This window comes from Cygnus atratus, chromosome 2 (assembly GCF_013377495.2).
Source record: "Cygnus atratus isolate AKBS03 ecotype Queensland, Australia chromosome 2, CAtr_DNAZoo_HiC_assembly, whole genome shotgun sequence".
NCBI classification, from domain to species: Eukaryota; Metazoa; Chordata; class Aves; order Anseriformes; family Anatidae; genus Cygnus; species Cygnus atratus.
In genome coordinates, this window is record NC_066363.1 from 44,746,047 (window position 1) to 44,860,014 (window position 113,968).

The following is a 113,968-nucleotide window of genomic DNA, read 5'->3' on the forward strand; positions in this document are numbered from 1 at the left end:
GAGCCAGTCTGGGGCAGACAGAGACTTTGTTCCTTTCCTTTTCCTAGCATTTGAAGCCTGCTTAAAGAATCAGCGAGGAAGGGAGGGGAGGAGACAAATGTCTTGGTTAAAATTTAAACGCGTGTTCAAACAAAGAAATCTGTAACCAGGGTGAAAAGGAAAAGCAGGGCAGGAGCCTGACACAGAGTGTGACTCAAAATGCAGGGGGCTGAGCCCGGAGAGGCACCAAGCACCTGCAGCTCCCACCGCACTCAGCTGAGGGCCCTTCCCCAGGCTTTTAACGTCTGCCTCCCCTATTCTCTCGCCTTTATGAGGAGTGAGTCATCTTGCGTCAACCAACCATGGGCTTCATACAATTATTTATTTATGTCAAACCCTCCTCCCTGCCCCCACGCGTCCCTGATCTCATCCCCCTCAGAAAACAGATGCTTTATTAAGCGAGGCCTGGAAAACCCTGTCCCGCTCAGCTTCTGCGAGGGCTGCCCATTGTCCGGGCGTGAGCAGGGTCCTGCTGCGGCCTCACCTTTCTGGATGTGGGCACCTCTCCCCTCAGGGGGCACAGGGCCAGGTCCGTGACCAAGCTGCTGGAGGTGCACGCGGGGCTCTAGCCCACACCCGCTAGGGTACGGACATGGCTCCTCACGGGTAGCCCCGGAAGGAGCACGAGGCCCTTCAGCTCAGGGCATTGAGAATCCCAGGGGAGAGAAAACATCCCTGTTTAGCTCCAGCTGCTGAAGGGGACCCTCCCTGCTCTCTCCCTGCTCCTTGACCTCACGTCTTGCTCCCCTTGCTGCTCCAAGGATGCGGTGTCCAGCAGCGAATGCTGGCCATGCCCGTGTCAGGCCCCGCACACACACAGTGGCTCACAGCAGAGCCATGAGGTGAACGCGATACCAACTGGCTCCACAGATCTATGTTTCAAACCCCAAATCCCGCACCTACCGAAACGGACTCATTTCCAGCGGATTTTCCTGACGTGAGGCCAAGCCCGGCGCTAACTAATTAGCCACTGCTCCCATAATACAGCTCCCGTTTCACATGCCGAAGACAGAGGAGGAAAACATATGAATTACTGGCAGTGAAGGAGAATTCAGGCTTCCCAGAAGGCAATCAGGAGAAAAAAAAGAAAGCTACACTAGGAAGAGATAGGAACATGTTCCTTAGTAACTACATCCAACTGTCTTGCTGCGGACTAGAACAATTCACGCATTAAACCCCTCATCTCCCAAGGAGAGAGCTGCAAGGGTTGTAAACTCTTGCCAGGCTTTAACAAGGGGCTGAGCGACCCCAGCCGCTCCAGAAGGCTGCTCTCACAGGCAGAGCAAAGCGAGGAAGGACAGCCAGCCTCGGAGACATCTTGCCACCATGCTGATGGCCCAGCTGGGAGCAGCACCCGCTGGGTTGAGCTGATGCGCGGCCATATGAAGGTGCTTCCTGCCTGTGGAGTGAACTCCTTTCGTTTTCACCACCCACACATGTAACGCGCTCCAGTTCCGCTCAGAGCGCCCACAGCTTGTCCCCTGACTGGGACTAGGGGGGAATCCAACGCCTCCCCCAGCAGCTCCTCTGCCTTGGGCTCGCTGCTTTCCAGCGGGGGCCACAGGTCCCCGGAGACGTGGAGTAATGATGGGGTCGGGCCTTCAGTGCCCGCAGCTGCCCACCCACCGCACGCAGCGCCGGAGGCAACGCCGACGAGTTGGGTAGCTGCGGTCCCCTTTGGAGGCAATGAGAAAAAAGAGGGGGAGCAGTTTCATGTGTGGTTTGTGTTGGTTTTGAGTTGTGTTGTTTTTTAAGCTGCCCACATGAATTTTCCATCTCCAGACCTGGCTGGTCTTGAAGGCCTCCATGTCTGTGATGAATTGCCGCAGGAGACATCAACCAGCAGGCCGCCAGCTCTGAGCTAGCAGGATGAGGGCCTGCCCTGCAGCAGGCCCCACGAGGGGCAGAGGGGCTCTGACAGCCTTAAGGCTGGCCCCGAGGGTCGAGATCCCCACCTGCAGGGCCTCAGACAGACAGGAGAGCCTGCTGCCCTTCGAGCTGGGTCTACACATTTCTCTTCCTCCATTTTCAGTTTGGCCTGTAGCACAGACACATGGCAGCTCTGCCCCGCCACGGCAGTGCCTCATCCAATACTTTACAACCAAAATCACCTGGAAGTGTGAAGAAAACTGTGCTTCAAAAGATTTATTACATATATTTGTACATATTTTACATGAATGGAATGTTAACATACAACCTAAAAATCAATAAAAAAATATTTTCATTCATGATTATGTACTGGCAGACCATTGAAAAGAGTACCTCAGAACAACTTAAGTCAACTTGCAATCATACTGCTCAACTGAAAAAAAAAAAAAAAAAAAGGAAATACAAACACGTTTACATTAGACATTGCAAATTACATTCCGATTTCTGCTCAGGGTAATGAAGGAAGACATCTTGTCCATTACCACTGCACGTACGTGTGGCATCCCAGGAGCTAGCACCGCGCTCTGTGGGCAGGGTTAGCTCTGTGGGGAGAGGCGTAGGGAAGGGGGAACACAGACTGCACTCTCTAGCAGCAGGTACGCCTGCCAAATGGTAAGGGAGAGCTAGAATGAGACTCTCAGTCAAGTAAGAAGGTGAATGCTGGATCACCGCAGCTTTTAAAATTAAGCAGTTCCTTAAAGCAACCCCCCGGCAGCTGAGCCACCTCCTTTCTTCCTTGAAAGTTCGAGTACTTTGGCAATATCAGCTGGAAGAGAACTTCTGACTGTGCAGCAATGAATACTTCAGCTTCATCTTAATACATACAGGAAGATCACAGAATCGTGCTTTGATGTCTCTTCCTGTTAGCATTTCGCACCTTGGGAGCTCGTGACCAGTTATGTGGAGAAGTGTTTCCTATTACGTGTAACAAATTAGCAAGGAAAAGGGCAGATTTGAGGGAAAAACAAGAGGAACAGGATTCAGCAACAGATTATGTACTTGCAACATTGGGTTACTTACATTTGAAACTCTGCCAGTATCGAGCAAATCCTACTTATCATTGCAAAATCTTTGCCAAAGCACACTCAAGGGCAAAAGTCTCTCAAACAAACATAAATAGATTAAAAGCTGCCAGAAGGATCGGCAGCTAGCTGGCTTGCTGCCTTCCAGTTATTGTACACTGGCAACCTATTAGATCAAAGCCAGAGCCACGTCTAACCTTTTCCAGGTGCAGGATATTCCCGCAACGCTTTATCTGAGCAAGTCTTCAGCAACTGGTAACGCTGTACAACGAAGTCGTTTTACGGTTTGCCCCATCATCAGCTCTGACGCATTTAAGTAAGAAATTACTTTCCAGAACACTATACAGTGGGTTGGGCAGCCAAGCAGACTGGGTAGGGCAGCACTCAGAAGATAACCAAATGCAACTTGAGAGAGTCAAGACTGTTTTTTTGTTTTTTGTTCCCCCCCAGTAGGCTAAAAGATCCTCAGTTTGATTTTAGACACAAGTTAATTTATATTGGAGAAACATCGCATTAGTTTTATATTTAGGAAACAAACACTGAACACAGTTCTGTTTCTCTCACAGATTATTTTGAGTGACACAAGGTTAAGTGGTACAAGCTGATGATGCTGCTAAAGGAAAAAAAAAAACGTTTGGCTGGTTTGTAGCAAAACTCATAACAAGCCCTCCTCTTTCAACCACAGTCTCTTACTTTAATTTTGCTGGTGCCAATTGAAAGGATTTCCAATGGGGATATGGCCCTAAAATGTAGCACGCCTTCAGCTACAAACAAGGGAAGAAATTTATACTAAAATGGCTTTTAAGCTTGGCGGGGTGGAAAGTGAATTAGAAAATACAACACTCATCAAGAACTAAGACAGTCCTCCACTGGCAAAGTGAGCTGGAAAATCCCATGGTGGCATTTCTGCATTCCCCGGTGTATGGGAGTCTCTCAGCAGGAAACTCCCAACCGTACATACAGAATTAGCAGATACAAAACTACAATACCAAACTTGTGCACAAATGTTCTCTTTCAATGTGACAAAGCAGCTAAAATTCACAAACTTGGAGATGTCATGGCCTGCATCAAAACCAACATACGCTTTGTTGCTGTCTCCTTAGAGATGTTAGTAACATTTGAGTGCCATGTTCCCTTGTTTTGGTGGAACACAGAAGACACGCAGTAAGTTTCTGAAGCCCTCGAATGGAAAAGGTGGTGCACCAAAAGCAGCCATAAACACATCTCATGTATTAGGCATTACACGTCTATAAGCACCAGCACAAAGATCCACATTTCTGAATAAAAATGATCTTTCTCACTTTTGCTGGGAGTCAGTTTTACCAGCTCTCCAGTCTTTCAGCAAAGACTTAATTAAAAAGCCAGTGCTCCTAGCGTTAGGAACTAGGACAGATAAATAAACCTGGAGATTGTTTAAGTCATAAAAACCCCTTTACACCATAAAGGGGGGGAGCAGGCAGAGAAAATAAAGGTCACAAGTACCCACCCACATCTTTGTACATTACTTACACATTTTCCATTTCAATATACTGCAGTACACTTACCCTGGAATATGAAAATTAAATTGATTACAAATAAGACCATCTGTTTTACGCTTTATTCTTCCCAAAAATAAAATACCACAAATTTGCAGTGTGCTTCATAGCTTTTCCTTTTCCCACTGAACTCACCACCTAACAAACATGTCGAAAGAAAACTAGCTACTTCCAAAGGAAAACGATATTAGAGAGAGCGATTTATAAGAGACAGGGCAATCAGTGCCCTGCGCTGACAGTAGCACGGCTCTCTTGGCATTGTATGGAGGGCAGTTATGTACAAACCAAATCACAGCCACCTCCACTACGAACTTCTGAACACAAGTTGCCACTCAAGATACACAGGTATGTGACGAGCTCAGAAAAACCTCACATTTCAAGACAGTGTTGAGTCTACTCTTCCCCTTCTGGCAAGCAGCATGTTTATGGCAGACCTGAGTATGGGAATCATTTCACACCCTTATGTACTTGGGGAAGATATAGGCCAGATGACAGAAAATACTCCAAAACAGCACAGAATTGGCGATCTCAATATATTTACAGGCAAAGAAGCATATCGCAGTGTAATTTTAGTTATTGCTTCTCGTGGACAAGTGTGGGATTCCTTGACTGAGACACAGGACTTGTCTGGTGTTTATTTCCCCCTTCTGAAGCACAATGACTCAGGACCACTGCAAGGACGTTTCTAAAACGAAAGTGTTGCCTGTTATTTCAGCTACGTCTACAGCATGGTTGTCTCCAGCTGGCCAACGTAGCTGGTGACAAAGCTTACGAAGGCGAATATCCACAGGCATTTTCAAACCCAAGCATCAGTCTCATGCTTCCAGGGTCATTCCTGGCTTGGTCTATATTACAAGTTTTGATAGAAGAAAACCTACCTTAGCCTTTCAGAAGAAATTTATAAGTACCAAGAATGCAAAACCATCATCTAGGGCCGGCCTCGTATCAGTTCCTCAAACAAACCAAAGTACTGCAACTCTGATGGAAGCAGGAGCAGACTCCTGCCTGCAAAACCACGCATCGACGCGACAGCTAGTGGCATGCTGTTCAAACACCGGCCCTACGTGTAGGACAGCAGTGAGAGCTGCTGGATCTTTACACCACCTACTTGCATCTGAACACAGGAAATCCAGGTGCCCAAAACAGCAGTAAATGAACTAGAAATATGAACTACCAAAACCAAGCTTAAGTAGTAAACAGATTTATAATATTTATCTACTTAATCCCCCAGCCAAAGACTATCTAGGACCTTGGAGCACAGGACACCAACATGCTAACCTACCCGCTTTACATATTTCAGGTGAGTTTCTGTAGGCGTGAAGCCAACAGCAAACATCGAATCAACATGAATGCGAAAGCTTTCCTTTCAGAAGACAGCGGGAATTTAAAACATTGGAAAAGCGGGCCTGCAGGCAACACCACTGCTTGAGTACTACAGGTGCTGTAATCCCTCCTACCCCCCAGCCCCTATGACAATACAAGGCAACACAAATGGTTCTCGGCTAAAAAGGAATCTGTACAGGGAACTACTGTACACATGATGTGACTACAGAATTGAAAGTGTGACAAAATGGTTCTGCTCCCACTGAAAAAGAGAATACAGCAGGGCCCCACAGCTACAGGTTCAGCTGAAACCAGTGATGCAAGCCCAAAAATGTAGAAACTGCACCATCAATTACGAAAATTATCTAGTTTGGACTCCTTTAGATTTGCAGCATAACAATGGCATTTTACAGTGCAACATTTGGGGAAAATTGTTATCCAGGAAAGAACTGCTCTGCAAGCAAGACACGAGAGTCTAGTAACATGCACTGCACTTGTTCTCCTGGATAGCAGCAGTTGCTCCTGCTCTTTGCCCTTTTTGATATGAATCACAATAGCAACAGAGAGAAATATGTATTTAAACAAAAGAAGAACAGCAGAATTATGTATGTACAAGAAAGACGTTTGAAGTGTGCAATTTATTTTCGCTACTGAAACCCACTAAAACTGCTGTCAGGAATAAATATTCATAAACTCTTCCCTGTACTGTGAAATTCAGATACTACTAGGATTAATTCTTGATATAAAAAGTACTCTTCTAAGCCCTGATATCTGTTCCAGTTTTTTGTCTTATTTTTTTTTCTTTTTTTGAACTGTAATACCTTATGGGAACTAATACTTAACCACAGTTTTACTTGGTGTACCCCCCAGAGACAACCGGTGTTTCATGGAGCCCTGGTTATACTAATATAATACAGTAAAATAATAATAAATTAAACAAATGCAGGTGCCTCTAAAAAAAGAACGAAAAACCACACTGTCAAATGCTAGCCTCCACATGAAGAGACCAATGATTTAGATGCAAAGTACTACAAATCCTGCCATCAGATAAAACATTCAAACAAGGAAACAAAGAAAAACTTGCACATACGTGTTTTAAAAATTAAACACAATTCCCACCTTGATGTTATCTCACCCATGCCTATTAAAAAAAAAAAAAAAACACTCTTGCTGTGCCCACATTTGTAGTTATTCATTTCCACCTCAGGAGGCAGCCTGGAGATGAGAGTAGTACAATAAAATAATTACCTGAAACATTTTTAAAAAAATACCCGTTAAACAAATTACCTTAACTGGCAGCACTTAAAATTGGTAATTCTTCTTTTTTCCTATTTAAAAAAAAAGTTGCATAGCTGTAAGATTTTGCTTTGCTGCATTTTTTTTTTGTTTTGTTTTTACTCACAAGCAGTAAAAGAGAAGTTTTAGTTTCTTAAATAGCAATACAATGTGCAGATTTCAACAATCCCTATAGCTTGATCAATATAAATTAGTTACCTGTCCCAGTTTTACTCTTTGGACTGCATTGTGACAAAGGTTTAGTTACAAAATTTTGAAATATAGTATTCCTATGCAGAGAAGTTTGTTTTCTGTTCTTGTAAAAGTGAAGAACATAAAACAGGGTGTGAATTCAGTAAATAAGGTCACACTGTTAGATTACATCTAATTTGCCATTTACTCTTCTTCAGCCAACGAGAAGGTGAAAACGTCCCCATTTAAAAATGGGGCCACCCTCCTGCAAGGGTCTCAGATAGCACGTATCGAACGTCTCTCGGCTTCCACTTGAGGCAGCAGGAAACGTGTCCAATAACCCGCTTCTTCACAGAACCAGAAGTTAGGCTGAGATTAGGAACTTTGGCCTTCAATACAAAAGAGTGTCAATAATGTCTGTGGGGAGTAGATTGTTACAGAATGTGCAGCATTTTCAAAATCCCTGTGTGTCCTTTGCATGAGTGTTTGGTATACTGAGCACTACTGGTGTCTGCAATGCTTTTTTCATGTCACTGTCCATCTTTGCCTTTTTCAGCCACAAAGAACAGTTAAGTCTCAAGCCAGGCACGCTGTGTTCAGCAAGGGAACCGCAGATCTCCTATGTTTTCTGATCAGTGGAAGCAGCTGTTGAAAAAGCAGAAGACAAAGTATCAGCATTTCAGCTACTTCAATATATAACACACAGAAACAGCATGAACACAAACACTGTGTTTCCCTTCCCCTTTTTCCTAAAACCCCCAATTATCACCATCTCTGCTGTGAAAAAACAAGGGTTTAACATGAGACTACACATCCATGAACATTTGAAGAGACAAACGTGCTCATAAGCGGCATGTGGGCTTCTTTCACCATTCATTTGTTGGGTGCAGCGCAGGAAATGTGTTTATCAATTTCAGCTAACATAGGCCCTGAGGTTAAAGTAATCATCCCTGTAGCAGGATATCTTCCCTCATGTTTTCTCTGCCACCCCTTCAACAATCATACCACTGCAATGTGACCTGCAACACAGACTCGTGAAGCAAGGTGAAACAAGTGAACAGACAAATGCCAGCAATGAGGTCTTCAGATTTTTTTTCCCCTAAATCTCTAGCAGAACAACAAAAACAAACCTTAACTTGCCGACCAGAATTTCAGACATCCATTCCTTTAAGAATTATGATGAGTGTCGGTGTTTTGCAATGCTTGGGGGCAACAGTTTAATGCAAGATAAAGATTTAGAACTAGTCAACTGAAAGAATAAACCTATCCTTTAAACCTTTGACACTGATCGCAGATCTGAAATGATTAACACCAAACATAAGCTGGAAAAATGTGAACCTCTGTGGGATGGGATAGATGGGAACATGTTAACTTTAAAAAAAAAAAAAAAACATTCTGGAATGCATTAAAATGAAAGTGGTTTTGAAAATACCTAATTTCAACTTTTTTTTTCTTTTATGATTCCAAAAGCTTTCTGTCAGAAATAAATGCCAGTACTCGTGGAACAACCCAAAATTAAACGATTGTATTATTTTGATCTTGTTTCATTTCCACAGAAAAAATACTCTTTAAAAGTTAATGCTAAAACTTCATTGGCACTGACTTGCCACTTTCCAGTACTAAAAATGAAATACACCATTTCAGACCACACCATATAAGGATGCAGAAACCTTTTACATATTGTAATATACGTCATTACTTACTGATTAACATTGCTGTTCTGAGACACAGTAGCAAATTCACAAATTAAGAAAATAGCATCGAGAGTTATTTCAGATAATCAAAATATTTGTTGTTGAAATGTACACGTCTGAAAAGAAATATTACCTAAAAACATGAATCTTCTCTTAATCTGATGGATGCTCAGGGCAAGATCTATTTACTTCAAACCATTCATCTATGCAGCTGTTGGATGCAAGACAAAAATGAAAACAATTGACATGAAAATCCCAGTAACATTTAGCAGTAAGAAATGCATATAAATAGGTATTTCATAATTTCCACAAATGGTTGGATTTTATATTAACAAAGAATTATATGTATCTACACACATCCATGTACACACTCAACATCTTTATATATTCACAGAGAATATATTTCAACATTCCTTGAAAACTTAATAACCCTAAACCACAGTTGTATTTGGATATTAAACACTGTTGAACAGCTAAATATCTTACGTGTTAAAATCTGCTAGGGAAGTATTTTACCAATTATTTAGCCAGCTGTCCAAAACTTTTTTTTTTTTCAATTCTCCAAATTTCCCAAACATTTTGGATTTGGCAACTCAAATAAGAAACTCTTTAGATTTAACTGGAAACCCAACTTTCTTTTATCTATCTAATTATTTATTTTGGGGGAAATGTACATTTCCTTTTGAAATTATGAATTTGATGTCCAGAATTGCATTGACAAAACATTTGAGCAAGCATTTGTGACTTATCCTGCAGAGGAGGCCTATGGCTAGAAGATCTCTGGTGAGGTGCCCACCTCATGGCAGGACTCCTCTGTGCCCAGAATGGGTCCCACTATTCACGCTTAGCCCAGGCTAACGGTGCCACAGGTGGCTGGTTCTCTTCTCCCCGGAACAGACCGGGCAATGCTGCTGGGCTGTTTGTGTTGGCCCAGCAGCCAAACCACCCTGTGTGCAGTAGGGAGTTCGTGTGTTCCCATGGCAAGTGGGTGAAGGTCAGCAGGGCAGGAGGTGTCATGCCTCCTGCTGCACCTTCCCTGCAGTCGCTGCCAGCTTTTTGTGTCAGGTGGTGCACGTAGAGATGAGGGGAAGCCCAAAGTGAATGTTGCATGCCACAACTGGTAAAGGTGTGACCAGGCTGCTTTCTGAGGCCAACTTCAGGAGCTGGCAGATGGTCAGGGATCCAGCTGGACAGACCACTGCAGGTACTTCCTTGCCTGAAATCCACAGAAAACCATGGGGAGCAGAAGAGTGTCTGGGATCACAGTGAGTCACTGACATGTCCCGTGGGACTATTTGGAAATGGATAGCCAGCCTCAACCTCTTGCTTCTTTCTGAAACGCATACATGGCTCAGATGATGGCTTGTGGGCTTCCATCAGTCAGACATTGGGATGGGTTGCCCAGGGAGGTGGTGGAGTCACTGTCCCTGGGGGTGTTAAAGGAAAGGCTGGACGTGGTGCTTAGGGACATCGTTTAGTAGGTGACATTGGTGGTAGGGGGATGGTTGGACCAGGTGATCTTGGAGGTCTTTTCCAATCTTAATGATTCTAAGGCTATTGTCTTACATCATTCATTGACATCTTACTTGCTGTAGTTACATTTGTGAAAATAAGTACGAAACAGGTTTAAAATGTGCTCCCTCTCATGCCTTCTAGCATTTGACAAAACTGTTATAACATAAATACACACAACCTAAGCTAAACAGCTACGATGTGCACTCCTTCCCCACACAGGTGATTTCACCTTACTTCTTTTTTCCTGTGGACTTTTCATGAAAGTGACAGAAGACTACAGTAGGAGATGACTTCAAATACACTGGTGGAAATTACACTAGGGGAAACGCAGAAAGATGGTATTTAAAATTCATCTTTAGGGTTGTTACTGCTCATTTTTTGTTTGTTTGAGGTGTAAAAGGCAATTAGGTTTTAGTGAAGTTACCCCATAAATGCAACCTTCTGGAATTCTGTCTACATCGTGAGGAATACTTGCCCTTTATGATATATGCAGAGGCAAGGCAGCCGTGCTATAGTATCTCCTTGCTGCAGCTCTTCCAGGCATATTGCACACTCCCCAGTATCTTTACTCAGCACATCCTCTGAAGAAAGAGCACAAGATTGAACAGTTAAAAAGCAGACTACAACAAGGGAAGTGTTCTCTATTCATAACATCAAGGACAGCTACAGAAGATACTTCTTAACCTGCAGAAAGCCCTCTCAAGGTGAGGTTCATTCACACATGCCAGGTGACAGAAGATTCCTAATGGGAGACAACAGCTCAAATTAAAGTATGGTTATGATTCAGTTTCTTGCCTAAACACTACTGTAGCTCAAAATGAAGTCCTGTAGGAAGACAACCACATGGAGAAGAGGGGTAGCTATCATCAACAGCCAGTAATCCTTTGGTGTTTATACTCTCTCAGCAGATGCACATCCCACCACACAGATTGCTCTGATCTGAACTGGGAAACCTGAGCTCTGAACCACACAGCTGCTGCATACACAAGCTGTGCTGCTGACCTCAAGAGCCAAGCCCTGGAAGAAGTTGGTACCATCATCCAGATGGTGCCATCATCCAGATGGCACCTAGTGCCTCCAGGGCTCTCAGGATTCATTCTGGGTGGGTTTTGCTCAGCTGTCCCCTCCTCTCCATGTTCAGTTGTCACTATAGAAGTTAAGTCCAAGCTCAAAAATAACGTTTCTCTGGACGAGACACTGACGTTAATTTACTGGGTACAGATTTTATTAATTTCCTCCCTCTAAACACAGCCTGTCATTTGCTTTCTTCTACTATCCCACTCTTCTCTCTTCTATATATCTGGCTTTCTCTAACTTTTACCAGCCTCTCCAGTACTCTTATTTCACACCTTCTGCCTCCCCTTCTCACATCACATCAGCATGTTCTACTACATCCCATCTACCTTTTCCTCAATGTAATTATCTGACTGTTGGCAATAGGAATGAAAGTTTTCCATCAGGGAAAGATCAGTGCTGAAGACCCTAAATTCCAGGCGATATTCATTTCTTGCAGCATTACCAAGTCCCAAAAGAAATGAGGAAAAACTAAGTTACTAGGAATGCATAAGAGTTGGCTTTCAAACAGAAGTTTCTGGGAAAATATTTTTAATAAAAACCTTCTCTCTTGGACACTGCTCTCAGCCAGAAGGCGGGATGCACAATTCAGCCTTAGCACAAAACAAACCAGGAGGTCACATAAGGCCCAGTTTGCCAGAAGCAGGTTAAGAGCATTGGTTAGAAGCGACCTCACGCAGCGCACTGTTACCAAAAGGGGACCACACAGCAACCAAGCAATCTCTGGCAGATCAGAACTGTGCACACTTGGCAAAGTAAGGACCGTGTGTTTGAATTTCTGCAGCTTCTGGGGAAAAGTTTCCCCTTTGTAACCAAAAGGAGCCTAATGGGACTGTTTGTGGAGACTGTGATTCCCTGGTACGACCAAGAAACCATCATCTTTAAGGTATGCTCTCCAGTGTCTCCAATACTTGTCACTGTGACTTTCCAAGCCGACAGAAAATGACGAACATACAGCTAAAGAGCCATCACTGCCAGAACAAGTGAAATGAAGATGCATGAAATCGTGTCTACCTTGTTTCTCCAGGAACTGTAGCGCACTGTCTTGCAGGTGCTTGGGTTTCTAAAAGGGTACTTGTTTCAGTCCCTGCTATATTCATTGGTTATGCTAAAAATGCAGTATAATGCCACGTGTGTGGCATCTTCATGGGGATATGTGAAGAATATCTAACGCGAGATGAACTGTTATAAAGAAAAAATACCCCCTCAAAAAATAATACACACATACCACAGTGAAGAAAATTAAAAAATGTATTTTACACACGGTAATATTATTTGTAGGCATTCTTTTAAGAAATTGCTTCTTTTTTTCTATCAGAAGTCATAAGCATCCATGAACCAAAGAAGAAAAGCAATTTAAAACAATGCAAAAGCTCTTAAAAACTCATCTGTTGTTACAAAATCCTGACACTAAGAACCTGCCATGAAGAAGGTGCTATGGATAAATACTTTCTTGTCTATTTTTTTTTTTTGTATGAAAAGATATGAAAACATCTGACACCAGGAGACAAAGACTGTACAGACAGTATTGTCCTGGTACAGAGATATTAATCTTTGCCCGAGGCTCTCAGACACTACCCTCTTAGACTGCCTGTTTGTTCAAATACTTTGCCAAAAGTCCTATAAGCACATCTACTCTTCCTACAGCTGGGTTACAGGAAGAAGTGCCATAAATAATTCAAGCACTTACCATATACACAGAGCTCACTTAATAAAAATCATTTTTTCCAGAGTTACTTTATCAGCAATTGGTGCCCAAAACAAAACGGCACTAAGACACCTCCAGTGAATTAATCCTTAGGCTCCTTTCCTCAGCGCTCTCAAGAGGGAAGCATTTAGACAAGCTTTGATGACAAAAATTAAAATGCTGTCCAGTAATAATAAAATTTATAACAGAAAACATTCCCGTGAACTGCTTTTGCATCACTCTCTATTGTATGTGTCTGGCTTATCACATGCTCCCCAGACTTCACAATGTTTGGGTCAGACCTCCTGCTGAGCATTTTGAGAAGATTCTGCACCTTTTGGCTAGCACCAGGACAAGATGCCAATTTAAACATTTTTATCTCCCACTATCCCTGGCCTAAGTGTCTGAGAGTCCTTTTCTTTCCTCCAGTCCTCCCATACTCTCCCCAGATGCCATTAGTCTCCCTCTTGCCAGTACTCGCCCTACTGAGCAAGCCCCAGGCAAACACCTTGCCCCCCTCCCTGGCTTCAGCCCTGACTTTCCCGCTGGGATGCTGCTGTTAGGTGCACACCACGCTTGACACAGTCATGCCAGGAGGAGCTGGTGTAAACACTGAATGTGGCTTTGGAAACCCAGCATGGTTCTGTCACAGCTGGAGTAGGTGGGAAAGGTTTTGTTAATAGGTTTCAATGGCCTTCTTCCTCTTAAACACCACCAAGTTAGCATTCTGCACTTCTTGTGTCACCTTGTGGATCCTGTCAGGCTCTCACACAAGAGGAAAAGTAAGTACTGAAGAAATACGCACAAAATACCCAACTGTTATGAATGCCCAAGTGCAACTTGGCACTGCCCGCCAACAGAGTCCAAACCGATGCAACTACTCTACAACTGATCACACATGGAGAGTGGCAACACCAATACCGAATTGTTCAAGGACATGCCACACTTTTAGACTGACTCCATTTTCACAATTTGATGTGATTCAGATCACCAGTCCCAGATAAACAGGAGGGGAAAAATAAACTGTTTGACCTGGACCCAGTCAGGCTTTCTTCTGTACTTGTTTCATACAGCCCTGTCCTGTACAAACACTGGCTTACACCAGATTGAAGTCACTTAGGTGGCCATTTACCACTGACTTTTAAATGCATCTGTTACGGAAAAATGTGTAAATGATTTCACATAGAACCACTGCAGTCTGAACAACTTTTTTGTTTTCATAATTTCTTGTAGTGCAGTGATTCATCAGATGCATATTATTCGTTTTACCTTTTTTTTTTTTAGGAGAAAAAAAGAGAAAGGAGAAAAAAAGAGAAAGGAGAAAAAAGAGAAAGGAGAAAAAAGAGAAAGGAGAAAAAAGAGAAAGGAGAAAAAAAAGAGAAAGGAGAAAAAAAAGAGAAAGGAGAAAAAAAGAACAGTTTGAGATCTCACCAATGTTATGGTTAAAACATTCATATCAGTGTATTACCTAAATGGAAGTGGGAAGAGGAAATGAGCAGAAGCCACATTTTTCCATTTCGCCCACACATGCATACATACACAAACACTCACCACACCCCCACATCCATCTGCCTCACACCAAACAGGAGGTAAACACTCCTCCACCTTCCCAGCTATTGCAACAAGCACTCACTAGCCCAAGACTGGTGTCAAAGATGAAATCTGGCAAAAGAGCAGAGTACTTCCCTCCTGTGTCTGCTCAAATACTTCTTTCTCCACTATCCCTGCTTAATAGGACTAGTATTTTAACTTTTGGTTGTCAGTAATTTTTCCTTCCAGAATCCTACTTTTATCTTTACTGAAAAATAATTTCTATTCCACTTGAGCATTTGTAGCTAGATACGCAGTAATCTAAAATACAATCATCCTGGCAACTTTGTACATAAATTTGATTAAAAACATTTCCTAGAACTTTTGAAAAATATATCTAAAAATTACCAAAGCCACCAGCTCAGCCATGGTTAAAATTATAGGCAATGCCCATGATGAAATAGTCTGTCTTTAAACTGAGGGCTGCAAAAGCACATGCAATACATACCCCATGCATGAAATCATTTAAATGTGTGCTACCGCTTTCTGTTTCTGTTTTTCAAATGCAGATAGAAGTAGCCCTAGACTCAGGAAACCCTGAGTCAAATCGTGAAGGCTGCGCTTGGGGAGATATCACCTTGCAGCTGCAGTATTTTGTTTCTCTCTAGTCATTCAGTGGAACACAAATTAGAAAGACCTTCGATCTAAGTGTGATTTTATTTTTTATTTTTTAAATATCAACGGTTTTTTTCCAAACACTTATAAGTTTAAATTTCTGTAGAAGTTGCCACCACAGGTAGCTTAACAGTGAAGAGAACACTAAAGCACACCCTATCATGAATATGACTGAAACTGTTTGGAATACACCTTCTGAACAGTATCTTAGCAGCATTAAAACTGGCAAAATAAGAGCCTTAAGGGGTTTAAAAACCTTAATGAAACTTCATTAAACAGCATATTACCATATATGTTACACATTCATTCATTTTTTGTTACTGATCACTAAAACTCTTTCAGTTAAGTACTAGAGACTTGTGTGTGTTTTTTTTTTTTAAAGGTAAACAATACATCAAGCTCTAGACATCTGGAATCCAACATTTCTTTGCACAAATTTCATTAATTCATTCACACTGCAGAATTTATTCTACACTTTTACTAATGTTGCCTTCTGGGAAGATCCAAAGTATTTCCTTATACAGTTACAAAAACAAGCAGACCAACTGAACCTACACTTTCCACAGGTAACTATTTGGTAGCCAGCAAGTAGGTGTATGGGATTAACACACTGTTAGAGCACGTTATTGACTTTATTTTTATTTTTATTTATTTTATTGACTCCCACCTGCATCTATTTCCCCCCCTCACACACACTCTTTCCAGCTGCACTGGCAGCCAAGAGGGCCCGCCCTGTCCTGGGGTGTGTCAGGTACGGCACTGTGTGCAGTGTTGGGCACCACGATATAAGAAGGACATAAAACTATTAGAATGTCCAAAGGAGGGCTATAAATATGGTGGAGGGTCTAGAGGACAAGATGTATGAGGAGCGGTTGAGGTCCCTTGGTTTGGTCAGCCCAGAGCAGAGCAGGCTGAGGGGAGGCCTCATGGCGGCCTGCAGCTCCCTCACGAGGGGAGCGGAGGGGCAGGCGCTGAGCTCTGCTCTCTGGGGACAGCGACAGGACCCGAGGGGCGGCATGGAGCTGGGACAGGGGAGGGTCAGGCTGGGTGTTAGGGAAAGGTTCTTCACCCAAAGGGTGGTCGGGCACTGCAACAGGCTCCCCATGGCACTGGTCACAGTACTGAGCCTGTCAGAGTTCAAGAAGTATTTGGACAACGCTCTGAGACCTAGGGTTTGGTTTTTAGGTGGTCCCATATGGAGCCACGAGTTGGACTTGACAATCCTTGTGGGTCCCTTCCAACTCAGGATATTCTGTGATTCTATTTACTAGTACGTTTTTCTCCTCTGCACACCCATTTCCCCCAAAACATCATTCTTTCTAGGCCTACTTTTTCTACTTTCCTGCCTTATCACCCCACATCATCTCATTTCATTTATAGTTACAATGCAGACGCTGGAGAAAGGAGATGAAGATTAACATAATTAGCCACTATCAGGTACAAACACAATGGACAGCCTTCTTATTCAGGGTTAATATCCTTGTGAAGTGAGCACAGGAATGGAAGGGAAAAGGGCCATTGTGCAGGGCATGCTTCTCTCAGGGAGCTCAGGAACTATCCTTACAACATCATACTGACTGCAGGTAAAAGCCTTCTCTCCTGGTCCATCCTCAGCACTACGAAAGAAAGCAGTTTCTTTGAAATGCTGCCCTTGCTTTGGTACTGGGGCTGGACAAGAGGAACATCTTTGATTCAGCATTCTCCAGCTGGGGATCATTCTTGAATGACCAGGTCAGCCCTTTGCTGCAGAGCTCAAAAACGGAGGCAGAAAGACTCTGAAGGACAGCTGATTTACTGCTCAGTGGGCCCTAAGTAGCAGGGGGAAGATCACTCAGTTGTCACTGCAAAAGATGCTGATTTTCTCCCTCCAAGCCTCCCAAGCTATAGGCTCTGAGAGCAGACTTAGCGAGGCACAGCTGAATATGTTGGCTTGGCTCACCGATGAAGCTGTTCTCTGCAGCTAGAAATTACACTTTGCCCTGCCCTCAGCAAGGAATGAACCTTCTGAAGAAACAGTGGGTTCTTGACCAGAAACAATTCTTATTGGTCTCTGTAACTCAAATAATAAAAGGTATGATTTTTGAAGTCTAGTGCTTTTACTAGAGCCTCAGCTAAGTGATTTTCAACATTTACAACAGCAGAAAGCTGAGCGCATGGTAGTTCAGAATTCAGCTTTATTGAGTAACTTTAATTCAAGTTCCTTCTTATTCTGCTGAAAAAAACCACTAATATCCAAGTGCTACTCAACCACGTACACATTGCCACTTTCTATGCATTTCCAACAAACACAGCTTCAAACACAATTGCACAACTTGCACGGTAATACTCTGAACTTAACCAATCTGAAACCACCTTCCCCACGACAATGTACAAAAACAAAACCTCTCCTAAAACCAACCAGCTACAGAAAATGTGACACTTCCTCAAATACCAACAAAGCATTTGGTGAATTGTGTGTATGTGTTGGGGGGAGATGATTGGCATCTTCCTCTTTGCTTGCAACGTGGCAGCCGGTTATAATTTCCTATTCAAAGTCCAAATATTATCCTTGTTCTCTCTTTCCCTCTCATGTTCTCAGTGCTGGTCCAAGACTGAGATATCTGTACACAAATAGATACCCATCATGAAAGGCTTCCTGCACAAATACTGCCTACAGTCTTTGGCTCTCCTCTCTCCTTAAACACAAGCATAGCACCAAGAGAGCAGACAAAACGAAGAAAGTGAAAGTCATAAGAAAAATATTTGCAATGGAATATGGCCTAATTTGCAATACCTGCATCACAAACACCTAGAGAGAAGTGGCTGTAGAAGTTTCATTGCTTCTCAGCTAAAGCCCAAATTTTAAGAACTGAATTTAGACTTTTGTGCAACAGTCTCAGCCTTCAGAAGTCAGTTCTCAGAAATAACTAGATGTTTCCTGTTCAGTCAGATAAGGATCAGGTGTGTCTGGTAGTGAAAAAATATTCACTTCGTATCGAATAAAGATGAAAACAGGAATAGTAGTGATAGACATCCTTTCTATTCATCCCACTCCCCAGAAAAGTCTATAGTTCTGGCTACCTTGATACAATTCTAAGCAGGTAAACTAAAGAAAAAAAAGAGGAGAGGTATTTGTGCACTGAGAAAAGCAGTTCTTTGGTGAAGTAGTTTACCTCAGTAGCCACAATGGAAATCTATCTACAACTTCAAGAGATGTGGTCTCAATACAAGCTACCGTACCTCACAAAAACCCTTCAAGTCACAAGTAATATGGCTTTCATACAACATCGAATTAACATATGTTTGCATCCCAGGACTCATGATGCAGAGCTAGGCTTTGAAAAAAGGCCAAGCAGTCTGGGAAATAAAGCTCCTCAACTCCAAACAACTACATCACAGCCACTCACTCCTAAGCTATGATGATCAGTGTACCAACTTTCTCAAACCACATTTATGCTTTTGGTAGAGAGTATTGGGGTGAAATAGATAATCACACAAGTTAAATTTTATTAGCCTGATTGGACATGAAATGCCTTGTGCTCCTGTCTTGAGATTTATTGCCAGAGTGACTCTGCGTTTCCACAGTGATTCAAGATTTGCTCTGGAGACAATTATCTGATTGACTCTGAAAGATCTGCTTAATCTATAGTCTTTCCAACTTCTATTTAATCAGTCTGCTTGCAGTTTGACGTCCTTGAACATTAAATCATCTCAGGATAGCTAAACAACCTTCTCCTCTTGTGCAGATTTCTAATGACAAGTTCTGTTCACCACATTTGTAAGTACTGTGTCTTTACGCTTTCAAATTTTTGTCTAGATACAGGTACCTATTCACAGTAGAACCACAAACAGTGTTGTCTTCCAGAGCGTGATGTGAAGAGACTTTGTGCCAAACTTACCCATCCTATACCATCTCCATTACAAATGAACTGATGCATACTTATGTTTTGAGTGACTGAAGGGGAAACTTCTTGAACAGTGTTCCTTGGGGTGCTGTGTCTGTCCCAGGGCTTCCCCCTCCCTTCAGAAACACTATTCTTGAGAGATAAAAATAATTCTAAATATTTCTCAGCAGTAGGGGATTGAGTAAAAAAGTCTTGAACATAGCAGTAACAAACTAGTGCCCCACAGTACGACTACATCATGAATGCTGTACCCAAGCACTCACCGGTTTGAAACAAAAACTTCTTTATGGCAGCTCATGGAACAAAGAAGCTGCCTTTAGGCTGTTTTCTTTTTTTTTTTTTCCTTTTTTTTTTTAATTTTAAACCACATGACCTCTCCAGCTAGAAGTTATTAATCTTGTATAGGTCTTGTCAGGAGTTAAATCAAAAGTAGCATGTAAAGGGGCAAACCCACAAGAAATGAAAAAGCAGCAAAATAGGACTCCTTAGGAAACAGCGTGAAGAACTATCACTGGAGCATACCTCCTCCTTGGCTCCACTGCATAAGAATGATTTACACTTCTCAAGGCTGAGTTTACCATCAAAGAGGATCATATACCACAAACATGCTACAAAAAGGAGTGGTTGAGTAAGTGGCCAGAGGCAACCAGCACGTACTGCTGACAGACAAAGAGTCTGCAGCAGTTAGAAAGGATTCTTATATAGCTGGGAGTTACTTGGGATGAATTAAACTTACAGATGTGGGCAAGAAAGAGCATCACCGCGAATTCCACACATGGAGATCTTTTATCATTTTTATTCTTTGGTACACAATGCTTCTTATCTTTGAGGAATAAATCAAAGAAAAATATTTAAGGGCTACTTATACATCCTTGACTATTTTGTACCCGCACTAAGTAACTGCTGACAGGGGCAAAACGAATTTAGGTCTGTTGAGAACTAGGCATTGCAATCCAGGGGTCAAGTCCAAAAAGGCCTGAACTGTATGGTTCCTGCTAGAGCAAGAGGCAAGAAATGTGAGAAAATTCGGTAGTGTAGTTTGCTTTGTGCAAAGATAACTTATTTAGCAAAGTTAATAAAAAACAAACAAAAAAACACCACAACCAACCAGGCATAAAACCCAGAGCAGTAGGGAAGCATCTACAGAAGCATCTTCTTGTAGAACGTCATGTGGAAATTAGATACAATGAGGAAAAGATACCACTGTGGTCAGGAGAAGGGGGAATAATTCCTTTCATGCAGAGACAGTTCCCTGCAAATAGCTTTATGGTCAGAAGGAAGACTTAACTATGATGCTGGAGTCTGTTAAAGCAAACAACTTTGCCAAATCAAGAATGGACGTTATTGCCAAGAAGGCTCACAAAGACTGGGAGCGGGAAACAGAGCATGGATATAGCAAAATAGGTACTACAGAAGTTGACTGTCTCTCATCAAACTGAAGGAAAGGTCTGAAATGGCAAAGATCTGGCAAATGCAAGATGTTGATGTGACTGTACAAAAGGATCCCCACCAAGGCTAGGAAATCCCTCTTGCTTTGGCAGCTTTTAAAAGTGACTTTAAAAAGACCTTTGGCAGCTTTTAAAAGTGACTTTAAAAAGACTTTAAGCTTATTTTTCCCCAGCATAAAGGAGACTAAAATGACTACAGAAGTGAGTTTTTCCAAACAGTGAGGTTCCAGCCATTCATTGTCACTGAAACTATGGTCAGAAGCCAGACAAAAAAAAAAAAAAAAAAAAGAAAGAAAGAAAGAAAAAAAGAAAATCATTACAAAGCAATTTGGAAGTTTCATTCTAGTAATGATCTGCAAGAAAATGAGAGTGTTGATGGGGACCTGCTGGCTTAATGAAAGGTATCTATGAGAATTCTCATTTACCACAACATAGGTAAAGCAGGCAGATTAGAAACCTTTATAGAAGGAAAGGGTAAGAGAATAGTTTCTCTGAAGAGCAGAGAGAATGGAGCCCAGCTGTAGTTAGCTGTCCTTTTACTCTGGGCAACATGGGTTACTTTAATGGTGACTTGTTTTGAAGTTGGCTGTAGGATTTGATTCAGTGTTTTGTTCACTTTGTTCTTTTTCGGGTTCTTATTCCAGTCTTCCTACAGATGCCCTGATCACACTGAATTTTCCCAGCTCTTTTCTCCAGTCCTTTAACAGTGGCCAAATAACTGACTCATTTCTTTGCAAGCTTGGAATGGGGTTTGGTTTGATCTGATGCAAAATGAATGCACAGGGAGCACTAAGGAAGATGGCATGAAGGATGAAGCCATAAGCCAAAGATCAAAACAAGAAGAGGGGAGAAAAAACAGGCATGTCTGACTAAGATGCTATTCTTAGGGAGGATACGATGCGTTACTGAGCACCACACGATGAAAATGCTGGTGCCAAAACTCAGCGTGCATAAATTCTGGTTTATTAACCCTAGTGCCAGGTGCTAGGTTGACAGGGTGCTGTGCCCAGCAGGACCTAGATCAGTCTCCTCCAAGCAAAAATTGCATGTCTGGTGTCAGTGTGCACACAGGACGGGCATGTAATCACTGCATAATTTTCACTTGTCTTCCTTCCCTGTTCACAGCAGACAGACTGTTTTTTACGAGCTATTCCTATTTTAAATGTAATTAGCTTTGCTACAAGGATGGATCCCAGAACACATCTGAATACAAGAAGTTCTGATAACATCAAATATTGAGTCAGTTTTCAAAGTTATCTCAATTTTTCTGCTCTACACTAACCCATAATCCAGTATAAAAATTTATTCCAGCAAGCATAGAGAATATGGTGTTTCTGGTGCTAACAAGTACCCACAGGATTTTACTATCCCAGTAAGTTACAGAGTATGTGGGTGTTTAGTTCCAACAACCTTCCTTTACTTTTCTAAAGCAAACAGCATCAACTTCTAGATCCTAGTAATTAAGTCAAATAAAAGAAACATAATTTCAGTGTTCATCAATCATGATCATTCCTAATAATAACACAAGATGATTAACCCAGGAGATGGATTTAAAAAAAGAAGTCCCCGAAGACAATTCTCCAACATTTGTTCAGCTTTACACACACAATCTGGCAGTGTACTTCTACAACCGTATTGAAGTTTTATTTCTCTCCTCATTTTTAAATCTACAGGCTATCAAAGCTATTGGACACCATTATGACAACACGGTGTTTCAGCTAATAAAGCCATAGATCAAAGCAGACTTGCTTAGAACAGGAGGGAAAAAGATAAAAACGTTAATCAAACGATTCCTTCCCCCCCATCTCCCCTCCCCCAAACAAATGAGCATTGTTTATGGTCTAAAAAATTATCACTGAATCCTACATTATTGCTTAGTCACATGAAGGTTATCCATTACCTAACACTATACACAAAGGCTACCTAGACTTTGCACAAGAAAACAGGGGATGAGGAAAGTGGTAGAATTGATTGAAGTTTGATATGGCTTTGAATTTCAGACAGTCATTGGGGTAGGGTTAAAATGGAAGCCATCTAAGGTGTTTATGAGGAAACTTTAACAAGGTTTCATAACTGTTAATGTAGCTCACCACTAAACCTAAGTGAAGTTTTTCCTGTGCGGTAGAATTTAGGGTTACTTTGCAGCTGCAAAAATCTGTGGCCACAGAAGAGACGGTTACACAGACTTCAGAGAGCAAGGAGGTTCCTCCAGGGAGGACGTGCTGTAGCCTACCATGTGCTAGCCTTTGCAGCTTGGTAGCTCTGTCAGTATACAATCAATCAGTCACTGTCAATAGACAATTTACAAGCTGGTCTAGAATCACTGGATTTTGCTACAAATACCTAACTCTGGTAAATTTTTCTCTGTTAAGTAAGCAGTGACAATAATCCCCAACTTAGACGTGAGAGTACTCTACCACACTGTGTTTTCATTCAGCTTATTTTGAAAGAGCTAGGCTTGCTCTACCACTGAACTCCCCTGCAAAAATTGTACGAACTTCCTTTATTATTAAGGTCTTGAGTCTGCAAGTCAGAAGTGCAACACTATTTAAGTAATTAAAGGGTAGCAAGTTTTAAAGCAAGATTTTAATCTGAAGGAAAAACAAAAATAACAACAATGACAAAACAAAAGAAACCAACCAAACAAACAAAACCAAAACCAAAGAAACCTTATAAATGGTATTTCAGGCTATATTTTCAATTGATCTGCCCTTGGGGCAGTTTCTGAGCAAGAGGGAATGCTGCTTATTGCTTTGCATTTCCTTAGGGAAAAAAAAAAAAATCCTGATCTGCAAGTCATCTGTCCTAGTTCCCGCAAAATAGAATGGAAATTTGGGAAGAAAACACCATGAAATTCCAGCAAAGATCACTCAGTGAGATGCTGTTTGGCATTTATTTTTTAAAAAAATAAGATTTCAAGTCAAGTACATTTTATTTCAAATTTCAGCCAATGAAAGATACTCTCTAAGGTTAGGAAAAGATGTGTGTTTTCAAGTGTATGGTTTCTGCAGAGCAGCTACAGAAAATATGTCAGTTTGCTACTAACAAACAAGTAAAATCTCAAGGTTTTAGAGGCATCAGACTTAACGGCTGCAGAATTACTATTCAAAACTAGGAACATTATTTTCCCTGAAGCTAAATTCCCAGCAGTCACAAGACTGCAGCAGTTGCAGACACGATTTATGACATCCTCTGAATGACCTCTCAAAGCTAAAGACTGATTAAGTGTAAGACACGGAAGGTAGCTCCTATCTGCCCGGATCACATGATGCAGAGTCACAGCACCGTGAGCATTTGCTATTGAGCTAACAAAACTGCTCCTCGGCTTTCTGCTGCATGCAGCACCGCACTGCCATTATGTAACAGAAGCACAATGACATACAGAATATAGCGAGTCCTAACCTGATCTGAATCGCTCCTTTCTTCACCTGCACCTGTTCTTTGCAGCACCAGTTCACAGGTGTATCTGTAATTTTCTAGGACAAAACTGTCATTTGACTTCAGCAGCACTGTCAGTACCAAAGCAAGACAACAGCAGCATCTGAGATTAGAAGTAGCTTGTAAGGAAAAGAAACAACTTGAGCTATTCAGCACATGAATGATTCTATTTTCTCTACTTCTTTCAGAAACAATCAGGCTTGTTCTACAGTTGTCAAAAGCTTTACTGTATTTATCCAGTGCTGCACAGAAAATATTCCCATGGCACACGTATGCATTTATGTAAGGGCGATTCCAACGTACTGAGAAAAAAAGTGTTGTCTCACCCTCAGGAGCTGAAGTAAGCATCAGGTGACATTATAGCTAGGTTGGCCAAGAGTGATTTACGATGGCTGTCGCAGGAAGTACTGTCTGGTGGCTTTAGGCCTGGCTCAAGGGCAAGTATGCAGAGAATCACCCACCAAAATACCCTTCTCTCCAAAGGTTCATTAAAAAGAGCCAGTCCCATTCACAACAAATCAGGGAAAAGTTTAAAAGATGAATGGACGTGATGTCCGATGTCCCAAAGTTTTATACTCCTAGGTAGGATGCAAACATGTTGACTCGAATTCCATCACAGCAAGAAAATTTAGCATAATCTGTTGAGCATCCCCAAACTGCACCACGAAAATTAGCTGTCATAGCTGCTTTACAAACCTATGCTTCCCTTTCTCTTACATGAAGAGTAAGGCAATGAGCAATGTTGGTATCTTAAGCCGCCGTCACCACTAAGCCTCCAAGATTGTATCTTACCAAGATAAATGGGGCCAGTTTGCAGCTCTGAGAACTGTTCCAGACATTTGAGGCCCTCTTCTCTCAGTTACACTGTGTTCCCATTTCAGGAGCTTTCTTCACAGCCACACCATTAGAGATATACAACTTACTTTTTTTTCCTGGTAGCAAAGGGTTGACAGTTTGTGGGTGTGGAGGAAAGATTAGAGACTGCGGCCTCTGAAAATGCTCCAACTCCACACTATCATGGACTGACCCAATTCATCCACTGACTGAGGCTCAAATGGGGTCACAGAAGCAAGTCCCACCTCCTTTAGGAGGTAGGCCCACATTGCAGCTTGAGTGTGGCTTTACTTAGTGACATTTCTCACCACTACTCTTTAAAACGAACAACCTTCTCCCCAACAAAACTTAGCTGTAACAGGCTGGTTTTGCAGCGCCGCTTTTCCATGAGACACCAAAAACTGCTGAAAGAGATTTGGTATGGTTGGAAGGAAATACAGCTTTCCTGAATACAAGGGAGGAAGAGCTAGAGTTGCCTATTCTTCTTGTCAGTCTGGTTTGAATGAGTAGCTACCCACGGTCTACACTGGTGAAAATCAGTGGAAGTTCTCTCCTTGCAGAAACGTTAAAGAATTCCTAAAGGGAGGAAGGGTGAACTAGTCAATATACTTTAATCAAGTTCTTCAAACACAGTTTCCCTCCCTGAAACTGTGACAATGATTTGCAAGACAGAATATGAAAAGTCTGAGTTGACGTCGTACCAATTCACAGAATAACAGCTGTGCAAATGTCTGAGATTAAACTTTTATTTACAGTAGCAATGTTCCTCTACTGGCACATTAAACAAAATCTCCAAGTTCAACAGATGTTTATCAGTTCGAGTTATTTTTAAGAAATACATTAAAAAACAGTTTTAAAGCATTAGGGAAACTGAATGAACCTTCTACATAATCTGGAGGGTTTTCATGGGTACACAAGATCAAAATAGGAGGAAATGTCACTGTTTTAGCTGCAGGCCCATGCTAAGTGTCTGTTTACATGTTAAATTATCCTGCAGAGTATGCTCTTCCCCTGTCACACAGCACCCCTGAGGACAGACTGCAGAACCACCTAGGGCAGAGCAAGAAGCTAGAATCTCTTGGTCGAGAATCTTGTTAAACTCCAAAATGGGAGAACTGAAAATTTCTAAGAAGAATTCTGTATCTCATATGAAGTGGAATGAAAGAACTGCTTTGCCTTCGTATTATTTTGTACTGCTTTGCTGAAAGTCTAGTCCTATTAAAGGATGAGGACAAGGAGGAAGGCTTAAGCTTTTCCTGGCAGACTGGCAAGATGCCCTTTGCAAGGTCTTTTAGGGTATGGTCTCAGGAATCCTGGCAGAGACGTGAACTTGAAATTAATAATTCTCTTCATTTTCTTCAGACTGAAGTTTTGAGTCAAGACAGGTGATGGCATCGGCCCTGCTGAGTAAAACACCACCCTCCCCTTTTTCATGCACAGAAGTGACCAAGGAAATTAAGTCACTGCAGCAGGGAGAACTACCAGCATCACAGATCTCAGTGGTCCAGATGCCAGGCTGTGGTGCACTTCCCTTCCACTGAGCAATATAAACTAAGTTCTGACAAAAGTAGCTTGACCCAAAGATTTCAAAACAGACACAAATCAACTAAGCTTACAACTTGTGCTGGAAAAAAAACAGGTCAGTCCCATTCACAAAGAATGTTTCAAAAATATTTTTGTTTAGTCCTTTAGGTCCTTTATGCATCAAAATGCATATGCTATAGTTGTCATTTAGATTTTGAGAACTTCTACAGCAGGATCATTGCTCAGACAGATGCCATTTCATGATTCTGAAACTCGCACACAGGCCTCAGTTTCTCCAAACACGCAGTACGACCACTTCTCTTTTTGAACTGATTTAGAATTAACAGAAGAATTAACAGAGTATTTATACACTCGTGACAAAACCCTGCTTTGCTTCCTTGCTAATCTAAATCAGAGCACTGCTGGAGCTTGAGCACTGCTGCGGTTCAAGTCACCTTGAGTTCGGTTAGACGGCACCGAAATATTTGGCTGGCTGTGCCTGGTACTGGATTCAAACACCCTTAAAGACAAAGTATGTTGCTGAACAAGAAAGGCATGTCAAGTTTCACTCTTGTCTTCCTTCCAGTACACCTACCTTCATTTTCAATGTTCTGTCTGTAACAGTTTTGCCACGTACTAATCTTCCACTCAAAACAGAGCTGAATAAACTTTAAAAGTAAAACCGTACATGTAATCAGTGCTGTATATGATGCTTGACCCCCTGCTCTTTTTTGGTGTGAGGGCTCAAAATTTCACTTATGGTAATTAAAAAAAATTTGCAAAGTGGTTACCTTGAGGAAGGAAAAATCCTCTAACAGTTCACACACTGGCAGCAAGATATATTTTTATCTCTCTGAAATTAGACTAGCAAAAGTTTTTCTCCAGGAAACGAACCTCGGTAAGTATGTTGGCCGCTAACCAGACCCACTGCTGTATTTGAATTAGAGGCAGGGCGGCCTGAGCGAGAGCAGCCCTGATGTCAAAGCAGTGCTACCCCTGAGCGCGCAGCTTCCAGGAGGCCCGTTCAGAAAGTTTCCAGCAGGATGACACTCCGACGCTAAGTGCTGACTTGCTGAAACCCAAAATATTCCGCAGGAATGTGCTACTTCAATCAAAACTTTTGAGAGAGGAGAGGCCGGCTCGCCGAGCCAGCCAAGCAGTGCAGTGAGCCGACTGGCTCTCCCCGGCTCCACGGGGTCACTGGCTTCCCCAGCTGGCTGGCCGCCAGGCTGCTGGGCCCTGCTGTCAGAGAGGCCCTTCAATAATAATAATAAAGTCTTACAAAGTGTTCCGAGAGGCAAACAAAGGCATTTCGAGAAGACAAACAGAATTACTTCAGACACAACCAGCTGCAAGGTTTCTTCAAAAGGAACTGGTGGCATTAGTTGCAAGCCCTCTAAAACTAGTTTGCCTTAAGTCCCAAGCAGCCGTCTCACCCGTGTCTTCTCAGGTCTTTTTAAACATCTTCCAGTGAAAAAAATGCATCAATACCATAAAAACACAAACTGAACAATAACTGCATTCAAAGCCTAAATTTCGCCAGGTAAGCCTGATCACCTGCTGTTCAGCAGTTGGTATTTATGTAGACCAACCCAACAGCAAGGAGGCCAAGGCAAGTTGCTTCCAAAGCACCGAGCCTTGAGAGAAGGGCTCTGCCTGGCCAAAACACACTGTGGCTCTGTGAGCAGCATCACTGGGGGAGTCATCCCCCAGTGGGCCCTGTGTGCAGCTCACCACTGCAAATTGGAAAGACCTGGTGCCAGGGGCCTCACCGAACACGCTGAAGATGACGAATGGGATTGGCATGGCTATAGAATATTTTAAAAGTGGTTTTCAAAAAACAACCAAAAATCCGGTCGACTACCGAGAAACGCTTTCTCCACAAAACTGGCTTTCAGCAACCTGTGGCTCGCAAGTGCACAGGACCTATTCGGGCTTCTTGGCAACTCAGCAAGTAACAGTATGAAGGGTGTCCTTAATGGCTAAAAAAAAGCAAGACTATGTAAGACAGTAACAGTAAACACCACAATGTTTTTGCGCAATTCAGTTCATTTAAACAGCTATTGTATCAAAATGACTATATACTAGTTCATGGCTGAGCACTACAAGTAGTTCAAGAGATACTTGGAACAAAGTTCCATAGAAAAAAGAAAGAGCTCTTTTTACAGGCCCAACTGAGTAAGCAATGAGATCTCTGTTGGAGGCAAGTCACATGATTTTATAAAGAATAAGGCTAATAAAACGTACTGATTTATTTCTATGAAAATCAGCACAACTTGCAGCATAGAACTGGGACAAATTGGTGACCAGTCCCTTTCAGAAAACATGTGTAAATCAGACAGCTGCGACAGACTGCAGTTCACTGGCCCTTCCTTCTGCCCAAACGCAGTTCAGAAAGCAGTTAGACATTGCCTGTGAGGACTTCTGTAAACAAACAAACAAAACTTTCTAATCACAACTCAAGAGTCTTACACCATTTTTCTGGGGAAGACTGTATGCCTTAGACTCGCATTGAAAAGAAAGAATGCTTGTCTTCTCAGAATCACACAATATGTACAGTTTGCTCCCTGACATTTCCTAGAAAGAGCTAATCTTCAAACATTTACAGTATCACGAGGAAACACATCCAAAACAGAATTAGATATATGCACAGTTCAGTCCAACCACCTAAACATCTCACCACTTGCAAGTCTAAGGTTCCCTTCAACTCCTTGCAAGATAAGATGTTGAGAAAAAAAGCAGGTAAAAGAATAAAAATATTTTTCTTGCTAGACAGAAGTGGGAAACCACCAGTGACCAACACGAACAAATGATGCCTACTTGGCTCTATTTGAGTATGTCCAGCACGAGGCCAAAAAAAAAAACAATAAAAAGTTAGGCATAAAGAGATGCCTTCCATTTGGGAAACTGGTATCGAGAGCTGATAGCAACATTTTTTCTTCTCTCAAGAAAAACTTGTGATGCCTTTCTTATAGTTTACTGATCTCATCCTAGCAAACAGCAAAAATACAGGAAAAATGTATGCATCTAGATATTCATGTGCAATTCTGGGCCTGTAATTACAACAGCATTTAGTCAAGTTATCGATCTGCTAGTTAATTCTCATTCATTAGCCTCATTAAATGTATCACAGTCATACTACAAAGTAACTACTAAGTGGTACACAACGCTGAAGCCATATCCTCAATTTCTACGTGCTGCAGTACCTTAAGTAACCAACTATATACTCTAATTTAAGATTTAGTCCACAACTCCAGGAGCTAACCAACTGCAGTCAAAAGGATTAATGCACACTTCTATTAAGGTTTTATGAGAATGAGACCATAATTCCAGGTAAGTGTGTCTCTCAAACCAATTTCTGCAATTTAGTAGTTTTCTCCTCTCAAGCTTATATAACCACTTCCTAGAACAAGCATCCGAGACTCTGTATGCTGTAGACACGTTCCTAATTTGACAAATTACATGATTCAGGTAATACCTTGTATTGGATTGTCCACAACTGCTTTTGTTGTGTTGCAAATTATCAAGAGAGTGGCTTCATGGGCCACACAGAGGTTTTTGTTTGTGCTCATTTACAGGGAAGTTTTGTGTTTTTGTTTTTTTTTGCTTAAGGGACTGTGCAAAAGTAATGAGATGGCCCAAAAGAGCTCCAATTAACAACGTACCAGCTGGGAGAGACAATGCAGAGAAAAAAAGGTTGAATATGGCACTGCTGTGATACAAACGAACATCACAAACACCACTGAGAGGTTATGTTATGTGATTGCTGTTTCCTTGAAAAAAAGTAAGTCAGCTGAATGTGCTCATACATACATATAGGAAGCAGCAGGAGCAAAGGATCTCAGTCTGTCAGCTTGTAATTTGTGCACATCCCATCAGCTGGATTACAGCCAGAGCTTGCTCTCTGCCAGCTTGCCACCTTCTGCTCCACCCAAACTGATCCCAAGTGCTTTACTTCTCCCTGACTTGGCTGACTAGCCCGCTTCTCGCTTATGCTCAACAGCTCACAGTACACAGAACCCTAAAAACCTACCTTGGAAACTGCTCAGTCCTAATTTAAAAGACAAAAATAAAACAAAATTACCAGAATAAAAAGAAACAAAAACCCTCTGCTAGATAAAGTCAACTTTCTCAAATATACGGTGCAACACCAGGAGAAAAAAAAATATTTATTTTACCTGAGTACTGTGCTTTGAAATGGATTTCACAACTGCAAGTATATGATTTCAAATTATTTTCGCAATTAATGCCGTTCCTGTAACCCTGATGCCTTACTGCTATCCAGACAAATAATAAGATGGGCCCTATCATCCCACAAGACCTCTCCCAAGACAAAATCCAGCGTAGAATACCATAACAGAAGGGAGACGGAGGTCAAAGACTCCATAACGCTATCAGTTATTTAGACATTAACTTAAGTTGGAAGGGACCTCTGGAGGTCTTCTGGTCCAGCCCCTCATTCAAAGCTGGACCAACTTAGACTAAGTTGCTCAGGGCCTTGCCCAGTCACTATCTGATGAGGTTGCACAGCCTCTCGGGGCACTTGCTACTGTGTAGGACCATCCTCATTATGAGGACTTTCTACCTTACATTGAATCTGAATTATCGTTGCTGCAACTTGTGACCATTGCCTCCCAGCTTTTTGCTGTGCACCTCCAAAATGAGTATGGCTCCCTCTCAATTTCCTTCTAACCATGTTCTGCTCTCACATAGAGCTGTTAGCCTAAGCCACAGTGCTAGAAAGGTTTGATCCCCAAAGTGGCAAAAGTTCTGTTTGTCTTGCATCACAGGCTGCTTACAAGGAGAGCTTAGTGGTATGGGAACACAAAGCTACCACAGGTCCCATTTGACATTGGGAAAAGTATAAGTAAACCCACAAAAACTGAAGGTTTGAAGACCTATATATCTACCAGTCCTTATGCATATCACGTAAGCAATAGGCAGTTCCTCAGCTCCTTCAAGAAAGGGCCACTTTTTTGACTAAGTTATAAGTACATGGTGCATCAATAACAGTTCTTATAATGTTCCCAGAAGGAGACTTGAATGATCTTTCTGATCACTCAGTGCCATAGATAAGAGGTTGTTTAAGCTACGCATATCTCAAGTGGACACTAACTGGACAAGGACTAGCATATGACCTTGTGATCAGAAACAGAATAAAGCATTCTCAGATAAGGATAATTTTACACTTGCAGTACAAGTCAACAGCATAAATTATACTGGCATACGGTGTTAAAAAAAAAAAGTTCTTAAAAATTATTTTGAAAAAATTTACTACAAGCCAAAAAAACCCATGCCACTTCTGAGTCCACTGGATTAGTTACCTGAATATCTTACTAAATAATTATTATCACTCTAATGTTTAAAATGAAGAAATTATCAGCTTACTTCTTTCTTACCATTGTAGGTTATCCTTGGTTTTGTCAAACACATCACAAGGTGTAAATCCATTTCATCAGAAGATACAAATTTTGAACATACAGGGCACTTGAATCCTATGAAAAACAAAAACATGTAAGCGTGAGTACACTTGACCATGTAGCAAATATTCACATTTAAGCCAAAACACTATTCTCCACACATTCAAAGCAAAATAAATAAATAAATAAACAAATAAATCTGGCAGCTTTTCAGTTTTGACCTGACTTTTCTTACATGAATATAATTCTCTTGATTTCAAAAGACCTCAGAATGAACCATTGTTTCTGCAGATGGATCTGTTGCCAAGTGTAAACACGTCACCGCCTCTGGAATGTAAAGTTTCACAACAACTTCAAGAGCAGTTTAAGACAGGAGAAAGAGGATAACATGACTCTACCAAAACAGAAATTAGAAATGTAGGGAGCATGTAATCATTAAAATCTGAACCTGGGCAGGAACTCTGGATTAACAGAATCACTTTTACCAGGAATAGCGTTGAAAATTTAACAAAGGATCTCAGTTTTACACCTCATCAGGCAAGCTGCAGCATCCTTCACCAGTCTGGGGCACCGGGACAACATTAACTCAGGGGTGTCGCCTCACCTACTGAATCACTAATATTTCCTGTAGCACCGAATTTGACTTCTCTCATCCTAGCCAAGCATGACCTTGTTTAGCTAGTGAGGTCACAGCCTGAGGCAATGGGGGATAAAGAATAATTAAGACAGTCTGGATTGTGATGCAACTGCATAATAGTCCCTGACAAAACTACTTAATACTTTAATTTGTCATTACCACGTCTTCCAGTTAAGAGGACAAGATTGGTTGGACGAGTTTTAAGATCCACAGAAAAGTCTGAGTGGTAGACTGATTTTGATCTGCTGAGTAATTAACGTGCAAGTGAGAGACAAAAAGCCACCCAACAGGGATCTTGATGTAGAAGAGCTGTTAAGAAGTATGCCTACAGGACAACACAGAGCAAAAACATCTCCATAAAAATATTCAAAATCTGTGCTCAATGCCAACTCCTTAGTTGGCACTGTAGGAAAGTAATGACACAGGCGTGTATAAGTGGACATTGCATCTCCAGTATGCACATCCCAGCCTGCTCCCATAATCTTTACTTTGTTGCCCCTTGCTTTTGTACCTCCAACCTCGGGAGCCCACAATGAACTGAGTCAGCCAAGGATATTGAGTGATTCGATGTTGCACTTTCAAGTTACTGATGCCTGAGAATTTTGATCTTTTCTGGTAATTATTATCCAGATGTAGATCAAGCAACCAACCTGAAGCATTAGCACTTGAAGAAATGCACTGAATTTATCAAGGCAAGAGTTGTTGTTTTTTTTTGGTGCAGCTAATAGGAAGCAAGTCAAACCAGGCAACTGGTAGCACACATGGGGAACTCGGAGCAGCGACTGAACGCGTACTCTGGAAACCACTTCCTGAGATAAAGTACAGCTCTGATTCTTCCCATTTTAGCTACAAGTGCTTCATATCTGCTTGTTCTTGTTTCAGTGTTGCACTTTATTTTAAATATTGCTCCTCTCTCCTTTTTTGCTATCCCTCCCCAAACCCGCATATTTACAAGTAACAGTTACACCCACAGGTTAATACGCACAAAACAACCAAACATGTATTTTGAAAAACAGGTTGGGAGGATTAATTTACTTGAAGAAGGCTCTGTCAGTGACCCTTCAGCCATTGCTCTCTTTCCCCAGGCTGCATCTCAACATGACTAAAATCTAAAATCTAAAGTAGTATCTTAGTCCTCCAAACACCCCAAACCACCCAAAGCCGTTTCGTTATGGTTTTCTTCAAAAACTGACCTAAGGGTAAGTTCCCTCTCAGCCATTATCAGTCAAATGCAGCTGATTACTCTTAAGTCTAGTCACAGTCAAAAAACCTACTAATACCCATGCCTTATTCTCATTTATATGCTCCTGCTAGGCACAACTGACAACATATTCTGATGTAAAAAGGCACATAACTTCCTTATATGCTGCAGACCAGTCCTGCCATGCCAGAAGGGAGTGTTTGCATTACAGCAAGTTAGCAATTATGTTCATGGCTAGTTAAGCACTGGGACAGTCATTAACAAGTTGCCTCTGCTTTCTGGACAGAACTCTTCAAGCTATTCCCCAGGGTCACCAACACATCTAATTGGGAGTGACAGGGGGCAGGGAATAAAACACCACTAGTTTTCAGAACCACTTCTAAAGTTAACAGTGGTATTAAAAGGGGACCTATCCCAGGAATGTGGGGAGGGAAAACTTGAATCCAAATAAAACAGTAAGGAGAAATTCTGTATATAGTAATAATAATAGCAGCAGCCCTCATCAGTGCAAGCAAGAAAAGGCTTTTCCTTAAAACCATGCCCAAGGATTGACAGCTATGAAAAATCTTTATTGGTTATCCCACTGGAGTACTCAGCTGAATGTGCTTATACTACCATGTGCCTGTCCTTAAGTCTTGTAAACTGCCCAGATCTTGACAATATAGTACCTTGTGACTCGTAACAGGTAAGCAAATACAAATATCCTCCTGACACAGCAAGTCTGGAAGATGACTGCTATAGCTGTATTCAACATGCAGAACAATACCCCACTTAAACTTAACACTTAACTAAGACTTATGGACCAATTTAGCAGCCAGTGGTAAAGGTTTCTTTGTGGAAAAAGATGTTTTTCCACTGACCAGCATCAGCTGAGTGTCAGAGACTAGCATTACAGCAGAAAAAGTGCCTTGAACTCTCTACACCTGAAACATTTTTCAAAGACAAGTGAAATCCCACTTCTCATTTCTTCCCAGTGTTGTGCTGCAATAACCAGCTCCTGGATTTACCCATCTTCCTCAACAGATGCACGGTGCATGTTTTGTGTGAAGGATGTTAACATTTCCAACTCCTTCAGCAACCCCAAGGAACAAATTATTTTGAATGTAGACACTATTTTTAAGTGTATTTTAAAAGATAAGTGAAATTCCAACACTGTCAACAATTTGGTGTTTTCCTTACCTCAAATCAGAAGGCAATAGTTTCATGACCCAGTTTACAATTAAGCGCTCTGCAAGAACAAAGACTCTATTGTACCACTGTCCAGTAGGCTAACAACGTCTATAGCCCATGTTTGTTTTTACCACCAGTTTCAAGGAACAATTCTGATAAACTTTAAGAAAGTTTCACATGACTTCGACAATCAGCAACAGGTCAAAAATAACTTGTTCTCTACTTAACTTGTTTCACTGGGTTTCGTGGATAAACGCTGTATTTGCAGACATTCAGATGACAAAATAGAAGTAGTCATCGGATGAGGTGGCATCAGGTTAAGTGTCCTGTAAAAACTTCCAAATGCTATCTACAAAAAGATAGCGCAACAGATGACCTATAGATCTAGACAAAAATGCAACTCTTATGAAGTTGCCAATTTCTCAGCATCCCTTATCCTCATCCAAGATAAGCAACTATCACTTCTGTATGAGGGTCACCACACAGTTGCAAAGCTGTCCTTCCTTCTCCCATTGCAGAGAGGACATTGCCTGTGATAAAAAAGCATGAGCCACCTCTCATCCCAACCTCAATCACCTCTCAATCCCAATCTGTAGAGCAGGAAAGAATTGAGCACCAGAACTGAGCAAGCACAGACATCTAGCTGACTTCTGCAAGTGCAGGCTTAAGAGAAACCAGAGACAAATTCTTACAGACTCCCATCATCTAGTTTCACAATCCTGAGTACAATACCGAAAGTAACATACTACTTAAACCAAACCCACAATCCTGGAAAGAAGTGCAGTTACAAGAAAAGAGACAGAACAGAAAGAAACAGAAAGTTACAGTGAAGCGACTTAAAAATTCCAAGATGGCAGAGAAAGTTTGAAATAACGAAACCTGTATAAGTAGCAGGAATTCACTATTCAGAAGTGAATTCTCTCTCTCATTCTCTCTTGAATGTATCACTTTGTTCAGACTGCCATCTTTTGCAAACAAGCCTACAGTTATCCAAGAAATCCTATTGTTTCCCATATCCATGTACAGAATTTGCAACTTTAATCTCTGGCAGGCTTGGAAACCATCCACAGGGACAGGTTGGTGAGTGGCCACTCACATTATCCATCCCAGCTTCAACCTTTTATTGGTATTTTATTGTGGTTGCCTTCCTTTGCAAACAGACTACTTAGCAAAGCAAACAAAATCTCAAATCCATCCAATAAATAATACAAACTCCTGCACCGCTACAATTTTTTGGGAAAACATTTTGGTATTATTCTGGAATACCTTTGCGGTGGTCCTTTTGGTCAATGTTAATGTCAGTAGTACTAATGACAGGAACATCACCAAAAACAAAATAAAAGTATAATGAAACTTACTGTCCTTTAAAAATAAATATTGAATGCAGTCAAGTTTTTGTATGCTTGTGTTTTCAATTAAGACAGATAAATCCATCTCCGTTTACATTTAAGCAAGTTGTAAGCAACGAGAAAGCTTTACATACACACACTTTTGCAAAATGTATTTGGCAATTAAGAAGCCTGACAAATGTTACTTACACTTGTTCTTCAGCATTCAGAGAAATAAGTACAGACAATCTGGAAGCACAGCATCCAGTAAATATGACGGTATGCAGGCTGGTATGCAAGAGTATTGTCACAAATAATGCCTGTATAATGATGCCAAAACAGACCTATCAAACGAAATGCCCTTCCCCAACAAACAGGAAAGACCTTACTGAGAAACATGGTTAGAAAGGACATCAAGAGGTAACTGAGTTCATCCCACACAGGGCAACTGGGTAAATGTACTTAGAGGATTTAATCTGGCCTTAAAAATCAACTAGTGAAAGACTTTACAACTATCCTAGCCAACCTGCAATGCTGATCAGCCAGTCCTAGAGAGAAAATCTTCCCTTATCTCTAATTTGGCAGCTTTCACTTACAAAAAAAGGTTTATTACTTCTTATGCGTTCAGTGGACATTGAAAACAGTTGGTAACTGTCATTTGCGTAAAAAAAAAAAAAAAAAAAGCATGCTCACACTAGAAAACGCACCCTTCGTCTTTTTCCACTACACTGCACAAAACCAGTTACTCTAATCTTTCCTTACAGGCTCTGGTATCTAAAACTATTATTCCTGTAGCTGTCTTCTGGACTCTGTCCAACATTTAAGTATTGGATTGACAAAAATTGGGCAGAGCTTTCAGGCCAAACCTTCAGAAGTCCTAAACAGAAATGCATGGTTACCTATCATATTGTTCTGTTACACCAGGGGTTGAGAGAAGGATATATCCTTTATAGGTGTAGACACACTCACCCTGTGAACAAACCACCAGACTGCTGTCCCATTCCACTCACAACAACCCCTACACCCTCAGGAGAACTGTTACTAGCCACATCCCATTTTGCAGTGGTACGTTTCATTTCCCCTCACGTTTAGTACCTCTCATTTGTCCTTTTTAACCCATTCTGAACATTTTTCTAATATGTCAAAACTAATGATGAATGCCAGTTTTGCTTCCAGATCTTACAAGTCTGGCACTAGATTCCATTTTTAAAGTGTCTCCCAAGAGGATTAAAAATGAACCCAACGCAGATCACTGCGATACTCCACCTGAATTGCTCTCTTAGAACAGGGACAGGATTTTTCTAAACTATTTCTGCATTCACCTAATTTTTTTTTTTTTAATCTAGACTATATTCTCTAAGTCTGCTGATGCAAATATCAAACAAATAGCATCAATGTTTTCTGTTTATGTACAATGCATCTGCTTCTTCAACTTCTTCCTTTTATATTCAACTCTGTAAAGGACTATGAAGCGAGATTGTAAGAACAGCAGAAAATAGATGGAAAGAATTCAGATTTTTGCTGAAGTAACACTCTTGGTCAAGTTAAATTTTTGTCACACTCTTCTGTAATCTAATTTGTAACGCTTAAAGAAAAAAAAAAAGAGCTCCAGTCAAGCCGACATGTCAGAGTTATTTGGCCACAAAATTCCCTCTTCTCTTCTCCTCAGCCAGCTGAAATGGAAAGACAGAATGAGTAATTCCTTAAACAAAAACCATGAAGCTTTGTACATGAAAGCACATTGCTTTACCAAAGCTAACATCTTACCTGGCAACTTTACCCTTACCATCAAAGGGAATAAGATTAATTCATACTAATTTAAGAACAGAGAATTGGCATTTTTTAACTGTCTTCAAGAAGTTAGAATGTTTATAAAATAAAGAGAACAAGAAAGAAAAAGTATTACCAGTTCCCAAGGAACCCTCTAAATGAAAATTTCTGAATGCTGTAGCTCCCAATACAAGTGGCTACTTGGAGACAGTTTGTCATTTTATGTAGAGACTTGTTTTTATTATGGGAGAAAAGATACATCTAGTTGTTTGGCTTTCATCCTTCCTTACACTGTCAGTGGCCTGAGCTGAGAAAACCCAGCACCATCGGGAAAGACCTCTGGAGATGAAAATAAATAAAGATGTACCTCCTTCAATTTGAGAGAGAATAGGAAATCATATACTAACAAAGACAACAACACAAAAATACCAAACTCTGTCATTTTACACAACTTGACCAGATTAAGCATAAACAGTTTCTTCTTCTCAGTACTTGATTTTGCGCTCCTAAACTATAGTGGTTTCTTCATCCCTTTTGTGCCATAAAACTGAAATAAATACACTTGTGAATTCCTTGATGAGAACAAGGGATCTTCTCCTATATATATATATATATATATATATATATATATATATATATATTTTATTTAAAGCTCACAGAGCACTCACAGGAAAGAGAAGAATAAATGAAATAGAGAAAAAAAATAAGACTGAAATTTATTTCATTTAAGGATAAACTCATGGGAGACCATAGAATAATTTGAGAAGATGTGTTTGGATAATACTTCCTTCACCTCCTAAGCAAAAGCCGAAGAAAGACAATCTCACTACATAACTTCTTTAACTCCCTTCATCTTGTTAACTGGGTGAGAGCAATCACTGAAAAATAACGCAGTACAGAACGAAGAGCAGGAATTGAACAAGACATTTTCTTATTCATGAGTAAAGCCTTTATCAACTGCACAACTTCAGGTGTCTAATACCAATGTAAAACACATGATAATGACTATAATCAACAGCTGTGCACTTTTAGAAACTGAAGAGCAATAAATACAGCCATGAAAGTAGAGGTGGGGGGAAAGCCCCGTGCTAAAATACCTTGAAAACCAGAAGATAAGACTGCAGGTGGGAGAGACTTGTAGAAAGGGTGATTTTCTCTCTTAATACAAAAATAAGAACAGCTGTTACTAGAGTAACAGCTGTTACTAGAGTAACAGCTTTTCAGGAGCGATATTTTAGATCAAAGCTAGTACAAAGCACAAGTAGAAAAGACCTTCTTAGCTCCACTTGTGTGTAGGGGGTGTGTGGTCGGGTGTTATCCTCCCAGCCCACCATCTGTAGGGATCTGTAGTCAACGTAGATGACAGACTGCTCAAACCTCCTTCATCTGAACTCCTCCTGAGTCTATGCATTTTCAAATTTACAAGCACAGTGACATGACCAATTTTTAAAGTGACTTTTACGGTATCAATTGTCTATTTAACTTATTATTAATTGCTTTTCAGACCTGTCAATTTCCCTACCACAGATCCATACCACAAGTTTCTCAGTGGAATAGAAGCAGCTTAAGAAATACAAGCATGAGCATAAACTTGCGTTGGAAGTTGCTTTCAGTAGATCTAAAGGTAACAGCAAACCTCAGCTGTCTTGGGGAAAAAAAAAAAAAAAAAAAGGAAAAAAGGCTCCACATGGACTCTAGTTCCAAATGATTTTAAAGAATTTAGCCTCCTGTGTATGATGAACGCTAGAAATCATAGAAATCATGCCAGAAAGCATGGTCAATGATTTTGGGCACAAATGTATTTAATTTGCATGTTGTAGGCAGGATTAACTTGGCAAAAAAGCTTAGTTTTTCCATTACCAAATGATGCCAAATAACTCACTGCAAGTCAGCTTGGAGGTCTGAAAACTTCATGCAAATGAAATGACTTCAAACTCTTACTTGGTAGATATTACATATTCCTATAATTTTTTCCTACCTTACCTACCACAGTTTAAGTGCAGAGTATTTTTTTTTTTCCTCATTCCTATCCTCTCCTAAACCTATGTGTTTGGGGTTTTTGTTTGTTTCCTTCCTTCATTTTCCTCCGCCCTCACTTTTCTCTCGTTCCCTGGAGCCATATTTTCCTCAAACACCCAAAAAAGAAGGTCTCTTCCCATTCATCACTTCACAATGGGAGGTGGAGAAGATAGGCAGGATAACAGTGTCCCACTGTTCTACTGAAGTAGGCTCTTCTGGAGTGACTGAGTAATTTGGCAAGACAGCTACTTATTCTTATGTAGAGGGAATCAGTTTGTTTACACCACCACCACCATTCTCCACAGTGTCCATAAAGTCAGTACTTTGACAAATCCAGCAGAATTAAAGAAAATGCTTTCAACAGAAATCACATAACTTAAAAGGAAGTATAGGAAGAGCTGCTCCAAGATCAGAAGAAAGAATGAAGTCCTACTTTTTGAAAATGCACAGACATAAATATCTTGAAAACTCACACTGTACAATGCAACAAATCTGACTTAAAATTACATGAAGCATGATAGTAAGAGAGGGGAGGGTGGCTGTATCATGCTGAGAGTATATTTAATGAGAGCTAAAAGGAAAGAGGTGTGATGAGAAAATGGCTGAATAATGGTTGACAAGGATGACTAAACCGAACACGTGAAGACAGAGCACCTTGTCAGACGCAGAGAAGTCTTCTGAGCAAACTAGCCAAAATGCATATAAGGTCTTATGAAAAAAAGAAATGGGAGAGACAAAGTAAACACTGCACTTGAAACGCAGCAGACGGGAACAAGGGAGCAAGCCCCAGGAGAAGGCAGCATCTTAGAAGACAGCACAGATATGGATGCTGCTTGACAGCATGCAGAAGACAAAGTCTCTTGGAGAATCTGAAAACTAGTATTCTACTACACAAACAAGGCGATAATGGAGACCTGAGAAAGCACAGCATTTACAGACAACTGGTCTGCTGTCTACAAAGTTTTTACCAAAGTAAGTGAGGGTAAAAGGAAAAAAAAAAAGTCCTCACTAAGGCAAAACTTTGTAAGGTCTGGTTTAGTTGAAATACTTACCAGTAACCTACTTGTTCCTGCAGAAATAGAGGTAGCAGTGACAAAGAAAAAAGGGGAAAACCAATCAATGACAAAAAAAGTCAGTACAAAGTATTAAAGAGTACAACTGGGAAGAATATATGTAAATAAAAAGTTAAATTATTATATGGGATGTTCTCAGGAGTTTCTATATTAACTTTTTAAAAGATGTCTTATTTTAACAGCATCATTAAATTATATATCTGAAGTAGTTACGGTTGCATTTATCATTCAATGTATCAGAGTTAAATGTAATAAAAGCTCAGTTTCAAGAGTCAAGGATAATCATTTCACAGCACACTTGTTTTCTCATTCTTTTCATCCCATTTTTTAATCATACATACAAGAATTTTTATTAAATAGCACAACAGCAGACTTTTCTTTATTATTATATTCTTTATTTTCCCTCTTGAGCTCTCAAAATAGCAGTCCTCCACAAAAGGCACCATTTTCTTAAATCTGCAGGGAAACTAACCTATGGATATTCATTGACTTGAAACCAGTGAAAGTCAAGCATGTTTGCTTTTGTTTTTTCCAAACAGGATAAAGGTATGATTTACTAATGAGGACTGAACTTAGTAGAAAGGCCTGGGCTGAAAAAAATCATTCACCTTCAGCACAAAGGAATTTTGCTTTAGGAATAGCTTACTAAAAGTGTTGATATCTTCACTTATCATAAAGCTGCCTTCTGGGTTCTAAATGGACAATCCAGCTCGGAGAAGTTCACTCTTCATTGACTGCTTTAGTCTTCCAACTTGGAAAATATGTACCTTAGTATACAAACAATTACAGAAACTAGGATGTAGGTTTATAAGGAGACAGATTTTTAACAGAATCATTAAAAAGAATCTTTCAAAATAGGGAGAAGACCAAGGGTTAGGAAAAGCCATAATTTCAGAAAGGTGTATATTGGAATTAGATTGTTAAATCTGTCAGGATTAACATCATTTAACTGTTGAACATGAATTCTGAACAAATTTTAATAAAATGAGAGTAGGTTCTTAAGTTGGAATGATATTTTATTTAAGTTTTATAATTACTAATTCTGTAAAAGCTCTTATTCCTAAGACAGAACCGTTTAATAATATCTGGGGAAATAGCAAAGTGAAGAAAGCATGCAAAATGACTAATAGGAGCAACAGTAGAGAGGATATATAACTGCTTCAGAAAAAGACAGAACTGAACCCATAAACAAATAATTCCCCTAACTAAGTTTTCTCAACTGCTGTCTGTAAAAGCTAAGGAAAATCAAGCTGGTGACTTGCATGCTGTAAACATGTCAGTCATGACAGATCTGCCTACATTTCCAGTTTTTTACCTTCAAGAGAGTACATAACTGCAATATTCTGCAAAATCGTACTCACGGAACATCCGTGAATTGCAAGCCAACCTTAAAATCCCATGTCACATCACTCCTACCTCAGCAACCAAGTCAGCAATGTAATTCTCACTCTTTTCACGTGAAAGATACCGCTGTTTGAACAAACTCTTAAGAAATATTTTGTGCATTACTTGAACTTGAAATCATCATTGTAGAGAATGCTACTGATTATTTTCTGTTTATCTTGAGTTATAACTGCTGCATTGGTCTATCAGTCAAAATCATCTGTTCAGAAATTCGCTCACAGATACTTACTTTAAACAGCTACCCTTAGAGCAGAAACATCTCGTTTACATTAACCAGATCATGCTGAGGAAGTACACGTATTCATGCATGCACACACACACACAATAGACTGTAATTGGAACAAATTAATTCAAATGACAGATGTTTTGACTTTTCAGCAGTTTAAATAACGACATATTAACTTAAATGCTTTTATTTATCCAATTATGGCTTCTGTTTATTACAGTATATGCTTTCAGTGCTTTATTTATCCATAACACCACTGAAGGTAAGAGAAGTTGTAACTAACCAGTATGGCTTGGTCTTCACCATTCATATAAAATCACGATCTATCAACTGATACATATAAGCATTATACATTAAAAAAAGACACTGTCTTGAGTTTGTTTGAATACTGAGATGACATGAAACTACAAGATGTCAATAAGTTATATTTTTATGCAAAAAGGTATTTTTCTTCTATTTTAAAACAACGGAATAAAGACCAATCATAGTTAGTATTCATGTTCCTGGAAAGCCCTTATAAGAGCAGGGTCATAGCGTGCCAAGTGCTGCAAGTATATTTGTTTGCATATGTGCATTAGTCCCTCCTCTGAAGGGCCTACACTCTAAAAAGAGGAGGAAAAGCAGTGGTACAAAGGGAGCGATGTCTTCATTATACACTCCAGAAAGGCAGTAAAACTTGCCCCAGCTTACACAGCAGGCCAGGCAATTCTCGTAAGTCTCTAGGCATTACCTTATATAAAAATGCCTAGCTGCCCACAATGACATTGAGACAAGGGTAGCAGAAAGAGTAACTCATGACATAAATTAGCACTGCCTCACCACATCAGATTACCTTCTTAACCAGAGCCTTATCTAATCAGGTAGCAAGGCTCTACCACAGATCCCTAAAACCAGAGACGAAGCAGCTAGATCAAAATGCTCCAAAAAATCTGGTTTTGAAAGAAGAAAAGAGCTCTTTAGGCCAGCAGACAGAAGGGCAGTCTGAGTTTGCCTGCTTCTCAGCTCCTTGAGCCGTTCAGCCCTTCACCTCACTTTTGTCTCTTGGCAGCATCATCTCCTCTGCTCTTGCCGTCCCCTCCTGCCCGTGGACGTCACCTCACGTGGCTCTGCACACCTCCCCAGGGACACTGGGGCAGCCTGCTGCATGCCGCTGCATTAACTGGGCTGCCAACAGCACCTAAAGCAAAGTGGAGATGGATAGGGCCGAAACAGCAGCTAGTGGGCAAAGACCATTAAGGTAAAATAAACACTTACATTACACAGAACAAAACCAAAATGACAACAAGAACAAAACAACCAACCAAAAGAAAAAGACTGGGGGCTTCTAGCAGAAAAGACAGGAGAATGAAGAAAGCACACTAAATGTGTGGTATATACGTACTTCAGCAGCAAACAACTTTAAAGAAAAAATCTTCCATAATGCACACTAACTAACCCAGTATATACTCCTGCTCAAACAACTAGGATTTCATTTCCTTCCAATTCATGCTTTTTTAAAGGGTAAGGCACTCATTAAAAATAATTTATGAATCTTTCATCACTACTTAGACAACTAAAGTCTGGAGGTAAGAAACACTACTAATAACCTAATGCCAAAATGATTAGAGAGACAGATTTACTTCCATTTTCTCATTGTAGCCTTTCACTCTAGGTTGAAAAAAAAATACAACTTCCCAAAATCTTCTGCGAAACAAACAGCAGTTCTCAAAAATGCTTTCAGTTAAAAAAGCCATCCTCCAAGCCAAAAAGAATTTGTACCCTTAAATATTTGGCTACAAACCAGGTTTTGAGAACTGCGAAGAATTAACATTACTTATAGGCATTTTTCCATTTCAGATTAGATTGCCTCCTTCAGCTAAGGGGTGCATTAGTCTCTTAGAGAGACTTCTCGTTCAGCAGACAGAAGACATACTTTCAACATCTTATAAAACAAAAACCTCCATGATGTCCTTGATGGATAACTATCTCACTCTTAAACCTTATTACCAGTTTTCCAAAAGGCGTTCTTATTCTGGGCTTTAAGAGGAGAGGTCAAAGTAACTGTTTTCCCACATGAACATCTGCCTGAATCCACTCCTTACCTTGCAGAAGCCCTCATAAGGCAAGCCCACTGTACATAGGTGAGTACAATAACAGCAGCTTTGAGAAATTTCACAGCATGGCCACCAACAAATTTAGCCAACCATCAGCTATTTAACTCTGGTAACAAAACAGACTTGTTCCAGTTCTTCCATAGTAAACTCTATCTGTGTTTAGGCACAGGCATGTAAAGAACAGTTGGTGCCTCCAGGTTGGTTTTTGTTGTTGTTGCTGTTGTTTTATAAAGAAACTTGTTTGTTGTTTTTAATTTATTTTGCCTTTAACTAGCATTTTCAGGAACACCTACCAAAAGCTCCAGCAGGAAGCCTAACATTCCTGTCAATCATTACAAAAGCACACACTGTCTCTAGCAGAGGTCTTGCTGTACCTGTCCTTTACAGCAGTTGTATCAAATCAAAAATCAGTAAACCAGGAGATCTGCCAATAACAGAAACCTACTTCTATTCTTTTTTCTTTATTTATTTTTTTTTCCTTGAGAAGAAGCAATATTGAGTACAATTCCTGGCACTGTGTGGCAAGAATACCCTTTAAACTTATTTCTTTGCTTTCTAGAACTGTGTAGACATTGTACCATTCATTCTATTAATCCTATAATCTACAACAGCAGTTTCTGTTTTGGAAGACATCTCCCCAGGGCAGTACGCAGGCAACAGAAGACTAACAGCTGCCTAATCTTTCAGGGAGATCCTCCAGCTCAAGGCTGAAGAGTAAGTGAATGCTAGACTTGTTCTGTTAACAAAAGGCCTTAGTCCGACATGCTGTCTGTCTGGTACTTTCCACAGAACGTGGTGGGACAGATTGAAATTCTGCTCTTGGTGTAAAACCAGTCCTTTGCTAAAAGTGTATGAATGCTGCCCAGAAAAAAACAGATGCAGTTGGAAGGGCTGTATCACACACATGGGAATATAAATATTTACACACAAGCATATGTTTTCGGGTAGAAGTCAAGTTAAGGAAGGGAGTTCACAGCACTTAACATCTATACAGTGACCTTCAGAAAGAAAAATAAAAACTTCAACTCATTCATCCAGTTTCTACCTGCAACAAAACTCATACAAGTTGCACTATATATATATCTTGAAACAGACTAATCCTGGTAGACTATCATTTAGTTACTCTAGAAACATACAATGGCAACATTTCAAGGGTAAAAAAAGTTCATTTAAAACCTTCAGAAAAAAAAAATCAAATGTTTCAGATGTGTTTATGTCAATTCAGCACATTACCTACAACATAGGTGGGATCATAAATCCTGAAGTATGTTGTTGTTGCTCTTGACCCAGCTTGGTATCTCATAAAGCTGAGGGTAGTACAATCCAGCAAAATAAGAAAGCAAGCCTTTTGGAATAAATTCAAAGTACTAAAAGAACAATACAGTCTTCTAATCTATTAATATTCTGGCAAGAGCATGTACACACAAGTCTGACTCTTTAAGATCAATTTACACAAAAATTCTGATCTAAAATGTATTAATATGAAGCTACAAAGCTTTTTTTTTTTAAATAGACAAACTGTTTGTACACAAGCAATTTATAAAAGTACCAATTATGATAACATTTATTATCAATCTCTGTTCCCTCGGGGACAGTTTTACAGAAAGAACTTGAAAAACAAAGCCAGGAAAAAAGCCTCCTATAAAACTACTAGTCTTTGTCTTGCACTGGCTAGTCTGTTAAAGCAAGTTTTAAATTTATTGAAATGTAAATGTAGATGGTGGGTTCCATATGTGTCGTTCTCCCTCCCCATCCAAGCAAATATTAGCACTGTTTCATTCCCTATTCAATCTTCATACATTTCTTTAGCTACTCAGGGAACAAACTGAGTTTCTTTTACCAAACCTAAGGAATCACAATACCAGAGAAATAAATTTTAGAATGTGACTTCATTAAAAACCTTGAACTCATAAATAAAATCATGTTATATATGATCCCTCCAATGAAGTTAGTTTAAGGGAAAAAAATAATAATCCCACAAGTGGAAGGCACCTCCAGCAACTGTACAATAGCTTGCCTCAGTTCCCAGACACATGGCAGCGGCCCAACCTAAATAAAGCAGAGTTACCCATAAGTTAGAGACAACTGATTTGGAAACAGCTTTTCCAGGACAATGAGGAAACTCTAATACTAATTTTGTTTAATGATTGTATTTCCACGTTTCATTTAGAAGTTGAAATGCATACATTCCAATGATCGAAATAGCAAAACCAGGGTTCTTTCTTCTCCCCTTGAAATTCACTCTATTTTTTCTCATGGGAAAAGAGTGAGTAAGAAATGCATGTGGCTTCCTTATTTATTTGTTTACTAGTAAACTGAGTAAAGGTGCCAATGCTCTTACAGAAGCTAGAGGAATGGTTTGGTAATATACCAAAAGCTCCGCAGCATAAAAAGGAAATAATATTTACTTTAGGATTCCCAACCCTAAGGAAAATCCAGCAAGACGTTTGTAAAAAGATAACAGTAAGTGGGGAAAATAAGCATGTATTATCTTAAATAAACTGCACTTAACAATAGGGCAAAAAACGTTCAATCCACAAAGCTCTCTGCAGGCAGGGTCATAAAGAGAAAGGAAAAAGGTCACTGAAGTATTTACAAACCCTGTTTTCACACATGAATCAGAGTATTACCGTGTTTTCCATCTCGGCCTTGAAAGCTATTAAGTGAAATTAAATATTTACATGTTTTGTTCTTTTCCCCCTACACAAAAGATGGATCTTATCTTGTTACCTCAGCACCGCCGGACGCAAAACTATCTTTTTTTTTTTTTTTCCACAAGTAAATATTTCAGAACCCCAGCTTGTAGGTTTTCACTTCTCGTCAAGAAAAACTAACGTTATTTCAAAAGGCTAACCTTTCGCGAGCCTCCTGCTGCTCGAGCCTTCTTCCTAACCCTAATTCCCAACGTATGCGGTTGGTGGTCCTCAGAACCCCTCCGGCTGCGCCTGCGCTCAGCAAATGGCTGCTGCTGAGGTGAGGGCCCCCCAGCAGCCTCCCGCTGGTGGGGTCCCGCTGAGCTGTCCGGGTATGGGTGCTGAACGGCTGCCGGCTCCGGCCCTGCCCCAAGGCCCTTGAGGGCCCAAGGCCATGGATGAGTTCTCCGTGCCAGCCCCCCGCCACTAAGTGTGGCCCCACAGCGAGGACACCAAGGGCTGGATGGACACTGAAGTACATCTTCTGCAAGCCCTTTCAGAACCAAGCCCTTTCAGTGGGCTTTATGCTTGGTCTTTAGGCAATGTTCATCACTTAAAGAAGCAAAGATGTTACTTTCCGTTTGCACAAAGGATGATGAGACATATAGGGGCATAAAGCCACTGCAAACCACCTCCATTTACAGGGTCAACTTGCATGCGCAGTCACAGCTGTACTTCTGTGTTGCGGGAAGTCCTCACAGACCCATCAGATGCTTTGAGTTTTACAACACAACCACAGCTAGCTCCCATGTTCGTACAGGAAGAAACGGCTTTGAGTTTACCAGCTAGCACAAACAGTAATGCCACACAACTCTCTAAGCACGTTTATTTTTAACAAATTCTGTTATCCATCAATCCTCCTGAATCTGGCTAGGCAGACAGTCAGTGACAGAAACTGCAGCTTAAGTGTTTCAACACAGTTACTTGGTTGTTAATTGTCTGCCTCATTACCATCCTGGTCCTTCTTTGTCAGACATCTAGCAAATGAGAGCTTCTACAAGCCTAGTACAAAGAAATTTAATTTAAAAATAAAAATGAGATACTAAAACGAGATACCTACCAGCTTTCAGTTACATTTCAAGACTCTATACACTGTTGAAATTATATCTAATAGCTAGAAAGAGTCAAGTATAATTACACAGGAAAAAAGAGCCCTTGACATTTGTAATTAAGAGAACTATGTTAATAATAATGCACCAATTTGCAATTGATGCATTCAAAATTGGGAACTGGTAGTGAAACAGTAGGAGGAACTTGCTTATTATGGAAAGTTTTCCAATGGTAACATTAACTGTCAAACTGAAACACACAAGTAATGAGGTGGCTTTCCATTAAGAAATGAGCAAAGAATAGATGAACATTATCTGCTCAGAACGGACTAAACCTAGCCAATCCTGAATTGCAGTACTGGGAAGCAACTGTTAACCTCAAGGTGTCTTCAAGTGCTATGATCATCAACAAAGAGACCTTCATCCACACATTATCATTACTTCAATCTATTCCTGTAACCCCTTTCATGTAAAGTTTTAGGGAAAAAGACATTATATGTCTACTAACCTAAAAACAATCATGAAAAGTCATCTACAACATTGAAAGGCCTGTTGTTTTCCAGTGCACCATGAAAAAGGAAAATGCGGTGTTTAAGTACTGTATAAAACAGGAACAGACTGTAGAGCTGACAAAGTATCTTTCCTCTATTCTTATCCCTCCATTGACAAGTACTTATGGGGATATTCCTAAACCCCACTTGGAGGGTCCATTTTTTATACAGTTCATTGGCTTTCAGAGTTAGAAAGGCAACACTAAAATTAGCTTATAATTTAGAAGTTTCTAGAAAGGGACTAGAAATGTCTTAATTTAAAGGGGTGAATACTGAGATTACAAACTAGTTCCTTTCACGTAAGCAGAAGCACGAATTCTTGTCAGTTACATATGACAATTCCTGACAAATGGGATTACGCTCTTCAAGGCAGATTTGTGAGTACATCCAAAATTTTGCACGTGCAAGACTCACAGACTTAATTACAGCTGTCCTCACAGTGTTTTAGATGTTCAAGTATCTTAAAAGCATTATGCCTAGTATATTTATCATCATTGACTGAAAGAAAACAAAGCTAAATGTTTTACAGAGAAAATACGACAATAGGGAAAATGTGAGAAAAACAAAGGTACTGACTTGATGCTTTCCTTTCCCTCCTAATTCTGCATCCAATTTAACATGACTGAAATTGACTTACAACTGTGTCATTTGGTAAATTTGTACATTTGGAAAGCATAAACAGAAAAATGATAGGACTAAGATTTCATATGTTGACATTTGAATTCCAAGCCTTAATGACTTGTGCTGTATGTACACACACGTACCCAGTTTGATCTCTGAGGAAGCAAGTTTAATCAAAATAATTTTTAATTGTGTGCACTTCAAAATATTGCTAACAAAAAGGAAATGTTACATGGCAATTTTTAAGTTGGGGGAAATGCAAGTTAGAAAAACTGAAGATAAGAAAATACCAAAAAATTGATACCCTAAAATAAAGAATTTCATCAAAATGACCTCTCTTCTTCTTGATGTAAAAATTAAGTATTTTAGTGTATTTCTCTTCAGTGTTTCTCCCCCATTAAAACTAGGGGTACAGATTAAAAGAAAACATATATTTATAATACCCAAAATTATTTCTTTCTACAGGGGAAAAAAAAGTTCTGAACTAATACACCTTCTTCTTTCCTTTTTTTCTTTTCTTTTTCTTTTAAACAGAGGAACATTTTAAAGTCTGGCTAAATTAGTATTTCTGCAGATTTATTTTTTTGTTCCCAACAGCACTTCCATATTGGTATTTAAGCTAGATGACTCATCCGCACAGAAAACTGCAATAGGGCAGAAAAAAGGAAATAAAAAAGGGGAGGCTCTCAATAAGCTATACACACATGGCTTTAGTGTGTTAAGGACCACAGTTTAAGAAATTGGAAAACAACTGTATTAGCATGCTTACAGCTGTGCACCCTGATTCCCCCTAAAAAACAGTAATATAACGAACACCACCATTCCATACAGGCTTCTTCCTCCTCCTCTCTCTTGCTTACAGATTTGGTGTACTTTTACAGGATTTCCTTTGAAGCTAACGTTTTCTGGGGTGCTTATGTTTTTCACTCAATTTCATTCTGAATCTTTGTAGATTTAGTCAGGCCAGCCGCATTTGATACAAACATTTGATGTTAACATATTTCAAAGACTGTTTGCATGCTACGGCTAACAAAGTTTTAGAATTAAGAACAGGCTACTACAGGACACAGCTGTTAAACAGCTGAGAAAGTCCAAATCCATGAGGGGACAATGAAGAAAAATAAGAGACCTTAGCGATGCATCTTTTAAAATTAGTATAGCTTTGCAGCACTTACTCTCAGAACATTTTACAAACATCACAGTTGAATCAAGTAGAGACATTTTACTACTTGCACGCATTTAAGAGCCTTCCTCATGTTGACAAATTATGTATCACTTTTGCTTGTCTAACCTGCAAGCAAAGGGGAGAACCCAAATATCCCTAAATTTATACCATCTCATGTGGACCAGAATACCTTCAGGTTTCCCATTCCCAGCTTTTTATATCAGAGCTGTAGCTAGAGTAATTTCCAGTATTAAAAGGCAGCTGCATTAGCTCAGCACCCTGCTTCTCAGCATAGCTAGGAAGTCAGAAGCACCACCAAACCAACAACATGGCCACGGAGCTTTTCAGACTTGAAAAGCCAACAGCATTCAATGCCACATGCTACGCTGTCATTCAAAACCATGCTTACGCCTGCCATTTTCATTAGTTAAATGATGAACTATTGTCACAATTGAGGAGATGGGAAAAATAAAATTATCTGTGGATAGTAAAACGCAAATGCCACCTCTCTAACACACTTTTTGCATACTTTTGGCTACTCCTAGCTTTGCTGTGGAGTGCATGTTTTGCACCAACAAAACATCATGATAAAGTATAAAATTTGTACGCCAATATTTTCATCAGTATGTTAAAATTCAGCTAAAATGGAGGTCAATATCATTAAACCACTATTAAAAATCAAGCAACAACAACACATAAGCAAGTATTTTGCACAGAAAGACTGCCATGTCTGTGACAACAAACATAAGGCAAGCCATACTGAACACTTACGAAGACTGGTCAGAGTATAATTTTTTCCAAGTGTTGAGAAGAATCTGTAGGAAAGAACTTAGAGAAATTCATTCCTACTGACTTTTCTAGCTCTACTAAAAGCAAGGACTGCAGCAGAGCCACTGGAAATGTTTTGTTCTGTCCCTTAATAGAAAAAACAGTCAAATACTTGATGAGCTTTATAAACAATTCAGCCAGTAGTCAAAGTTACTTTGACCAAAGATTAAAGATGGCCAGTTCCTTAAAGAGAATCGATAGGGGGCAGAATTTAAAAACTAGAATGCTTTTGACAGACAACCACTCCAAGACCTTAGGTTTCATGACAGCATAAGCTTGCCTTATCTGTGTGGATAGGATCAATCTCAACAATGCTGTCAGCCCAAGTGGTCTTCATAAAGTCTAGTTCCTAGTCCACTTTTCACAGATCAACAGCTTTCATGAACACATTAAACTGTTTAATGACAAGAAATGGTGTAACGCAAGCTTAAAACTCTTTTGAACATTTCTGAAAGCAAAATGTTCAACCATTAAACACATTTAAAAAGTTGACTGCTAGCACGACAGACACCTGTAGATGAAAAGTCATAACATAGCCACCAAGCCCACTAGAAAGCCAAAATGAGAACGCTTGCCCTCCAGCTCCAAACGTGTTGATCATTTCCTTTTGACTCCATCAGTTGAATGCAACTGCATGCCTTACAAGTGGAGAGGCACAGCGGGGAGACAAAGGAGAGCCGAACACGTCATCTCCCGCACTTGCGCAACACAAACCCCAGTATTTGCTTTAGCCATCTTATTTCTTTGTTTGCAGCAGAACTAGCCCCACATTTGCAATGAACATTTCCTCCACTCCCTCGCTGCACGCAGTCACTGGATCTTGGACTTATCGAGCACACAAAAGCCAGTTTATTTTAGCACGCACTTTATTATGCTAGCAATATAATCTGTATTTCCTCTAAACTGAAAGCTATTTCAGCATTATCGTTTCCTTCAAAAGCATTTTAAACACTTTGGCTTTTCACATCCATGATTACAAAGAAGCCCAGTTTCATCTGTCTTTGAAATATTATCAGTTACAAAACAGACAAATTCATGGATATGAGACATTTGGATATAAACTAATCCAAGGCTGAACTGAAGGAGAAACAAAATTAAATCTCACTGAAGAGTAATACAGTTTGGTACTTAAAAAGCCAAGCAATTCCTGTACACTTGTCATCTAGTATCTAAATGTTAGGACAGCTGAATTAAATATTCAAAGGGAATTTCTTTGATAGCATGCAGTCCTTTTACATATGTGAATTTCATGCTGTTTTCATCGGCATGTGAATCCAGGAATCATTTCTCATCAACCAGCAACAGCCTTATGGTTTTATTGTGATGGTGGAGTACATACTTTTTTACATGATGCATTAAAAATATAAAGTAGTTTTACAACTGCATTTTATTATTTTGGAACTGTAATTCAATAATAAATTCATAGAGCTTTAACAAAAGGGTTAGGGTTTTTGTTGTTTTTTGGTTTGTTTTTAAAGTCAGACAAACAATCTGCTTGGCATACATTTAATACTAACCTGAATATCGAAAGAAAACAAGCATCTATCCACACTGATCTGACTGCCTCTAACAACTATACCCATATGCAAATAACAGGGATAAGAAAGCTAACCCTAATCAACCACTGAGGTTGCAAAATCACAACACTGAGAAACAAAAGGAAAGGTGTACTGCACAACCCTATATTTGGACAGTTCACACCTAAACTCAGTAATACTGTCTTTCAGCACTTTTCTTCAAAATCACCTCCGAAGATGAATCATGGTTATCCAGAGTAAGATACTGCAGGAGCCCTGAGTCACTTGCTGCACATGCTTCATATCCAACATCCAGAATGCAGATGTGTGATTTTTACACTCATTCTTGGCAAAGAATAGCAAAAGTCCCAAGAAAACGGCCAGCAAATCCTCAAGTATGGTATCTTATGCTACTTCAGTCATCCTTGACGGTGCAATTAAGACTGAGAAGAAAGAAGACGGCCTCTTGGTGAAAGCAGTTAAATGACCAGAGCGCTGCATTTTGTTACTGCCGCCAGTCTTTATACACTGGAGATCCTCCACCATTACCTCTGAAATTTACTTAACTGACAATGCACTGCCCTGTCTGGTAGGGCCATAGGATCTTCTGAAGCCAGGCAGAATTCCCTTCCATACCCATACTCAGGACTCAGGTATGAGTGATGTTGTTTCAGTCCACAGGAAGTAAAACTCATGATAGCCGTAGAAATCAGTATTCAAAGGTGGCATGATTTTCAGAGCACTGTACAGTGCCCTGCAGAGATTCTTGGCAGGGAGACCGTTTATTTTGTAAGTTTTCTGAAAGACTATCACCAGATTGGTCCAGTTTTCATCAAAAAATAAACTATTTTAAGATTCTCAAAATACCGTCTGTGTGTTCTAGGAGCGTGCACAAAGCACGTCAGGGCTGACTTCTCTTTTGCTGCACATGGAAAACTTTACCAGTTTTAAATTCCTTTCATGAAGGCCACAGCTATTAGTGTGCACTATGACACAGTTTTTATTTTAGGAGTACAGAAGAACTGCATTTAGGTTACGCTTGGCAAAATTCAGCACAAATCCATCCTTCAATTTTGTGTCAAATTCAATATCCTAAGACAGATGCATCTGTATTTTAATGAACCACAGCTCTCACCCTCGTCTTACACTGAGTTCTAATAGTTTCCAAAAATGTTGGAAATGCCTTAGCTATATTTCAACTCAAGCAAATGTACATACACCTATACTTCAGGAAAAAAAATCCAAGAGAATCATAACTAAAGCTTCACTTTTCTCCAGAGAATAGCCATTATGCATGTTCAGGCAATGCGCTAGCACTGACATAGCAAAGAATGTAATCACCTAGCATTGATAATGCTCCAGATGCTCAGCTAACCTCTCACATCTAAAATCTCCACCTTCAATTCTTAAAACAGTAATGAAATCACAGTATAAATCAACCTGACATAGGGACTAATTATGGCAGCTCAACTAGGAAGTGTTCTGGAACACCACTAGTTTCAAAACCCATTTAGAGCTGGTGTTGCTAAATAATTGCTTTATATAAGTGACACTTGGTATGGAAAGCCAAATAAATTGTAACAGCTCATTTTTTCTTGCCATTATTCTTAGGTGAATTTATTATAAGTTACTAGAAGACATGCAAAGTGCATGCCAGATGAGAACTCTGTATTTATAGCACACTAAGTCAGTCAGCAAACAGAATCTCCTAAAAATATCCACAACGGTATGCAGCACACCCGCTCTTTGGGGACTGCTCAGTCTGCGGTGGTCTGATTTTCAGACAGAGCACACAAGGACGAAGAAAACACCCAGGTAGGTCAATTCCTGGAGAAGCATACGAGTAACGGAGGCAATTCACATACAACACTATTAATTCTGTTTGGCAGGCAGTCAAACATCCCAAGCCCTACAAGACTTCCCTGCGTGCTTCCTGATCTCTCCAGGTCAATACGATGCAATTTACATGCAGGGAACAGAAGCACGCACCGAGGCTGAACAAGCCTCATTCCTACTATGGCTTAGCCTCCCATTTTTGCAGGTGTCAGGAATTTGAAGCCTATCAAATAACAGGCACCAGAGAGCTCTGGATGTACACTGAGACATCCTTGTGAAAGTCACGATGACGATCATTTACAAAGAAAGGTGGCCTTGGGAACTCAGGCATTTGGTTAGGAAATAACTAAGCAGAGAGTAGAAAGCAAAAATAATTTCTTGTATGCATATAAAATATTGTTCTGGTTTTACTCAGGTATTTTTTTTTATTTTTATTCTTTAAGTACAAATCATTTGTTTTTGATTTCTGAGGTGCGTGCCTTTAAAGATATTCCAAAATAAAAACCCTTAGCAATCAGAGGTTTCTCTCTCCTCCTTTTCACAGGTTCAGGGACAACACGTTCCATTACCACAGTAAACAAGCACAATCTGTAGAAATGAACATAGATCTCTCCTGAAACTAATTAAACCATTAATGAGCATTAGACACATTGCAGAAAAAATCTTGAGAATAATATATATTTGGTTCATGCATCTGCAAATAGCGGGGCAAATCTACCCAAAAACCTTGGTGATATTGTTCCAAACCTGAAAGTTTTGAGCAAGACTAAAACAGCAAATCAAGAACATTTGCATGATGAACTTTTCCGTGAACAGCTGGCAAGAACAGGAGAGAATGTACTCAAGCAGACGGGTAGGCAATGTGTTTTAAAAATAGGTTTGAATTTTTAGCAGTGACAAAATGCTTTCTTTACAAGACAAAGAAATGACTTGGAAGGTTGTTGGAGCGGAGTTTGCAATTACGTGAGAGAGCACAAGGAGAGACACGCTGTCAGGATATCACGGTTGGATTAGAAGAAATTAAAGAGGAAGGCCTTGTTTGAACTGGCACTCCAAAGGCTCAGTCGGGTGTTATCGCTGTCTTGATAGCCAAAAGAAATATTTATATATGGCATTACAATTAAGCCAGTTTCCCTTTCTTCAAATCATTAACTATTTAAGTTTCTTCCCTAAACGCAGAACTGCCATTCTTATTATTTGGCTTCCCCTAACACCTTTTGTTTACCAGGCAGGAGATCTCTCATCATCGCAGAGACCTGGCTCCATCTTCATCTGAAGGAAACCAAAACAGGTCCCAAGGGCTTCACTAGAGCTGCTGGCAGATCCAGACAGTGCTCCTTTATTTTTTTTAGCTCATTTGTCTGGACACGTAACATTTGAGACTAAAACCGCTCTCTGAGCTGGGGCAAGTGGTGGCAGACCTTCTACTTCTTTTTTCTTGTCCTCCATCTGCTCCTTAGGAGCGTTTGTGCCTCTGCTGCTCACTATATGTAAGCAGGAACAACAGCAGAGCCCACTACATACAGAACAGTGAGACCCTGAAAAGGGATCAGACTCCCCAAACCCATCTGTCAGAAGAATTCTTCTGGAACTCCTTATCATTAGATTTATCCTTGGACTGCTTTCCTGGCACACTGAATTATTATTTTTTTTTAACCTGCACTGTAGATAATGGGATGCTAATACGTTTCCAGAACCCTTCATCTGATTGAAACATCTTCAACAACTGCTAACAAGACTCTTTCACTTTGGAGTCAACTCATAGGTATAACTGAAAAGAAAATGAGGCACACATCTATCTCACAATCTGTGGTTGTTGTGAAGGTGCATGCATCTGTACAGACATGTTTCTATTTCTCCCAACTTGCAAACCGGTCTCAGTTTTAGCCTTCTTCTACAATCAGCGGAATTCAGCCAGCCTCTCGTTGTTCTTGCTCTCATTTCCCAAAGTGGACAAACGTGGATGTGATTCTGTTTCACTGCTGCAGCCAAGTGAATAGAAAGAAATCAAAACAGCCTCTTAGTTTTCACTGTACTGCATCTTGGAAGTCCTATGAACAGCAACAGCAAAACTATCTGAAAATGCACATGGGATTTTTTTTGTGTTTACAACTGCAAACAGCAGTGTTACCATATCTCTAAAAAAAGGTAGAGTTTGTATGGAAAAGCAGTAACTTCTATTAGACTAAAACCTTACAATCTTTCCTCATTCTGAATGGTTGGGAAGTAATTTAGAGAAGTGTATCGTGTACTGAATATCTGCTGGCCTTCCTCAAACATTAAAAAACAGGGTGAAACTGAAACAGCAAGTGTCACTGCTTCTAACATGATACACACACAGATGGAGGAGGATATCCCCAATAGCCTCATAGTAAAGCATGCTTCCCAACGCTTTTCCCAAGTTAGGGGGGCAAAGATGTCAGAGCTACAGCTTTGGCTAGCAAAACAGGAACGGCACTGAAATCTGAAGTGTTTAAGAGTTTCACACTCATGGTTTCGCAAAGCAACAGTGCTTGCGAGACACTGGGAGAGAAGGGCAAGGAAGTGACCAGAAGATATTTGATTCCCCAAAAAAGATGTGAGAAAGATGAAAGGAACCTTCTGCCATAGCAAGGAGAATTCATTCATCACCTCCACCGGCTATTGTTGCAGTCAAACGCTACTATAAAACACATACAAGATACTACCCATACAGCATTACATACATTCAGTGGCTAGCAATAAATCCTGCACTGTAAGATACTTCATGAAATAGCCTGATCATTAGTTGGCTTGAGAAGAATGCAACAAACTTCTTTCCCCTAATAAAGTTGTAGAGAAGCAACCTAATGTCTGAATTATTACTCCGAGTCTTGAAGCAGGCCTGAAAGATGTCAACAGTTGCATCTGACAACACTATGTATTTAAAATCTGTCTCTATATACATCATATAAAATTGTATATGATTGTATGTAAGACAATGTGAGATTTTGTATGACTTCTCTGCTCAATCAACCTTAATGAAGAACTGATGTGGCAAATTTTAAAAACACGGTATGCAACATTTCTGCTACAGTTGGATTCTTACATATTTGTTTCTAAGAGAAATCACAAAGAAGTAGATTTTTATTCTTGCCTTCTCGCAACGTCCTCAAGAAGCGATTTAAATTTGAACACTGTCAGTATATTTCTAGCAGGTGATTTCACCAACAATTCTCCCTGTTGTGACCACCCAGAAATAGGATCACGAACATAAAGGGGGCTCTAAGGAGCTGCCAATATTTCAAGTGACAGAAGTAACACACCAGCGGTTACTCAAAACAAAGAAAATTCTGAAAGATGGTCCAGTTTGCGCCAATCATGGCACATATTGTTGACAAAAAGAGGCTACATTACAACTATGGCAGTAGCTTTGCTGTAGTAGTGACAGTCTATGAAGAAATACTGCCTAAAAACAGAGTGGAAAAACGAAATTAACTGTGGATCCCAAGGCCAACTCTTTTACAGGCTGTTCTTAGAGAAGTAAGCATGTTTACTTTGGGGCAGGGAGAGAGGGGAAGTCCCATCCATGGAGGACCAAAGCAGGAAGCTACTGGTCACAACTCTACAGTTATCACCCTAAAGGAAGCTGGAACTCGGCACCATGTCCCAAGACAGCGCTTGGACATCACGCGCAGGCCTGGCCCCTATGTTTGGGAGCACCATAAGGTCTTAACGAACTTGGCCCTCACTCTGTTTACTGCCCTCAGCCTCCCCCAGGAGTGCTCGCCACACAGTTAGCTATGTTACATGGGTTTCTTTTGTTTTTATTCTGTGAGACCAAGGCCTCAATTTGTCAGCAAACTGAACTCTGAGTTAACACGTAAGGTGCATGGCCGTATTTCCTCCGTTACACTTTGATCCTAAGGATGACAAGCCTGAGGCCTGCCAGGACCACTAGGCCCTCAGAGCCAGGAGAGGCTGCCCTAACTACAACTAGATAGACTACTATGAGTAGGTAGACTCCTACCAAAGGAACAGAGCAGCTAACTCATCGTACTTTCCCATACGCTAACGTACCGCATCATAATACCTTCTATATTCTAGTACATTAATGGTATATTAATAAGCATAGTATAGGCTTCAGTGTGCTACATTACAGAATTAATATTTATACATTACTTCTGTATGCAAAGCTGCTCAGTAAAAGTGACAATAGGATGTAATTCACTTAATGGCAAATTAATTACAGTAATCTAACTAATGTAACGCCCACGCATCACTGATTGATGAAGCCAAGCAGTATACCTAAAAAACACAAAGAGCCAAAGATTCAGTTCAACTTATTAAGGTTACTCTTGCTCTTCTTTAATTTGAATAGAATTGCTGTGCTAATTCTCAAAACTAATTGAGGTAGTTTTCAAGACAAAAAGGAACAATTCAGTCAATTTGCAAGTTACAACACAAGGGAGTGAACTTCAAGCATGCATTTAATACACAAGTTAAATGCCAGACACCACACCTAGACAAGCTTGAGCTAGTTACCATCAGGACAAAAACAATCCTTCAAGTTATTTTTCACCATGCTGATGCTACCAATTTATGATCTTCAGTGGGGCTACTCATTCCAAGCACTAGTTGTTATGAGGAATCTAGAAGACACAAAGCATGCAACTATATCAGGATGCCTACATTCAACGTGATGTGGAGTTGTATCACTTATATTACAGAATATTTAAATTGAAGGAAAAAAAGTGTTTCAAGTGAGGTTTTTTTCCACAAGTATTGCAGTATTATGATTAAACAGCTACTCATCCTGATGGGAAATACTAAGATTTTTAGAACACGAAACTAGATGATTTACGATCATCTCATGACCACCAAAGGACAATGCATTTTAACACTTGCTATCCAAAACCCCAACATATGGCATTCCTTATTTATTGGTGAATAGATGAAGAGCACGCGCCTCTCCTGGTGCTTTTCCTGCACCAACAGAAGCAACAAGCTCTGCATCATCTCAGCCCATATCCTTTTTAACATTCCAATTTCAGAGATTTGTGAAAGACAAAATATGCTGTTGTACAGCAATTAACACATTATGACCTGTCATAGAAAAGCATAATCAAGTTCAGAGTTACCCTGAAGAGACCCTCCTGCTTCTGAACAGTTTCCTAGATTGCTGCTCCTTGTCAGTGCACTCACATATAATCCAGTCCCTCCTTGCAGCAAGTTGGGTTGTGAGACAACAGTTAAGCAGGGAGAAAAAATGAAGTTTTTCCTCTGAGCAACAACTGCCTACACGTTTTAATGATTCCCTTGTGCTTAGTACAAACTGCACAAGTCAGTGATAGGGCATCCTTTCATCACTGAAAGAAACACATGTACCTTCTTCCCACAAGCTATTGCGATGGTAGAGTGAGTACCCCTGCAACAAAGCACTACTATTCGGCAGCTTGGTACTATGAGAACAGTTGTTTTCTCTCTTAAGGGCAGATACTCCTTTATTATGATAGGGCTTGGCAGCTCTCTGTTATGTCCAAGCAGTGCACTGGGAGGAGACAGTTTCAGACCTAGGAAATAACAGCTCTGATGTCTCCAGGTCAGCACACCAGCGATGGATGGTGGCAGGCACGTGACAGCAGCCCTGCGCTCCCTGCAAGGCTCGGACCGAAGGCGCTCCAGCCTTGGCTACCAACAGGTCGCGTTACAGCAGAGACGAAAACCCAGTCTGCTACAGACAGTATTCACAAATCCATTAATTGGAATACAACAATGGGGGAATTACACATTAACCCCCCACCTTCCAAAAATAAAGCTTTTTTTTTTTGAGGCTGGTTGGTATTTAGACAGGTTATAACGCGTATCTTCTCTGATATGCGTTAGATTTATGGAAAGAGTGAATCCATTAAAAAGAGGTCACCTTGGACCTTAATGTTTGACTTGTATGAACAATAACCTTTAAATAAGCAGTACCAAAAGCAGTCAGCAACTTCCGTGCAGGTTTTTAACTTCAAGGTAAAGAACCCAGGTGGTGAAATGCAAGCCTTCCACCAGCGCTATTCATCTAAACATCGCAGGAAAGACAAAAGGATCGCTACAACTCGCTCTGGGTTTAGTGTGAGTCTTTAGAGGGCCTCTGCTTTTTGGTGAATTCAGAGCGGCTTCGCCTCCTGCCTCGACACCACGCGGTCCTGTCTCTGCAGGCGGCTCTTCGGGGCCGCGGACAGCCCTGCTGCCCAGCCGCTCTCCTCTTTTGGCAGGAGGGGAAATAAATACAAGAAACTTTTTGAACTTCTGTTTTCCCTCGCCTTCCTCAGGGCCGAGAACTCCAAAAGAGGAACGAGCTGATACTAACCGGTGCCTAGAGAGTGTTCGGGGCCGGTTTGAGAATAAACGGCGGAGGCACATGATCCAATTAAACTCTAATTATGTAAGTAGCAGGCAAGAGTTATTTACACAGGCACCGATTAAAGCCCCGAGCCGCCGGCCAGGCAGGCTGCGCTTCCCCCCGCACCGTGCCCTTACCTCCGAACAGGTGCGGCGAGAGGTGCGCGGGCAGCGAGCCGATGACGAGCCGGGGCCCCCCGGAGCCACCACCGGAGCCTCCTCCGCCACCACCACCGCCACCACCCCCGGGGGCCCGCTCCCGGCCGCCCTCCTCCGGGGTGCTGCTGACCGAGTCCTGCGAGCCGTAGGGGCCGCTGCTGTGGGGGATGCTGAAGGCGGACTGCGCGGCGCGGGCCCCCGCGGCGGTGGCGGCGCCTCCCAGGGACCTGCTGCGGGGCGCCGACCCCGCGGCTCCCCCCGAGGCCGCCGCTGCCGCTGCCGAGCCGCCGGGAGCGGCGTGAGGAGCCGCCGGCGCCGCCAGGTGCGCGGACCGCCCGCCGCCGCCGCCGCCCGCCGCCCGCCCGCCGGTGCCGTTAGCGCCGCCGCCGCTGCTGGAGGAGGAGGAGGAGGGCAGGTCCCCGCCCGAGTACGCCCGGGTGCGGCCGTTGGCGGCGGTCGGGCTGCTCTGCTTCGCCCCCATGGTCCCGCCGCTGCCCTTCGCCGCCGCCGCCGCCTTCCCGGGGGCGCTGAGAGTCCGGCCCCGGCGGGGGCGCTGCGAGGCGCGGGGAGGGGAGAGGGCGAGCTCGGCGGCTCGGTGCGGAGAGGGGAGAGCCGCCCGCCGCGATCCGGCTCAGCGGGCGGCCCCGGCGCGGCCGCTGCTCGCGGCTCCGCGGCGCCACCATGAGCTGCTCGGCACGGCGCTGGCTCCCCCAGAGCGGCGGCACGGACCCGCCGCCGGTGCTGCTGCTGCTGTCGCTGCCGTCCCCGCTGCCGCTACCGCCGCCATCCTCCGCCGCCGAGCTCTGAGGGGGGCACCGGCGGCAGCAGCGCCGGCCCCGAGGCCGCCCGCCCAGCGCCGTGTGCCTGTGGCGAGGGAGGCGGGACGGGGCGGGCACGGCGGCGCAGCCGCTCCTCCGCCGTGTGTCGCCATGCTGGGGGCGGCACCGGGCGGCGGGACGGGCACGGGGACGGGGCGTGAGGGCCGTCTCCAGGCGCCGGGACTCTGCTCCCCTCAGCAGCCGCCCCCTCACGCACCCCGAAGGCCCCCCCGCCAAGGGGTCGCGGCCGGCTGAGGAAAACTCCCCTTGTTATCCCTAAGAGCTGTGCCCGGACAGGGACTGACCCCAAGTGCTGGCCCTGTGAATTGTTCCCCTGGGGATAACAGGCTCCGTTTGCCCACCACGGAACAATTCGAGGCAAAATATTGCTTTGTTCTTCACCGGTACGTGATGCTGAGTGTCGTGTGCCTTGAATGTGTACAAGCGTGATTCCTGCCATCAGTCATCCGGGGTGAGCTGCTTGTTTTTATGGGTTGCTGCCTGCCATCAGGTACGGTATGTCGCCGTGGAGTAGTGGAGCAGTGCTACACACCACCCCGGGACTCGGCCCTGCGGTCTCGGTAGCGTTTCCAGCTGCATTCACGCCAACATCACCATGGCACGGCACCCGTGGTATTTTACAATTAACACAGCAAAAGAGATCAGCACCTTAATTCATATACAAAGCATTACTCTGCTGCTTCTGAGAATGCTTGCTCTCAGACGTGAATAGGCGCAGAGGCCTCCCTTTTCCCCCTCCTTTCCCCATCTCCGTTACAGCTGCGTGCAGCTGGACCTGGTGCTTAGGGACGTGATTTAGTGGGTGACACTGGTAGTAGGGTGATGACCAGCTGATCTTGGAGGTCTTTTCCAACCTTAATGATTCTGTGGTTGTATGATTTATTTTTATTTTTTGGTATCAGTGCAGCTGGCAGTTCAGTTTGCAAAAAGAGGTACCACCGCTTGGGATGGAGGAGGAGGTTACCAACACTAACTACTCATTCCCGCACCAGTTTCCTGGATGGCTGAGACACTTTGTGAGTAATCCGAACCCTGTTTAGAAGATCCTGCTGTAAACTGTTGCTGGTTTCAGTACAAGGCAGCAATTCCACAGCTGTCTCATGAACAGATTGTTCATGGGGCTGGGCAGACAGCTGGGGTTGATAATGTGCTGTCCCATGCTATGCCATCCCTGCTTGTGAATGATGAGCTGCGGTCTCTGCTAGCAGGGGCAGATACCCCAAGGTAGACCAAGCATGGACACTTTCTAGCTCAGTTTCCTAAAGAAAAAAAGAAAGTGTGATCGTGCTATCTGCTATACCTCTAGCTCCTTTTGAAACCCTTGGACAGCTTGAGCCAAATCTCTCAGAGATGCTAACGGTATAGGAAGCAACCAGTCATTCAGAAGCTACCTTCTACATGACAGAGGTCCTATTAATGTTCCCACAGAAGGAAAAGCTACAATAGGAGTAGTTGCTTAATCCCAAGAATCCAGATGGGGAAAGGATGTTGCCGACGTGACTGATAATTTCTGCCTCTCACAGAATGCTCATTACATGTCCAGCCCTATTGGAGAAGGTTTAGAGGACAATGTGCTAATAGCTTCATGGAGTTCTTAAAATTCCCACTAGTGAGTAGTAGTGAAGCTGGCTGGTAGGATAAACAGCATTTTGAAAATACTGCATTGCTACACAGTACCACAGTACCGTCTGTAATTTCCTTACAGTGATTCTAAGAGTTGAGCAGGTATTAAATACAGATTTTATTTGGCTATGACTAACCTTTTATTAAGTTTAGAATTAAATAGTAAAGCCTATGGGGGGAAAAAAAGCCCTCAAGACATCCAAAGAGTTATTCAGTGTTACAGTCAGCAAATTACCTTTAACAGCACAGAATATTTCATAGAAGAGAAGTCAGCTGCAGAAAGCAAGTCACAACAACAGGACAGCTCTGTCTCCTTCTCAGAGAGCAGGGATATTCCCACTCAGATGTGATTTTCTTTCTTTTCTTCCATTGGCTTCCATGCATTTCAGGCATTTAAGTTTAATATTTGCAGATCTCTCACTTTCAAGTGTGAATCTAAACAGGATACATACCTTAGAGAATGCCTACATCTTTAGAAAAGCGATGTGGCATGCTTCTGAGCCAGCTTTCTCCCCTCCATCCTTCCTGGTCCCTCTTATAAATGATTGAATAGAATTTCTTCTACCTATGGAAATTTGCTCTCTATAGCCAATAGTACAGTTAGGTTTTCAAACTAATGTTTCTTCTAACAAATGACTCTACAAGCACTAAGTCCTGTAGAGGCAAGTACCTGGCACTGTAGCTTCCACCCATTTGTTCATTAATATGCTCCAGAAGTAGTTTGCATAAAATTTTCAATTTCCTACCCAGCACAGAAAATAGTCATTGGCAAGAGGAAACAGTGCAAAGAGAAAGCAGAACATATTGCTGCTGACCAAATTTCCATAGATCTCTGGGACTCGGCGGAAAGTACGTAGTTGTATGAAAATTAACTTCCATGGGCCTACGTGGATGAATGCTGTTATTATTCCTGTAGAAACATATCTAGGGAATCTTATTCATAATTAAATAAGCATGAAATAGGAACTAACCTTGTTCCTTGTCCAGGATACTGGAAAAAATATGGTTTAGACAGGCAAATACACTTGCTGTTCTTTGTTGTAAGCTGTATACCTCCATTTTAGTTCTGGTTACACTACCTTTTCTATCAGCAAGTGAAAATAATAAGCTTCTTCACCAGTTTCCTTAAAAATACCAAGTGACAGGTGTGCCCTAAGAACACAAAATTGGCTATAAGCTCATAACATTGCACATCTTGGAAACTGTGTGCTGATAAATGGAACAGGGTCTGAATTTTGGTTAACGTTGAGCTGTGCTGATGGATCATCCTTCCTCTCCCCTCCTGTTCACTTCTTCAGTGGCTTTTACAGGGTGACTACAATAGCTTTTCAAGCAGAGTTTCATCTCTGGCAAAAGCATCTGACGCTGGACTGAAAAAGCCAGCCAGAAGTTCAAACTCTGCTCAGAGTTAATCAGGTTGTCCTTTTTGAAGGACAGTGGCTGAAAAAACAATAGCTAATACTCATAACATAGAGTTTAATTTTCTAGTAACTAAGATTCACTCCTAGTAGGGCATGGGGAAACTAGATTTGCTGTTCAGGTACTGAAATAGGGGTGCATGCTGTGGTTGGAAAAGATCAGTGAGGTTTTTACATTACTGTACGTTTCAGGTGTTTAAAATAAATCACACTGCACAACACCTCTCCACAGATACTGAAAGTAATGTTCAGTTGCTCACACAGAAAGCAAAACAGAACTGTTTCATCCCTCTCAAATACGAATTTTGTAAAATTCACATGCCTTGCACCTGCAGGTTGTTTAAGCCATCCGGCTGACCAAACTGTCCTCAGGTATGTTCACATCTCTATGCTAAAGGAAAAAGGCCCTGTATTGTCCCTGGCAGTACAACTACGAATTACACATAAACCTATTGTAGGCATCTTTTTATGATGCATTTTGATATCAGTGTATCTCCACCTGGTAGCTGGTATCCTGAGATATGTAGCAGACCTTACTATTCCATATCTTAGATTTTTATTTGCACTGAATAACACTTTGTTCATGTTGGTTTTAATCCTGCAAAATTTATGCACATGCTTACACTGGTGCAGTAAAAACAGTCCTGCACTATGCTGTCATCGGTCTTCACAAAATAATAATAAAAAAAATGAGCAGCTCTGAAAGTCTTTCCAGATTTGGGTCCTAAAATTATTCTGGAAATGTGTGGTTACTTATGGTTTTAATGTGAGGAAGTTTATCCTTGTTTTATAGAGATTCTGCTTAGAACCTTCTGCTTTTTGTTTGAAGTTTATGCTTTTCTGAAGTTTATGTTACACCATAAACAATATGCTGTATTTTGTACACTGGAGTCACCCATGTGGAAAGATAATGTTCACAAAAAAAGATAACCTAGTCTTAAAAATAAATTAACATTTTTCCGTAACTTACAGATTGACCATTTTGTACAGGAAGAAATACGTGGAAATAATTTACTTGAAGAAATGGCAATTTGTGCTGTGCATTCCACTACATCTGCTATGAAGTAGTACGATAAGAAATACACTTTAGTCTAACAGTTCTAATGGGTAAGTGTATTCACCATAATAATTTCTAAGCTGTTCTACATTCAGAGTTGGATTATTGTAGCCAGTGAGTACCACAGTATTCACCAAGGCCAAATGCCATTCACATGAATTTGCCATTTGAGTGCATAATCAGGCAGTAACTTGTTCTCTAATAAACTGCATTAGTTCTACTCGTTAGTTTGTTGGTTTTTTTTGTTACCATCTTTGCATGCAGTATCCCATTCTATATACTTCCTGACCTTTCATACATCTAGAGCCACCCCAATGCTATCTTTCTTCAAAAGCTACAGCACAGACCTCTTTTGTTATGTGCTCAAGGAATAACTGAAGACAAATAGTGGCTTAGGCCATGCCCATGCCTACACTAAAGGCATTTGCACCAATTCATAAATGAAGTGACATTAATCTGTGTTTATTTGGGCAAGGCGTTAATACACAGATCTGTGGGTATGGGAGTATGGGGGTGGATTAGTTGACCTATAAAGGTCCCATCCAGCTGATTTTTCTGTTTCTGTGATTTCTAAGAAGAGGGGGTGGAGGACAAACTAACAGATGGGAAGTATGTTTGCTCTCTCTTCTCTCTCTTGTTTTCAGATCTCTTATATCAGCGCCCAGCGATGCCAGCTGAATGTGGATTTGGGGGGGAGGAGTGTTGATGGCTTCAGCCCTCTTTATTTCTGCAGAGGGAAATAATACGAGTCTTTCAAAGTTTATTCCTGAATGACATTGTTTTGTCTTGCAGTTCAGAGTGCTAGACCATGAATCCCTTCTGCACCTAGAGAAGCATTTGTCTTTACAAAAAGCTCTATCTGAACAATTCATGACGGTTAATAAAGAAAGCACTTCGAGTCCTGACACACTGAATATTACACAGGTAAATCAGTCTTCAGAAGCTGATTGGAGACAAGTTCTTTCACAGCATACATCTTTCATTAGCGGTACTAATTGCTTGAATGCTAGACATCTACCGAAAGAGATGAGTAAAAGGAAAACAGAGTTACAGAAACAATAACAAAATGACATATGTAGGAATGACAGCAGGTGGTAGAGCCATGTGACATTAGATTTGCCAAGTACAATTTGTATTCTCTCAGGTTCTGTATTTTCTGTCAAATATTACCTTAAATTCTCAGAATCCAGGAGAAAAAAAATAGTTTTGTCTTCATTTTTGCACGGTATGTGGTAATATTTTCAACTAATAGTTTTAAGTATTGTTCTTTTAATATATTATATCCTCCTACTTACAGTCTGCTACTAATAAGCCTAATAATAAGAAACAAAAACATACCAGGTAGCTATTCAAAGGGCTTTTAAGCACAGCTGCTTGGGCAGTCATGCTTGCGCTGCAGTGACTTCTTGCAACAAGTCAAAGGGACAGTAACGACTTCTAAGTATAATAAAAGCAAGGTGCACTAGTATATGTATCAAGGTAATACTTCATTAATGAGTGCACAGTGAAGAATATAAAAGCACGTAGCTGTATTTTTCTGAAGGCCGTACTGACTCGGGAGGAATGTCAAAGCGCTCCACTTCCCGTTATGTGCCAGAAGCGTTTTCTGCCTAGGCTTCTGTGCATCATGCCTGGTGTAAACCAGGCATGAGGGTGGTGTAAAAGGCTCCATCTGTTGTGCTGGCTCCGATCCACTTGGCAGAAGACAGAACCCATGAAAATAAGAGATGAGAAAAGGGAATTGTGAACCCACTTCCTCCTCTCCCCACTCTATCTGTCCCTGGTATGTTCTTCTCTAGGAGCAGGAGGAGCAGTGTCCTTGCTCTTGATTGCTTAAAAAAAAAATTAGGGGAGTTGGGGTGTTTCATGCATCTTGCTCAGCCCTGTGGTAACAGCACAGGGGCCATTCATGGTTTGGATTTGGAGGTTTACATTTCTTAAAGAAGCAAAATGTTTTCTAAAGAGTGAAAAAAAAACAAGAGTCATTTTACCACTTTGGGAACCAAGCATACACTTCCTGGTTGGTTGCTCTGCTCGTAGCTGGTTTCGTTTCTGTATTGAGAAAATGCCAGGCAAATAATAAATCAGGTTCAAGTTCGAACAGTACTTGTAACAGTTTGTTGTAGCAAAACATTTCTAGATGATGAAATGTTCTAGACAATGGGACTGCATGGACTCAGGCTCATCAGGAGGTTCTCATTGAGAGGAGTACTGCTAGTTACAGGATTAGCCACCTGTGTAGAGCACCTGTACACCCTTAGCAGGGTCACTTTTCTTTGTCCCCATTACTTCCTAAGCAAAGCTTTTTCTCCAGAGTCATGGTAGCTCCTCTTTAACTCGCATGCGACATGATCACAAAATGAAGAGGCCCCCTTTACAGCCATACGAACCCATACCAAGGACAGACAGCTCTACACATTTCTTGTGAAGGTCAAACAGGAAAGGAAAGACCTGTTTTGTTGGAAGCACATCACGAGGCTGGGGAGAGACTCGGTTTCACTCTGAATAGCAATTCTTCCTCTCTTGTGAATGGAAAAAATGCAGAGCAATCTGGTATCGTATGTCCACACTGACATCTAGTGCTGAAAAAACTGCACTAGCCAGTGGGGAAGCAAAGAGGCAAAAACGTGTTGGACTGGAATGAAAATTTTTAAAATATAGCAAAGCCTCACTTCTGCTTTATGAAAGTGACTGCCAGTGGGTGGCCCTCCCAGTGGGAAGGAGGTGTCCTCGCTCCATGAACCTGGGTGCTGTGGAGGCACCCCTTGGAGAAGCATCCCTTGGAGAAGCCCACAGCCAGATGCTCCATGTGGCAACCCCTTGGTGTCCCTGCAAACCTCCCTTCAGGACGCGAGGAATCACGAGTCCGTTTTGCAGCCACTGGCACTGTGGGACTTATCAGAGCAGTGCTGCCAATGGCCCAGTAATCTCAATTTTTTCAAATGAAGCCTTCACAGGTATAAAATGTTCTTACTTTCCAATCCAAGAAGAGAATTCAATTTTCTGGTAAATCAGAAAGCGTATCTCCCTCTCTAAGCTTTTTCTAGAGAAAGGGATCATTTGCTTAACAGTGGCTTTTAGTCGTTAATGTTCTCTTACCTCCCACTTCAATACAAAACATTCTTGTTGCTTTCCCACATGCATACAAAATTGCCCTTTGTAATATTTTGCTATGCCTTTAAGGGCAGGCAGAGACTGAAAAACAAAATATTTGTGATTTTTCATTGTGATTTCTATCTACTGTGGGGAGGTAACGAGCAATAATAATGTACAGAATAGTGAGTATTTTTCAATGTCAGCTGCCAGCATACTTCTTTTCCTGTCACCAGGGAAATTGTGAGATTAAAACCAAGTGCTCTGTGTGCTTCAGAAGTGATATATGCATGTCAGCGTTGGATAAATCATCAAAGGAGAAGAGCAAAAAGGACAGATCCAAAACCACTGAGATCAATGGACGTTTTTTTTTTTTTTTTTTGTCCTCCATTGAATCCCATGAGCTTTGGATCAGGTCCCAGGGGAATGTCAGAGCTCTGCCAGCCCCACTGAGACGCTGCCGTCCAAACGCCGGCGTGCTGCTTGGCAAGCCCCAGCAGCAAGGTTCAGCAGCGGCTGGCAGATGCGTGCTCCACAGAGGGAATCCTCTTGTTCATAAACTGAATTTCCCAGCGGGACCCAGCACAGTGCGCTTCTTGTTTCTCTGCGTGGAGGCAAAGTGGGTCCTGACCTACCACGCCCTGCTGCTCATGATGACATCCTTGTCCTCCAGAAGCCCTGTGCTGGGCTCTGTGGCACACTGGCAAGCTATCTCCTGCCATTTGGTGCCACCTGAGAATACCTATTACCTCCTCTTCCCTCACAGCACAGCAAGCACCAAATGGCAGGATTTAGCCCTGAGTGTTTTGTGAGTGTGCAAGCCTCAGGAAGAAATATGGCTTTTATCCTCTCAGTAGTACCCTTCCCATCCTTAGAGTCAGAAAGCCCAAGTATTAAGGTGCAATTTCCTCTTTTAATTTTGAAGTTCTTTATTTTTTCTTGAATGATAATCACAAAGAAATAAGCATATTGCAACATCTAGGCTGCATTTTTTTCCCATCTCTTGTGATCAACAACCATATGCAGATTTTAAAAAACATTTCAGATTCTTGTGTCTGGGATGGACAGATTGGGATGAGCACGGAGGATTGGCAGGCCCAATTAGACAATGAGTAGCATAAGTAGCTGTCAAAAATAAGGATAGAGCAGGAGAAAGCATGTGGCATCTCTCACTAGATAAGCTGTAATGATTGGCATGTTCAGTCAGAAGCGTTCTTTTTTCTGATTTAATGGGGGCTTAGAGTAGTCTGTAGACGAATTGTCTCACAGCTGAGACCATGCAAATCAAGCATTAAAAAAGTAGGGTTAGACTCTGGTGTCATTTTAAATTCCATTAATATCAGTGGAATCAGGCCAAATTTATACACCCAGATTTATAGGGTGCAAAACTTGGCCCATATTTATTATTAGGAGCAAAAGCATGCAAAACTGCATCACATGTTGAGTATCTTCTTGTAACAAAAAGTAATACCAGAGGGAGAGAGAGAAGGAGGTAGAGAAGGAGAAGGGGAAGGGGATGGAGAAGAAGGAAAAGAACACGAAGGAGAAGGAAAGAGAGAAAGGGAAGGGGAAAGGGAAAGAAAAAAATGTAGGAACTTAAGAAAACTCTCTGTTGAAATTTAAAAACATGCACAAAAAATTTAGATCTATAGTAGTAACATTGAATTAAAACACTTCAGCATTGGTGTCATCGTATCATGTCTTGTCCACCCTTTCCCTTCCAACTTTCAGGATGGCCAAAAGGACATTAACAGGTTAAAGGTGACCAGGTTGCAGATTGTATTTGGTGCAGCGATGGAACATCCAGAATAAATATATTCAGCTGCCATTAGTTCCTAAGCTTTTGGGAACATTGCAGCATGTAACAAAAGCAATGCCTTTTTCGGTATGAAACCGGGCAATAATGGATATAATCCCAACTAGGAGCACTGATTTGCTTTGGACTACTTGTACGAAATCTGAGTTACGTTTTGGGGAGCAGTGAGTTAGGCTGAGTGGCAATAATTTGGTGTCATGTAATTAATATTAAATTCACACCAGTGGTGTGAGTGCCGGCTGCCGCTCAGGGAGGCCTGTGGGACCACCGCTGAGGCACAGCCTGTCCTCTTATTTACTCAGTGGCTCAGGGCTCTTACAAATCCCCCGGCTGGGGTGCAGGAACAGCTCTTGTAAAGGAGTCGTTGCTCTTGTAGGCTGTTTTACAAACAGTTGCTACCCGTGAGCGGGGAGTGACAGGATTTTGGCAGCGTATGGCCTCCTGCGGTAGCAGCTTAAGCCAAGGTGGCTGACACAGCCACCAGCCCTGCCGGGTCGTGCTGCCCTTGTCCTAGGAGCTGGCACCCTTGCCTGGAGCTGCCAGAGGGATATGGAAAGCTCAAAAAATGCGACTCCTTATATTTTGAGTAATTGTCCTTTCTTTTATCTGAAAATGACTGTTTCCAGAATCCTTTCAGGCTTCATATTTCAATTAAAACACACTTTATCGTCTGATAGTTTGCTCTGTCCAACAAAATCCCAGTGCGGTTGTCATAAACGATAACTCACCTGAACTGATGTGCCTCTGCTCCTAGCACTCGAACAGTCTCTTTGATTCAGGTTCCTATTTACAATGGAGATTGAAGGAAAGATGTTATTGCACTTCTGTTTTTATAAAAGGCTTTATGCAAAGGCAATTGAAAAAGTAAAACCAAATAAGGATGCTAAAAAATAAAAAAAAAGTGTGTTGTTAAATCCAAAAATATTCACATCAAGAATTCTTTCCCAGTGGAAGAAGCTGGAAAGAGAGTGCAGTGCTTGGAGAGAAACAACATAGATCATGAAGAAGCTTGTCCTTGGTTTTCAGCTATCTGGTTTGATTGTTTGGGCAACTTATAAGTCACTTTGTTTCTTGTTGATTCAGTTCCTCCCTTTCCACCTCCTACCTCTTTATCATCTTGTCAGGTTAAAACACATTATGAATTGAAAGAAGCTCAAAGGGCAAGTTAAAAGAACCTTAATAAGCATGGAAGGTCAATACATTTTATACTGGATCCCGATGATAAAAAGAGCTTTGGAAATACAGAACTCTTACAGAAGTTATCCAAGCAAATGCCACTTACACACAAACAAACACACACACAAACGTTACTGATGCTAGGCTGCTAAGCAGAACCATGAATCCCACAGCATGCAATAAGCATTTCTGCAAAAATACCCCGTAAGTTCACATACAGCAGGATATATCTTAAAAAACGAGTCCCAAAAATACTTTATTATGTAGGGATTGTAGTGGCTAAGGAAGCCTCTTTTGAGTTCACCTGGGGATTTATAGTTATGACCTATACTTGAGTACAATAGATAAATATTTTGTCAATCAGCAGCTGACATAAAGTAAACATGTTTGACTGCTAATGCTGCTGTCACAATTAATCACAAGATCTCAGGAATCAGATACTACAGCACCTACTGTTTTTCATTAACATCACTGCGCGGTGCATATTAGGGCTTTCTCAGGTAGGGAATTAATTCTTATTAAAATGTCTTGCAGGCATCAAAACTGAGGTAATGAGACAGGAATAAGCCGGGAGCCCAGAGGCACACTGGGGGCTTTTATATAGAACAGCTTCTTAAAAATCAATTGAGGGAAACTCACAAGAAAGGAGAAGTATGCCAAATGGAAACATCTTTGCCTGCTGCCAGAATAGAGCCTTTCACCCCATTTTTAAGAGGTAGGGTGAGATATTGTTAAGGTTGATCAGTCCCAAAGGCAGACAGCAAATAATTTTCTCTCTCTCTCTCTCTCTTTGTTAACTGAGTTGATTGCCAGCTCAGACTGTTGGTGGAAGTTTAATTATCAGCCCTGTTGTTTTCATTATAAACTGCTCTTCCTTGGGGTTTTATTATTTCTGTTCTTAAGGCCTTTCTATGCATGGTTTGATCATGGAAACAGCCAACCAGATTGATGGAGAAACAGATTTAGTCAGAGTGGTGCTGAAATTGTGTTTAAAAAAGCCTGAGATACTTCTTCACCTCTTTTGTAACACACATGCTAAAAATCCTGCCAGCATATTTACCAGAGTCCAACATAACTGGAAGCACATCAATAGGCTTTGCAGAAAAGAACTCACTGAGACACCTTTCTAGGAGGCATATGATTAATCCAGAATCTGTTAATGAGGCTCCAGCCTAGCACATGTCCAATGGGCAGGTCAACTGGTCGACGTTTGCTGAATTATATCCCAAATTTTGATTATTACAGAGCATATAAAATCTTTTCCTCATCCTCCTCTTCCAGATCTGGGATATACTAACCTCCCAGTTCTACTGGTTAATAAAGGTCTGAAAGCACAGCTGATGTTGCGAGGCTTAGATATGTTTTACATACCAGCAAATGGATATATCTCAGAAGTGAGAACCTGAAAAGACAGACAACAGACTTTGGTAAACAATATTGCCTTATACTGATTTTTGAAGAAAAGTGAAGGTTTTTGTTGCCACAAACCAAAGAGGATTGAGAAGGGGTGGTTAGCTCCTCTTCTTCTCCACAGCAGGCAGCATTTCTGAAGTCCTCCTAGAGTCCTTGTCATCAAAGTGTCTGTTAGCTACCTCTTCAGGCGTTTAGAGGGTTACATTACATATTTTGGAAGGTGTAATTATGCAGCAGTAAACCCAACATGTTATGTGGCTATTTGTGTAGGCAGATGTTGCATAATGCTTCCAGAAAACTTCCCCATGGTGTCAAGAAACGAGTGGGAACTTACTAACCAGGTTTTACAAGGCCAAAGACAGCCACTCTTTGTGTTTGCCCCTCAGGATGTGTCTTCCCTGCCCAAGCAGGTGCAGTCACGCTGCAGAGCTGCATCCTGGTGTCACCATCCATCTCGATCTCAGCCCCTTCCCCACGAGAGAGCAGTGACGAATGGAAGTAGAAGAGTTTGTGTTGTTTTTTGTAGAGCTGCCAACCCTATATATATATGTATGTATATATATTTATATCCCACAAACTTCACCATTATACTAATCCAATCTGCTCTGTGATCCCTTTCCAATAAACCACAGGCCCATAATTAGGAGGGCCCACCACTCTAAGTGGTTGCCCTGCAAAGTAGTTCTCCATAGTTTACCACTGGGACTGCAGATAGCACAAGGATTTCAGGTTATAACCTAGCCCACTCCAGCATGAAGGAAATGCTCAGATGAGGTGGTTCAAATTTGTAGACAAAGCAGAGATTGGGGCATAGCACCCAGCTAAGAGCATGAGTGAATCCTCAGGGAAGGCCGGCCTTTGAGTCACACGTAGGCAGACAAATGGGGGGTCATCTTCAGTCCCCAGTTGTAATCTGTCTTCTTGTCACAACCGAGCTGCTTGCTGATATCCTACCCTGCAAATATGTCTGTCATGCCCCAGGCAATGCCCCGATCTCGGGCGAAATCTATAAACCATTTGCAGATACTGAATGAATCCATTTTAGAGTACGGGGATATGCGTTATCCAGCCTGTCCAGTATGAATTTTAACTGGTGTGTAAGCAACCTGCAGTCATTGTTCTGCGTGGTATTTATGAGTGTTTTTTAAAGATACCGCCTCTGCCTGGAGCTGCATGTCTGGGGTGTTCCTTCATCTTATGGTAATGCACCCCAACCGGGGGGCCCTTTCTGCCAGCTCCCTACCCAGTCCTGCTCCTTGGGGTGGCCGGGGAAGGCCCACAGCCCCTGGAGAGCAGAGGGAGGATGAGGACAAAGAGACCCTCCATACCTATTCAGGGAGAAATCTGCATCTGAAAGTGCCTGCTGGAGATGGGCAAGGCACCAAGCAGCAGGGAGAAGGGCCAAGCTATAGAATATGAACGAGGGCACACTGTTATATTTTTCCATCTTTAAGTCAGTGTTATCTGTTAAAAAAATAATAGGAAAGGAAAGAAATGAAACAAACACATGGAACTGCTTCATTTGGCAGCAAGACAGAGTTTATATTCATATCTAAGGCAGTACAACATCCCTTCTCTCCCACAGACCTGCTGCCTCTGTGACTCTTCTCCTCCTCCCTCGTAATCCCACAGCCATGCCCCTGTCCCACCTCTCCCTCTTTAATCCACCACAGAGCCTCCACCAGCAGATAAGTAGGCTGGATCTGCAATTGCCCTGGGAAGCAACAGTCCAGGCAGTGTTTTCTGAGCATGCAGGTGACCTAAGTGCTTGTTTTCAGGGATCACTGCCTTTATGGCAGTGTAGGTTGCACTGTTGAAAAGCCCTGCTTCTTCCAGGAGACCCTGGTAGCCTTCAGGTCCCCGTGTTTAGCTGAAGGTATGTCAAAACTCTCAGCTCACCTCATAAAAGAAACAGAGAAGCATCTCAGCAGGCTACAACAGCAGTAAAGTTTGTTGGCATTCACGCTCACAGAGGACAAGCTGCTGCAGGAGCCTGGGAAATGTGTAGAAACAGCATGCCCAGCCTGTGTCAGTGGGTGCAATGGACTAGACCCCCGTGGTCTTCCTCCTCTGCTCCTCTTTCAGTAGCTAGACTGATAGACAGCAGCCTTTCTTATGGAAAATAAATAAATAATAATAATAATAATAATAAAAAGAATCTCAGAGTAAAAGTTCAACTGGCAAAGACAATCTTCCCCCAGCAGCCCATAAGATATGCTTCGCTCTAAACCAGATTTTCAGCACGATGGGAGGAAAGCTTCAGGCCCCTTGGTGCAAGTTTGATAACAGGATGTGATTCACATGCCAGTGGACCTGGGCTGAAAATTTGGTGTCTGAATCTAAGCTTCCCAAGTGCCAGAAGCATTCCAGCTGGGGCTCATCCAGGATTAATCTGCAAAGACTAAGAAAAAAGAAGGAGCAATGATTGACATGGTAATACAGCATCTCCCATGCAAAACGCACTCACCCCCTCCAGCATTTTCATAACCAAATACACACCTTGTTTTGCACTATAAAGATCATGGGAATGAGATGTGATAATGAGACATAACAAGATGCATGTATGAGACAAGCTGTAGACAGGCAGTGAACATAAAAAGAGAAGTGTACATGTGCTCACAGGGAGGAAGTGGCAGATAGACATTTTCTTATAATCTAGCAACAATAATCATGATAATAATTAAGTTTTGTTTTCATTTTCCATCCCCTGCTCACCTCTGTGTATGTTGAGAAATACACAATACTATAAATGTGTAAGAAAAAGGTAAACTTTCTATTCAGATTCTTATAACTAGACTCCGGTAAGCTCTGTCAGAAATGTCTGCTAAGATCCACATAAATCATTAGACAAGTATACTTTAACTGACTTCCTGCCCCTTGTGTTCTGCCTTTTTTTCTTTATTAGCAAAGACAAAGCGGCATGGAAAGCCTACAAGAGAATTTTGGAAATTACCAATTTGGAATTCACTGGCACACCCAGTATTGAAAACTGCATTCACCTTATCAGGAATCAGAAGCAATGCCAGACCTGCATCTATTTACAACACTTACAAAATGAATATGAGCATGCTTCAGATCAGAAAGGATTTGGAGACATTGTTTGGCAAATATTTTCAAACGATAAATAATAGGGGAAAAATAAAACTCTCTGGACAGTGCACCAGCAGGAAAAGAGGCAATATTTGTTTACTACACTCTCTTCTACTTATTGACATATTGCAACTAATCAGCATGAGAGGCAAGAAGAAGCTGTAATGTCCTTGTCTTTTTGGAGCGTTTCCAGTACTAATTGCACCAGAGAAGGGTTCTGGGTGGGAATTCTCTTCCTTTTCCAGTTACTGCTTAGAGGAACTCCAAGTGTGCACAAAGCATTACAGGTTTTCTGACTTTTTGCAGTAATATTTTGGCCTTTTGACTTTTGCAAGGCCATGGATCCACAGCAATGACCCTTTAGCTGAAAGCCTGTTGCTAGCTGAACCACTGGTAGCAGATGCACGGAGAGATTTCCCTTGGGAGAGAATATCAAGGCAGCCCAACAGCAGCAGTGGCACGGATGAGCGATGTTCATTGCCACTGCAAGTCTTGGGTATAAATGTCCCTAAGACGTCACTGACTTATGGCTGAGGTTGAGAAGAGTGTGAGTGTTGTAGCACAGGCTGTGTTCCCATGCTCTCATCGCGTAAAAATGTCGCTGAGTGATCATCTACATTGGGTAGGGTGTCACTGCCTACGCTGTGGCACGGAGCTCCTGGGCAGGGCGTGCTAGGGGTGGGTGAAGGCAGCTGGAAACAAACATGCCACGATGACCAGTGTTCATTGATTCTTCTCCTAGTAATGTTCTGCACAAGTGGAAGTTCCCTCTGTCTGAAGCAGAAATTGTTAATGTATGACGAGAGCTGCGCAAACACTAAAATGTGGGCATGATTCATTCCTGCGCATGGAAGCAAACCCCTGGCATAATGGAAGCAAGTTATTCCCTCTCCCTATGGTGTCAGGGAGGTCTCTATAACTGGCTTTGGGGATTTCTAGTCCATTTTTGCTCCTTATTTGAAAGAAAACATATTCTTTGATCCCCATGGTGCAACCTTGCAGGAGCAGTTGTGCCGGCTGCGCACCCTCTTTAGGACGGAGAAGTGTGGCTGCCTTATGACACCGCAGTCACCCCCTAGGCAAATTTTTCCTCTTAGCAATCCTGCCAGATGCGATCTTTTGGCCCTTTATGCCTTAGGGTGCAAGGAAATTACTGGTGGGACATAAACAATGAGGGGAATTTCACTAGCAGAAACACCAGCCGGCTTACCTTTGTTACTTTTCGCTCATGCCTGGATCGTCTTGCAGCAGTTTCTATGACAACAGAAAAATTATTTCCTAACATAAATTAAGTTTGTCAGACTTACGCTTGTGCATAGCACTTGCTGAAGGCTAAATAAGCAAATCTGAGACCAAAAGCAGATAAACTGATATGCTCTATAAAAATGGAGTTATCACAGCTCTGGTACAGAAAAGATCCCATGCTTTCCTAGAGAAATACGAGTATTGAATTTTGGTTCTTCTTTTATATTTTGAGAAAGAAAAGCACAAGAAAAGCAAATATCATTAATTAATACAGTGATCTTTTAAATGCAGAGACTTTGTGACTAATCACCTCTGTCTCTAAGAAAAGAAGTGCAAGTATTCAGTGCATAAACAACATAGGGAAAGGAAAAAATTCATACAAGCTCCTCCTTAGGAAATGTAAAGGAGTTTGTGAAAATCATTTTCTGGGCCTGTTTGATACATGGTAAACTATATTAGTTTTTGGTAACCTGGTCATTTGAGTGCAAAGTCTTAAGTTTACCTTTTGTTTATACGTTTATTCTCTTCTCTGTCTTTCGGCATCTTTTTATTAGACCCTAGAAATATAGTTATCATTTGCAGGTTGGAAGGGTTATTTTGCTAACACCTCATCCCTACTGTATGTGTTTCTTCTGTGTAATTATGAGGTTTTTTATAAAGGTACTTATTTATTTACAGAGTGATGTGTGGTAGCATCCCATAACTATTTAATCTATAAGAATCATAACTTTTAGTTACGACAAAACCCTTTCAGAAGTTTAGTGCAATTTTGTAGCTCTGATACAGCTACTGGGTTTATGTTGTGGGTTGCTCTTGTTAATCCAAAGCAGCTGGTTAATAGTCTGTTTTAGTTAAACTGTCTCTGATATTAGGGGTATCCTGTGCATCCTGTGGAGAGAGCAATCTCCATGCCTGGCTATGGAGGATGGGCTGTGGCATGGATCTAAGCAAGCATATTGCCTTCTGTCCATACCACAACTCTTGCTAGTCTCCAAGGGAGCTTTATACAATGAGAAAAGGCAAAATATCATCTTTTGCTGCAGCAGGTAATACATTGTTTATTATTCTTTCACTCTGTTAGTGCTCAATTCAACAGAACTCAGTGGGAGTGATTTCTCTTCCCTCCCCATCTTCCTATCTCTGTTTCTGCTCCACTTCCTCCTTGGCATCTTTCCTCTCTCCATTCTCCTCCTTCCAGCAATTCAAAACTCAGCCTCAACTGCATATTGGCTTCATTTCTATTCAACTCCATCTGCTAAAATGTATTCATGTATTATGTATCAAATGTTGACATTTATAATGGTGTCAATAGGGTTTTGAGTCAAAACCTGAATGGAAACAAGCAGTTTGAACAGCTTACCTCTCTCACCAGTATCGTTTAAGGCTGTTTTCAGACACAAGTAAGGAAGCACCACACAGTTGGGTCCTACTGGAATGATTTTCTGAACAACCATGATGGATAGGTGCCTTTTTTTTTTCTTTTTTTCTTTTTTAATCAGAAATATAAAGTCCAAAGAGTATGGTGGATCCATGTAGTTAACTCATAAAACAAGTGGACCCAGTGTTTCAAGGATTATGCGTCAAAGTAAACATATGCAACTGTGGTGCAGTTAAAGTGTAGGTCTTTTGAAACATCCACATGCATGACTGGGAGTGGGGCTGTGTGCTTAAAGCTGCAAGTCCACAGCAAATTTAATATGATCTAATGTAAGGGTGCTGTCCTCCTTTCCTTAGATGCACTCTCCCATTCTTACCTTCATTGACATTTACCCCATATTACAATGAGCCAGTTAAGGGAGAGAAACTTAGCAACTAATTTTATGGAAAAATAAGGAAGCGTTTCCTTCCAATTTTGCTCTCTGAACCAACTCACTACAGGATTAAAAGTAACACCAATGTGAGGGAGAACAGGAAAGTCCAGCCAGCAGTGCAGTGGGACAGGTAGTCCAGAGGTAGCAGCAACTGAGATCAGCTTAAACTCTTACCAAACTGCAGCTTTTGAGATTTTGAGAATCTCAGGCATGACTTTGACGTATCCATAAAAGCACCATAAGTCTGTCAAACTTCCTTCAGAAGTATTGTGGCATTAGGGACGCTTAAATTTACAGCTCTGTTTTGGATTTCTTGTCTTCAACGTATTGCTTGCTGCTGTTTCTCCAAGCTCTTTGCTGTGCACCATACATTAATTTTAGTAGAGGTCTCAGACATATTTTGTCAGCTCTGGATATCTTCAGAGTAAGATGAATTTCTCCCACTGTACAGATTTATTTGATTTATTTTTATGGGATGCCCATAGCTGGCTATTTGGATCTGAACTACATATACACTAGAATAATTTGATTGCCAGTTTCACAGGTCTTCCAATTACAAGACACTATATTCAGATGGAGGCAAAATATGAAATAGGATCAAGGCACAGGACCAGCCAATACTTATTTTTCCCAAAGGCACATTTTTCCTATTTCACCCAGTACAAGGTTCAGCACTTGGAAGGAAGGGAACAAAGAGTATCAGAAATCCTTAGAATTTATTTTCTCTAGGTAAAAAAAAGAAAAAAAAAAAGGAAAAAAAAGAAGAACAGAAAAAAGAAAAAGAAAAGGAACTAGCTGAAATTCTTCTCCTTGACTAACATTATGAAGAAAGTGAGAACTACACAAGGTGATAGAGTAGTAAGTAAGTGGCAGAGTCTGGAAGGAAACAGAGGTGAAAAGAGGAAAAAACAGTGGTTTTCTGAAGGCTTCAGACATTCAAAGCCCCACATGTATGCTGAGATAGGTGAACTATGTCCTCTTCACTCTCTGATCTTGGTCTGCGAATGATTCATGGCATCTAGTGACCAGCTATGCCAGCTTGCCAGTCAGTTACTAGGGAGTCACCAAAATCAATCACAGCTCTTTCTGCATCACACCCTTGTTTTCCCCTCATTCAGTTAATCTACAAACAGTGTATTTACAAGCAAGAGAGAAGCAGGAGCAAAATGGAGAAGAGTTCTCTCTGTATGAGAGCTCTCTCCCACTGCCACCCCTGCTTTTGTGTTTAAATGTTTTCTTTTGTGCTTGGCTCTTGTAGCTCCTGATCTTTTGCAATATATCGCACTATCTCTAATAGTTGTACAAGCACAGACTGAGTCAAATGACACCCTCCAGGGGAGAAACAACTTGTCTTAAGATCAAAAGTTCTGCTTTGTTTGCTGTTAGAGGTCACCTGCCCTGCACCTCACATTCATGATTTATTTTTGAGTATTTTTGATTTATTTCAAAGTGACTCCCTGTGCAGTGCCCTAACTTCTCTGGTCAGAGCAGCACCGAGAAGCTTTACCCTTATGTGTCTGCTTCTCACCGTTCCTGTTTGCTAACCATCAGGTTATAGATACACACCAGAGCAATACATTTCTTCAGATGTCTTAAAGAGAGAAATGTTCAGCAGTAGTTTTTGATGCGTAGCACTTGTTAATATATTCTCTGTTCACTCGGCAGTATCTATAGGAAAAAGCAAACCTGCTCCTGCAGTGCTACGTGATGTGGGAGCCTTTAAATATTGTCTGCCAATTCACTGCTCTGTACGGTGGCACTCTGGGCTTGGAGAGGGAGCTGTGATTGTTTCCATCCTCTTCCCAGGGGTCAAGAGTTAGCCAAAAAGGGCAAGGTCAGTCAGGGAGCCGCAAACAGTGCGGATTGAAATTATCAGTAACTGACCTCTTTCCAAAAAGCTGCTGTACCTGAGGTGGAACATGGCATAGCCACACCAATATGGCTCTGTGTTGCAGGAACAACAAATGGTCTCTGGCAGAACAGATCAGCTCTCAGGGTCCTGTCTTAGATCACCTTCCTCTCACTCTGGAAATCATTAGTTGACAAGTTTTTCCTCAGTGGATATTTTATCTCTGATGAAAGCCAAGCTCTGTCTAAACTCAGTGCTTGAAGAAGCCAGAACCAGGTCCTTGTTTCATCTTTCCTTCTGTCCTGTCTTTCCAGAGTTGTATGCAGCATCCCAGGGGCCATAAGAACAATGCCATGAAGGCCAACTAGTGCAGGCTTGTTAAAAGTTTGGATGTAGTTTGAGTGGGATGGGTGCCCTATGCTTAACTGGTTGAGGTAGATGGTTTTTATATGTTAGAAAAGCTTTGTCATGTTCCTTAGACCACAGAGTACAAGTGAGAAGGAGAAGCTAGTTGTTACCTATCAGAAGGGAAGGAAGGTAGTCTGATGTAATTTCCCATCAGAATCTAATGCCCTCTATCATGGCAAATATTAGTTCTTAGGTACTCCCACAGACATCAGTGGGATCACTTGTGGAGCATGTTGCCATTCATTCTGGGGGTGGAAGGCTATAACCTAGCATTTTATTAACCCTCAAGTCCAAAGCCTGAAAGTCCACAGGCCAAAGCCACTGAGTCTTGAAAGGGGCGGGCAGCCCTAAGTCAGAGAGAAGTGAGGGTGGAGAGCAAGCCCAGGAGGTTTCCTGGAGTTCTGCATCTTGGTCTTCAGGAACAACCTCCTGTAGCTACCCAGTCAAATGAGCTAATTTCATCCCTCGTTAGAGCAGCACAGGCCTTGGTGGGATGGACTGGTCTACAAGCATTGCTGGGAGGCTGCTCTCTGTATCAGTCACAAGAGTTTCAGTTTGAACACATCTTTCTGGTACATCCATGATTTTTTACAGGCTATGGTCTGATCCTGAGGTGCCATCATAGGATGATATGTGTTTGTCTTATAACAGAGACAAAGTCCTTTTTTTCAGGAGGTGAATTCAGAAGTGTAGCCAGCCTACATGTGACTCACAGGAAGGAGTATATTATTTAGTTTTCCTTTATTATTTATAACCACTGGAACCCATTAAAGCTGTGAAGCTGCACAAATGTTTGCTAAGCTAGACTTGTATTCTTTTAACCCATACAGCACCTGCAAGCACAGTACAACACTGCATAATAGAAATCCGAGAGTGATGTATGAGGAAAGAGGTGATGTGTTGAAGATATTTCAAAAGGAATCAAAGGATGTATTCAGTCATAAAGCTAATATTTGGCAAGGGAAAAGTGAAATGTCTATAGACAACACAAAAGATGTTTTCAGAGGACAGCGAATGGAGGACGATATAAGAAGGCTGTGCCAGATGGCAGCGCCAACAAATGAGAAAATAAACTGTACCACTCACAGGAACTTCACACGGCAATGTGCAGCCTAGTGGGCTCTATTCTCAGCTGGTGTAGGCTGGGATAACTCCATCATAAAGTCAATGAGGCCAGCAAGTCCAGCTGAGGACTTGGAAGAAGATGCTTCTTTATGAAGCCTGTCTGTGTAAGCAGCACTTTGGTGCTTTCCACGCTGTTTGTTTTCCGCCCATAACACGCTGTCTAAGGGCCACAGTTGCCAACCCGTTTCTAATGCCTCCCATTTCAGCATCCTTGCCATCATGCTCCAAGCTGACATGTGGGGAAGCACTGCAGTGAGCAGCCAACAGCACACCATGGACCGAGACAAGCTGCCCGTGCTGGGCAATGCTAACAAAGGGCAAACAGTCGTCAATAGACTGCAGCCTTGAAAAGAGCCATCGGGGCTCGCCTGCGCTCCCCAGCACACACCCGAGGCCTGGCAGCACCAGAGGTGCCTGGTCAGCCAGCACTCGTAGCCAGATATTGAGCCTCATCTCCTCTGTGTACCAGCTGCTTCTGTTCCTCCGTTGTTTCCAGAGGAGGCAGGAATGAACAATTGTAAATCTGTGCACATTCTGGCTAATCTGCTGTCCCATTACAGTCCCATTATATCCCTAGGACTGCCCTATGTCCAGTGCAGCAGTGCAAGGCACTGCGTGCATTCACAGCCTATGAGCAATTTCAATGGAATTGTGAAGTCTTTTACAAGAGAGAAATTGAAGGCATCTAAAAATTGTATTCTGTAGCATACATAATGTATGGACCAATATACACATAGAACACATGACTTGCAGAGTAACACCACTGCAAAGCACAAAGCCGTTTGTAGGGAACCAGAGGACTCCTATGAGGTTTTGCATGTTTCTTTCATATTTTCCTTTGGCAGCATGAATTCAGGAGAAGACTACACCACCTGATTTACTTTTCCCTCCAAATCATTGTCCTGGATCTCTGCAAGTCAGAAAACCTTCGCAATCGAGGTTTAGTAGCCATGACCAGCTACATCAGACCTCCAGGTAAATGGACAGAGGGCATCTTGTAGCAGCTTGGAAAGTTCACTGTTCTCAAAGGCAGTCACTCTGTTATTTCTCCTCTCAGATTGCATCTGGCATATCTCAAGTATTTCTCTCAACTTTTTATCCACCATCAAATGCCCTTTAGCCTGGTAGACAACACCACATAAATCTGACAGTCAAATTATGGGTTAAGAGGAAGAGCCTGGAGGAAAAGGTAGGGGTTGAAGTAAGTACAGCACCAAACAGCTCATCTATTCATCAGCTGGTCTCAGGTATGCCTCCTGAGATGTTTGCTGAGTGATGTGTTGCCTTTGGATTTGTCACCTATTCAGAATAGCCATTTGTTCCTCTTTCAGTAAATAGGACTACTTTGAAACCAGCTACTGGCTTTCTTGGTGACTTCCTGAACAGTTCCCTGAGCATTGAAATTCAGTAGCAAGGCATCGAGAATTAAAGCTTTGAGCCCATTATGTAGCTCCTCTCTAGATAGAAGATATCCTAATTTCTGAATGATGTAGATAGTTGCTAGGTTTTTTGGCATGGTGGGAATCTCTCTCAGGTCCTCCTCTCTCTGGGTTTAGGATCACGAATATGAAGGACCTGCTAGTTTCTCAACATTTTTCTGCAGCCCCCTCAGACCTTAAAGATATGAGCTCACCAGGCATCTGTTCTCCAATCGTAAGTCACTTGTTGCTGTAGAAAGGGCACTAATGAGTCGTTTTTCTAACTTGACAATGAAAAGAGACACAGGGATAACCTATAAAGCTGTGGAAGTTTTTTTTTTCTGTGCTCTTTAGTGCAGCATAGGTGCCTATCCTGGGTGTCCTCTCCATCCTGGCGATACCGGTTTGTGTTCATGCTGGAACAGTTAAAGCAGTACAGCTTGTGCATGCAAACATGTCCAAATTCAGGTAAAATGAATGCCTTCCTACATGACTCAATTTTCTTAGAATTTTACACATAATCACCAGAGTCTACATCCAGCTTGGTCACTGTAACCTCCCCTTTGGTGTCTCAGCCTCTGCTTCTCAGGTACTGCATTTTTCAATGGCAATGGACTGCCAGAAGCTGGAAGTTCTGGATCACAGCAGTCAAAACCTGCCTGTCTTTCCTCCCTTCAAACACAAGAGCTGTCAAACTTTATGTCTGGCGTAGCATTTAAATTGATTTGCTGAACAGCTTTCATTTCTTATTTTTACATACATTTCTTTGCCTCAGTAGCCTGAAGAGCAGGTTTTGGCCACCAAGGCACAAAAGAAGCTGGTGGGACTGGGAATGGAAGAGGCTGATGTCTCACACGAGAAGTCAGGAGCATGTTAGGGACAAATCAAGTTCCTCAGAGGTAGGAAAGAGCTTTAACGAACCAGGGTCAGTAATTCTGATGGAACATTGATATGGTGAATTGGGAAAGGATGTTACCAGTGTCAGAGCCAGATTTGCAATGAATGCTTAGCCGCAAAACACTCAGGCTCCATTTGCCATTGAGAGAGACCCTTCACAGTGGGGAGGACCCTCAATAGATGATTTTTATCCATCCTAAAGACTACATCAGCCCATATTATTTGCAGGTTTGATCTTTATGGCCTAATTTTCAGAGAGAGGGCTCTCTCCTCCAGCCCCAGTGGCTGTAACTATACTTTGGGGATTTACTCCCTGTAAATTCTTAACATTAATTGTCTTATTGATGACACAAGGGAAAAATATTACTGCTGCATATGAGAGCTGCAGGTTGGACTCTTGAGGGTTAAGATTCTTCTGGCTAAGACAAGCTTCCCAATTTGGTCAGCCTCCAACAAATGGAAGACAAGCAGAGCATCAGCGTGCAACATACAATTACATTTCTGACAAATCACATCTTGCTATGCCATCTCTTCTTAAATCAGAACCAGTTTTCACTCTTATAATTTAATACAGTACGATATGAAGCCATGAATAGAAAACTTTTTTTTTTTTTTTAATTTTGACTAGAAATAGCTTTCCTTCCACAGTGAGCTCACGGCTTTGTACTTTATCTAATGGTCACTTGGCTCCCCCTTCACACATACATGTATTTTTGAAGAGGAGTCGTACAAATGAGATCTCTAAATTATTCATTTACTTTGTGTTTTATTTTAGTAGTTTCCTGTTATAACAGTCCTCGGAAGAGGAGCTGGCTTTTATGCAAATGTGCATTTTGCAGACACGGCACCTATTTTTGTATATACTTAAACATAGTCAAGTATATACTCCTACATTTTTCATTTGAAAAGCAGTAGCTTTTATGTTTGCTGAGGAAGAGTTTGATTTGCATACTTCTCTCACCATTTGGGTCGTGTTCATTTCTGTGACTATAAATTTTGCAAAAATAATATACATGCATTCATTGATCAGGCTTAACAGAAGTAAAAACTGGGCTCCGTTCTTATTGAATCCACTCCCACGCCTGAGGCTGAGGGAAAAGCTCTACTTTAGCACTTCCCAGCCCTCTAGGGCAAGACAGAGGAGCTTCAAGTTTGCTATCTTCTGCTTTCCAAGGTTTTCTGTTTACTCTGGGAAGCAGACATCTGCTGGGAATGCTCTCCACAATTCCTGGTTAGCTGTCTGTCCCCTTCAGGCTCTATTTATCTCTTAAATCCCTTTATCCCCATTGCCAGTGTGATTGCCAGGTGTGATAATGATGTTTTCAGCCACTCATTGCAGGAGAACCCTGTGTTAATGAAATAAAAGGAAAGAAAGAGAAACTGGATTCTGCATTTTGGTGCCATGGAGCTGTAGTTCATTAGACATCATGTGCAAGGTTTAAGAAGCTCCATGAAATTGTCTTCTCTGATCCACCATTAACAAAAATCTTCTGCACAATGCAATTCTAATTATTCAGGCTAGTGGCATCATTCATATGGGTGAAGTTTATTATTTCTCTTTGTTTTCACATCTAGCAACAGCAACACTAGGCTTAAGTAATCCATCAACCACAACTCATGGCAGCTCAGTACCTTTTTTTTTTTTTTTTTATACTATATAATAGGTTAGGTCAGAATAAGGTAGCCAGAAATAGTTAGCATTTGTGGCAACTTTTGTTCTTTTCCCAAAGGGCACAGGAAATAAAATCCTTTATAAAATACGTATTTTTAACAGGAAAAGCACACTCAGCCCCAGATAATTTGCATTTATTCCTATCTAGATCGTGAGTTACGATACACTTACCTCTTGGCAATTCATCTATACTTAACAGGGTGCTTGAGTGCCTTTCTGTGTACAATACAATAGGGTTTCTTGCCCCATCATGGATTGTCCATTTTTATACTTCCATAATACAATAGAAAACTGGACGTCCTGGCAGGCAAGTGATCATGATACTGCAGTTTAAGTACAGGTTCTATTTCATACTGAGTTGTACCTCTGGGACAGAGGTTCTCTGCCATCTCCGTCAAAACCCAAATTGCTCAAGGATGGCGAGAAGGGAATTCACATTCCTGGAGTTCAATCAAACGAGGCCTGCTCATGCTGCCTCATTAGCCTGGCACTGGTGTATGGGACCGTGTGCCACCACAGCCTGTGTTTGTTCAGGAGAGCTGTGACTGATTACTGAGAATGATGTGACTGATTACTCTGAAGGCCTGAAGAGACTTGCCAGGGGATTAACACTGGAGAACAGAAAATGCTCTTGGCACGAACGACCTCGTTAGAATAGATTTATTTATGGAAAGAAGACAAATTTGAAGGTATCATTTATATTTCAAGGAAAATCTCTTTGTGATAGGTTTTTCAAGAGCACAACACATTTAACATATTTTCTCTGATAAGGATATTCGGGATCAATGAATTAAATGTTTAGGTGGTGCTGGTAAAAATGAAGAAGGATATTTGAAAAAAGAAATAAAAGAATTAAGAGTCACAGTTAGATTACACGTATGTAAGAAGCCATGTCTGTTGTCTCAAACAGCTGTATAGTTGGTTAAAGAGATTCTGAGCTTGTCTGAAGGAGGATAAACTTTCAACAGACTTGCAGAGGTCTGAACCATTAGAGTGACATTAAAACACCTTGATTACACCTCGTCAGTTCAATGTCACTTTTCACAAAGCATTTTTTATGTTGTCTGCAAATCTCCTGAACAACCAGAATCAAGTGCTACTAGCCCATGATGACTGGAAAAAGAAGAAGAAAATCAAAGTACAGTGTCCTGTGTAGCTTACCAGAATAGCTAAAAAGACAATTAGCAAGTGGCAGAAATTCAGACATTGATTCCTTTGTCTCCTGGTCAAAGTGGAAAGAATGGGAGGAGATGCCCTGTTATTGCTGCACAGTAGCTTGTTTTTGTACTTCTCACTTGAAAGAGGAGATCTTGATCTTCAGGATAAACCTGATCCCCAAAGAGACCAACGCAGAGGAGATAAGCCCTGAGCACTTAAAAAATCTAAACCCTGCAAGACAATTAAGATGATGTCTAATTTCACAACATTATGATAGAGCTAGTCTGTCAGCACCACCGCTATCGACATGTAAGTGTCAAAACAAGAGTCTGTTTCCATTTTGCTGAGCAACCCCTCACCACAGACATGGTTAGAAACTTCTCAGGAGGTTTCAGACATAGTCAGAAACTTCTCAGGAGCTTTATAGCTGGCTCAGCAGCCTGAAGCTCCCTTGACTCCAGCAGGGAGTTCAGAAGGTGCTGAAGGAGCAGGTCCATTGAGATGTTAAAATTAGGAGCATGGGCCTCCTTTTTAAGGAAACCCTATTGAAACTTAATGGAACAGCTGCATTTCAAAGGAAGGTCCCACCTAACATTAAGAAAATGTTACAGAGCATCATGACTGAGCTCTAGAAATATCAGCATTGTAACCTTAATTCTGCGCCTTTGTCTATCCCAGTGCCAGCCTGGCAGTGCACATTTAAAGATAAGAAACTGTCTGAAAGGAAATCCTGGAAGGCCTACAGCTTCCATTAAGACATGTCTTGTGGCATTTCTCTCTGCATCTCTCAAGTCCGCCCCAGCCAGTCTGACCTGACCCTCCAAAGCAGTAATCTTTCTCCTCCGATACCCTTTTCCTGTGGAGTCCCAGGGAGGGCAAATTCTGCTACTGTTTTGTGAACTCCCGAGATATTCTGAGAAAGACTTTTATCAAATTTACTCTTGGCTAAGCATTACGCAGTTCGGGTAATTCCTGGAGGCTATGGGAGGCGGGAGTTTAGAGAGCAGCCATGCCTCTACTCCCATGAGACTAGATCTTTTTCCTGCTCTAACAGGCAGCAGGAATGTGACACAAATGTTCTTTCGCTATTTGTGTTGTGTTTCTAAACTGAGGCCAAGAACACTACAACTGTAAATTCATCAGCTCAATCGATGTTAACAGTAATTGCAAGAATAATTTCCATAGGTTCATTAAGAAATGTTTTTGCTTCAGATGACAGTAAACTGTAAATGTTGATATCAGTTGATTGTTCATTATTTTTTCATAATTTAATTCTTTCTATAACCAAGTTATAATTTTTGAAGAAAAAAAAATGCACTAGAAAAGTAGTTCCCCTGGTCTTAGTGGTAAATATTTTGCTATATGGCTTATGACATTTGAATGTTGAATGTACTTACAGTCTAACTGAACAATAACAGCCTTAACAGAGGAACTATGCCCAGTTCCTGATCAACCATTAATAACTGTAGAGTTAACCAATATCTGAGCACTGTATCACAGAACACATGCTGTTTGACTCTTTCTAGTCTTGCAGGTTGCAATTTACACCTTTCCAAATTAGTACAAAACCTTAGTTCAGCAGCAAAGGGTAACTTCATGCTCACATTTTGCACAGATTGTGAGAAACAGAAGCAGCAAATCCGTAGACTGAAAGAAAAAAGGAAGGAAAAAATGGTTTCACATAGGTGCCTATCTCCATCAATTAAGCTATTCAAATCCAATTAACTGTTTTCCAGAGGGTGCTTTATCTTGTTACACTTCTCTCAACTTAGACAATAAAACAAACAAGCAAAAACCACAAGCCCAGTCTTATTTTCTCATTGTCACAATGAGTTAATGGCCTGCTCGCCAGAAAGCAAGCAGTGATGCTAATATTTCTGGTCAGGCACGCTCTTTGCCTTCATCTGCAGGGGAGGGAGCAGCTCTAATGTTCATTACAGACATTCATCACAGTCACAGGAGAATGGCAGGCCTTCACACCACAACAGCAATGACCCACGATGGTCCTCTTCTTCCAGCAGCAAGTACAACTTGAATACAACTTGCCATTGTAGGCAATCATGAGCTTGGCTACTACATTTGAAGGAGCAGCCAGAGCAGTGCTCTTGGCTCCAACAGCACTGCCCCTGTGCTGATAGTGTAGCACATTTGGGATGGTTTCCAGGACCCAGGCCCAACACTGATGGTTCCCACACAGGTCTGGACATGCGGAAGTGAAATGCTCCAACACACTCGCTTGTTTTGCCGTTTGGACACTGCTGGAAGGACTTTGTTTCCTGTAAGCAGACTGAGATCATCTTTCCTCATTAACTAGGTCTTTGAATTGCTAGCCAAGTTGTCATGCCATGTGATAACATGCAAACTTCAATGCCTAATCAGTTCTGACCAATAGCCGATTACCAAAATAAGGACAGATCATACATCTTTAATTTTCTTTGCCAAAACATACCCAAAACTCATGTTCAATGCTACTTGGCTGTGTGAATGAGTGTCAAGTCATTTAGTCAACACTGATACTGATTGGCAGCAGTAGGAGAAACGCCCAGACATTCCTGTTCATTTCTTGCCACCTTGCAGGGTTCTGATGGATGATTGCAATCCAAGAGAGGACTCGTAAAACTAGAAAGAGGGAGAAATAAAAGCCAGACATGCTGGAGAGCCCATGAGACCAGAGAACACGCTGTTCTGCCAGTGACTCAGAAGGAACCTCCTCCCTTAGGAGGCATAATATGTTTTTTGTTAGAGGGCAGGATTTATGATTAGGATTAATGAGAGACTTGACGGATATAAATAGTAATATCACTGTTTGGGAACTTGCGTAGTCAAGAAAACCGATCCAAACAATCTGGCTGTGAGTGCTCGTAAAAATTTATAGCCCCTGAACTGAAGCAATGTAGGACTTGGCAAGGTCGGTCTCTAAGCCTTTTGCCCATAGCAGGTGCAGAAGATGGAACACAGGTGGGACTTGGTAGTTGCCAGGGACAGAGGAAACAGAATTGGGTTCAAAACTGAACATCCCTGACAAAACTGAGAGAGAAAAAACAAATACGGCAAATTGGTTTGAAAAGAGAGGAACTCAAAACACTTGCTAGTGACATCAAGAATGACAGCTTGACCGACTACTGCCCCTCTGGTCTCCGAGGCAAAGCCTTCGTATCTACAGTCATATATCACCATATCAGATTTTGCTGTAGAGCAAAATCCCATGTCATTTCCCTTCACTTTGTCCTGCCCTTCCACAGCTGGTGAAATTTCAACCTGTATGGATAAACAGTGATTTAGAGATCAGACCTCTGTAACCTTAGTTTCCTTCAGTGCAGGAGACAGAAGGAACAGCATTGAAGACATGGGTATTTTATCAGATGACCTACATAGAAGCTGGGAGTACAGCAGAGGGCACAGCTGGAGGCAGATGAGGGGAAATAGGACACAAATCTGTAGGAACTCAATACTCATTTGTTTTGCTGCTCATAGAGCAATGTGATCACCTGGGACGACACTTGTAATGAGCTTCAGCGCTAGGTTCTACCTAGTAGTGATGGAGAGAGGTAACAGCTGATTTTTTTTTACGACATTTCAATGGGTAAGTGTTTTTTGTTCCAAAGAAGTATGACAAGTATTATTATTATTAATGGGTGTTGTCATACTGCCCATTGCCTAAATGTATTGTAGCTAATTTTAACCAATGCACCAACTCTTTGTGCATTCACATGAAAATACACCTGCCTGTAAGTAATGTGCTGAACTTGTAGAAGAGAATTTTAAATTTCTGAGAAAGTGGCTAACTGCTTCTCTTTAAGCATCATCTTCTCTCTTCAGGTTGGCTGCACCCTCTACCTCAAAAGCTATGGTCACAGATTTGTCTCTAAATGTCTGTGCCCAAAGTTTTCCACTTCCAGTTGTTAATTTTGACTGGCTAGCTCTACAGCATGATTTCAGAGTAACCTGAAAGCATGATATTGGACACTAGCTGTTCTTTGCCCCTAATTAACTAGCTGTAAAATTACTGCTCAGGAATCCCAGGGTTGTCCATTGTCGCTGAATGCATGTCCCAGTGCTGCTGAGATCTTAATAATCAGGTTGTGACACTGAAGAAACTGTTGCAAGACGGTCTCAGTGTTAATGACAAGTCCATGCAGCACATACCCAGAATCCAGTCCTGGAAGCATTTGCAGGAGCTGGGTTAGGCAGCTACACAGAGTCCAGGATTAACATCCTGGGAGGAGAACAGAGATTGCAAGAGTCAGACATATAGTCATCTTGTTTGAGTCCTGAATCCTTCATTCATTCCGAAGACAACTCTGTAGATGACTAAATGACAAGTTTGCTTCTGAAATGTGGAAATTACTGCTGATTTGAAGGAAGGGTACCAGGATCAATAAACTTGCCAACCGCTAGTTATCTGTCCTCTCAGGAAGATTGTAACACTGCCACGGGGGATAACCCGCTTTTTCAATATTAGCAGTTAGGCTGAGCTCTTGGTGATGCTACAAAGATTGTCTCCCGAGCATGCAACAGCGCTCGAAGTCACCAACAGGAGTTTCTGGGTGAGCTCTTCAGTGACCCTTGTAGTTTGATCACACCAGTTATGGATGAGCCATGTCACCATTTGTGACTTTCTTCTCCAGCTGGCTACTTTCTTCTCCTGGTGACTTTCTTCTCCAGCTGGTCTACATCAATGCAACAAAGCAATCAGACACAATATTTCTCATCAAGTCACCAGTTAGGGTAGTACATTGGATGGGTGCTGAGCAGCCCGCGTGTGTTGTTCTTTGTCTATGTTCATGTTTTGCATCTTACAGTGGTTTAGCGAGTCAAGATGGGATTCATCTCACCTGGCACCAGATGTCTCCGTCTGAGCTGGCCTTTATAATCAGAGAAGAGAAGTAGGTACTTGTAAGATGTGAGTCATCTGCCCTCTTTTGGATGTCTGCATCGGGGTGAGATGACTCATATGCTTCACAATGACTACAAAGGGAATCCAACTGGCAAGCTTCTATAAAGACATTTATACTGTCATGTCTAAGGTTAGATGAGTACTTTTCTTAATAATTTGAGGTGTGTCACTGGCCCTGTCTCACCCTTGATCTGCCATTTCTAAATAAAACAATACATGTGCCCTGAGAATGACACGTCTAATTCCCACCTGCTTCCGCCCCTGTGAATACGGAGATCTGGAAAGAGTTCTCTGGGGTCAGCGTGGGGATGTGGCATAAATGAGAGGACACCGCTTCACAAGTCCAGACTTGAGACTGAGTAAGAAGAGTGGGACTCCAGTGTTGATTTTTATTCTGTGTAGGCGAATCTCTTGCTGCTGCTGCTGGGCTCCTAGAAAGCAGCAGCTGTAGGGACAGGGTTTGAGCTTGCATTTGAGAAGCAGGGTCAAAGCATGACATTTTGGGGGCCAAACTGCCCTTTCCCTCTATTCTTTCTCTCCTCCCTGCATAACCTGGGCTCCTTCCAAACACCTCAGTCCTTATCTCTTGCTAATCCCACTGCTGCAGCCTTGCAGCTTTCTCAGGCCAGCTGCGATGGCAGCATCTGCTGGTGTGAACCCTTTCTGCAGTACTCACCATCTTCTGTCTTTGCCACCTACTTAACTGAGGACTATCAAACTGGAAATAGGCCAGTTTCAAATAAAGTTTTAAAAATATCTTATGGAAATGCCTTCTGACCCTGGCTTTTATCTTCTTTTGCTGTATTTATGGACTCACGTCTCACTATTTTAAAAAAAAAAAATGTTTCTCCTTCCTTGTACTCTCGAAGAGCCAATGGGAGACCAAAGGACTGGACACATCAAAGAGAAAATCTAAGACAACACAAATTCTGCCAGCTGTATGAAATAAATAAACTGAGTACCAAAGATTTTTTTAAAATCTCTCTTTTATTTTTCATAAAAATTAATAGTTAATTATGACTTCAATGCATATTTCTCTAACAGAGTGATCTTTAGTGGGCAGTGTTCCTTCAAATTAGATTTTTCTAATCAAATAACTAACTTCATCAAGCAGCCAAAATCAATGCTTTGTATTAGACACGGACCCAAACCCATTAAGGCCTTATTATTCAAGCATGCACCTCCCTTCAGCTTTTATCTCCCCTCAAGGGTTTTCATAGTAAGGCAGGCTTTTGTGGTTGTTTTTTTCCTTTTTTTTTTTTAATTAGCCCTTCTGCCCTGGAGTCTTCTATTTGATTTTCCAGTATCCTGGGAAGTATTCTTTTTTTTTTTTTTTTGACTACTCTATACTTGAATAGAAAATTTTTCCTCTTAGTTCTTTATTACCAGTGATAATAAAGCTTCACAAAAGACGTTGTGATAACGTAAAAGACAGAGAAGCACAAAAGCAAGGCAGCGCTTCAAAGGAGCACCAGCTCTCATTTTATGATCTTATTCGTCTAACGCACTCATGAAGCACAAGTGAGCAACCCATGGGGGTGCAGCTCACACGTACACATTAAGTGGCAAGAAAGCCCTTTGGTTCAGCAGAGCTGCCAGCGCTGCCTGACACCCACGTCCTTGAGTGTGTGAAGTTTTACAAGTGCCACCGCTGTATTTTTATTTTTCCTTAACGCCTTTCCATCTCATATAGAGAAATGACCGCTTGCTTAGCTATTTCTGTGTGTAGGGGGGGAGCCAGGAGTCATTTGAGGAGGGGTACAATTGTCTCATGAGGAGCAGCCCACACACTTTGTGCCCTCACATGTGTGTAGGTGCAGGCTGCGTGACCTGTGGCCAGCCAGCGACGGTGCAGCACCATGCCTGCCCAGGGGTATGCCTCCATGTCACAGGTACCATGAGACTGCCATTTAATCAAGGTGTATGTGATCCATAGATTGGTTCATAGAATGGTTTGGGTCGGAAGGGACCCTAGAGATCATCTAATTCTAATCCTGAGCATAATATCCTATAATATGCTATATATTTAATAGTATAATTAAAGTGCACATAATGCACATAATGATCAATAGGACAAGGAGTAATGGCTTTAAACAAAAAAAAGGGTAGATTTAGATTAGATATTAGGAAGAAATTCTTCACTCAGAGGGTGGTGAGGCACTGGCACAGGCTGCCCAGAGAAGCTGTGGATGCCCCATCCCTGGAGGTGTTCAAGGGCAGGCTGGATGGGGCTTTGGGCAACCTGGTCTGGTGGGAGGTGTCCCTGCCCATGGCAGGGGGTTGGAACGAGGTCATGTGTAAGGCCCCTTCCAACCCAAGCCATTCTGTGATACTATGACTCTAATGTACGTGTATCAAATATGTTTTTAATCATAGGTACAGATATTGTGCATTGGTCTGTCCACTTGAAATATTCTATACACCTGTACAGTTTTATTAATGAGATAAGGGTCAAAGAGGCTCTTTGAAGCCATGGGGTGTGGAAACTAAGATCCTAAAGCTTTCAGTAAGAGGGAATTTCAGGAGTATGTGGATGGGAACTGAGCACTTTGAAGTTTTACTTTTTTTTTTTTTTTTTTAACTAGACATCACCATGTGAAGGAAACTCAGTGCGAATTGCCAGCAAGTGGTCTGCGGGCATGTGAGGCAGCTCCAGAAATGAGTTTCGAAAGGAAATGGTCCTTCTCCTCCTTTTAGTGGAAGAAGAGCTCTGCAACCGAAATTTAGCCATTTAAATGCCTATGAAAATTATCTCCTTCAGTGATCATTTGGCTATAAATCTCCAGCTAATGAGGTAGTCTTTCCATCTTAACCTGCGTCCTCCCAAGCCACAAAAATCCCTAAAGCCTGGAGACTTCAAGGTTGTGCTCAGTTTGGGGGAAAAACACAGTAATAGCAGATAAAACACAGAATACATTGACAGTGTAATAGAATTGAAATGGCTGTCAGACAGAAAATTTTGCCTTGCTTTCTTGGTCCAATAGGGTTGTTTTCAAAGTTAATTGCTTCTTAGTGTAAGCTTGTCAGAAGTGAGCCTTAGACCAGGACTGAGGGCTTTGAATTTTGTAATAATTTTCATACTGATTCTGTAGGTTTTCATATTTAAATTGGGTTCCCATAGAACTCCTGATCTTGATCCTGCCAGGGTGCTCCCAGCATAAGGAAACTTAGGGCCGAGCTTAGCACCTTCTTATCCCATGGCTTTGGAGACAGGCTTTCTTCAGAAGCATGGGAAGTAATTTCCACTACAGTCGTGTTTGCTTCTCTTCCTCCCATTTCTGTGGGATCTGTGCACTCTCGGGGAGCAGGCTGGCCCCAAAAACAGATGTTTGGCTTTGCAGTACTCAACGCGTAATTATTTCCCTTGCAGCCCTCTGAAGGGACTCTGGGAGTGAGGTCCATGGCTGGGGTGAGGAGTGTAGACTGTTTGCACTGTGCTTGAGGCTGCAGTGGGGATGTCCATGCCTGCTGCTCAGGAGAAGGCCTGCCCATCTCCTCCTCGGATGTGAGTAGTCCATCTGGCATAGACACACATCACCCACAGGTTCGCCCCTCCAATCCCTTTCACAGCAAGAAGTCCTCTGCAGCAAACCACTCTGCTCCTTGGCTTTCCCCCTCACTTCCTACCTAGCTCTCCACCTCTTGTAAACAGTGCTGGAGTTGAAAGTTCAGGGAAGAAATGTGAAACAGGCATTATCCAGAACTGGGAAGGATGTGTGTTACAGAGGATTGTAACTTATGTAGTGATAAGGTTTTCCTCTGCAGGGACTGTAAGTTTAACAATGCAAGGGATAATATAAACATGTTTTTTTCCTGATTACATCAAGAACTGGTTGATAGTTGCTGCAAAACCACTCTGTACGGGTGCTCGCCTGTCACCCACAAGTGGGGACGCCATCTCAGCTTGTGACATGCTCCATCCTCAGGTGCAGGTGTCTTTTTGTTCTCCATTTTTCCATGGATGTCAGGTTAGCAGTGGGTTTTGGCATGCTGCCTCATCTGGATGTGTTTGTGGTGAGCACCATAGGCCAAGACAGGACAGCTCCTGCTCTCCCAGCAAGCAAATGGGGATCCACAGAGCAAGATGTCCCTGTCTCTTTGCTCCTGCCCTGTGCTGGAAGCACATGAACCCTCTGCCTGACACCTTGTCTTCTCCTGTGAGTGCTCCCTGCCCTGGCCAAGTCAGCTGAAGGCTGCTTATTGTCAGAAATCATGTGTCTTTGCTGTCTGAGCAAGGACATGGGCATGCAGGTTTCACGCAAACATGAGCCGGGGATTTCATGTGCTGTGTGTCCTGGAGCTGGCTGGCTGGGAACCTGATGAATATGCTGCTTGGTTAAGAGCATGCCAAACGTGCCAATTTGGTACTAAAAGCAAATACCTAGCTTTTATGAATGCTTAGATCATTAGCACATCTAAAAGCACCTCAGGAAATCGGACTGCCTCGGGCCTTTAGTAGCCATCTAGTCTGTCCTCCTGCTCCAAGGCAGTATCAATTAGATGTAAACCATCTGTAGCAGATGTCTGCCTTGTCTGCTCCTGGAAACCCCCAGTGACAGGGATTTGATAAGCACCCCGGGCAGTCCCATCCAGTGTCCCACAGTGCCTGGAGTTAGCAAACTTCCCCTACTTTCTGGTCTAAGCCTCGTTTGCGGCAAGTGAAGGTCACTGCTCCACAGAAACGTGGCTGAAGGCTGCCATCCTAATTTATCTCAGTCGCCCATTTTCCTTTTTGTGTCAAAAGCAGGGAAAAGAGGCAAGGATGCAAGCAATGGGGACGAAGAGAAAAGCCTGTGGGCTAACTGTAGGGTTTCTCAGTGTCAGAGCTGCAGCCAGTTTCCAAACCATCTCCCAGCATCCCATCCCAACCAGGAGCTTTCATTGTCTGCTCCTTACAAAACCAAAGCAAAATGCTCAAGCTTTTATATCCTTCAGAAGCCCACTAGGTGATGAAAGCTGTACAGCACCACACTAAATCAGGACCTCACTTGGAGGCACCCCTGGAGTCCTCCACGGGTGGTTTTATCCAGCCTGTGCTGGAGCAGTGTCCAGGAGAGGGTGGCAGAAGGGGGATGAGCATTCAGGGCCCTGAAAGCTCTGAGCATAATGCTCCTCTGTTACCAATTTCCACTTATATTGAGAAGGCAGCTCTCTTTTTCTAATCTCTTCCAACATGGGGCATATTCCCCATCTGTTTCCCTCTCCAAGGAGTGGTCTGGTTAGGCAAGCTGCTCTCACCAGCTCCGTGAAAGCCAAATCAGTTCCAAGTGAGAATGTCTGGGTTTGAAGAAAACCACCTTCTTTCTTTTTATATATCTTTTTTATTTGAGTGCCCTATTGTTTGCCAGGCTCTAACAATGCCTGCTCCCACGTGCGCAGCAACCACGTCTGGGAGGAAGGCGTACCCCGGGCGAGCAGCAGCGCCGAGCTGTCATCCCGGCGGTGGGGACACAAAGCAGCGGGAGGCACCGCTGTCAGGAGCGGAGGGGACGTGGAGCCCTGCAGCTGTCAGGCTCGCAGTGATGCTCCCTGCTCATGCACCTCCTGCCATCCGCTCTCATCAGGGATCGAGATATTCCCCCTCCCTCTGCTTGTCGCTGGGGAGCCGCTGGGAATGCTAATGCCATACCCTGTCATCTCCGGCAAATTGCTCCCTCGCATGAACAAGGAGCTCTGCTTTGAGCTGGGTTCAGTAAGAAGCTTCCCAGCACTAATTAGACAAGCTTTGGGTCTTGGTTTGGGTTTTGTCTTCCCATTACTTTTCATCCCTGGAAGGCCCATCTGCAGCAGCGAGCCGACTCCCAAAGCCCCAGCAGGGTAATTATTTATGAACATGCCACAGAGACCAGGTTGCACTGAAAAATGATGAAGCCAAACTCTTGCCTCCTGTACCACATGGCTGTTGTGGCACATAGCTCTCCCTGCACACCAGGAGGATGGGACTCTGCCCTTGTTAAAATAGGTAGACCACCTAATTGCTTCCTCTGGGGAAAAAAAATCCAACAGTGATCCCCATCAGCTCCCAGGTACCAGCACTTTTGGGCAGGGCACAGGAGAGAGCGCAGGCAGCCCGTATTGTTCATGTTCTAAAAAAGCAGAAGCTGTAGGCTTCTCTGCAGAGAGGACACAGGGAAGAGTTCACTCTCTTCACCGTGGGTCTTGGAGCACTGCTACCAGTACTTTGCCCTCTGGGGAGGAGCTGGGACTGGTGAGAGGTGTGTCCAACCCAAACCTTTACATCCTAACACCCCAATATCCCAGATGCATGAAGTAGTGTAGCCACTGCCCTGCTAGACATGGCACAGCATTTTGAATGGGGAAGGGGCATGGACTCAGTAATTATCTTCTTTTGTGCAGTAAGTGCTGACAGCAGAGGCTTCAACATGTGATGGAGGGGTGTATTGTGAATCCATCACTGTTTTGTTATATGAACAGTGAATATTGCTCCCTGGGACTATAGTCTCCCCAGATTAGGGTTCGAAGCAGCTCCTGTTCTGATGGCTGCACACAGCTTCTCCTCTCTCACTAAAATGAGAACTAACAAGGGCACTGCAGCTGTTTCCGGTCCCTTGATAAATCTGTTCTTCTACAAATTTGGCTAATTGAGCTACACTATGGGCAAAATCATCCACATGTGTTAGATAAGGTATTCCACCACTTGATTGTATTTTATTAAAATATTTTTTTATTAAAATAAAGTGAAATTTATTTGAATCTGCCTCTTGCTGGTTTCATTTAATGGCCTGTATATCCTTTACTGGAGGAGAAAATGAAAACCTTTTCCCATTCACCTCCTTAATACCATCATGACTTTATGGACCTTCAGTATCCCCCCACGTGTTTTCTCTTTTACAGAGAGAAAAAGAGTCCCAGAAACATTTATCAGCATTAAGTTTTAGCTGCCGTTTTATTGCCCGTTCTCTCTGCAACTCTTTGCATTTGGCTTTCACTTTACTGCAGCTGTTAACTTGAACCTTCAGAGCTGAAGAATCAGAAACTTAGCTCACATACATGGCAAGTGAGAGTGTTTTCTGTTGTCAAGCCACTTCAAAGCAGGAGGCCTGGGACCCGTTTGACAATGTCCCCAAGGAGAGCTCAACCCATAACTCTCCTCAGCAGGAACTCCTGAGGATGTCGGAAGAAGCCAAACCCTGGCTGAGGACTGAGCCTTTAACCCTAAGATGGAGAGGACTCGCTCCTGGACCCGCATCCAGGTGGCTTCTGAAGATCTCCGGGGAGGGAGACTCCTCAGACACCCCAGGCAACCCGTGCCTGTGCTCCCTCACCTCTGTTCAGCTTTGCTGTAGAGCAGGGTTAGAGCCACCTGCACTGCACCATGCCACTGTGATGTGTGCAGGGCCTTAGGTTGCTACACATCTCAGGGGACAGAGCATGTTTTCTGTCCTGCCACTGGCTCACGGATCTTATAAGACTTAAGTCAGGCTGGTAACAAAGGAGAGCTTCCCGTGTGTTAGCTACAAAAATACATTTTTTTGACCCAGAATACAGCTCTTATGTTACTAGGTTTACAGTGTCATGAGCCACCAGAGCAAAAGGAACGTATGTTTGTGAAGGTCTATAAATAAAATATTTACCAAAAAAAAAAAAAAAAAAAAAGAGGCAGTGGCACTTACGTGAGCCTCTGCTTCTCTTTGCTGCAGACATATCCCTTACGCACCCAAAAGATGGGAGAGTAAATGGGGTAAATGCTGAGCTGTAAATTCCTGAGCCACCCAGCCTGTTACTAATTACCATTATTAAATATTGACACAGTGAGTGCACACAGAGCTCTCAGCAGAGATCTGTGCCCCTCTGTGGCAGCAGCAGTGAAAGCCAGGCAGAGGAACAGCTCCCAGAGCACTGACATTGCGAGACCCCGATCCACCCTGGAGTTAATGTCCCCTGGGGACTGCTCACATCTGGGGGAGCTGGCACAGCTAGAGCAAGGGGCTGGGGCAGCAAAATTGCTGCTTTTGGGATTGCCCTGTCTGCCACCACAAGCAGCTGGCAGGGCAAGTGGGATGATGTGGAGCCCAGAGAGCAGAGGCAGCCTGCTGGCATCTGCTTCCCCATGGCAATGAGAGGTCGCTGCTCAGGAAGATTTAGCCCAAGAAGGAATGACCACCAGAGTGTGGGAGGCTCTGGAGGCTGAAGCTCTTCCCCCCCCCCCTTTCGCTGTGCTACCAGTGAGTGTGCTGGGCTGCGTGCCAGGGACGCAGATGCACTGCTGCATGGTTCCTTCTCCCCATGTCATGGCTGTGTCCGGCACTGATTTTGCCCATGGTCATTTTTTAATGCAGCAGCTGGCTTGGCCGTGAGCGAAAAATAAAATATGATCCCCCACAATTGCAAACTGCCCAAAGCCAGCCACAGCCCTGGGCTCCTTCTCCTCTAAAACAAGGAGCAACATTTGCAAAGCTTTCTTGCATCCCCAGTCTCCACCAGCCAGCCTTCCTCACCAGACCTTCCCCCTTTATCTCTTCAGATAACATTGGGCAGGCACAAAAGCTAGGAATAGTCTGCACCAGGCTGGCACTCCTGCAACAGCAGAATTTATTTTTTTTTGACCCTTGTCCCATGTTAAGATTTTTCATGAACATTTCACTTAAGTGAAGAACAGCCACTGCTCGTAACATGCAGCTCGAATGAGCCTCCATTTTGTGGATGAGCTTTGCTGTCCTGACACCAGACAGAAAAGTGCTTTCCAGGAGAATTATCTGTTCTCCAAAGGGGATGAAAGAGGAGTTACCGTTTGAGATGACATTTTCAGGAAATCACAGAAGCCAGGTTGCATACTAACGCAAACTGTTGCAGTGCACCGATTTCCCCTCTCCCCAGCTTTGCCCCTGCACGCAGCAGGGTGAGGAGAGGCCAGGGGGACCACATGGGCTCTGGCTTCCCCCCAAACAGCCAGGCTGTGGGAAGAGGGGAGGGTTACACAACTTCTCCTTTCCCCATGGGAGGTCAGAAACTGCAAAGGTGGGTGGAGGCAAGGGCTAGGGGCAGGACGTGCTGGTGGGGATTTGTTATCCAGCTTCTGTGGTAACCTGTGCTGGAGATAGCCCATGTCAGGAGTCAGCATCATCCCTTACTCCCCTGGAAGATGTTCACAGTAAGTCCTTATTTGGGACGGGGAGAGGAGAAGGCAGGCCACAATGTATTTATTATATATCTCAGCCATAATCAACAGGCTGTTAATTATCAGGCTGTAACATATACAGCTGTAGCTTACATGGCTTATATGGGAAACTGTTATTTAAACAAAACATCAGGGATGATATTCCTTTGGCTTGCAGTTTGCCTGGATGTTAGCATGAGCCTGGTACTCTGCCAGTCATCCGAAGCCAAGCTGTGGCTGCTAGGGAGAAGCCTGGACCCCAGGACTGCTGGGGCTTTAGTGGCAATAAGGGGAGCTGGTTCTCTCCATCCCCAGGCTCCAGGTGAGCTGCTCAGGCTGAGGGGCTTGTTCTAACTCAGACCTAGGTCCCACACATTTGGCCTGGATGGTTTTTTTTAGCATCTAAGAGCTGCTTGATGGCTGGCAGTGAGAGAAAAGCTTACTGGTTTGAGTGATGGGGATGGCAATGTGGGAAGTTGAAGGGAGAGGCAAAGAAACACACTTTGTCCTATTTTCTCCAGGTCCTTCTGTGACCTTGAGACCATAGACAGACACCAGTGAAGCAGGTACAGGAGACCTGACAGACCATCATTGTAGGCAGTGATTTGGCTTGCATTTCTTTCAGCGGTGGCTCCCTCCCTTTCTATGCATTGCCCCTTAGAAACATCCCCTGTTGTTCCATCAGCTCCTGATTTGGGGCCAAAGGGGGAACCAGCCTGGAGACCAGCCTGGGTTAGAAACAACCCAGTGATTCTTTTCCCTAGTTCCAGTTTTCTCTCGCTTTACTTCCATTTCACTTATTAAACGGCATAACAAAGAACTTCTACCTTATACATGCAAGTATGTAGCCCCAACTTTAATTATTGAAAGAGTAGCATGGGTTTAAGAATAACTGATCTGAATTTTTCTGATGAAATGTACCCTGATTTCAATCTCTGCTGGAGAATCACTAAATATTTGGCAGTAACATATACTTCTACAAATCGAGTAGCTATCATCCACCTGAATTTTTTCATCCTTTCAAATTGCCTTGCTGTCCTTCCTTCCAGTATAGAAACTTTGAATGCTGAAGTTTAGCCTGTGAAGCTGTTCTGTTCATGGTTTGGCACAGGATGTGAGCAGAGATAAATTATGTCCCAGGCTATCTGTCACTTCAGGATCTGTCTCTAACAAAGCTAGAAGCTGGAGTTACATTAAGGCATCCATGGCACGTCCGTTCCTATAAATACATCATTTACAGTGGAAACTTCTATGGATGTCAGGGGGCGTGTTTGTGTTTATGGGACTCATTGAATAAAAAGAGGGAAAGTTCATTTCCTGTTTTGAAATTATTTTCAATTTTATCAAAGGCAAAATTGCCCCATGGAGCTGACTAGCTGCCTGCCATTTTACACACACAGCTTTCCTATCTAGCCATTAAGCAGATTATTCTCTGCTGGATGGATGTGTCATTCCTCTTAATGTTAATGATAGTCCCACATATGCCGTGACAGAATAAATACCGAACTACGTGAACCGCTCACTCCCTAAAGGGAAATGCGACTCCTTCAAGCAATGTAGGAATCTGACAGCAAAGCTATGGGAGTCTGAGAAGAGGGGAGAGCTCCTGGCAGGGATGAGCTGCCGGGATGAGCTTTGCTCTGCCAGCTTTGACAGCAAAGCCCACCAAAGATGCTCCCAACTATGGACACCCTATCCCTGGCCCCTTGGGCTGCAGTCCCCTGTTCCCCACGGTGAAGTGTCCCATTGGTAAATGAGCTCCTGAAACCATCGAGGGTTAAAACAGCCTTTTGAAGGTGGCACATCTGTGCCACCTCTTTGCAGTGCCTCCATGGCTCACATAGGAGCATCCCTGGCTCCCACACATACATGTCACATCCATGTGCTTGCAGAGAAGGCCAGGGCAGGGGACCCCATGAACCCCCAGCTCCTGCAGGCAGAGGAAAAAGTTTCACCAGAACACCTTTAGGAGTTTTGTGTGCAGCAGCACAGGTTGGTTAGGCAGCCAAAAAGAGCAGGAACTGGCGGAAAATCAGCTCTTAGATTCACTGGTTAAGCTGAAGTGGAGGCTGAGGTTTTGCTCTCTACAGTTCTATGAGGCTCTTGAGACTGCTGAGCTATGTCAATAGAATCAGTTTTAACCACGTGCTCTCTTCTCACACAGATTTCACATTTCAGCATGTTTATCAGTAAATAAAAGCAGTGGCATACTTAATATCCTGAGCACTAGCTTGCCAAGGGGACACCACAGAGGAGCTGAGCTTGTTGTGCTCAGTACACTCTCAGCTGATACAAACCCAGCGTGTCAGTGGGCTTCCCCAGGAACAGCCCAGCCTGGGGTGCTTCCACTCCCTGCACTCCTCCACAAAGCACGAATTTCTTCACTTGGGAAGCAAAGAAAGCACTTCCATTCCCGAGGCAACCCTCACGCAAGAGCACTTCACATGGTGCTGAAGGAATGCAGTCACAGAACAGGAGGGATATTATATGAGGCTTTTGCTGCTTCCACACAGAAACAGTCAGTGGATTGTTGTTTCCTCCCCGTGCAGGGTTTTCCCCCACGGGTGAGTCAGACCTGATTCACATGGAGCCTCTCATATGGTACCAAAAAGATACGAAAGAGAAAATAGCCAGAAGGGTCCACTTTGCACTTCCAGCAGGCCAAGCTCTGCAAGCCCTGTTTGGCTTCCCATGATCTTCTGCTTCTCAGGGGCTGCCTCATCTCACAAAGTCCTAATGGGATGCTGTGGCCCCACAGGCAATGTTGCTGCTCTCTGGGTGCAGGCAGTGGCTCCTGCTGATGTCTGACCTGTGATGGCTGTGTACGCTGCCGCTACCACATGCTGCAAGGCTTGGTGGCCATCAGAGGTACTGCTTACTGATGGCTAGGGCCATGTAGAAGCACAACAGGGAGTCTCCTTGCCCCCTCCCTGCATCCTACAGTCCCTGGGTGCTAACCTGAGCAATGTGTTCATCAGGCACTAGCACAAGTTTGACAAGGCATACCCAGGCTGCTTGAAATTGTTCAGTTGCAAAGGCAACAGAGAGCAGCTTATTGAGGCAGGGGTTCAAGGACACAAAAGTCTGTAAGAGCCACCCATTGGACATTCTGGCTTCAGTGGCAGTGCTCAGAAATATGTTATCCAGTAGGCCTTCCGCTTTTATGATAAGAAAAACATTTCTACGTGACGACTGGGGACTTGAGGTTGTAATACCTCTTGTGGAATTCCCTTGCTTGTCTAAACGTTCAATACAACAGCATGTGTCAAGTCACTGCAGGTGACCGAACGGCAGCATTTGTTACTTTTGCCTTGATTGCAATAACTCTCAGCATTGTTGTCCCACTAATTCCCAGGTCTCAGCCTGGGTGAGCACCAGGAGCTGCAGGCCTGGGCAGGTCCCACATCTATAGGCAAGGCTTGCCATACATCGTACAAACAGCCATACCACAGGGCCAGTGGCAGGAAAGAAACTTTAATAGGAAGGAAAACATGATTTTATTGTTCAGAAAGAACAGCTGGTGGTGAAAGCCACGCATAAATTCGTGAACCATGCAAATGGATGAGGTGAGAATGTGCATGAAGGTACGGGGAACTTCAGCCACGGGGCTGCAGCAATGCCTGTGCAGGACGAGGCGTGGAGCACCACGCTGGGGAGGTGAGGAGGGAGAAGAGGTGCAGGAGAGTGCCTGCTGCTCAGAGGAACTTGTTACAGCCTTGTTTGCCTGCATGTGTCTCCATCAGTGACTGGTCTGTTTCTGTGTCCTCTTCTGGCCAAGCCTTCTTCACAAGGCCACAAAGCTTTCTTCAGTCCCATTTCAGGGCCCTTCTCCATCAGTCCTGTGACACGATGGTGTGTCACTCCCTCCGTTTCTCCTCTTTCCCATTCCATTCCCTTCGCCTCAGGTGCACCGCCAGCTCCTGAACCACAGTTTACACTGAGGTGGGCTCTGATCTCCCAGATGCCTCCTCCTTGGCTCCTTCCCTCCACCTCAAGCTGCAGTCTGTGGGCCAGAGGTCAATGTGGATGCTCCTCCAGAGCCACCCCTGTGAAGCAAGAGAAGGAATAAAAGTGTTTCACTGCTTGGTTCCAACAGTAACAGAGAGGGCACCTTTTTCAAAAACACCCCCCTCCCAGTTTTGAGATGTTAGCTCCACCAACTCATAGGAGTTTCTGAAGCCCCTGGGGATGGTCAGTCTATCCCTACTTGCCCTCTTGAGCTCTTTTGTGCACTGATGCACAAAACCAGGCTCATGGCACGTGCCTTAGCTGATCTGCAACCTATTCCAAGGGGTGCTGCATGGAGCCAGTTATCTAATTAACTGCTCACATGTGCTGGGGTTGGTTCAGCGAGTGCTGATGAATCCTGGCTGGTGATTGCATTACTGGTTCTGCAGGTAGTGCCTTCCCTCCCTTTTTTTTGGATGACGCAACCAAGAAACTACACATTTACAAAGCCTAAAGGAATTTAGCAAGAGCCATACCGCAGTAGTTCCCAGAAGGTGCCCCCTGCTATCTGGCAGAGCTGGAAAAACATGCACCTCTGCTCCGGGACCAGAAGAAGGACGTCCTGCTGCAGCAGGTCTTGGAGAGGCCCCAGCAAACACTTCACTATCCCCCTGTACATCTCCAGCTCACCCATGAAGCTGCCTTGCACTCAGGTTCAGACATTTCATGGAGGTGAGAAAGGGCCCAGGGGTCTGTGCTTTGCAATTCATCCTTCATATCAATTATTCTGGCATGGTCTGCTACAGTGACAACACAAAGCTTCAGGAGGAGAGATGTGTCCACCTCAGGCTGTGCAGCTGGGAAGCCCATTTGGAGCAGGATGACCTGCCAGCATCCTTTGTCATGAGCCCTGAGCGGGGCCCAAACTGGCAGGCTTGGCACGCACAGCTTGGTGCTGCCACTCCCCATTGCTGCTGCATGACTCACAGCCAGCTCGAAACCTTCCCCGATAAAGGCTTTGCAAAGACAAAAAGGAAGACAGCAAACAAGAAGCGATAGAACAATAAAAACCTTCACAAAGAGCCAATATAAAAACTTCCTGACTTTTATTAACCTGAAGAGACGGTGTGATGGCATAAAAGCTGGCACTGATTTTCTGTGTGAGTCCTCTGTGTTTCAAGCAAAATATGTCCTCCCTAACAAAGCACACGAGGCTCAGTTCTCAACAAATGCCTTTGCTGGAGCTGAGCATATTGTCTGTAAAGAGGCAGAGAAAAATGGAGCCCCATGCTTGGAGGGTGGCCAGGAAAACAATGGGGAAAAAGGCAGTCACAGTCCTGGGCACATTGACCAGGAGAAAAAACTGGGGAGAAAGAGGCCATTTTTGCTAACTGCACTCACAATTAGCTAGCGTGCAGCTGGAGCTGGGAGGGGGCAAGCAGTATGAAGGGTGAATGCAAGCTCACATCCAGTCAAGATAATGCCACTGATTGCTGAGAAATGTAGTGCCAGCACCAAAACCATGCATGCAAGGACAGTGTCCTGCAGGTGAATATAGAGCTGATGTCTGGTCTCTCCTCCAAGGCTGCTGGCTGCAAGGCCAAGTGTTTCCAGGGGCTGGTTGAGGGTTTGGTCTGGGGCCTGTCCCAGCTCTGGTATTTCTGGCACATGCAGGGTTGGGACTCATCACTCATGGTCTCCTCAGTGCCCTCTAGCCTGGGTGCCTTGTGCCAAGACCGTGTGCCTCTCCTAGCACCATGGAAAGGTGACTGGGATAAGGTAGGACGTGTTTGTGACTGGCTTGTCAGCCTCATGCTGGCAATGAATGTGGCACCCCCTGGCTCCCTTCCATGGCCACTTCAACCCAAAGCCACCCAACCGCACAGCTTGGAGACCTCGCCGTGTGTACGTGGGGGGACTAAGTCAGGCAAGGCTTTAATCTGCAGGGGCCCCAGTTAACCAAGCACTGGCCTTTAAGCATCAGCTTAAGCTTTTTGCTCACACTCTTTGGTGGATGAGGCTTGTTTTTAAAGCACATTTCTCTCCCGAGCTGAGGTGATGATATCCTAATGAACAGCAAGGGGGCTTTTATTGTTCTCTATTTAAACACCAGTGAAACATTTTGGCTCAATGCTTTTTCAAAGTCTGTAAGAGCAAGCTCTCCTACCTTCCTGGGTGCCTTGCATGGAGCACCAGCCCTGCTCATGGTACGGGACAGGTCTTCTCCCCACAGGTGGCCGGGCTGAGCTCCAGCTGTAGTCCCAGGCAGGATGGGGGGCACCAGCTCCCACCGTGCTGCACAACTTTGACAACACCAGCACCCATCTTCAGGCTGCTCCAGCCTCCTCCACATGGTCTTTCTCCATGTCAATTTCTCAGGCCATCCATCTCCAAAGCAGGGCTTTCCATCCCAGGTGCTGACCTCTTCTCCAGCACGAATTGAGGTCACAGGAAAGCAAAACCAGAGTCTTGCAGGCTAGCAGTGAAGTTGTTTTCATCATCCCTTCAATGCTCAAGTCGATTGAAAATCTAGGCTCTGCTGACCTCTAGGGGACTACCATAAAATCCGAAAGCATAAAGCCTTGAAAGCTGGTCGTATACTACAGCACTTTTACGCTCTGTCAAGGAGCCCTGCGGTGGGTGTAGCATAGCTGACATCCACTTCTGGGCACTTCAGCACTGCTACAGGCTGTAAATAAAACCTGGCCCAAACACTCCCTCCTCCACCACACCATTACAGCTGCAGTGTCTTGAGAAAAGTGTACAAGCAAGGTAAGGCCGTTATAGAGAGAGATTACCTGCTAGCAGAGTGCCCTGCATCATTTCTACTTTTATTTCAGCTTGGAGAAGTGCCTGGGAGCTTCAACGCTTGTTTGCTTTCTCCCCCCACTGCATTAGTTTGGGTAATAAAAGGTACTATACTATTTTCTATAAATCTTGCCTCAGTTTTGTCTGCACAACGACAGCACTACTCAGTGAAAAGCACAGACACATACACCTAGGCACTGGAAATGAAGTTAAACATACTCATATTGCCTTTCCTCACTCACTAAGCAAGTGGTGGGAGCATGAATCTTTTTGCAGAGGAGAAGGAACATGAAGATTTGGAGAAAGAAAGCATTGATTCTGATGTGCTCCTTAAAGCAGCACATGGACCTGCTAAGGGGGGGGGGGGGGGGGTGTAACTCCCCATTTCCCAACTGATTCTGCTCGGTGACAGCTCTGGGGGGAAACACTGCATTAGGCAGGAACTCACAGAGACAACACAAAGTGCAGACCTCCGGTGGCTCTATTTTCCTTGGTACAAAGCCAAAATCCATCAAACCCTGGGATAGCCCGATTTCTCAAACTGGGGAACGAGTGATGCAACTCTGGAGAGGTGGAGTGCGGACAGTCCTGGACTGTGGCATGGAGCAGAGTGCCCCCAGTTGCAGCCACCATCTTGTGTGGGCCTCCCCATCCCCAGAGCAGGGCAGCTGAGGCCTATTTCAGCAGAGATCAGCTGTCCAAACTGCTAAGTTCACTTGAACTTCTGAAGCAGGGAGAAGTCCATCCAGCAGACCTGAGCGGGCAGTGGGCTCCACGTTGCTGAAGACAGGCTGGCTACATCACCTCTTCCACGAGAGCAGCTCTATCTGCAAGAGGGCAGTAGTCAGAGCCCAATTGCCACAGTGGCTTCCACTGTACTCACGTGTCCCTCAAAAGGTCATAGGGCTTGTGCTGCTCGGACTGTTTACCAACAGAAAGGGGTTAGCCCTGGAAGATCCTGTCTGAAGAAAATTATTGAGATTTTTCTCACACACCCATCAGGAATGGCTTCAGAGCTGCCACTGAGGGCTCTGGATGCACCACAGGGCACATCGCTGCCATGGTCCTCCTACAGAGTGCTCATGTCATGGAAAGTGCCAAAAAAAATGAAATGTGAAGTGCTAAGTTAAAGAATTTGCTCTTCCACGGATTGGAAAATGTTCTTCAACCCACCGACAGAGGCTCATGACAAAAGGCAACGACTGGCAGTGTTCCTTCAACTAAATCAGAGTGAGGAGATGTCACAGTGACAATTAAAAGTGTGGTGTTTAAGCAAAAGAGACAAATGAATTGAACAGAACCACCAATTTTCATTTCAACATTGTTACATGTCTCTTAATTAGAACAGATGTCTCCCTAATCTGTGCAAAACAGAAACAGGACCTGGGAGGTCTGAAACACTTGCTTATCCACAAATATTACCACTAATTTCCATGTTCCAACAGCAAATCTACTGCCTCAGGCTGCACCGAATGGAAAGATCTGGCACTTCTGGATCCTGCCCTGCAAAGCATGGATTACTCTGCCGTACCCAAAGCTCAGATGGAATAATTTCCTCCTCCTTACACCTGCAAACACCAGGTTTATCCCACCCTGCTGACACTGCTCGGGAAATACAAGCCTCTTGTTCTCTTCACCACAGATATTTTAGCTACACTTTATCCTGCCAGAACCCCTGTTTAATTGATTTTTCTCACAGAGAAAAGACTCCATCAGTCATCAGCATTTGGTAAGCTCTTTAATGGCAAGCTTATGGTGTAACTACACTGTTGGATTTGGTGCCTCGGTGGTGGGAGCAGAAGGAGGAACAGAAAAATATGCAGGGCTCCACTGGAGGCTTACACCTTTTAAAGCATTGAACAGAAGGGCAACATCATTTGGCAACCCGTTTCACAGCTTTGTAGTCCCAAAGAGACAGAGATCTTCCAGCCAGAAAACAAATGGTGGAAAGCACACGAAGGGCAGTCTTTGCCTGGCGTGGCACAACACCATTTCTGCTCGACGTGCTGAGCTCTGACTGATCCTGGCATCAGTAAAGGAAAACTTGACAATAGAAAAAATGGTATAGACTGAAATCCAGAGCTGGTGTTTCCACCGCCACCCCCAAAAACACAAGCAGACATCCTGTACATGCAGTGCTACCACAGATCTTTGCCCACATAAGCAACAGCAGGTCAGCACAGAAAGGGAATTTCAAAGTTCAATGTATTTTACATGAAACCAGAGAGCTTTATTGTTGTTGGTAGTTAACTTATTCAAAGAAGGTTTTTTCTTCAGACAAATGAACTCCCTCTTTGTTGATCTGTGCTTTTCTGACCAGGCTCGTACGGACTGAGCAGTGTTGCGTGGCTCTGTGGAAACTGGTGTCTGTAATAACACAGATGCACCTTTAGGTATTTCCTTCCGTAAAACAACCTAGCAACGAGAAAAAAAGCCTAACCTAGAGCCTGTAAATGATCACTCGGCACACTGAAGGGGTGACTGTAGGTAGGTGAACAGGTTTCCTTCCACATCAGATACCATCCATGCAACCAAGTCTCGCTCAGCACACCTTACGTGTGGCACAGCTCCAAAACGCAGCAGGTAGCGTGGTCAGGTCACTGATGCAAGAAAACTAACTCTGCCTGTTCCCATCCCAAGTGGCATTTCCACAGGCATGCACCTTCCAAAGGCAGGCACTGTGCAGAGGGAAATGGCCCACAGCAGTAGCTGGGGCTGGAGAAGCCCAGTCGGGTTCAGGCCATCGTGCTCAGGGGTGTGTTATTCATCGCATCTCTGTGAGGAGACAGTTTGCCAATGTTTTCTCTTAAATTGGCTGCCTGCATCATGAGCAAGTCCTTCTAAGAGTTTTTTTTACTGTGCGTTTTATGAAGCAGCTTTCTGCTCCCTGCCTGTTGCTCCCACCTACCCACATGGTATCATAAATAACGCTAGGGAAGAGAGGAGGAGGCTTTTCAATTTGCCTTTTCTCCACCCCTTCCTCCATCACCATCCCAATGCATTCCTCAGGCAGGATGCCAACATAGAAACACAACTTGTAACGTCCAGAGCAGCTTTCTTACACACTGCAGAGGTTCAATGAGTGGATACTTGTCAGGGTGGTCGGGGCGGTCTCGGAAATCCCGGCACCTCCGTGAAAGGGCGCTTTTCCATGCCTTCCCCTGCTACCCAGGCCAGCTGTCACATCCCAGAGGTCTGTTCTCCCCCCTGGCATTCCTGGTGTTTCTGAGGCCCCAGGCCGCACTGTGCTGGCTGTGCTCAGCGTACCTCTTCTCACCCACAGATCTAAAAGTGCCATACACACTGGTGGGCAAATAATACTAACAGCCCTTTTTACAAGGGGCTGCCCTGCGGGTGGGACTTTCAAAGAAGCTCCTCTGCTCCCACCGAATTTCACAGAGGACCAGCTGCTGAGATGTGCCCGAAGCTTGGAGCAAGGCAGTGGCAGAGCTGCCCACATTTTCTCACCAAGCCCCCAGACGCACGAGCATTCACGCATGTGTTCACAAACCCAGTATCTCTGTCTGGCAGCAAAGCCAGGGGTTAATTGCCCCTGGTTAATTATCGAAAGGCTACTAACCTCAAAATATGCGGGGGGGGGGGGGGGGGGAGGGGGGAGTGAGGAAAAATTAAAATACAAATAAAATATATAAATACTTTGCGATACAGTGAAGCCAGTTCTGCATCTCCTGCATCGTTTGGTTAAGTATGGAACAAGTAACATGATAATACAGAAATGTATTTGGTCAAAGTAAGCAATCAATATTTTTTGATAAAATACATTCTATATTAATGCTCATTCACATTTAATACACACGTCAATTACGTTTTCTATGTATAAAATTCCAGTTTATTGTTAGTGCTGCCTGGTAGTGCTTCAGTTCAGCAGTGGGGGTCCACACATTCGGCTCCCAGCAGCGTGACAGGGGACACGAGCGTGCAGCTCTCTGCAGGGCCAAGCCTCATGCACCCTCTGGAGTTTTGCTTCAACAAAATCTTGCTGGCTGCAGTGGGGATTTTGCAGGGGTGGGAGCTGCAGAAGGGTCCCCAGCTACCACGCACTTGCTTTCTGGTGCAGAGGTCACTCCAACGGCATATGGCATTCCAACAAAAAAAGTGAGTTAGTGAATGCAGAAAATAACGTATCTACATAATTTACAGCTTTATGTTTGCATACAACCATATTAATGCTAAACTGCTCATTAACAATTCAATCGATAGCTTGTGCTACTGTAAATTATTTCTTGCTTCGCATTACAGCAGAGGAAAGCCAGCCCCATTTGCTTCCATTTGCACGAGCCACAGCTGGAGGACTGGATGCTACAAAGAGAAAGCTTCTCCCAAAGCAAGGTTCTTTTTAAAG

The 113,968-nt window shown here is 42.7% G+C and overlaps 1 protein-coding gene and 1 long non-coding RNA gene across 4 annotated transcripts; one reads left to right on the forward strand and one right to left on the reverse strand.

The window, feature by feature from the left end:
• Positions 1 to 2,164: 2,164 nt before the first annotated feature.
• Positions 2,165 to 62,413, reverse strand: ZNRF2 (zinc and ring finger 2). Its single transcript, XM_035549687.2, has 5 exons — positions 61,706 to 62,413; positions 32,018 to 32,113; positions 11,000 to 11,105; positions 9,143 to 9,220; positions 2,165 to 7,960 (listed from the first exon to the last, which is right to left on the reverse strand). The coding sequence occupies exons 1-4, from the start codon at positions 62,205 to 62,207 to the stop codon at positions 9,163 to 9,165; spliced, it is 762 nt and encodes a 253-aa protein (XP_035405580.1). The 5' UTR covers positions 62,208 to 62,413; the 3' UTR covers positions 2,165 to 7,960; positions 9,143 to 9,162.
• Positions 62,414 to 62,801: 388 nt separating this feature from the next.
• On the forward strand, positions 62,802 to 67,865 carry LOC118249593 (uncharacterized). 3 transcript variants are annotated; one of them, XR_004779141.2, is made up of 4 exons: positions 62,802 to 62,948; positions 63,468 to 63,581; positions 66,579 to 66,713; positions 67,308 to 67,865. It is a non-coding gene; the product is annotated as an uncharacterized LOC118249593 (long non-coding RNA). The 3 variants fall into 3 exon arrangements; XR_004779142.2 differs by having other exon boundaries at positions 67,456 to 67,865; XR_007707885.1 differs by having other exon boundaries at positions 63,473 to 63,581.
• The last annotated feature ends 46,103 nt before the right edge of the window (positions 67,866 to 113,968 follow it).

Bases quoted from the DNA above. Each gene is read 5' to 3' on its own strand.
- ZNRF2 (XM_035549687.2), bottom strand. From the start codon at position 62,207: ATGGGGGCGAAGCAGAGCAGCCCGACCGCCGCCAACGGCCGCACCCGG. The intron at 32,114-61,705 runs GTAAGGGCACGG...TGTTTTTCATAG, and splicing joins CTCGCCGCACCTGTTCGGAG to GATTCAAGTGCCCTGTATGT. The intron at 11,106-32,017 runs GTAAGAAAGAAG...CTCTTTCTTCAG, and splicing joins ACCAAGGATAACCTACAATG to AGGATGTGCTGAGTAAAGAT.